The sequence below is a fragment of the Castor canadensis genome, chromosome 3 (assembly GCF_047511655.1).
Source record: "Castor canadensis chromosome 3, mCasCan1.hap1v2, whole genome shotgun sequence".
NCBI lineage: Eukaryota > Metazoa > Chordata > Mammalia > Rodentia > Castoridae > Castor > Castor canadensis.
The window spans coordinates 38,587,749-38,729,630 of record NC_133388.1 but is presented as its reverse complement, the minus strand read 5'-3'; the positions used below and the strand labels follow the sequence as shown (position 1 = coordinate 38,729,630).

General features: G+C 45.2%; 4 protein-coding genes and 1 non-coding gene across 29 annotated transcripts; 3 read left to right on the top strand and 2 right to left on the bottom strand.

Annotated features, from left to right (window-relative positions):
* Positions 1-1,914: 1,914 nt before the first annotated feature.
* On the bottom strand, positions 1,915-44,480 carry Tmem229b (transmembrane protein 229B). Of its 16 annotated transcripts, XM_074067731.1 has the most exons (7): positions 29,246-29,298; positions 28,032-28,251; positions 25,658-25,747; positions 24,035-24,126; positions 19,743-19,816; positions 19,231-19,412; positions 1,915-9,286 (listed from the first exon to the last, which is right to left on the bottom strand). In XM_074067731.1, exon 7 carries the CDS (start codon positions 9,266-9,268, stop codon positions 8,765-8,767), a length of 504 nt encoding a protein of 167 aa, XP_073923832.1. In that variant the 5' UTR covers positions 9,269-9,286; positions 19,231-19,412; positions 19,743-19,816; positions 24,035-24,126; positions 25,658-25,747; positions 28,032-28,251; positions 29,246-29,298; the 3' UTR covers positions 1,915-8,764. The 16 variants fall into 16 exon arrangements, with proteins under 16 accessions (XP_073923832.1, XP_073923844.1, XP_073923835.1 ...); XM_074067743.1 differs by lacking the exons at positions 19,743-19,816; positions 24,035-24,126; positions 25,658-25,747; positions 28,032-28,251; positions 29,246-29,298 and adding exons at positions 14,327-14,403; positions 14,646-14,730; positions 44,107-44,264; XM_074067734.1 differs by lacking the exons at positions 24,035-24,126; positions 25,658-25,747; positions 28,032-28,251; positions 29,246-29,298 and adding exons at positions 43,569-43,716; positions 44,107-44,249.
* Positions 44,481-62,875: 18,395 nt separating this feature from the next.
* On the top strand, positions 62,876-107,628 carry Plekhh1 (pleckstrin homology, MyTH4 and FERM domain containing H1). 5 transcript variants are annotated; one of them, XR_012446129.1, is made up of 29 exons: positions 62,876-63,032; positions 69,846-70,004; positions 77,985-78,047; positions 79,033-79,182; positions 81,461-81,544; positions 83,086-83,167; positions 83,256-84,004; positions 87,581-87,659; positions 88,388-88,479; positions 90,034-90,184; positions 90,386-90,528; positions 91,494-91,604; positions 92,613-92,699; positions 93,022-93,183; positions 94,087-94,167; positions 94,501-94,683; positions 95,159-95,267; positions 96,077-96,189; positions 97,278-97,454; positions 97,785-97,882; positions 98,388-98,565; positions 99,495-99,650; positions 100,654-100,754; positions 101,499-101,640; positions 102,661-102,803; positions 102,909-103,038; positions 104,582-104,756; positions 104,944-105,090; positions 105,503-105,640. XR_012446129.1 is itself a non-coding variant. In XM_020176512.2 (29 exons), the coding sequence occupies exons 2-29, from the start codon at positions 69,879-69,881 to the stop codon at positions 105,659-105,661; spliced, it is 4,083 nt and encodes a 1,360-aa protein (XP_020032101.2). In that variant the 5' UTR covers positions 62,877-63,032; positions 69,846-69,878; the 3' UTR covers positions 105,662-107,628. The 5 variants fall into 5 exon arrangements, 4 of the variants coding, with proteins under 4 accessions (XP_073923828.1, XP_020032101.2, XP_073923826.1 ...); XM_020176512.2 differs by having other exon boundaries at positions 62,877-63,032; positions 104,582-104,668; positions 105,503-107,628; XM_074067725.1 differs by lacking the exon at positions 62,876-63,032 and adding an exon at positions 69,673-69,694 and having other exon boundaries at positions 104,582-104,668; positions 105,503-107,628.
* Pigh (phosphatidylinositol glycan anchor biosynthesis class H) lies at positions 71,790-118,410 on the bottom strand. 3 transcript variants are annotated; one of them, XR_002213115.2, is made up of 7 exons: positions 118,146-118,410; positions 112,937-113,146; positions 111,365-111,448; positions 108,030-108,232; positions 82,538-82,631; positions 78,329-78,537; positions 71,817-75,373 (listed from the first exon to the last, which is right to left on the bottom strand). XR_002213115.2 is itself a non-coding variant. In XM_020176511.2 (4 exons), exons 1-4 carry the CDS (start codon positions 118,323-118,325, stop codon positions 108,140-108,142), a joined length of 567 nt encoding a protein of 188 aa, XP_020032100.1. In that variant the 5' UTR covers positions 118,326-118,410; the 3' UTR covers positions 107,306-108,139. The 3 variants fall into 3 exon arrangements, 1 of the variants encoding a protein (XP_020032100.1); XR_002213114.2 differs by having other exon boundaries at positions 71,790-78,537; XM_020176511.2 differs by lacking the exons at positions 71,817-75,373; positions 78,329-78,537; positions 82,538-82,631 and having other exon boundaries at positions 107,306-108,232.
* LOC141422074 (U6 spliceosomal RNA) lies at positions 87,981-88,086 on the top strand. The gene has a single exon (XR_012446732.1). It is a non-coding gene; the product is annotated as a U6 spliceosomal RNA (small nuclear RNA).
* Positions 118,411-118,436: 26 nt separating the features above from the next.
* On the top strand, positions 118,437-138,311 carry LOC141421547 (large ribosomal subunit protein mL63-like). Of its 4 annotated transcripts, none has more exons than XR_012446130.1 (3): positions 118,437-118,618; positions 130,020-133,199; positions 138,256-138,311. XR_012446130.1 is itself a non-coding variant. In XM_074067729.1 (3 exons), the coding sequence occupies exon 3, from the start codon at positions 131,543-131,545 to the stop codon at positions 131,849-131,851; it is 309 nt and encodes a 102-aa protein (XP_073923830.1). In that variant the 5' UTR covers positions 118,437-118,618; positions 120,303-120,384; positions 130,020-131,542; the 3' UTR covers positions 131,852-138,311. The 4 variants fall into 4 exon arrangements, 2 of the variants coding, with proteins under 2 accessions (XP_073923830.1, XP_073923829.1); XR_012446131.1 differs by having other exon boundaries at positions 133,708-138,311; XM_074067729.1 differs by adding an exon at positions 120,303-120,384 and having other exon boundaries at positions 130,020-138,311.
* The last annotated feature ends 3,571 nt before the right edge of the window (positions 138,312-141,882 follow it).

The window sequence follows — 141,882 nt, the reverse complement described above, 5'->3', positions numbered from 1 at the left end:
AATGTAAGCCAGGATTAGGACAAGTGCCTTGAGCAGAGTCATAAAAAGAAAAAATATGCAAATAACTAGAAGCGATGCACAGGTACATCAGTCAGAAGACTAAGCTGAGTTGTTTCTTAGGATGCTCAGGCGCATGCAGGTAAGCAATGAGCTATTCCTGCAAAAGCTACCATCTAAGCTCACGCCTGCAGTGCTAGCTATTCTGGAGGCTGAGATTGGTAGGATTGAGGTTTGAATTCAGCCAAGGCAAAAAGTTCTCAAGACCCCATCTCAACCAGTAGCTGGACGTGGTGGTGTACTTGTCATCCCTGCTATGAAGGGTAGTGTAAAATAGAAGGAATGTGGTCCAGGCTGGCCTGGGCAAAAACTGAGACCCTAGCTCCAAAATAACCACAGAAAAAAAGGGCTGGAGGTGTGGCTTCAAGCCTGTCTAGCAAGTGGGAAGCTCTACTATTTCACAGCCCTCACCCAAAAAAAGATGCCATCAGGTCCTGCTTATCAACAGTACTGAGATCTTGGAGGAATAGATTGAGTGAATGTCAGCAAAATAACACCTATTGTCATTTTATTTTTTCCTTCTAAAGGGATCCAGAGGAAAGGCTTGGCCCTTAGGTATTGAAGAGATCCAAACTTCTGCCTCCTGCCTTGACCCTTGGCTTTGGGTCAGCAGGTCAAACTGTTACAGAAGCTGGCATCAGGAAAGGCAGGAGGTGTTGGGCACTGATTAACCTTGACTGTCTGCCTGCAAAGAATTCCTGGAGACCCTACTACAGAAAGAACACAACTAAATCAGATTAATCCCACTGGATCTGGTCTGCATCCTGGAGTATATATAAAACTTGAAACTCGTCATGGTGGTGGTGCACACCTACAACCCCAGCACTTCGAGGACTGAGGCAGGAGGATGGAGAGTTCAAGGCCAGAATGGGCTACGTAATGAGACCCTCTCTCAAAAAAAGTTTGAAAGCCCTAGTTGAAAGCCTTTTTATAGTTTATAAAAAGAAACACTAACTTTGGGACACTCCCATGTTGGTGCTTCTTCTAACTCAGCAGAGTTGATCCAAGACTCGGGAATAGGTGATGCTGGTGCCAAGCACAGAGTAAAACAGGACTGCTGTCCTGGAGGAGCAGTGGGGATTAGGTACAAGAGAGTAGCTCAAGGCAGGAGCAGCATCTCATGGAGAGTGGAAGGGAAAGTTTAAGGACCAAAGATATAATCACAGGAGATGGTCAGATGTTTAAAAAGAAGAGAGAGGGCTGGGTTTGGTAGCTCAAACCTGTAATCTCAGTTACTTGGAGTGGGAGATAGGAAGGATCAAGGTTCAAGGTCAGCCTGGACAAAAGAAAAAAAAAGTCCCTATCTTAACCAATAAGCTGGGCATGGTGGCATCTATCATCCTAGTTACACTAGAGGTCACAGGTAGGAGGATCTTAGTCTGAGACCACCCCAGGCAAAAACTCAAGAACCTACCTGAAAAATAACTAAAGTACTTGGGCACTGATGGCTCACACCTGAAATCCTAGCTACTTGGGAGACTGAAATAAAGAGGATTGTGGTTCAAGGCCAGCCCAGGCAAGTAGTGTCTCAACATCCTATTTCCAAATAACCAGAGCAAAATGGACTGGTGGTGTGGCTCAAGTGCTAGAGTGCCTGCTTTGCAAGCATGAATCCCTGAGTTCAAACCCCCGCTCCCCACCCCCCCACACACAAAAACTAAATTTAAAAAGGGGGACTGGGGACATGGCTCAAATGGTAGAGCACCTTCTGGCAAGCAAAAGGCCCTGAGTTCAAACCCAGTACCCCCAAGTAAACAAATAAAAAGAAGTAGGTGTGTGGCAGGGATCTGTAGAAAATTTTCACTGTTACAGAGAGTGGGGAGGTGGGCTGGTGGCGAGTAAGAGAATCAACTAACATAAACCAAAAAGCAATTTATTAGAAAGCCATGAGGGGTTACCCTCAGAGCCAAAGGAAAGGCTGAAGAACTATCTGAGAAGACAACGAGAACCCAAACACCTCTAAGGATTCAGGTAGCAGGCTTCATTGGATAGTCTATTTAGGTATCTTGTTGAAGTTCAAGTGAAACAAAGAGGTCAGTTATTCTGATTTGGGTCAAGAATCTATCCTTGGCCTAGGGAAAGGGCCCACCAAGACTAAGTCCAATGGCAACAGGTCATTCTACAAAGCTGGAACTACACTGCCTTGCAACTAGTAAGGGTGTTTTAAGCTTCCACTGACAAGGGCCACTAATTTGTCCTGTTTTTCCCAGTTTGGCCATTAAAAGTCTAATGTCCCAGGAAACCCTTAGTCTCAAGCAAACTGGGACAGCTGATCACTCTATAAGCAACAGAGTGGCGGGCCAGAGTTGGGCAGTGGAAAATTGTTGAAAGGCATTACCTACAAGTCCTTTAATGGCATGGATGTCTACATTCCATTTAAAAATGTCACTTGTGCTAAGCTGGGCTCTATTACCCCTTCTGGTTGCTCTAAAACTCTACTCAGCTTCAGGGGAGGCCAGAATGTGCTCCCAGTAGAGTAAACTGAACTGACTAAATTTGAATGAAATGTACTGAATGGGGTGTCACAGGGGCTCAGTAGCTTGTCAGGTGTCATACAGATGATAAGTGGCAGAGGCAGGGGTTAGAACTAAAATCTGTCTGATTATAACTGTGCTGTCACCCTTGCCCTGCTCTGGGATGGCCTAACACTGCTAAGACTCCTGATACGCCAAGGGTCTGCAGCTGGATTTGGGGCCTGAACTCCCAGAGAGCTTCAGGAGGGCCTCAGCAGGCCCATCTTACAAAGGTTAAGGTTATGAAGTGAGGTGGGGTGTATTTGTGTGTCTGCAGCTCTCAGAACCCAGCCAGGTGCACTCTGTCCCAGGGCAGGCATGCTTCTTCAACAGTAGACAGATTTGCAGAAGCCAGAAGGACCTACCTTTCAGTTCTGCTGACCCCAATCCATGAGCTGGGAGGAAGGACAAGACAGGTGTAAAAGGTATGAGGAACCCAAGGATCTGCCTGCAATTTTCCCTTCCTTTGTCCCATTCCTCAGGAAGGGTTCCCTGGAAGGGGCTGGGTAAGGCTGTACTATCACTCCTTAAGAGTTTGCTATGGTTTAGATAAGTGTCTCTGAAAGGTCCGTGTGCTAAAGTCTCATTCTAAGAGAAGGAACTAGGATCAAGGAGAAAAAGACCCAGGACAAAAATAAGGCTGTGTGGGGAAGGTATGGAGGGAGGTTGTCAAAGCTAAATTCAGAATTATCAGAGGTCAAAAATGTCACAACCCTCCTCCACTAGGAGGGATCTTTGTGCCAGTTGTCTTAAGTTTGGCTAAGATGGCATTCCTTATAGCCCCCTGCTTCCACCACCCTCCCACATCCAAATATTTCAGCTCTGCAAATACCATTCACATGAATGGACTCTAAAAGCATCTAAAGCTGGGTGTGGTGATGGTGCTCACCTATAATCTCAGCACGAGAGGCACAGGCAGAAAAATCCAAAGGTCTAGGCCAGCCTGGGCTACATAGCAAGATGCTATCAAAAAAAACAAAACAGAAGAAAAAGGCATCCAGAACCTCATCAAGTGTAAGGGGGCACCTGACTGGCCACAGACGCTTCCCAAAAGGTCCTCTGCTTGAATTGAAACAAGAGTGATTTGCAAAACTTGGCACCATGGTACCCAGTGACTCAGGAGGCTGAGGTAGGAGCCACCCTGTAAAAAAAAAAAAAAGTGATTTGCAGAGAAATGTGATAAATCCAAGGGTGCAGGCTAGTTGCCAACAGTCCTCTGTAAAACAGGGGCATAAGGGCACCCATCTGAAATGGGAGAAAATGAGAGCATGCCACATGGACAATCAGTGCAGTACTAGTAGAAAAAGCCACAGCTGTGATTAAAATAAGGCCCAACACCTCTAAGCTTAGGTTAGTGGCTGCCTTTTCCTGTTTCTGTTTCTCTGCTCACCAAAGACAATCCACCTGACCCTTGGTTGTACTTGAGTGCAGTGTAGATAATGTACCCTTCTGAGATATCCATCCCAGGAAGTCAAGGTTACGGTCATGTCTTCAGGCCTTTGTGAAGGCTGGGAAGATTTCAGAAGATACAGACCCTTGCCATTTGCTCTCCTGGGACATTTCTGTCAATGCATCTTCCTTAAAAGGTCACTTTGGATTGAGTGAGAAAAGAGCAGGGAAGGGGAGGAAGGAAAGCATCAAGAAAGAAAGACATCCATTGAGCTGGATAATTAGGACATCTTGGGTCCCCTCATCTGGGCCTTGCCTCTTGTCTCTTTTCTGAAGCTTCATAAAGTAGATTGATTCATTAGGTTTACCTCCTATACTATCTTCCCCCAATAGAACCATCTTATAGGTTGTTTACACCAACATGTAAAAGACTGTTGGGGGTTTTGTGTTAGCTCATTTTTATAAGGGGGAAATTCAGCTTCCAAAGAAATTGAGTACTTTAGCTGGGAGCTGGGTGGCTCACACCTGTAATCCTAGCTACTTGGGAAGATCTCAGCCAGCCTGGGCAAATAGATCCCATCTCCAAAATAACCAGAGCAAAAATGGACCAGAGGTGTAACTCAAGCACTAGAGCACCTGCTTTGCAAGCCCCAAATCCTGAGTTCAAAGCCCAGTCCCACCAAAGAGAGGGAGAGACACAGAGACAGAGACAGAGACAGAGATGAGAGAAAGAAGAAGGAGAAGGAAGAAGGAGGAGGAAGAGGAGGAAGAAGAGAAAAAAAGGAGGAAGAAGGATGAGGAGGAGGGAGGAGGGGAAGGAGGGAGGAAGGGAAGGACGGAGAAGGGGGAGGAGGGAGGAAGAAAAAGAAGAAATGAATAAGTTCAAGTGAATAGGAGCAGGAGAGAGCAGAGGGCCTTCCCAGTGGTTTAGAAAGCTCACTGTCAGGTTCCATAGTCTGGCTATGTCAGGGAGTCCAGGCAATTTGGGTTTAGCCAAACACATTGAGTGCCTTCTAAATCCTCCTGGAAGTACCAAAGTTGGCAAGGACATGGTGACAGGGAGGGGGATGGGGGCTGGATAAAACAGAGGTACTTAACGTAGCACATCTCAGGGAAAGCAGAGTTGCCAGGTAAGAGCACAGGGCTCTTTCTTAAAGAGTAACATTTTTTTCTTTCTTTCTTTTTTAAATTTTAATTTATTTATTTTGTGTGCTACTAGGGTTTTAACTCAGGGCCTCACACTTGCTAGGCAGGCGCTATAACACTTGAGTCACTCCACCAGCCCTTTTTTGTGTCGGGTAATTTTGAGATAGGGTCTGGCTTTTTTGCCTGGATTGGCCTCAAACTGCAATCCTCCTTATCTCTACCTCCCAAGTAGCTAGAATTACAGGTGTGAGCCACTGGCACCCTGCAAAGAATAACTTGATTTAATGCAAAGGGGTGTGGCCTTTTAGCTCTTTGGGGTACCCTCCCTCCATCTTTAGGCCTTCCTACCCCATTGGATTTCCCAGGTCATGGCCAATGTGTTCAAGAGGAACTCATCTCATGGACAGCTGCTGCCAACCTGTATCCTGCCTGGGACTCATCTCCTTGTAGCTTGAGATAAAAGGACCAGATCTTGCGCCACAAGGGCTGAGGTATAGTGGGGTGGATCCAGATAACTTGAGAGGGTCAGAGCAGAGATAGTGAGGACTGGCGGGCCATACCTCCTACCTTTGCCCCCCAATAGCCCTCCTGGTTCAGGACAGTTTGATGCAAGGTGGGAAGAAGTTCCATGGTGGAAGAGATGGGTCACAGCCAGTCCCGGAACACAAACACCAGTATATTTTATGTGCACAGATATGAAAAGGAAGAGACAGAGACCAACAGAGACACAGCAGGCAATGGAAGCACAAACCAGTCATGTGCCTTTCTCAAGAGCTGCCCAGTAGGAAGACAGTCCCACCCACTTCAAAGGCCCTTTTGCAAAGTCAGGTCTGAAGCTACTCCTCTGGGCAGCCTCAGGGTGGAAGGCACTCTCCCTGCCTTAGCCAAGGCCAGGCCTCTGGCTCGCCTTGCCCTGTCGTGCATCTGCACAGCCCAGAGCTTCACAAATGAATGTTCTCACATGAGCTAACCCACTCAGCAGCTGTCTCCCCAGGAGACCCATGCAGAGCGAGGGACCAGGACAAAAGGGCTTCATGAGCACTCCCTACATATTATTGCTGTGAATAAGCATAGGCCATTTTGACTCCCTGGCACTGAGGAGGGGACAGGGCACAGGAAGCCTAGCAGACGTCCAAAGCAGCTCAACCATGCAGGGCAGCACGTTTGCGATCTGTAACTTGGAGATGCTGCCATGGCCAGCGAAGAGGCCCTGAACATCAGAGGCTCAAAAACAGCCAGCAGCCTCCCTACCAGCATCCCCACTGCTTGGTAGAACTAGAGTCACACCAAATTGAGCCCTGGGCACTACAGGGGATGGGGCCCAGAAGATACCTATAGTTGCAGTCTTGGCTGCCCCTGGTACATATGAGCCGCAGAACTGGTGGTCAGGCCACAGATTTTAGTCTCCCCTAGCTGAGGGCTCTGTGTCCTATGAGGGACCATAGGACAAATGGGGCACCTAGATGAAGCAGAACCACAATGCTGAATGTTGCCAGGCACGCAGGTTCACCCCAGGAACTCCAGTGCTTGGGATTTATAGGGCCCAGAGAGAAATTGGTGCTGGGGAATGCCTAAATGGCAATATCTGGAATGGTGAGGCCTGGTGGGCCATCCAAGGGCTTTTACTCCTACTGAGAATTAGGGTGGTCTTACACTGGGAGACTTCAGCAGGCCAGCCACTTGATTCAGTTGTATAAGGGGCTTATGAAGGTGGGCAGCCTGGAGGGATGTTAGAGTACAGGAGATGGAGATAACGTGGAACTGGGGAAAGGGACCCAGGGAAAAATTGCCCAGTGGGAATGGGGAATCCTCTCCACCTGTAGATGGAAAGCAATGTATCCCTACTGGAAGCCTGAATTCCTGTAAACCCCCAAACCCTGGAATTGGGTCCACAACAAAATCAAGGGCAGGATTAGCCTCCATTAGAATGCAGCTTGAGATTTTAGAAGCAGGCTAGGAACCACCTTATATCTTGCCCCAGACAGAGAAAACTGCAGAAAAATCCTGCCAAAAGCCTTTCTCCAGGCCCTGGACACCCTGGCTGCCTGCGCTGACCAGTGAGGTCTGCATGGTCCAAGTGGAACAGCTCAGAAGAGATTCTCTCCACAAGTGGTACTGTCACTTTTTAGTGATCTATAAGAAAGGGAAGGCTAATTTTCACCTCAGAGCTCTAGTTTGGCCAAGAGAAGACCACATCCCATGGGATGGTCCACTTTTTGATGGAAGGCTACCCTCAAAGAGTTGGGGATGGAGCCAGAAGGGGCCTGGAGTAAGGATTTTGCCTGTCCACTGCCAGCAATGGACCTGTCATGGGGGGAAATGGAGACAATCAAGATGATGCCATGAGTGTGGCAGGGCTAATACTGTCAGAAGAACAAGCTCAATGGGTCACTCTTGCTAGGAGGGGAGGTGCGAGGGGCAGTCCTGAGGTTCAGCTGCAGAGCTGGGGCCATGGTAGAACTAAAATCTATCCCTCCCCGTGAAGGGGGCTCCAACGAGCTTTCAATGGTCCTCTTTCTCTCCCTCACTCTCCCTAGGTCCAACACTGGATGCCTGCTTCTCCATTCACTAGGCTAGGCCGCCTGATCGGCTTGAAAATAAACCAACCAAGGCAAATAGGACCTAGAGGTCTGCCTTTTCCCTCATGACAATGATTTGCCTCTAGGTCTCCACTAAGGACCCACAGGGCCTCCTCTCAGCACAGTTATGCCCTGGGTCATACCATTCATTTTCAGCAGTCCCTTGCAGACCAAGATTGGAAGGCAGAACTCAGAACCTCCCCAGGCATCAGGCCAGCAAGAGGAGTGGAGGGGAGGCTTCAGGAAAGCAGGAAGAGACTGTGTCAGGGCTCTGTGTTGGCTAGGGAGGTGGGGGCATGGGAAAATACAGTGACTGACCTGGAGAAAAGGGCTGCTAGTGGAAAAGGCCTTGAACATAAGAGAAAAAGGGAAACACCACCGAACACACGGGGATTGAAACCTCCAAAAGCCCAAGGTTGGTGGGAATCCAGCACCACAGGGGGGGCCCCCAGAGGGCCAAAGGAGCAGTGGAGGGGGTAGGGCCCTGGGGGAGCAGAGAGGAACCAGAGGAAGGTTTCCCAGTCCTTGCACACCGGCACTGCCCCCGAGCAGCCTCCTGGCTGCCTGGTCTCTCTTAGGCTGCAGCTAAGAGGCCCCCAGGGAGGTATTGGTTGCAAGCAAGCACCTGAATATTGCCTAATGGAACCAGCCAAAGCCCAGCTAAGTCCAGATGGTAGGTGAAGAGGTGGCTGCAATGGCGGCCAAAGCCTCCTCAGACTTGCCTCCCATCTTGCAGCCCCTGTCTCAAGGTCCCTTAGCTAGGGTAGGCCTGCTGCTTCCAAAGTCATCCATATAGTCCAATCGTTGCTCAATCACAAGCCTCCTGCCACCAGCCCCTGGGCTGGGCTGAGATCCACGGACTCTTCCCAATGTCCTTCTGTTGCCTCCACACCCCGACCCCCAACACCATCCCACCATTGTGGGTGTGAGGCTGTGCTTGCCCTACTAAGCTAAGGCCCAGCTGGAGCACGGGGCTTGTGCTGAACAGAAGGGGCCACCCCCCCAGCTTGGTCTCTTTGTCTATGAGTTCCATGAGAGACCCCCCCCACCGCCTCCAGGCCCTCCCACCAGTCCCCCAACTCAGTCAGTCTTGACATGGCCATTGGCCAGGGCCGGGGGGCCACTAGGCTCTCCGGGCTCCGCGTCCTTGTCAAAGCGCAGGCGGAGGGTGTTGCGGATGATGAACTGCTCCATGATGAGGGCTCCGCAGAACCAGGGCACGGCGTACTCCAGGGTGATGAGGCCCATGAAGTCAAAGTCGAACTGGGAGTAGTCCCAGGGGCAGGCGTTGAACTGGCGCAGGATGAAGCCGGTGGTGAACTCCCACAGGTAGGTCCAGAGCGTGTAGATGAGGCAGCGCACCAGCAGCGGGCAGCGGCCCCGAAGGCGCAGGTACATGCGCTCCACGATGAGGATGGACGTGCCGTAGATGAACAGGGCCCACACGCTAGTGACGCCCGGGAACTTCCAGTTAAAATTCACCACGAACTCCCAGGCCGCAGTGAACATCACTTCGCAGAAGTAGCCGTGGATAGCGTACAGGTACCAGCGGGACAGCGCTGTCAGGGGCTCGGCAGAAGCCATGCTGCCAACTGGGACCTGCTGTTGGGGACACAGGGAGACATGAGGGAAGGGGCCACACTGCTGTTTTCCCCCACCCAGCCCAGGTGTCTGGGTGACTAGGCCACAGATTTCAAACCTGCCTGTGCCCTTCCATCGTCCCAAATGGAAACTCTGCACTAATTCCCCCATTCCTCCCTCCACCAGATCCTGGCAACCATTCTTTCAGTCTCTCAATTTGACCATTCTAGGTACCTGAGGTAGGTGGACTTATACAGTATTTGTTCTTTTGTGACTGGATTATTTCCTGTAGCATAATGTCTTACAGGCACACCCATGTGGTAGCATGCATCTGAATGAATCCCCTTCCTTTTTAAGGCTAAATAAATTCCATCAGCTGGAGCATTTTGCTTATCCACTCATCCATCAGTCCATAGATCCCAGGATTGCTTCCACCTTTTAACTGTTGTGAGTAAGGAGCTGTGAACATGCGTGTACAGGGCTGGCAGGGTGGCTCAAGTGGTAGAGTGCCTGCTTAGCAAACATGAGGCCATGAGTTCAAACTCCTGTGTGTGTGTGTGTACAAACATTGCTTCAAGACCCTGCTTCCAGAACCAGGAACTAGAGAAAAGGTTAGTTTGAGAAGAATTAACTTAGAAGGTAACACACATGTACAGGAAATCAATGCAAGTCAACTCCTGTATAGCTATCCTTCTCTCAACTAGCAAAAACCCTTGTTCCTTCCTATTATTGCTTATACTCTCTCTTCAACAAAACTTGAGATAAGGGCAAAATAAGGGTAGCGAGGGGGTATGGGGGGAGAGGGAGAGGGTGGAGGTGTAAGGGAGGGGTAGGGGAAGGGGGGAGAAATGACCCAAACATTGTATGCACATATTAATTTTTAAAATAAATTAATTAATTAAAAAGACCCTGCTTCCAGTTCTTTGGGGTCTATACTGAGAAGTGGAATCACTGAATTATATGGTAATTCTATCTATAGTTACCTTTTTGAAGAACCACTATCCCAGCAACAATGCACAAGGGTTCCAGTTTCTCCACATCCTTGCCAACATTTGTGTTTTCTGTCTTCTTGATAATGGCTATCCTAATGAAATACTTAAAGCAGTATCTCTTTGTGGTCATATCTGCTTTTAACTTGCTACATCAGATGGCGTTTGGGTGCTCACTTTAAATGTTGAGAGGAGAACAGTGGGGCTGACAGAGTGCTCCATTCCATTCCTCTCTTTCAAACCCTACTAGTCTTCAAGGCCTGGTTCCCATCCCATCCTGCTTCCCTGAAGCCAGGCCTGGCCCACTGGCCTCCAGCTTTCCCCTTATCCACTACCAGAAAGAATCTGGAACACCCATTTGACCCATTATCAGATGCCACCCTGTGTACCCTTTTTTTTTTTTTTTTTGACAGTCTTGCACAGGTTGGCCTTGACCTCAAGATCCTCCCGCCTCAGCTTTGCAAGTGCTGGAATTACAAGCATGTGACACCATACTTATTTTTGGCTATATGAACGCTCATCATCCAACTAACTTGTGACCTCCTTGAGGACACAATTGTTTTACAACCCTGTTTTGCAGCAGTTGGCTCAGACCTCTCCTGAGCAGGACTGTAAATGACACGTCCTGTTTATGTAGAGGGCAATGTGGGAGAGTTCCTTTCCTAATAAACCTTACTATTGTTGAAAAAAAAAAAAATGAGAAGCTAAGCCAGGCCCTGGTGGCTCATACCTGTAATCCTAGCTATTTAGGAGGCTGAGATCAGGAGGATCACAGTTCAAGGCCATCCCCAGAAAATAGTTCTCAAGACTCCATCTCCAGAATAACCAGAGAAACAGACTGGAGGTGTGGCTCAAAAGATAGAGCACCTGCTTTGCAATCATGCAGCCCTGAGTCCAACCTCCAGTCCTACCAAAAAAAAAGAATGAGAAGTGGACAGATGACTTGACGTCTGTCAATCTCCTCTCCAAGGTGAGAAGGGGACAGAGGTTTAACAAGGTGACATCTGTGGTTCATCTACCTGTCTGCCAATCCTGGTATCATCTTTCAGCTAAGGCAGGCTTCGTCACAATGACACCTACCCACCCCTCACCCTTGTGCATTGCTTTGTGGTCTTCCTAGTACTTTAACCACAGGCTTTTCACTGGTTCTTAATTAAGAGCCAAATGAAGGACAGATAGTTTTATTTCTATTTTATAGGTGAGACAGTTGTGGCTCAGAGGGGGTACATCATTTGCTCCATATCCTCAGGCCAGTAAATAGAAGAGCTTAGACTAGAATTGATATCTTTTCTTTTTTCCTTTCCTTTGATTTTTTGAGACAAGGTCTCACCATGTAGCCCAGGCTGGTCTTGAATCGTCAATCCTCCTACCTCAGCTTCCCAAATGCTGGAATTACAGATATGCATCACCACGCCTGGCTCCTTAGAACTAATATCTCTTCATTTCTATACTTCAAAACTCACTCTGCAGTGTATTACTGCCCATCTGCTACACAAGTATACCTAGTGTCACCACCCTCACTCAGAAATATTCAATGGCTGCCTTGTTCCTAATAAAGCAGTATAGCATTCTTGGTCTGATATTTAAGACTTCATGACCTTGCCCCAGTCTGCTTTTTCTGCCTTATTCTCCCTATTTCCCTCCATTCCTTTGTGGACCCTATTTATTCTGTTTGATGTGCCTCTCCTGTCTGTTCACATCCATAAGTACAAACCCAGTACCCAAGTGACCTTCAGAACAAAATCTCTTCTTCCTCCAACCAAAATCCCTTCTTCCTCCTCTGAATTTCCATAGCATCTCCTGTCTCTTTCTCTTTGGTGCAGATTATTGTGTTATGTTGATAACTTCCAGTCTCAAGCCAGACCTCTTTCTTCCCTTCTACACCTATACATCCTGTTCTTTCTTGGATACCTCCATCTAAATGTCTCTTTTTCCCTCTGACTCCATCCTGATTAAAGGCACCACCAAGTGCCCAGTTAGAAGCAGAGGCCTTGAATCCCTCCAGCTTCCTTTGCCATACCCCCACTCTACCCAGGGTTCCTGAGGAGAAGGACTCATCTGTTTGGGTGCACTGCACACAAGTATGCATTCAGTATGGAATGAAAATATTTCCCAAACAAGTAGTAAATGCCACCTAACAAATCATCTCCAAACTCAGTGTCCTAATCACTTACTGTTTGGTATTTCAGCTCAGGTGTCTATGGATTAGAAAATCTTGGTTGGCCTGGATCGTGAGGCTATGAGTCATCTGGGGCTCTATTCTATGCTTGGCTGGGGACGCTTAGCTGGGTGGCTTTGCCCCACCGGTCTTTCATCATCCTTCTGGGCCAGTTGACTGGGCCAGCAAGCCTAACCAACAAGAACTTTTCAAAACTCTGGTCAAGGAGGTGGTGGTGGTTAATGGGTACAGGTGTGCACTGAATGGGAGGAATAACCTCTAATGTTCTACAGTACACCGGATAGTGTACATTTCAAAACAGCTAGTAAAGAGGATTTGGAATGCTCTAGAATGATATTTGTGGTGATGTATATACCAATTGCCCCGAACTGATCATTATACATTGTGTACAAATGACACACTGTGCCACATAAATATGCACAATTACTAAATGTCGATTTAAAACTTTTTTTTTGGAGGTACCAGGGGTTGAACTTGGGGCCTCATGCTTGCCAGGCAGGCACTCTACCACCTGAGTCATTCTGTCAGCCTTTTTTTGTGTGTTGGGTCTTGCTTTTTTGCCCAGGCTGGCCTTGAACTACGATCCTCCTGATCTTTGCCTCCTGAGTAGTTAGGATTACAGGCTGATAGCATATGATTCTTTGTTACTTATTTTTTTTTTCTGTGTACTCTAAATTTGTCAAACAAATGAACCTAAGGAAACCTGAAGTCATATAGAATTAATGCAGGTTCTTCCCTCCTGAGTCGTCCCCAACAGTAAACCATGACTTGGGCCTGAATGTGGAATAGTGTAAGCTCAGGGGCCCCAGATCCTAACTGTCTGAGTCAAAGTCCTGATTGATATTCTCCTTCTAGGAGACAAGTTACATGACTACTCCAAGCCTGAGTTTCCTTACAGGTAAAGTGAGGACAATAAAAGTAACTACCACAGGTTATTGTGAGGCTGAAGGAGCTAGTAGATATGTACTGTTAAACACAACAAGTGCTCCTGAACAGGTATTGTTCTTTCTAGCACAGAGCCAGGCTTCCAGACAGCCCCTCCTGCGACAAGGGCCACCTCCTATCAGGGGCAAAGTCATTGTGCCTCTGCCCTTGCCAGCCACAGGGCAGCCTACCCTGTGAGCAGGTTAGGTCTCTACCCCACCCAGAGCACCAAGCTCATGAGACAAGAAACCCTGTGGAAACAATAGCTCTATATACAACCTAGGAGAGCAAATGTGAGCCTCCCACTTATCTGTGGTTGAATTAAGGAGAAGGGCCAGCCCTGAAGGTTAGGCTTGAAAGAGGCCTCTCAAACCCTCACTTTATCCTGAATTCCCCTTCCCAGATGAGTGAGAACAGATTCAGGCTCCAAGGAAGCACAGGAAAGGCTAACAGTGACCCAAGGCAGGTGGCCTATACACAGCAATGCAGAAATCACTAGGCCTCCTGTTCTGACTCAGGTCCTGCACCTTAGGCCAGTCCACCTGGCCTAACACCAACCCCTGGTCCTCCCCAGGCAAGGGATAGGGGCTGCCTGAATCTTGAGCTGAGGAAAGGGTTTCCCAGTTTGAGACACTCTTCTGAGTAGATCTCCTCACTCCAGCCAGCCCTGTCCTTGCTGCCGACTTTGAACTCTGCTCTCCTTGCCTCTGATCTCATCTTCCTGGAGTAGCCAAAAATGTTTCCCAGCCAGTGAGAAACCACAGGCTCCAGTGTTTCCCAGGTGACTTGGAAGAGCTAGACTGTGCCAGCTGAAGCATGATGAAAGGGATAACCATCAAAGGGAGAGAAGAACCTAGGGTGAAGGAGGGCAAGCTCTGAATAGAGGGAGGATGAGGAAACAACAGGGGGAGGAGCCTGGTTCTTTTTCTGGGCAGCAGGAAGCACTTGGGAGGATAGAGGGGAGCATACCTAGGCAAGGTCAGACCTTGTGCCAGGAAAACACAACTGGTCCACTGAAGACAAATCAAGGCAACTGAAAGACCTGGCTGGGGACAGAAGATGGGGGTTTAGACAAAGGAATAAATGAGACATTGTCACTGGTGGGAGATGCTAAGACCGGAGACAGGGCTCTGGTTGGGTACATGTTCAGAACCCCATTTCTGATAATCATAGGCACTATGCTTGAATTTTGAGCTAGGACAGGCATACCCACCCTCTATTGGACCCCTACTCCCCTGTCCTGGCCTCCCCCCACTTAACTCCCTTTACCCCAAACCTCTTCCAATACCTCCTTGCTCAACCCTGGAATCAGAGCCCTGGGAAAGCCTGCAGCAGGAAGAACCAGCAGCTCGGTGGGTGTTGACTTCTTTCTCCTGGTGACAAATATAACCATTCTGAGGACCATGACACAAAATGGGACAGCCCAGGAAAGAAAATTCAGGGTGGTGTAGGAGAGCATAGACAGGCTTGGAAGCATGAGAAAAGGGGAGAGTAGTGGATGGTTTCACAAGCTGACTTTGAGGAACTAACACTCAATTCCAAGAGCCTCGTGCTTGTTGATGAGGGGCCTGGGAACACAGTGTCCCTGAGAAGGTGACTTGTCAGGGCAAGGAACTACCTTCCAAGGGAACAGGTGGTGGGGAACAGGGAGCTGGCTTTTGGTGTCCTATTCCCTAGGAATACCTCATCTACTGCTCTCAGAGCCTGCTGAACCCTGTCACAGAGCAAGCAGCAAAGATGGGTGGAGAGATAGCCTTAAGACACTAAGGCTGGGGCCTGTGGCTCACATCTGTAATCCTAGCTATTACATCTGTAATCCTCCTCCTCGATCAGGAGGATCGAGGTTTAAAGCTAGCCGGGGCAAACATCACAAAAAGTGCTGGCAGAGTGGCTCAAGGTGAAGGCCCTGAGTTCAAGCCCCAGTACTGCAAAAAAAAAAAAAAAGAGAGAGAGAGAGACTAAGACCAGCTGCAGGCAAAGCAGTTGGAATGACTGCCTTGGTTTTGTTCCAGGAAGCTAAGACGCCATGACACAATGACTGTGAATTTTTGTCCAGAGAGCCATCTTGCTAGAAAATGGAGATCCCCTTCCCTTGCAGCCAGCTGGGCACCCCATTCACTCCCCAAGCTTTACACCAGACACCCAAATCTCTACAGTTCCATGCTCCAGGGTCACACACAGCCCTTCTAGGAGGCCCCTTATGAGGTCTGAAATCATCTTGAGCATTCCTGTAGTCAAGGTAGTGGAGAGGAAAACAGACTTGCTTCAGGACCAGAAGGGAAGCAAGTAGAGGGGAAAACCTGTGGCCACTGGTTGGCTCAGATGGCACGGAGTTCCACTGTGCTTGCTGTGGGCATCCCCTAGTACAGCCCCCTGTGATCAGTGATGTTGAAGGCTTTGATGGGGCCCACTCTCACCTCCAAAGTCAAAATAATAACCAGGAGCACTTTTCAACACTTTCTATTGGGTCAGATAATTCCCAAGTCCATTTTACAGAGGGGGAAAGTAAGGCAGAGAAAGGCTAAATAATTAGCCTGCATTCTTACAGCTCTAAACTGCTGTGCTGGGAATTAAATCCTACAAGTCTGGCTCCAGAGTCTTTACCTCTAATAGCACACTGCAGTGCCCCAAAGGCTGACTGCACACTGCTCTGAGGACACTACCATTCTCTGACTTTCTACTTCTGGAAGGCTGGAATGGATCTGGAGAACAGGAAGCAAGGAGATGAACACGTGCTTCTAGCTGAACCATTGGCAAAGCTCAGAACTGGGTGTCAGAAGTACCAAGGGCTCAGGCCAAGTTTTGGCAGGAGCCACACACAGGTCCTCCAAGGTCAAAGCTGACCCTCACAGGATCTTAGCAGCAGCCAGCCCAGGGCATCAAGGCATGAGCTATTCAAAGACCCCTCACTAAGGCACACAAGACCCAGAGCCTTCTTTATCGCCAGCCCACCCTGATGTGAAAATCTCAAGAGGCTGAGCCTGCTATGGAAATGCCAGCCAAGAACAGTGGCCTGTGTGCAGGCTGCCCAGAGGAACCATCTGCCCAAACAGCAGTGTCAGAAACAACCATTCCACAAAGGTTGTTAGAGGGACTCCACCACTAAGCAAGTCCCAGGTGGGAGCCACAGGGACAAGTGACCTTGAAGAACGGAGTCATTCCTGGCCCTGTGGTCCACAGGGTTATGGTGCAAAGGGCACTCTGAAGGTAGGGCCCACAGGTTGGGCATCCTGTGTGTTGACTAGAATGCTCTTCTCAGACTTTCATGTAGCTGTCTCCCTGCTGTCACTCAGGTCTCAGATTAGCTGTCATCCCTCTGAGGCCTTCTCTGGTTTTCCCAATCCAAAATAGTCTCCCTGTCACTCATACTATCCTATCTCTTGGTTTTTTTTTTTTTTTTTTTTTGAGACTGGGTCCCACTGTGTAGCTCTGGCTGACTTGGAACTCTCAATCATCTCAGCCTCTTGAGTGCTGAAATTACAGGCATGAACTACCATACCTAGACAATCTTATTTTTTCCTAGCATTATCTAATAATTTGCTACTTGTTTATGGTCTTTCTCTAATTAAAATGAAAGCTCCATGAGGGACAGGATTTGTTTTCTTCAATGGGTAACCAGTGTCTAAAAAGGCAATAATACCTAATAATACTGGAATGATAGATGGATATATGGATGGATGGGTTCAAACAGTCCCAAATCCTTAAACACTGATGAGGACAGATTAAACAACTAGCAAACTCAGCCTTTCTCCTTCTGTTCTTGGGAAATAGAGCCTTTAAATTTTTAATTCTAGCACTTAAAATATCTTTATTGTTTTTTCAATTACTAAAATAATGTGCGCTCACAGCTGAAATGTAAACATTATGGAAAGGAATGACTTTGGCAAGCAACCTGCCACCCCCTCCTCTTCCCCCTACCCCCCCCATATCATATCTTAGAGAAGGTCACTAAGGTACATTTTATAGTCACCCAGATTAAATTGTTTTAAAACAAGTCAAAGAAAAAAAGCATTCATAATGACAAATTAATAGCCATTATCATTTCCTCCTTGCAGTCCTTCCCCAAGTGTGCATTTTACAAGTTACTGTAATGTACTTATTCTAAAACCTTCCATTTTCACTTATATCGTAACTGTTTTTGCAAGTTGTAATGGAGCCTATATGCTCATTATTAAAATGGCCATGCAATGTTCCACCAAGTGGAAAACTGTAATTTACTCAACCAAGATGTTCAACAAAGGGACAATTATTTCCCATTTCTGCTATTACAAATGACACCACAGAAATACCTTTTATGCCTATAACAAAAGAATTCACCACTTTTTTCCCTCGGGACAATTTTCTAATGAAAGATTTCTTTTTTCTTTTTTTGGACAGGGCCTCACTATGTAGCTCAGGCTGACCTCAAACTTGCCATCTTTCTGCCTGAGCCTGTTGAGTGCTGAGATTATAGGAGTACACCATCATGTCTGACTCTAATGAAAGATTTCTTAATGAGTAATTCCGGAAATGGAATCACTGGACTAGGGGGTCCAGTAATCTTAAGGATGATGCTATAAATTGCTAGGAGATCTGTATCATATGGGGAAATAGGTCTTGCGTCTGGGTCACTATGTTCCCACGGTGGCCTCCATGGCCTTCCCCCCACTCCCAAACCTCTTTAAGTCTAGGCTCACTCACACCACCCAGGCTACAAATCAGCTCAAGAACACCTTTCTGAAAGACCCATTCGTCACAAACTGATTTTGCAAGGCCAAGCTTTATGGAAAACAGATTCTGGCCGTGAGCTGTGAACTCTCATTTGGGAAGTCAAGAACAACCTAAAAGCTGAGAAATACTTGGTTACTCTTTTCTTTTTTTGGCAGTACTGGGGTTTGAACTCAAAGCTTGTGCTTGCTAGGTAAGCACTCTACCACTTAAGCCATGCCTCCAGCCCTCTGGTTACCCTTTTCCCACTCCTTGCACATTCCTGCATGAATCTAAGGCTTGGGGTTCCCATGAACTAACTCCTAAGGCCATTAGCTCCTAAAAATCCTGTCCAGGTAAGAGTGCCCAAGCGCCAGCTCTACACGCCTTGCCTTGCAGGGAGCTCCCTTCCTGCTGGTCCCTGATCCCACCGTTGGATTGTCTGCTCTGTACAGATGTAACAGCCTTCAGGCCAGATGGGCCTCTGGGGCTTGGGAAGGCAGCCAATTGTCATTTTTTTTAAAGCATCATCAAGGAAAAGCCAGAGACAGAGGCTGGAAAAAAAGGCCAGATGAGGACAACAGGCAAGGCTCCACAGTCAGGGGCCTTTCACCCTAAGTGGGAGGTTGTCTAGACTTAAGACGAAATGCTGCTGAAAGCCACAGGACTTGCCCCTCCTGACCTTTTGGGGGGAGCAAGGAGGATCACCTTTATGGCAGCTAAGTCTCAAACAAATTCTCTCATCTCAAGGCCCTGGATATTTTACCCAAGGCTTCCTGGTCAATGCTATAAGAATTGCTCATGGCACATGGGCAGAATCCAGATTCTAGGTGAGTACGGAATGGATGTAAAGCCAGATGCCCAAGGTGTACTGCAGCCTACTGATAAGAAAGACATGGGACAATGTCCTCCCCCAGGTACTGGTGTCTGGCTTCATTATGTCAGCCTGTCTGGGTCTGGCCCGCTCTGTAGAGGCCATGTAACTATAAGATGACTCCAATAGTGACATGCCTGAAATGCTCAACACTTCTCTCCCATTTCAGAACTGCAGCCATATGACAGATCCTTGGGCAGGAAGTGGGCTCAGAACTGGAACCCCCCTCCAACCCCCCGACCTGTGCCCGTGCTGATGAAGTGCCAGGCACTTCATCACCCAGTGATCCCCTGGGTGCCAGAAATATACTCACTTATCACAGCCTTGAGTGCACGGCTCAGAACAGACATCAGGATCACTGTGCAGGAAAAGTCTCAGCTTAACTTTGCATTGGTGTCGGACTGGGCCTTAGTGCCATTCTCAGCACTGCGGGCAAGCAGCAGCCCCAGGGCTCAGCTGATCCTCCGCTGGTGGACGGACAGCTTCCATGTGTCCCTGGGAATAAAAGGGGAGGCCTTTATTAGCTTAATCTGCTCCCAGATCTGAGCCACCAGGCCAGCCAGAGAAATAGATTCAAGGCCAAGGGCTCATCACCAGGGCACCAAGGCTCTCCTAGAACCTGCTATCTCATCCCCGCTATGCTATCTGGTTAGGGCTGATTAAGCCAGCCATGAAAGCCTGGCATGGTTCCTAGCCAATCTACACACAGGGTTAAGACTTAGGACCTCTTGTGTCATGAGTGAATGAGTGTGTGCACACTTGTAAACCTGTAAGGGGATATAATTTTAGAATCCAGCTCCATTCTCAGCTTTGAATTATACTTACCTTCACCCTGCAGTGGAGACATCTGTCATCAAGGGCAGCTGAGAACCTCATGGAATGCATACAGTGTAGGACATCTGTTTTAGCATTTTGGGAGTCAAGTACAACCACACAAAGAAAAACAGGGAAACAAACAATGTGCTAAAATCCCCTACCCGCAATCCACCCCCCTAATATTTATCACTGTATTGTTTACCATGACTACTGCTGAGGCTCTTCCTATGAACATTAACAACTGGTTACGAGATGATATAAGTCTTTCTTTGCTGCATGTATGTTTTTAGATAATATCCCCAAGACTTGACCATTTGATGGGGACAGTAACATTTTTTTGTTCTATTACATGTGCAAGTGCCTTTACTCCCTCTGGAACTGCTTTGACACAGTGCCTATACAGGCCCAAGGACAGGGTTCTGCCAAGCATGGTGGCTCCTCGGAAATGAGTGCATGGCTGGGAGTGGGAGGTGGTGCCCCCCCCCCCACTATCACCTCACTCCCTCGTCCTTCTCCAGGCTCTGAACAGAAGCAAATCCTCCTCTTTTGTCCCCTAAGCAGATAACTTGTGAAGCAGCAGGGGAGGCTAGAAATGAAAGCGAGAGATTGGGGAGTTGAGCCACACCCTATCAAGTGTGCTTTTGGGGGGCAGCTTCTGGGTCTCCCCTTGGGGAGAGTGAAGAGCAGGTGTGAAGTGCAGTGGGCTGCTGTGCTCAGCCTTGACTGTTCCTGTCAGCTCCCCAGCTCTTCCACAAACAGAAACCTCCATCCCTCCCCCACCTGTTCCTCCTCCTCCCCTCTCCCAGCCTTCCTGATGGGGGCAGAGGCCACCCTGGCACATACCTATCACCTTGAAGAAAGGGCCTTAACAGGGGCATGTCTGATACTCTCACCACTAACACCACCGTGACACATGGCCTGAGGAGTCAGTCTCACCCATGAGCACTTCCCCTTCCCTGAGCCTTAAGCAGACCACAGCAATAGCACAAGTCAGAACAGAAAGAGAAACCAAAGACCACATCCTGCCAGCAGAGCCTGGCGGTGCTGCAGCCAGCCCTGGAAGCTCGCTGCTGGCCGCCGTGCTTGCCCTGACAGATGAGGCCATGGTGGTCAGAGCAGATCTGTCTGGGAGCCAGCTTCTGGCTGAACACCTCCTGCTTCCTGGTCTGCAGGTCTTTCCCCAGGGAGTTGGTAGGGATGGATGAGAGGCTGAGGTAGCAGGGGTCCTGCCTCTTCCACCAACAGCACAAGCTGTCCCTAACTCCCTCTGATACTCTGTGGCCCTTAAGAGCAGACACCAGCAAACACAGCCCATGGAATCCTTTGTGGACTACACGACCCTAACCAGAAGTCTATGGAGCACATGAATATATGAAGAGCCCTTACAGCAATGAACATGTGGATAGAACTTAGGTTTCTAACGTACATCGTCTCTCATGACTCTCTCAGGACTCCTGTGGGAAAGGGAGGGTGGAAATGACAACCCGTTCTAGGGATGAAAACACTGAGGTTCAGGATATTAAGAGATTTGGCCAAGCCCACACATTTGATTCAAACCCTAGTCCCCAGGCTCCAGTCACCCCTCTGGAGTCACATACATAGCACTTCTTCAAACTGCTTCTCTCCTGAACCTTAAGGCTGACCTTAAGGTGCGCTTCTGCGCATGTCTCTCACTCGATGTGATCTACTCAGTTCTCCCTGTGGGCTGCTTATTTTGTAAACATACAGCAGAATTCCCATCTAACTTTTCCATCAACCTGCCCGAGGTGCTGGCTCCTGGGAGCTTGGATCAGGGGCCATACTTCCTGCTCTCCTGTGCAGTCCACCCCCTCCCACTCTTTCCAGACCCGACTGTCACCTTTGTGAAGCCATCCTACAGTCTCCAGGTCATCCCATCCCTGATTCTTCCATAGGACTTTTTCCACTGATGTGTTCTACCATCCGAATTATTTCATATGTGTCTGTTTCACCCAGGAATGATGAATTCCTAAAGACCACAGAGTTTCTGTTGGATGGATGGATAAGCAGAGTGAAGGGTCCAGCTAAATTCTTGGGTGAGAGAGTCATCCAGCATATTAACCAAGCCCAGTAATGTGTTTTGTGTTTGTCTCTGATTTCTAGAGCACCAACATGGAAGGACTCCAAGTAAGCACAAGAAACGTGAGTCTATAATAGTTAAGACTGTCTCTGCAGATGAGGAAAGCAAGTAGGAGACCGCTCCTTTCTCTCAGCTCCAAGTGCCATCACACTGGCTGAAGTGAGGAGAGACAGAGTGGGTGGCTTAAGTTGAGACAGTACAGAAGACCTGTCTGAACTCACACAGGGGAGTCAGAAACAGCATCCCCAGGGACACTGCAGGCTCCTACATGGGTGGGGGTCAGGGAGATTGAGGTCAGAGAGTAGTAACAATGCCTACTCTGTTATTTCTACAGTGCATGTGCACTTGCAAAAGGTATAGCCAGTTTTCACTCATGAGGATTCGTTTCCCAAAGAGGTTTAGCCAGTAGCTGCTGGCAGGAAATTCCTCTGCATCATTTTTTCTATTCTATAACTATTTAGGGTAAGCTGGGCTTGCAGGATTCAGTCTTCCTCTCTGACCAGACTCAAATCCTCCTTTCTCCTCCCTGTTCCATGGCCTGGAACCTAAAACTGGAGCCAGAAAGGGTGCAAGGAAATACCAACCCATTTACCTTCCCATTCTCTTCTTTCTTAACCCTTCCTGATTCTCTCAGGAAAAGATAAAACACTCTCTCACACAGCACAGCTATGTGGGGCTTCCTGAACACCCGCCCCCCCAAGCAGTTCTCCAGCCAACGACACTGCTTATCCCCCAATTCATTGGGACTCTGACACTCTATGCTGAGATAACACCAGATCTCACATTTTGAGGGCTCAATCCCACAAGACTGCTTACCAATCACAATTAGTAGTAAGTTGTCACCTGTACTTCTGATAGGCTGGCTACAAGCCAAGGTTCCCATGAGCCCTCTTTGGGTCTGATTAATGTGCTGGGATGTCTCACAGAACTAATGAAAATAGCCAGGTGCTGGTTGAAATCAGGAGGATTGCTGTTGGAGGCCAGCCTAGGCAAATAGTTCTTGAGACTCTGTCTCAAAAATACCCAGAACAAAAAAGGGCTGGCGGAGTGGCTCAAATGGTAGAGCACCTGCCTAACAAGCTCACATGAGGCTCTGAGTTCAAACTCCAGTACTGAAAAAAAAAAAACAACCTAATGAGAACATACCTTTACCAGGCCAGCCAGATGAAGAGATGGATGTAGCAGGGCATGGGGGTCGGACTTGCATTCCTCTGCCTCGCAGTACCTCTTGGTGTACAGTAACTGAGAGCTCAGCAAATGATGCTCAAGCTTTTATACTCTCAGAGGTGGGTGGACGGCACTAGAAGTTCCAACCCTCTAATCTCACTTGGTCTTTTGGGAATTGGCCCCATCCTGGGGCTAGCTTGGGCTCCACACTACTTACTTCATTGGCAAAAACTCAGGTGTGATCAAAAGGGATCATTATGAATAACAAAAGACACTCTATCACTCAGGAAATTGCAAGGGTTTTGGAGTTCTGTGACAGGAACCTGGACAAAGAACAATTATATACACTCCCCTACCCAGGTGCCCAAAAAGTAGAGAAGATCCCCCCAAAACCCATTAGGGGGCCCTCTGGTTCCTTGAAGCCCCCAGTTCTTTCCACATGACCCAGAGCAACTATTTTTACTTATCCTGTAGTAAAACCAGCCCTAAACAGTAATGGATCTGGCAATTTGCCAAACCACGGAGTGACCATGAACAGCTACAAATGCAATTGGTGCTCCAAATCCCCCGTGGGATAAACTGTCTCTGGCCAGCTTCCCCTGGTAAGAAGGAGCACAAGGAAGTGGTTAAAGATGACAACTGGGCCTCCAGCACACTTGGCCCTGTCCTTCCATTTGGCCCCCTCACTTTAGGATTGGATCTGGATTTCCCTGTCTGCCTCCACCTTCTCTTTTGTTTGGAAGCCACCTTGTCCAGTCATTCTCCTCTCTTCCCTTCTTCTTCCTCATCTAGCTCATTCTACCTTAATATGCCTCTTTCAGTGTCCCTCTCTGAGCAAACACTGAAGGTCCAACTCCTACTCGTGGGAGGGTGGTCTCTGGCTCCCTAGTTCTTTCCTTTTCTTCCTACCCCATGTCCTGGCACCAGGTAGATGCTGCTTCCTTCCTGAAAGGCTGGACAGCTGCTGGGCTCTCTAATTAGCTGTCTGGCCACTGTCCCAGAGTGAGGAATGTGTTACAGTAAAGAGCTTCCTTACCTCCCCTTCATCAATAATCCCCCATGCAGATCTCATCAGGCCACAGCCAGGGGCCCTAGAAACCTCCGCATATGGAACCAGCAAGCTTCCTCCTGTCAGCCAGAAGAGAGTGGCCTCACAGTCTCATCGAGAAAGTGACCAGGAATTTATCTGGGTTCTCCCTACCACTGCCCACATCCTTTGGGCCATACCCCGCCATACTACATGCACCAAGGAGCAATGAGGACCCTACCAGAACAGGCAGAAAAAAGCTCCAGAGGATTTTTTTGGAGGTCAGGAATGCCCTGGGCCAACAGTGTAGCACCAGCGCTCCACTTGTAACAAGCCACCTCAGAGATTTCTGAACAAAACCCCAGGAAGTTAGTCCAATAATCCTGGTTTTCAAGGTGTTGAATTCCAGCAGTGTCTGGAGACCAGATACTATATGATGCACGAATAAGAAAATGTTGCTGCTCCCCCACCCTCAGAACTCACAGGCTAATGGAGACAATGAGTAAGAAATCTAACATATACTAGAATTTCCAAAATTATGCTTCAAAGGAGAAGGGCCCTATGGGAGAGAGGAAGAAATTGGACCCTGGAGGACAAGTTTGTTTTTTTCAGTACTGGGCATTGAAGCTTGCTACTAAGCATTCTACAACTTCTTGAGCCCTTTTTGGTTTTGAGATAGGGTCTGCCCTGGAACTTGCCAGGCCTAGTCCTTTGCCTAGGACTGCCCTGGAACTTGTGATCCTTTCTCCTCTGCCTGTGGAGTAGCTGGGATGACAGATATAAACCACCACATCCAGTTGGAGGACAGATCTTAATTTTCTTTAAGGAGGTAGTATTCAGGCACAGATTGGAAAATGAGCAGAAGCCATGCAAGGAACTTTGGGAAAGCAGGCAGAGGAAACAGTAAGTAAACAGATCCTGAAGTAAGTGAAAGCTAAATCTTGAGAGAAACAGTAAGGCCAAGCACACAAGGGTGTGTGCTTATCATATGTGACAGCCTGGGTTCAATTGGAGGGCGGAGGGGAAGAGAGAGAGAGAAGGGAAAAGAGGGGAGGGGAGGGGAAAGGAGGGGGGAGAGTGAAGGGAGGCTCTAAAGCTTCTGATAGCACATGATAAAAGCGAGAGCACACAAAGGAGGGGTGAGGATAGGTAAGACACCTAAAAAACTAGCTAGCATTTGTTGCCCTTAACGCAGAGAAACTAAAGCAGATACCTTAAAAGCAACTGAGGCCAACAGGAAAAGGGGAACAGGTACTAGAGAAAAGGTTAGATCAAAAAGAATTAACCTAGAAGGTAACACCCACGCATAAGAAATCAATGCGAGTCAACTCCCTGTATAGCTATCCTTATCTCAACTAGCAAAACCCCTTGTTTCTTCCTATTATTGCTTATACTCTCTCTACAACAAAATTAGAAATAAGGGCAAAATAGTTTCTGCTGGGTATTGGGGGGGGGAGAGGGAGGGGGCGGAGTGGGTGGTAAGGGAGGGGTGGGGGCAGGGGGGGAGAAATGAACCAAGCCTTGTATGCACATATGAATAATAAAAGAAAAATGGAAAAAAAAAAATAAAGACCTCAAGGAAAAAGTACTTGAAATGAAAAATAAAATAAAATAAAATAAAGCTTCTGATACCTGCCTGAGGTGAACACCACATCAGCATGGCTCAGTGCTTGGCTCAGGGATGGGTACATGCTCCAGTCAGAGCCAATCCTAGGATTTTTGCTGAAGTAACCAGAAAAGAGTGTTATAGGAGTCTACTGTCAGGAACGAAGCCCTGTACTAGGCCCCAACACACCAGGCTAAAAGTTAAAGACGAGTCACTCACTCTATAAAGGCCCATAACACCAAGCTGAATTAAGGTATTTATCTAAACTTCAGAGAAATCAAGATTAGAGATAGCAGCCAAATTTTGTTTTTGATTTTGTTTTGTTTTGCTGTGTTGAGCAAACCTAGCCAACCTAGGGCTTTACCACCTCCCCCCCCAAAAGAAAACTGGCCAATTTCAACTGGCATGATAATGGAGTTCCCTCCACTTTAATCCTTACCTAAAAGAAGTAACCCAAAGCTGGTAGAGTGGCTCAAGTGGTACCCTGCCCAGAAGTGTGAGGCCAAGAATATTATATCTAACCTGGTGTTTCCACGTTAGATATAGTAAAGTAAACACTCCTTTTTCTTCACGCTAGTTTGATGGGTTTTCTGTCACTTATAATCAAGAAAATCCTAAAACAGGTGATTTCTCCTGTGTGGAACATACAAAGCTGGTTGGCACAAGGATCACATACGTGAACACTACTTGTCTACCTCTGCTGCCATAAAAACCAATGGCTCAACCACTCACAGATAGAAAGGGAAGAACAAAGAGTAAGAGGTCAGATACCAAGCAAGGAGGCTCAATCTGGGCAGGATGGGTCTCACTTCTAGGGCTCCAAATCTCCCTTCTGGTCACTGTCCAGGCTTTGTCACTTCCCTTGATTGGTAGAGAGGATGACTCACCTTGCCTTAGCCAGCATACCTTGACTATCTCCCTCAAACAGGACTCGTGAAGACCAGGGATAGGGCACAAGCCAAGAATAGGTAATGCACAAACAGATTATTTTTTCTACTACCTCTAGAACCTCTCTGTGCAACTGAAAAATCACTAGCCACACATAGCTATTTAAATGTTAAGCCAGGCATGGTGACATGCACCTATAATCTCAACACTCAGGTGACAGAAGCAGGAAATTAAGAATTCAAGGCTAGAACCCGAGGTGTGGCTCAAGCAGAACACCTGCTTTGGAAGTGCAAAGCCCTGAGTTCAAACCCCAGTCCCACCAAAACAACACAAAACAAAAACAAAAAAACAAACCTGGGAATGTGGCATTTCTCCTAGGCAAAGAGGGGAGGGACATAATCCAAAATTTATTTTAGAAAGCTGTCTGGAACATGTGGCCCTTATCTTTGCATCTCTGTGTCCTAGATAGCACTTGACATAGAATATCCATTTGTCAAATTGGAGAGAAAGGCAGGGTGCCAATCTCAAGATTGAGGAGCCTGGTCAAAAGCAGCCTGACTGGCAGGTGCATACTACAGGAATGACAGTTGATCCGGGGGGTGGGGGGGAGTCATGACTGTTGCTGTTTGTTCTCCACCTGGCCCATCCAGACTGTCCCTTTCCTGTAAGTAATGACATACAGGAAAGGTTGGCATACACTTGGCTGAGCCCTGACTCCAGGTACCCTAGGCATTTCCACCATGAGTCTAAGCCCTGGCTTCCCACTCAGCCTCTTGCTGGACACCTTCATCATGAGAAGCACCCAGCCTTGCAATACTCAAACTATGGCTCTAAACAGCAATTAGGCAAGAGTAATTAAAGGGAATGTTATCTCAGTCAGTCTCTCATTATCCACATAATTAGACTGCAGAAAATAATTAACATTCCTTTTGACAAAGGAAACAGAGGACCCATTACATTCATTAGGATAGGCTCAAACCAGCCTGAGGAGAAGAGAACTCATCACCTCCCAGTCTTGCACGTGACACAGCAGCATTGGGTGACTCAGACCAGCCCAGGGCCAGGCTGATAGATGTGACACTTACACCTCGGTGTGTCTATTACAGATAATAATAACACACACAATCACATGGAGACAAATAACTTGGGGGAAATGCTGAACTAGGTCCAGACAGCAGGCCAAGGGCATGCACCTGCCTCCCCCAAAGCACTAGAAATGACAGAAAAGACATTTTCTAGGAAGAATAAATCCCATTACAGCACCAGAAAACTAGAAGGAATAATAAGGGCTCCCTACAGATAGAAGCAGATGGGAATATGGTGAGGAAAAACCATCACCTCCAACAATAAAACCATGAAATAACAGTAATAATAGCACTCATACCACACATCTACACGATAGACACTGTTCTAAGAACTTGCCTCATAGAATCTCATTTAGCTCTCACAAAATCCTTTGCATTAGAGACTATTATTACCCACCACTGTATAAGTAAGATCCAAAGGAGTTACCTGGCCATTCTCAAGGTCACAGTGCTGGTGAGTGCCAGGGCTAGGATCTGAAACCAACTGGTGTGTCTGTGAAGCCTATGTTGCCTCAGAGAAACAGCTCCTAGTCCTCCACATATGGAGCCACCAAATCTGGGCACAGGAGATGACTGAGATGGTAGTTACTGGATTTGGAGCAGCCAGCCAGTTGTTCCTTCCACCACTTCTCCACCATGCTTGTGCTCTAGACATTGGGGTAGAGAGGGAAGAGGGCACCTAGACCCATCCCTGCCACTGGCCAGCAGCTACATCCCACCCTCCTGTCCACAGCCAGTGGTGGGGAGCTACAGTGTGCATGGTCAGCAAACACAGAGAGGTGACCAGAAATCCTAAGGTACAAGGAGTGGAGTACACAGGGTTCGCCCAACACTGAACAAAAACTAGGGCTGTGAAAGAAATACCAAATTTAAAAACAGAAGAAGTTCTAGCCAGAAAGCAAAATTAATAGACAACGGAATGAATTAATAAAAGTATTATTAATCAAAATCCTCTGATGGAGAAGAGGGGTTACCAAAGCAAGCAAGGCTGGTAAATAAAAAGCTAAATATCTTAAATATGAAGTAAACTCCCTATATCGAACAGGTACTATTTCCGTATTAGAAAAGTTATTTTATTTGTTTATTTCTTTATTTTTAGCTGGAGGCCAAGCATAGAAGGAAGTTATTTTTCAAAATGCCTAGCACAAATAGATAAAAGATTTTATCAAACAAACCACACTGTAAAGCAAAAAGCAGTAGAACCTGTCCCCTGTGACAACCTTTGGTCCTACCAAAGGACACCCATACTTGCTATCCCACACACACATTTTCTTGCCTCTCACCTCTGGACCTCTGCTCAGAATTTCCTCTACCTGGAACGCCCAGATGTCTCCTTTCTGTTTATGTACACTTGCCTGTCCTTCAATCCCTACTCAAAGACTACCCTGGATGGAAGGAAGGAAGGAGGAAGAGAGGAAGGAAGGAAGGAAGGAAGGAAGGAAGGAAGGAAGGAAGGAAGGAAGGAAGGCAGGAAGGCAGGAAAGGAGGGAGGAAGGGAGGGAGGGAGGAAGAAGAAAAGCCCCTTCATCTTACTCAATCTACCACAGTCCCTCCTCCCTGAAACTCCTAAGGGCACCCAGTTCTCCAGGATCGTGGGACTGCTCGTGGGGTCACAATATTGACAACTTGTATGCCCTTTACCTTCCAGTGAGTCGGAGTCTTGTCTCCCCAGCTCTACTGCAGGCAGCTAGAACAGAGAGAGGGCCCTCGACTTCTTTTTATACCCCACTGTGCCAATAAACCTGAGCAGCTTTCGCAATAACATTCTTCTATGTCAGCTGCCTGAATGACAAATGAGCTTCTGTTTCTGGTGGGAGTGGGAAGAGGAAATAGTTGTGGAGATGCAGTGACTCAACTCAACAGAGTTGGGTTCAACACAGCCAGGTTCTTCCACATGGGTGGTGCTCCCAAAAATGGACAACCTGGTCCTAGAGAGCTTTCAGCTCCCACTTCTTAGGCTGGTCAGAAATACCTGCAAACCCCAAGTGGATGGTTGGGGTGGGATTGGAATAGACAGGAAGGGCAAATCCAGGGAGAATAACAGTGGTTATCAGATACGTCACTGGACACAAAAAATGTTGCTCATCCCATTCTCTTTCAGGCCATGTTCCCCCCTTCTGAGATCTCACCCGGTGGGATCTCACCCCACTGTTATCCCCACCATCTAATTCCAAAAATAACTCTCCCATCAATACAGGCACTGCCCCACCAATATCAGTTCACTGCCCCAGCTCTGTGTAGCCCCTTTCCTTTTTTTCCCAGTATTGGGGTTTGAACACATCTTCCTGCATACTTTAGCCATGCTCCCAGCCCTTTTCCCTTTAGTTTGTTTTTCAAGTAAGGTCTCTGCTTTTGCTCAGGTTGGTCATGGACTGACATCCTCCTGTCTCTCCTTCCCAAGTAGCTGGGGTTATAGGCTACTTGGCTACTTGGCCTCTGACCACTTTAAATAATATACAGCCAGACAGTTGAGAAGACTTTAAAGAGACTAACTGAAGGCTAATGGAAACTATGTATTGTACCGGCTCACTTATTAACTCTGAAATCCTTATACACATCTTTTACGTGCAGGCCACTCAATGGTAAGTAAATTGACTGAAGCATAACAGTGGGCTGGTTATTTTTAAAACATTGGGAATATAAAATCTTGGGTGGCTGGGGGTGTGACTTTGTGGCAGAAAGCATGCTTAGTATGTGTAAAACCCTGGGTTCAATTCCCAATACTGAAAGAGAGAGAGAGAGAGAGACAGACAGACAGAGACAGAGAGACAAAGACAGAGACAGAGATTGTTGATAAAATCCTGGGACTACTACCATAATATTAAACACTGGAAAATTAATAATAACTTACATTCTCACAGTGCTTTTTACTTCAATTAGCCCTCTCAATTCAACGTATTCTATATGCATTCATTCACACCCTCATTGAACCATTTTGAACTACAGGTACAAGCAAGGACAGGGCTCAGAGTCTCCAGCCAGGCTAAAGGCAGCTGACCCAGTGGTCCTGGATTGACTGCTGGCACACTATACACATGAGTAGGGTACCAGACATGATGGGGCACCAAAGAAAATTAGAGAAGAAAGGGGGCTGAGGTTGTGGCTCAAGTGTAGAGTATCTGCCTATCAAGGGTGAAGTCCTAAGTTAAATCCCCAGTACCACAAAAAGAAGATGACAATGAAGAAGAAGAGGAGGAAGAAGAGAAAAGGACTAGGGGTGTAGCTCAGTGGTAGACCTTTACTTGCCTAGCATGTGGGAGGCACTGGGTCCAATCTCCAACACAGAAAAAAAAAAAAAGAAAGAAAGAAAAGAAAATGAGAATGAATCAAGAAAACACTATTGTGGCTTCAGCATGCATGTTAGTTTTGTTATTTCTAGAAACAGTTTTATACCATAATTTAGAATTATATTAATTTATTTTAAATCACTTATGAACCCCAATGTCAGTGTTCCGAAGGTCTTCATTCAGTCCAAATAGTAAGTTAAGGGTCAAGCAGCCAACACAAATTAGTGAAGACTATTAAGAAACATAACACAAATTAGTGTAAGGCTATTAGGAAAGCATGACTGATAGATTCAATGAGGAGGAGTAAGGAGGAGTGGGGGGGAGTTGAGGATTACACCCATCGCCTTGGGCAATGGTGGTGTCATTCCCTAAGAGAAGATGCTGGAAAAGGGGTGAGTCTGGGAATTCATGATGAGCTGGGTTTCGGATGCTTTAAGTTTGGACAGCCAGCTAGAGGCTGGATGGAGCACCACAGAGGAGGACTGTGCTGGGAAGGCAGCACATGGGCTGACATCCACAGCTGGCAGAGTATGCCATGAAGGGGCCTGAGGAAGGTCAAGGGAAGCAGGAGGACACGCAGGCCCTGGGACACCAAGGAAACAGAGGCAAGAGAGTGCTAGAGTCCAGGGTCAACTGCACAGGCACGTTGCAAGGGGACTGAAAAGACAGCAGCACGGCAGCACTGTGACCTTTCAGAAAGGAAGAGTGGCTGCAAAGGGAGGTCACTGAGGTAGTGTATATGGAGGATTTGAAAAGTCAGCTTCTGATGGAAAGGAAGGAGAAAAGCTGCTGGAGAGGTAGACATGAGAGAGGCATTCTTCTTCCTCTTCCTTTCTTTATTTTTACAGTCTCTCTCTCTTCCCCCTTCTTCTCTTCTCCTCTCCCCTCCCTCCTGCCTCTTCCTTCCCTCCATTCCTTCCTTCCTTTCCTCCCTTCCTCTTTCCTTCCTTCCTTTCCTCCCTCCCTCCTTCCCTCTTTCCTTCCTTATTTCCTTCCTCCCTCCCTCCTTCCCTCTTTCTTTCCTTCCTTCCTTCCTTTCCTTTCCCTTTCTGTCCCTCCTTCTCTTTGAAGATAAGAGTGAGCTAAGGATTTTAAGAGCTAAGAAGAAATCACAGGAAGGGCAGGCTTGTGGATGGGATATACATTATGGGGTGCACACGATGCTGTGTGCTGTTCTGAGGTTGCGAGGTGGGAGAGCACAGTAAGCCACAATCCAAAGGCAGGTAGAACACATTAAATTTTTTAACTAAATTATTTCCCTGATTAATTCAAATTATTATATATCTCAGCATTTTCCAACATAATGACAATAGAAAGATGATCACAAGTCATCTTAGGGACCAGGGAGACAATAAATGGTTCAATGTCTGGAGGCAGAGATGTGTTTAGAAGAAGTCAAACAAATAGGTGCCAGGTTCTGTCTGTAGGATGTCTTCCTAATGGGTGAGAAGATGAGTAAATGGTATGTAAGAGGATGCCTACGGATATTTATGGAAAATGCTATATAGTGAGGAATCATGGGCAGGAATAAGGATAGAGACGTGAGCATCCCAGAGGACCTCCAATAGGCTAAAGTGGCAGAGCCAGAAATATATTTATGGCTCAGACACTGAGGGGTTGGTAATTTAATGATGGGGAAAGGTAGCCTAAAGTCCCATACGCCTGGCCATCACTTCTCAATAGACAAAGGGGAAAGCAAAAAAGACATGTCCTTTGATCAAGAAGAGATAGCTGACTCATGTGTCCTCCAAAATCTGAGGACACATGGGGGCTGGGGACAAAGGATGGGAGCAGCCTGTCTTGTGGAAGGTCTAGAAACAGCTCTCCTACCCTGGCCCACCCACTGACTCTTGCAACTCTGTGTCTCATCATTTCTTGGTTTCCTCATCAAAAAAAAAAAAAAAAAAAAAAAGATTACCTTAGATACCATCATTCTGCATGTGTTGTTTTCATGTTTTTCCATGGTATTTGTATATACTTAATTTTTTAAAATGTCCCATCAAAGCAGCTTAGGGATTAACAAGCACATTCAGACATAGGAAATGCCTCCAGGAACCATCAAGCTTGTCTGCATGAGCTAACTCTGCAAGGGGGAGACAGGAACCCACCATGTCAAACCAAAATGCCACCCTCCAGCAGGTATACCCCTCCCCCTTTTGAGGAAACACCAGTTCATCCCAGAGCTACAGCCTGAGAAGAGGAAAAGCCTTCGTGGTTTAAGAGTCCTACAGGGACTAAGACACAGTCCAAGGCCAGGGTGAGGCAAGAAAGACACTCAAAGCCAGGAGTGGTGGTACATGTCTGTAATCCCAGCACTTGGAAGGCTGAGGCAGGAGGATTGAGAGTTTGAGGCCAATCTGGACTATATATCGTGAAACCCTGATTTTTTTTTTAAGGATACTCACTTCAAGTTCAAAATTTAAGAGGATGCTAAAAAAAAAAATAGGAATCAAGAGAAGTGATATTTTAATGCAGTATTTCAAAAAATCAAGTCAGGAGGCCATAGTCAAGGGCTGTGGCTGTATGGGATAAGAGAGAGGTCTGAGGCAGGGTTCCATGTGAGGTTCTATGTTGTCTGTTGGTGGCACCCTTGGCACCAACAGCAGTTCTGTTAAGAAACATTGTACAGTCCCATAACCCTTACCCCAACCCTGTAGCTTTCAGAGGTTTTTAGATGTTTTACAAAGGTAATATAGAGACATAGTGTAAATTACATAATTCCCATGGCAGGGTCTGGGAGCAGTGTCCCCTAGTTAAACACACTAACATTTCTGTGGTGACATCTATGAATACTCACACAGCAGCGGGTGAATATCAACTGATGGCCTTGTTAGTTTAGGTCAGCTCTTGTTATTGTCAGTTAAAGAAAAGCTCTGGGCTGGGCCAGTGGCTCAAAGCCTGCAATCCCAGCTGCTCAGGAGGCCGAGTGGGAGGATCATGGGTTGAAGCCAGCCCAGGCAAATACTGCGAGAGGCCCTATCTTGAAAAAAAAAAAAAAAATCACAAAAGAGGGCTGGTGGAGTGGCTCAAGTGGTAAGAGCATCTGCCTAGCAGGTGTGAGGCCCTGAGTTCAAATCCCAGTGTCACCAAAAAAAAAGAAAGAAAAAGAAAAGCTTTGGGTTTAAGAATGCTTCAGATTTGGACTTTGCCAAGAAAGGACTGTGGACCCTGGAGCACTTACTAGGCCCTTTAAAGAAAAAGGCAGCAGATTGAAATCGAAATGTTTCCTCTAAACTTATGCTGAAAAGAGGAAGTGCAAAGTCCTTGCTGGTAGTCACCAAAAGAGGGTAATTTCTAAAAGTCAAGTCCAGAGCAGACTTACTGCATGCCGTGTTTCCCTCCAGCCAATCAACGGACATTATTAAATACCTCTGTGTTTAAAACCTTGCACAGACTCCTGAGCCCTCAGGAGCTTTCAGGTTAGTGGGGACAAAAAGGTAAGCAAAATCGTAGAATATTGCAAACTGCAGGGCTGTAATCCATACCTGCATTTTAAAGATGACGAAACCAAGGTTTAGAGAGGCCAGGGCCTTGCATAAGTTATAAGTAGGCAGTTAGTGGTGCCGAGAGATGAGGATCTGTGTTTTCTAACTGCGTGTTCTCCACTCTTTGCATAAAAGCATGTAATAACTGCAACTTGGTAATGACATGACAAGAAGACTTAACTGATCCAGGCAGAAGTGGTTTTGGTCAAATACACCTTTGCAGCAGAGATGAGCTCTGATGTGTAGGTAGCAAGGCAGATGAAGGCCCTCCAGGCAGGGCGACAATGTGAGGCTGGTAGGCGTGTACATAGCAGGTCACCTATGCGGGTGAATCAGACTATGGTAAAGGGCACAGAAGGAGTTGTGGAGCAAGAGGAGATAGGTTTGGAAAAGCAAGTAAAAGCAATGCGTGGAGAACTCAAATGTCAGAGCGAAGAACCCACAATTACCTCCTAGGGCATTTGTGTGCCACTTTCATGAGTTGGCCTGGTAGCCCACAGCCCTTGTGGAAAGCAACACAGTGCACACTCTGAGGTCATGTTCCTTCCATTCAAATCCCAGCTCTGATGCCAACTATGTGATCTTGGACAAACTGCTTCACTTCTCTTTGCCTCAGTTTATTCAATTATAAAATAGAGATATCACAAGTACTTCCCTGATGAGGAATAATGAGAGAGCGTATTTACTGTACCATGGACACAGATGGGCATCCCTCTGTATCCATAGAGGATTGGGTATAAGAACCCCCACAGAACCCAAAATCTACAGCTACTCAAGTCCCTTATATAAAATGCGTATCACCATGGCGCATCTTTCTGAATATTTTGTTTGTTTGTTTATTATTTATTTTTGCTGTACTGGGATTGAACCCAGAGCCTTGTACATGGTTGGCCAGTCCTCCACCACCTGAGCTACACTCCCAACTCTCTCATTTTAAATAATCTCTGGATCACTTCTAATACTTGATACAATGTAAATGCAATGTAACTAGTTGTGATATTATTATTATTATTATTATTATTATTATTGCTTAGGAAATAATGACAAGAAAAAATCTATACATGTTCAGTGCAGACACGAATTTTTTTTCCTGCATAGTTTTGATCTGTGATTGGTTGAATCTAGAGATGCAGAGCCCCAAGATATAGAGGGCTGACCATAAAAGAACTCAATAAATGTTAGTTGTTCTCATCAACCTATTTTGGTCAATTTTTAAGTTAAATATGTATCATAGCCTTATTCTGAGCAATAATATCCATGACATCACAGACTCAATGTGACAGTTGTGGTTTTGATGATACAGTGGACCCTTGGTATCCACAGGTGTATGGCTCCATGTTAGTCCCAAGAACCAAGCAATGACTGGTGCAGTGAACCTGGGATACAGGCTGACCCCAGCTCAGCCATCTCCCTTGCTCCTCCAACAGCTGATGACTAGTCTGTGTCTCACCCTCTGGATGTTTCAGGTTGTGGTCAAGGCACCAGTTCACCCCAGGTTCACTGCACCAGTCACTGCTTGGTTCCTGGGACTAACATGGACCCACATGCAGGTCTTGTCTTAGGGGACTACTCAGACAGACTGAAGGAACTTAGTGGAATGAGGCTGGAGCCAAATCTTTGGGTTTTAGGGGCTGAGGAAGGAGCAATGATCCAAATTACAGGATAATTTTCCCTTTTTCAAGACAATTAAAAGTGAACATTCCAGCAACTTGGAGAGGAGGGATCCCTGAGCATGGCTGCAAGAGAGAGAATCAGAATTAAATACCTGCTGGGCCTGGGAAAATGGGAGACAACAGCACTGGCCACTGAGCTCTTTCCTGTCCCTCCTAGTCCAGTGCCAGTGACAAAGGCACTTGTGTGTAAAGTACTGAATTGAGACCATGTTTGTGACTTAAAGTGACTGCAAGACCTTCTACTCCCTATAAATGACCAGAAAAGTTATGAAACCTGATGGACTTTTCATCCAAGGGTAGAAAAAGTACTAATCTCACTGAATAAACATAAAGGAAGAATGGGACACAAGGTTACGTTGCTTCATGAGTACATGCCAATGAGTCACATTTCTTTATACTCAGAAACTTTTTTTTTTTCCTGTGGTACTGGGGCTTGAGCTCAGGGCCTATACCTTGAGCCACTCTACCAGTCCTTTTTTTGTGAAGGTCTTTTCACGATAGGGTCTTGCAGAACTATTTGCCCAGGCTAGCTTCAAACCACGATCCTCTTGATCTCTGCCTCCTGAGTAGCTAGGATTACAGGCATGTGCCACTGGTACCTGGCTAAAAACATGGCTATTACAATGAAATATCTGTCCTTGTACCAACTAAAACCTTCTCTTATACGCCCTCTCCACCCATGGTATAGAAATCACCATTAGAAGTGACTGGGATAGGGTGTAAGGAGCTAAGGAAAAAAGTAAGTTGGTGAGGGGCAGAAATGATTGGTTTGATGGTTTTAGTGGGAACTCATTTGCTCCTCAACCCTGAGTAGGATGAAATGAAAACAGAAGGTATTTAGTAATGAATGAGAGAATCCATAGGTCCTTAGACAAATGCTTTGTTCAAAGGAAATTCAAGGTAGCCCAATTTCATGAACAAAGAGGTCATGACCCCTGGGTTTCTGGGTTTAAGGTTTGGTCTTGCCCTTTTCCGTAGAGATAGGGCAATAGAGGAGGCATACTTTCACTCACATCCAGTCATCCAGAAAGCATTTCAGGACCAAGGTCCTCAAATCCTGGAGACTTGGGTGGTGGTAGAGAAGGGAGAGAGATAGAAGCCTGGGTCTGCCAAATCCAAGGGTAGAATGTGAAACACACCCCAAATGCACAACTTTACTGCTGCCTTCATTTAGGGGTTCTCCCCAAAGGACAGTGAGAGGATGGAGGAGGAGGTGAAGTTTAAGTTTAAGATAAGATAAAAGGGGTGCTCTTCTTCGGGTGGGAAATGGTGCATGGAAAGGTACACAAATACCACCTCTCAGCTGCCTCACAAAACAAAGGAGGAATGACCAGACTCAGTCTCCCTTCACAAGATTGTTCTTATGCCAGCTCTAACTTTCTCTTAGCTTCTAGTGTGGCCTCTTTCTTCTTCAACTTTTACCTCTGCTCTCCCAGCTCTGACCTCCCTAAGCTCCATATCAGCTGAGTTCTTCCCTGAGATCAGCCAGAATCATACAAGTCTACTGGATCATCCAGGATAATTAGTAGAAGAGTGGCTACAGAATATCTTGTCTAATAATTCTTATTTTATAGAGAAGGAAACTATAAGCCAATGAACTCATGTCACGTGCTCAGAGTTACTAAGCTGAGACAAACTGAGCTTGGACACTTACTAGCTGTATGATCTATATAATCACTATCTTGCAGAGGCTCAATTTTTTAGCAGGAGACTTGTCTCCTTGCCCTTAGCACACTGCTCCATCATATAACAATATGGTAACTCTAAGAGGGGTCAACTCACTTCTTCCAGACCATCCTCAGTCCTCTTCCACAAACACCTCAAAATGCTAGGCTTACAGTTATCTTCCCTAGAACAAGAAAGGATGGATTTCAATGAACTGGCTGATCATCTTTGAATGGAGTACTTAGTATCCATAAATACTTTCTCAGAATAGGTAATCTAATGCTTTCTGTATTTTGCAGAGTGTACCTGGGACTTGAGTCATAATCAGGTCTCCCAGCTGCACTGAAGTGATGGAGAGGAATGGCCCAGAAACTAAGCTGGAAGATGAAGACTAGAGTCAAGAACTTGCAAAGGTAAGTTGTTTTGACTAGTGGCAATAGGATAACAGAAAGGAAAATTCTGCCCAAGAACCTGTTAAGCAAGAGGAAAAAAATGGCATCAAAGTGAAGTGGGGTTGATAAGATACATTCCTATGCCAAGCAGAAAGCCTGTTTCCCTAGGCTTTCTTTCTGTAACTCCTAGGCCATCTGGTCTACTTCCCTACTACAGGGTACAGACCTCTCTCCTTCCTGAACATTCATCAGGAGGCTGGCTTTCAAATAAGAATCTCTACTTCCACCTCTCTTTAACTGGTTATGTTTGATCCATATCAACTTTCCTTATCTGCTAATTAACACTATCTCCACTTTTACCTTAGCCCCAACATTTGTTCCATGTCCACTCAATCCAAGGCTCATAATACACAACAGAATCAGATAGACCTCAATTCAAATCTCGGTTCAGATACATGAGTGGTGTGATCTTTGCAATCACTTTCTTTAGCAGAAGCTGAGTTTTTCCAACTATAAAATGGGATGATCAGTAGTAGCTGTCTTGCCAGGTGCTGGTGGCTCCCACCTGTAATCCTAAACTACTCAGGAGGCAGAGATCAAAGCCAACCCAGGCAAATAGGTCGCAAGACTCTTTCTTGAAAAAGCCCAACACAAAACTGGGCTGGTGTAGTGGTTCAGCAGTAGAGTCCCTGCCTGGCAAGCAAAAGCCCTGAGTTGAAACCCCAGAACCACCAAAAAAAAAAAAAAAGTAGCTTCTCACTGCTGTAACAGAAGGGGAACATGTGTAAAGCTCTTAACCTAATGCCTGGTATATAGTAAGCATTCAATGAATGGTGGCTGTCAACTCTTATTACTATGATCGCAGAAGCCAGCTGAAATTCCATTTTTGAAATTAAGTCTCAGAGGGCTGAAATGGGCTACCCAAGGTCACTCAAGTGAATGAATCAGGGAAGAATCCAAGATTTCTTGATTCCTGAAACTACTGTCAATCATTAGCTCCCATACAAACAGCCATTGCCTAGTGACTTAGAAATCTGTGCATCTGATCACATCCAAGTACCCGCAGCTGGTAATTTAATAAGTTCTCATATGTGCTAGAAACTGTGTAGACAGATGAAAGCTTGAAGGCATATCTATAGTTCGATATAAGAAGGTTACCTCACTGTTTTTGGCAAACAAACAACCAACAAAGAAAAAACAATACAAGACAAAAATCTGGAACCACTGCTTGTGTTGCCCAGTGGTAACAAGATTTCTTGTTCACATTCATTTTAAATGGTAGATAAAACTATGATCTATACCCTGGCTGCCTTTAGAAAGGGTTGTTGTTGTCGTTGTTGTTTTTACTGGGAACAAGAGGGAGACCTAAGGACTAGGGACAAAGATGGGGTCTGGTCAAAGACAGCAGTGAGAAAGGCAAGAGGGGTTGCCAGTGTGCTAAAATCAGGTCCCTGTCAATGCTCCATAGAATGGCAGTTATTTTTGTAAGGTGGGCTTCTTGCTGTATCAGGGCCTGTGCCTGTGCTAGTGATGAAACCATGGAGCCCTAGAAAGCACGTTTTATCTCAAAGCATCTATTACCCCTCAGAAATTCAGAAAAGAATTCTTGCTTCTTGGCTGGCATCCCTAGTCCTCAAACCTGGTGTCAGGCCTTACTAAAACTCAGGGCGAGTGACCTTTCTGATGGAAATGGACCATTCCAGAAGTTTATGTGACAGGGGCGCCTCCTAAAAAAATGAAACAATGAATGAATGAAACAGCTAGAAGACTTTCATCATTCAAGTCCAACTGTGAAAGCAGTCAGAAGTGGATAATCCAGTACGTTCAGAATGTGGGGAGAGGAGAGGAGGGGAGAGGCAGGAAGTGCTCTCTCTAGTTACATTCCCTTATATTAATTCCTGTATCAATGGACAGCTGAAGTCCTGGACACTGCCATGCTTCCAGAGGAAGAAGCAATCTGAAGACCCAAGTCCTTCTCAGGTAAACTGGTTGTCCTAATTTCACCAAGGCTGACCCTTCTACATACCAGCTGCAGCGGCAGCCAGGAGCCCTGAAAGGATCTCAAACTCCCCGAAAGCCAGCAGAGTAGAGGAGAATGTGGGGCTGGATGTCCGGAAATAGACTTGGTTATGACTGTGGTTATTCTGCAGATTGTCAAACTAGATCATGCCCAACCCCAGCATAGAACCAACATTGCGGAGACTGGAGCTTCCCTCCAAAACTGTCCTTCGAAACAGCAGGGGGCCAATACCACTCCACAGCTTTAACCTCACTAAATTTATGCACAAGGGAACTGATGTGTAAATGAACCTTGAGGAGAAACTGAGTGGAGAATAGCAAGAGCCCATCCTGCAGCTAGATGCCTTTGAGCAAAGAGAAGGGAGCAGGCTTTTCCTTTCTGTCTTGGGAATGAGCTGGGATACTTACTCAGCCTCAGTTCTATCTATGGATGTGTGTGTGCCGGGGGAAGAAAGCACTTCCTTTTCTTGAATCACAGTAGCATAGAGCATCCCACAGCTCAGAGTGCGAGACAAATGTATATCTTGAACCACACAGGTACCTAAATTCTCTTCACATGTCTTTTTTTTTTTTACTGGGATTTGAACTCAGGGTCTACATCCTGACTCACTCCATCAGCCCTTTCTTGTGTTGGGTATTTATTTTCCAGATAGGGCCTTATGAACTATTTGCCTTGGCTGGCTTCCAACTGCGATCCTCCTGATCTCTGCCTCCTAAGTAGCTAAGATTACAGGTATGAGCCACCAGCGCCTGGTTCTCCATGCATCTTTATCTCATAATGGAAAAGTATATTCTGTGAATCCTAGGATACCTGATTCTAAATCCTCTCAAATCCCATGAAACTTGCCCAACACATGCATTCACACACACACACACACACACACACACACACCCCACAGCCTGTGTGTTCTCAGTGTGACTCAGGTTCCCCCAATAGAGGAACCATAACCAAAAAGTGTCCCCTTCTACCCTTCCCCCCAAATCATCTTAAACTTTACTTTTCAAATATAAACTCTCTGGCTTCTGAGAAGTATAACTGGGAAGATGCAGAAAATCTGGCCAGAAATGATGGATTATCTGAACCCTTTCCCATATACTTCCCTTGGCCAGGTATTGCCACAAAGGGAGTTAAGTTTGTCAGAATTTGGTAGAAATTAGCCACACCTTAAAAGGAATGTTCCTGAAATAAAAAGCTAATACCCAAACCACCTTGTCTGTAATTCTAGGGTGGAGAGAGTAGGAGGAGGAGAGAGTCAAAAGGACACAAATTTGAGAGCAGGTGGGCTGGGGGAGGGTTAGTATCCCTTTTCTCCCTCAAGGACAGCCAGATCTGATATGGCAGCTGATAGAGCCAGGCTGCCTCACTTTGCTGCCCTTACCCAGGTCTCTCCTTATGACACTGAGCTCCCAACATCATCAGAGACCCTTCTCAGAGCTTGGAAGGCAATGTCCTGACTGGACACCTCCTACGAAAACTCCCACCAGGGAGGAGCTCCAATATGTCCCCTTAGAAAGAAAAAACACTTGATGCCTGAGTACTACAGCAACAGCTTTTCTGATAATTATACTTTTAAACCAAACACTGACCTTTCCCTATCACAAAAGCTGTAATGTAGCCTTTTCCTGTAAGATGATACCTTTGCCATTAGAAACAATATGCAAATCTGATACAACTGAAATAAACACAGCAGAGGGCTCACTAACTCACTTAGCATCATTTATTCAAGGACCCAAGGCTCTTAATTCACTTTACAAATGTAAGAATTCATGCCTCATCACTTTCGAAGAGGGGAATCCAACGTGTATCACTTTCCCATCTTCAAGTCTGTACATCTGAGGAACAGATGACAGTCCGTAAAAAAGCCCTCTCTCTCACCCTTACGGGCGGGGAGGTCAGGGCCTAATATCATTATTCCCAGCTAGGAATAAACAGTTTGGGATAAATCCAATGGGGGACTGAGCACTAATCAAACCTGCCCATCTGGAGGAGAAAGGTCAGTAGAAGAGGGTCTAGCACCTGCACCTGACTTTAGCCATAAGTTCTAGGGCCCTAGATCTAAAACTCAGGGTACTTCATTTTCTCCTGCTAGCCCTTATTGGTCCTGGAACCTCCCTTACTCCTGTACCTTTTAAAAATTTTTTATTTTACTTTTTAATTAGTAAGCATTAATGGTACAAAAGAGTTTAATTGTGATGATTCCATAGATTCATACAGTATACTTTGAACAAGTTTACCCCCTCCTTTATATTAACCCCTCTTCTCCCTCTCCTCCTTTTTCAAACAGCATTTTGGTGGGTTTATTACTATAGATAGGTAGATAGATAGATAGACAGATAGATAGATAGAGATAGACATATGTGTCTATATATATATATCATACTCCTGTACCTTTAAGTGGCCGAAGTCAACACTAAGTCAGTTTATCATTTCTCTCCAAGGACCAAACACCCCATCTCCCCCGTTGCCCATCTCCCCTCTTGCTCATCTCTGTCTCTAAACACAAAGTCTCAGGGAGGGGGAATCAGCCTTACCTCAGCCCACCCTCCATGTCTCTAGACCTAGCTGTCCTAGCAGGCCCACCCCTGGCCCAACCACTTGTATCATTAGTTCACTGATGGGGAAAGCCAGAGAGATACCCAGAAGTCCACAGCCTCCATTGCTTCTGTCTCCAGAGGCCAGCAGATATAGCTCTGACTTCCAACCAGGGAAATAACCTGAGCTCCTGAAGGGCTGTCCTGCTAAAGGATGGGAGTCAGTGATCACACACATGCCAGCTGCAAGCTGGAGACACCTCCTTCCCAAAGACATAAGTTGGGGACATGGGTTCCCAGAACCTGGCCTGTTTGTTTTCTGGAGAGAAAGACACTGTACTACCCCTGGGGGCAGGTCATTCACCCTCTCTTTGTCCCCTCTCCCTGGAACAGCAAAGCAAGAACCCCAGGCTTCCTGATGACCCCTGTCTGAAGATGAGAGGAACGGATCATTTGTGACTGGAGTGCTGAAGAACACATATATGGGTGAACAGAGCTCCCAAGGTTACACTGGTAGACAGCTCCCCAGGGTCCTGCCCTATTCCTCCTGGAAGAATCTCAAAGCATCCTCGGAAACAACCTGCCAATGTACACTGTACCTGAGGCAACCAAACAAACCCTCCAGGACACTCCAGAGAAAGAACGTAGACGGGGGAAGAAGGGAAGCAGGTCAGTTTCTGACTGGGCATAGAAAGAGGGAAAGGAAGACACCTGGGAAAGATGCCAGGAACAGGGCTGTATGGCTCCCCATCCTAGCCCTGCATCTTTCACCAAGGACCACAGATCAGGGAGCGCAGCTAACGCTGGCAGGCAGTGACTGGGCTGGGGCCCTGATTGCTGGCTGGGCACGGACTTGGGGAGAGAAGGGCGCCTAAGTGTACAGCCCACCATCCCCCAGTTTTTTCATGCACCTGGGGGACAAGGCAGCACGGTCATGTTGACAGGGTTCCCTCTCCTTCAGGAAAGTCCTCAGTCTCAAACTCAGGAGCGTTCGTGGTTCCTTCTCCCAAGCCCTGGCTCTCCAGCTTCTCCCCAGACGGCCTCCAGAGTGCTCTCTGCCTGGGGGAAGAGGTGTCAACCTTCCGCTGTCCAAGATCTCCAGCTGGATCCTTCACCCTCGCCTCAACCCGGCACCCCTTTGTTTCAGGCGGGGAAAGTTGCCAGTGTGCACCCCTTTCCCCAACACGCCCCCCTGTGCGCCCATCCCCCAGGGAATCCAAGCCCCGGAGCACCATCTAATCCGTGGCTCGCTCTGTAGCGGGGGAAGTCGCTTCGAAACCGAAAGCAAAGAGATCGCGGGACCGGGTCACTGTCCCCATGCCGGGTCGTCCAATCTTCCCCCATCACCGCCCCCATCGCCCGCGCCGCCGGCTCCCGGCGCTGCTGGCCCGGCGCGGCCACCTCTCCCAGCACCCGAAAGGCCTCTTTGCGGGCATCGCGGGCACCTACCGGTGCGGGGACGGGGTCGTGGGCAGAGACTGAGCAGGGCCGGCCGCCTGCCGGCCGCAGGTGCCACCAGGAGCGCAGTCTTCCCAGCTGGCTCCCGCTCCTCCTCCCGCGCCGGGACTCGGGGCGCGCTACTGCGCCGCGGCTCCCCGCCCCCACGCCCGGCGCCCGGGCTCCCCCCGCACCGAGTTGCCGACGGTGCCTCCCCCACGCCTCCTGGCCTGCCCACGCTGCGCCTAGTCCCGCATCGTGTGTCCGCGCCCGCAGCGGCGGAGCGGGGACCGGGGCGCTGCAGCCGCCGCTGCCCGGGAGGAACGGAGCCCCCGGCGGCGGCGGCGGCGGCGGCACTCACCCATAGTACGGATGCGGTGCAAACTGCACATGCTCGCGTCTGACAGGCGCTCTGCCCCGGGCCCTGTTTAACTCCTTGAGTGCCCGCATGCCAGCAGGGCCCGCTGCCCCCGCAGCTCCCCGCTGCCTTCAGAGCAGGCGTTGGTCCTTGACCTGAACGTCTAGAAGGACCCCCGGCCGTCGTGGCGCAGGTGGCTGCGGTGCAGACTCCTCCCTGCCTCTGCCACCCCTCCTGCAATCGAGGTGTATGGGTGGGTGGCCGGGGAATCTCGCATCCCAGCTTGTAGGAGTTGCGGGACCCGCGTGTACAACGTACACTGTGGGTATGGTGCAGGCCTGAGCTATTCGACACAGTCCACATGGTGTTGCAGACACACTGTGTGTCACCGCATTGTGTCCCACACAGTGTATTCATTGAAACAGCCATACCAGTTATTTATTTATTTATTTATTTTTTGGTGGTGGTGGTGGTACTGAGGATTGCATCCAAGGTAGGCAAGCGCTCTGCCACTGAGCTACTTCCCCAGAACACCAGTTTCTTTTTATTATTTCCATTTCCAAGATGAATAAATTGAGTCTTTGTGGAAGCTATAGAACTTGCCTAAATCAAGACGTGAACCTCCAAGGTCCACATTTGGTTTATACACAAAGATTAAATGGAATATGTGCTTTCTGGGATCAGTCTAGAATCCTTGATGGAGACACGGAAAGTAATGGATGTCATCTGAAACCTTGGAGATTCTGAAATATGGAAAGTGGGAAATAGGTGGCAGAGGGCTCTGATTTGAGACAGGCCCCTCAGACTGTCCTGGCTCCTGCAGAAAGGCTGCTCAGGGAGTGGAGATGAAATCACTGTTTCCATACTAATCCTGGGTCTTGGCGCTGGGTACCTCAGCCAAAAGGAAGGGACATGCTTAAAACTTTATAATGACACCTGGGGGGGAGGATTTTTTTTTTTTTTTGAGACTGGGTCCCTAGGTATCCCTACCTGGCCTTGAACTCAGGATCCTTCTACCTCAGCCTCCTAAGTACCAGAGTTACAGACCTATGCCACCATGTCGACAGGGTGTCCCTTTCAAAGAATCCAAGCAGAGACAGTGCTTTTTTTTTTTTTTTTTTTTTTTTTGGTGGGGCTGGAGTTTGAACTCAGGGCACTTGCAAAGGAGCCCTCTATGGCTCAAGCCACACCTCCAGTCCATTTTGCTCTGGTTATGAGTATTTTTTTTTCTTAGAGATGTGTTCTCGCTATTTGCCTGGGCTAGCCTAGAACTGCGACCCTCAGATTTCAGCTAATTAGCTAGGATTCCAAGCATAAGCCACAGGCACCCTGCATGGGAGCTCTTTTCTAATTCACACACACCCCTGTATGCACTTAGACCTGATCTGAGGGTTGGGGGTGCAGGTCACCACACCCCTTGCAGTGGAAGAGCAAGTGTTCAGCATTTGGGAGGTCTTGGGTTCAACTCAGCACGCACACACACACACACACACACACACACACTCTATATCAACTTAGAAGAGGGAATAATAGAGAGAGGAATGACAAAAAAAAGATTACGGCCTTTACCTTTTCTTATAACATGCCACAGAGACAAGGAACTCTAAGAGGTCCAAGGTAGCACCAATCTTCTAAGAAAAGAAGCTGGAGCTTCATCAAGAAACTGGGCTGGCTGGGAGCTGGTGGCACACCTCTGTAATCCTAGCTACTCAGGAGGTAGAGATCAGGAAGATTGAAGTTTGAAGCCAGCCAGGCAAATAGTTTGTGAGACCCTATCTCGAAAAACACCATCACAAAAAAAAGCTGATGGGGTGACTCAAGGTGTAGGCCCTGAAAATTCAAGCCCCAGTACTGCAAAAGAAAAAGGAAAAAAAAAAAAAAAGGAGCTGGGCTGCTTCCCTATCTTTGGAACCTGATCTGATCCTGATTCTGAATCTGATCTGATCCTCATTGCCTGATGGTACTATAGATCTTCCATCAGCTTTCTGTCCCTGGCCAGGGTATTCAAAGATCAACAAAGTTACATCCCCAGACTAGGACTAGGCAATGTGAACCAGGAATTCTAAACACATTCCTGTCCACACCCTGCACACGGGCAGGGTGAGTGGGTCCCCTGGCTTTTCACCCAAAGAATGTTGAGATCTGCATGCAGTGTTGTGGGAAGGAATGGGGAGGGTGGCCTCAGGTGACACAGTAATCATGGTTATAGTGACTTAAGTATGGATCAAAGGTGGAGGGGTCCTAGAGAAAACCAAGCCCCTGAACACAGTATAGTACACACCAAAGAGCACAAACTCCTGTTTTTCCTTCTTGTCTTATTTAAGCCAGTGGAGTAGTGTGGTGGACCAGATTAACAAATTTTGCACAGGTAGACCTGAATTTTTTTTTAATCTTTTTTTTTTTGTGTGGGACTGGGGTTTGAACTCAGGCTTCGCATTTGCAAGGTAGGTGCTCTACCACTTGAGCCACTCATTCAGCATATGTTGCTCTTATTATTTTGGAGATGGGGGTCTTGCAAATTATTTGCCCTGGCTGGCCACGAACAGCAGTCCTCTGGATCTCAGCCTCCCAAGTAGATAGGATTACAGGCATAAGACACCAAGGACTGGCTTAAAAACAAAATCTTGATCAGTTTTCACCTGCAACTCTAGAATCAAACAACACATTCTGTAAGATAGAATGTTCCCCAAACCTCGATTTGAGTCAGATTCCACATCCTACTTGGACAACTTAACCTTTCTCAGCCTATTTCCTCAGCTTCAAAATGGAAGTAGCAACAACAGCTTTCCCGAGGGCATCGCGAGAATACGATGTGAAGAAGGTGCTTTGCACAGTGCAAGGCACAGAGTACATGGGTAATGACAGGAGCTCCACAATATCGTGGAAGGTCCATACCACAGTCTCCTTCTACCACCAGGCAGTAAAAAGTAGAGTCTTTCTGAGTATCTTTATAGTCTTTAAAAGGTGTTGAACATATTTGATTCTTAGGCATATTATCTGCCTTTCCTCTAGAGCAAACCATCCATAAAGGGCTTGCTCTTGTCTCCACCATAAAGAATGTTCTTGATGACTTTTGAAGGGAATCAGGAAGATTTTTTTATGCTTGTTAGAGAGGACTGGTTCCCTGGGGGTTGCCCTGTGACTGCAAGTCAGGAGAGATGTGGCTCAAGAGAGTAATTTCAGTTGAGGATCTGGCCCACGGCCATATGAGAAAGGGTCTGGGAGGAAGCTGGAGTGCAGGAATTGGAGATCAAGAGAGGACCACTTATAGTCTGTCTCAGATACTGTGATAAGAAAGAGAGAAGTGAGGTAGCGAGCATCAAAGTTTAAGGCAATCCTGACTGTGGAAGCATTCGGATTGTCTTTATAGGAAACAAGCTGGGGAAAAAAGAAGAGGGAGAGAGGAGTATATGAGTGCAAGTCTTAGTGACTTAGTGACAATGTGTCAAGGTAACACACTGGCATTTGAAAATAGGGGAACAGCCTAAGAATAGGGTTGCAGCCTGCAATAGGGTTGCAGCCCAAGAAGGGCTGCAACAGCCCCTTCTTGAAATAGGAAGAAGAGGGGGCATAGAGGCGAAGGAACGTGAACCTGTATCATTTAGGATTCTTTGACTGCAAGCCACAGAAACTGACTTTATCTATCTTAAATCTAATTTATTGGAGGGATATAACCAGGCTGAGGAGGCTCAGAGATTTCAAGGCAATGCTGATGCTTTGGGAGCCTAGGTCATGGGAAGTAACAGAGAATCTCCTCAAGGCCTTCTGCCACCAGAAAAGCTAGACTCCAGACCCTTTGCTCACTTCTGCTCACCTGCACACAATCACATTTCCTTAAGTTGAGCCATGCATTCCTCTTCCCTGTATCTGTGGGTTTGAGTTTAATTCCTAGCACTGGAGTGGGGGAGTGGATATCAGGCACAGGGATACACACCTGTAACTCCAGCAGTGAGGAAAGGAGGCAGGACAACTGAGTTCAAGGCCAGTTGGGTCTACATAGTGAGACCGACTTGAAAGCAAAACGCAAAAACAAGAACACAAAGAATAAGGCTGCTATAAACTGTGTGCAGATTTGGTGTGGATATAAGTTTTCAACTGCTTTGGGTAAATACTTAGGCACATGATTGCTGGATCTTATGATGAGAGTATGTTCAGTTTTATTAGAAATCTCCAAACTGCCCTCTAAAGTGCCTGTACACCAGCAATGAATGAGAGTTCCTGTTGCTCCACAGCCTTACTAGCATTTGGTGTTGTCGGTTCTGGTTGGTCTGTTATAATAGGCATGTATCCATGCTCATGACTGTTCTTTGTTCTCAGTTATGAGAGAAGGTGAAGGGAGAAACAGGTTAAGTCTCAAGAAACCAGCAGGAGGCTCTGAAGACAGGTACTGAACAATGTCACTTCTTTTTCAGGGTTCGGTATAGAGCTAGGTGACACATTGTTACCATCCAAAGTTCATAATTTATGTTAGGGTAAGTCCATAAACTACATTACAAAGGCAGACTTTTTTGTGGACCTTGTATAACTGTATTTGTATTTGTATTTGTATTTTGTATTTGTGAGAAACAAATACAAAAGGTCATTAAGGATGTCCTTGAATGTTTGTAAAATGTCAGAGGGATGGAAAATGGTACCATGGAAGGAGAAGAGGCATTTGGCCCTGGGGAAATGATCAAAGTGACTGTAGATTCGGAATTGTCACAATAAATTCCCCCTGTACAGTGAATATATCCTAATAAAAATGGGGGGGGAATAGTGACTGTAGATTTAATAAGATTATTTGCTATCTATAGGTCCATGAGGGAAAGAATATATACGTTTACAGAGATCTCAAAATAATGTGTCGTCCTACTTTGGGAACACACACATAGATAGATAGATAGATAGATAGATAGATAGATAGATAGATAGATAGATAGATAGATGATGGATGTATAGATAGATAGATAATCTCACTATGCAGCTCAGGCTGACCTCAAACTCAGGATCCTCCTGCCTCAGCCTCCTAAGTGGTGGGATTATAGGCATATGACCTGCTCCTGGCTATTTTGGGGGATATTTGAAAGTCATGCCTTCTCTCTTTTTATCATCAAAAGAAAAATGCAGTGGATAAGGACTGTGCAATACTCATGAACTGAACACCTAGAGCCTGAAAATAAAGAACTCACATTTCTGAATAATGTGAATTCATCCATAAAGCATTAAGACATTAATGTGTATGCACTGAGACAACCCTGTAAATTAGGGCAGATTCATAAGACAAGCGGTAAATTAAGAGAAGAAAAGGCCAAAGCTAAAGAAGTCAAAGTGAGAATATGAACACACATTGAAAACCACACCACTGTGGGTTGAACTATGAAGACTGTAAATCTTTTAGGGGACAGAGTTGGCTAGGAAACCTAGGAATCAGGGGGAGAGCCCCATTCCTCCCCTACTCTACTCCAGCCCCATTCTGTTACTCTCATTTCCCACCAAGCAGTCAATCCAGGTGCTGGGCATATTTAAAAGAATTTCTGCCCTGGAGATTAAAAACCCAACTCCAAGCTGGTCACCTCCCCTCTGTGCCTCCCTTTGCCAGGATACAAGTAGCTTAGTTGCCTGAGGAGGGACAAAGGAGTATTGTTAGAAGAAGCCTGGTTAGAGAAGGCTTTCCAACTAAGAGCTTTTATGCTGCTATCTAAGCCATTCTCTCCCAAGGGACAATGTGTGCCTGTCCCAACCTTACCATATCAGTTCAAAGAGAAATTTCAGCCAGACCCAGTGACTGCAGGAGGATATCTTGGGAGTTGGCAACATTAATAGGCTAAGAATTTCTATCACAACATCTCATCCAAGCCTCAATCTCCAACCTTGCTAGCTCCTGGGTTATGGGATAGAGTAGAGGGAAAAACATCTTCTCTTTTGTACATCTGAGTCAAAGGGTTTCTCCCCATAGAAGCTGGCTGAGAGGCAAGCTGGCCTGGGGTCTCGAGGTATGTGGATTGCCTCACAGAAGGTAGGGTAAAACTTGTCTCTACTCTTTTTACCCTCCGTGTCCTGGATCTTCTAGAACTCTGCCACCTTCCAGAAAGGTTGGATAAAGATCCCATGGAGTCTGTCCTGCCTAGGGAATTTGTTTAGTTAGCATCTCATTAGTCTCAGATACTAATTAATTAGCAAATATGTATGTAGTGTCTTCTCTTGCCTAGCACTGTGCTGTTTTGAGGGCCAGGCTCCTGACTTTGAAGAACTTCTTCCATTCAACAGCCATTCATGCATTATGCACTGTGCTAAAGATCTACACATCTATGCACATGGGAGGTGACAACAATCCAAGATGGTCTGTAACAGCACTACCCCACACCTCACGTGACTGCTTTCAATTCACATTTCCCCTCTAGTGGAAGGTATACGGTTATTTGGGTTCTACAATGGGACTGATTCCATGGGCAGGTTTTATCTCTGCCACATTTTATTTGCAAAGTAAACTGTCTGGTTTTAGCTCACAACTGACCAGTATTTGTAAATGGTCACATGTCTTTCTGTCAAAAGACTCCTGTCCCTCTTTCTTGCCCACAGCTTTGGTCAAGGTCATCTATGTTCTTCAGTAAAGTATAGATGTGGGAAGTGACAGCTTTGGTGGTGATATGTGCCGTGTAGTTGTATGACAGGAGATTAATACTCTAGCATATCCTTGATCTCTCACAGTTGAAATCCAAATTTATGTTCTAGGAAAACATTGGACCCCATGTAGCCCAATCCCAGCTGAAGTGAGCTGATGGTGCCCCAGAACTCTTAAGAATGTTGAAGGAAGGATCACCAGGGTGTCTGGTGCTTCAGCGAGGAGTGTGGATGAGCATGGGTGGCTATGGAAGGGTTAGAAGGGCAGAGAGAAGAAAGATAGGCTCAGCACTTCCTCCTCAAAATCACTGGCCATGATGTTCCCATCCATGTGGCCTCGGGGCCACACCCGACTAGCTTCATGTTCCTTCTTTTCTCAAGTGGAGAAAATGGTGAAAACATCATTTCCCAGTCAGGATGTGAAATGAGCTTAGATTAAAAGTAGGGGCCCAACTTAACTCTGTCCCCAGACTTGTGTCTGCTCATTCAAGTCTTGAACAACTGCCAGACCACAAGAACACACTGTATAATAGGAGTCCGGTAATGCTCTTGTGGTCATAGCTTAATTGCTTGGAAGAGATAATACAGATCCAGACAATATCGGAAGCATCTGAGTCCTTCTGATCTGAAATTGGCCACCAACTCCCCTAGGTCGTATTTCCATATCCCTCCCCAGTACCTTAACTAGTGGAAGGCAGGACTCAAAGAGCTGGCACTAAAGTTAAGGGATGGGTTGTTCTGGGGGTACATTCTGGCTTTTGGACTGGCAGGTTGTGGCTTTATTGAGTTGTTTGTCAACTTCCCTGAATCTCATCTTTCTCCCTTACTCATGAAATCAATACTTTCAAAACATTTTAATAGCTTTATTAGAAAAATGATTCATACTCCTTGTAAAATGTTTACATAGTACGGAAAAGAACAAAGCAAGATACTAAAAACTATTATATCAAATTTCTATACCCAATGATAATTACTGTTAACGTCTGGGGAAAAATATTCCACCTACATTTATATCCATATGTGTACATTTTTATATAAATCATACTCTATAGACTTTTTTAGAAATTTTCATTGACATTAAGTAAAGCGTATCTCTCCATGTCAATAATATAATTCTTCACCTTTAATGCTTGCATAGTATTTTATTTTTTAGATGAGTCACCATAATAATATTTGATTTACTATTTTCTGATTGATGGGCAGTTAGGGTATAACCTTTATTTTGCTCTTATTACTGCTATGAACACTGGGAGTACCCACTCATCCGTCTCCTAACCTGACTTATGAGAAATATTCAATGATGTAGCTCAAGAAAGGACACAAAGATCACAAAATACTGGGATTTGAGGTGGAGAAGACCCTTCAAAAATTTCAGTGAGCCTCACCTCTGTACAAGGTTTCCTATCTTGCTTACATTACTACATATGTATGTTATTATTCCACTAGCTTGGGGAAACTTATTTTCAGTATTGAAGTGAATTTATTGCAACACTAAAAATATTATTTCCCAAAAGAAGCACATCTTCCCCTAGGAGTGTGTTTTGCTCTGGAGATCCTGGGCCCATACAAGTATGAACCCCTGTGCCCAGAAAATTCATGGTTTCAGGATCAGAGCATTCCAGAAGCAATCTGAGCATTTTCCCAATGGCCATGGGGCAGTGGTAGTATTTGGAAGGAGCAGCTGCCTTGTGTCACTCCATCCTAGGAACCTGCCTGTTCCACTGTACCCCTAACTTCCCTTCTTATGGATGAGATCTGTCTGCCACCTATACAATGTATTTACTCTGTAAATGAAAATGGACTAGTAGTCCTCCTCTGTACCTAAACCAGGGAATTCAGAACCTAGAAACATAAAAATACCTTTTAAAAAAATGCACTGTCCATACCACTTCTCTGAAAACTCCAAAGCTCACTTCTACTTGATCAAAGCCACTAGTACAATATAAGGTCAAGCAGTCTGGCTCCAGCTCTGTGTCCCATTACTTTATCTGTGGAAGAGCAAAAATGATCTTCAACCCATGGCTTAGGCTTTGGCAGAGGAGTCTCTTTTCCCCTGCCTGTGTGACATGCCTAGGTGACAGGTTGCCTGGAATGAGTACCAGTGGTGATATCTGTATAGGCTGCATTAGGTCTTATTCTTTACAAAGATGGAGAACATACACATTTTTGGAGCCATACACACATTTTGGTGCCTGGAGCCGAGAAGAGGGAGAATGTTCTTTCCCCATCTTTCCCTACTTCACCCTAGTCTTAACACCACTACCCCCCAACCTGGTGACTGCTGGGGTTCAAACTCAGTGCCTGGCACATGCTAGGCAATTCTCCACCACTGAGATACATCCCCAGCTCTACCCTGATCTTTTAATATCACTAGGTTTTCCCGCTTCCTTCCCTGAAAAAATATAAAATTGAACAGGAGAACACTTGCCTAGCATGTGTGAGGTCCTGGTTCCAATTTCCAGAACTGAAAAAAAATAACAGGAACAAAGTACACAACAGGGCTTAAAGCTTCATTAACCCCTACATTTAGTGGTGACCAAAGCATGCAGTGGTCAGATCAGAAGGGAACTGGATCTGGCCCTGGGGGTGACTAAGAGTCAGAAAGACCAAGCGCAGGGTCTTTCAAGAAATCAAACAAGCCTTCCTGACCACTAGATGGCACTAGAAGATAGCCTCCCATCTCTCCAAAGGTCATGCCCAGGATTTTGGGAAGACCAGTTAAATCTGAACTGACCCCCTTCACAAAGAAGAGCAGGGAAAGAGTGCCCCGGAGAATAGGAGCCCTGACACTCCTCCTAAAAACCTGAGCTTGAGCACGATGACAGGAAGTGCAACAAGGTGAAGTCCTGACTAATCAGAGATAGCAGGCCTGTTGGTTCCTGCTTAAACCACTGAGAGTAGGAGAGGGGAACTGCAATGGCCAGCTTCTCTCATTTGATCCATGCATTTCACTTCCCTTTTCTGTGAATCCGGGGAACTTCGCTAACTCATTACAATCACCCAGCCTGGAAAGTGCCCTGCAGGGGATGCATGCATTCCTGAAGTAGTGGCTAAGAACATAATCTTTGGAGTCAGGCAGAGAAGGGCTTAAATCTGAGCTTGGCCACTGAACTTGTTATCTGAACTTAATCTTGTCAACGGGCCTTTGGGAGCTTCAGTTTACCATTTGTAAAATGGAGGTAATAATAACTTCAGGCACAGAGAATTAAGACCATTCCTTAGGAATCTTTAGTCTCAGGAAATGCTTCTTCCACTTCTCCCTACTTCATTCCATTATACTAAAATAAATTCTTGCTAAAACTTAAAAAAAAAAAATCATTCCTTGGAAAATATTTTCCTTTCCTTTTTTTAAAGGTTCTTATTCTTTCTAATTCCTTATAAAATGTTTAACAGCTGCCTAGAACATAGCCATCCCTCAATAAATACTGGCTTTTCATTTTTGTTTTTCAATGATGAGTGAGATTAGAGAGATTCTACTTGTTCTCAGTGCCCTGGGATGGCTGGCTGTGTCCCAGGTGTGTTTGGTGAAGTTGCCTCTCCTCCCATCTGGCAATTCTCACATAAGTTAACAATGTGTTTTCACTACAGAAGCACCCCTTTTCCTAGAGCCAGGCCCTCATGACATGTACATCAATACTGTATCCCCAGGCTGGTGACAGCAGCCATGAAGGCCCTGCTCCTGTTCACAGTTGAACAGAGGCACAAGGACTTTCTGAGACTGCCCTTAGATCAAAAGTAGTGGCTTGAGCCAGACTGGCATTCACAGTCCTGCTTGTAGGTCGCCCCACTCCAGACTAGAGGCTTCTTCCTGTCAGAGAAAGCAGCAGTCAGAGGAGAAGAGGCCAAGAAGCCCTCTAAGGCCCAGCTACTCTGGACTGAGCTCCTACTCCTCCGACAGCCTGGCCCACAGTGGACATGCAAAGAACATGTTTTCAGTGTGTGAAGCAGAACCATAGCTCGCCAGACCTCTTGCACTGTTAGCTCAACCCCAAGACAAGCTGGTGGGGACTCAGACGTGGTTTAAGTTTGGGGATGAGGTAGGTGTGGGAGAAAGACTTTTTTCAGCTTCTGTTCTGTCATCAGCTGAAGAATAGTAATAACCACCAGCATCTATTGAGTGCTAACTAAGTTCCAAGAACTGAACTAAGTGCCAGAAATGCAATTTGAACTCAGGAAGCGGGACACCAGGGGCTATACACTATCACCTTGAGAACTCAAGTACCTAGAGCTGCCATATATGTGCCACAGAGATGGAGCTAAATGTCATCCAAAGGCCATAGTCAGCGTCCTGACTGGCCTGAGTTTCCTTGGCTTCTTTGAACTTCAGAGTCTTTCCCTACACTGGCCTCCCACTGCTGGAGAAGCTGCCACCTTCTTGGCTCCACTTCCTGCCCAGCTCTTCCCTCCCCCTGATTGATATGAGCAGCCATTGTTTTCATCTTTGATGAAAGCTGATGGAAAAATAAAATAGCTGTTATAAAATCATGATGCTGCAATCTCTAAAATGATGTAGAGTCCAGTTATACAGCTGAATTCACCTGGTCCTCATTCCCTAAGCTCTTCAGCCCCCAACTCAATTTCCCTTCTCTCTGCCTCTCTCTGGCTTGTTATGCCTACAAAGTCCACAGCTCCACTGGATGGATCATTTTGCATTAAAATATGATGAAATTATATCAACTCTGCCCCATGTCCCCCAACCCCCGGAGCTCTCAAGAAGATCCCAAAGCGTCATAGTATCATGGCCTGTTAGTTAACACAGACACCCTACAGGTCCCAAGGGGCAGAAAACACAGTACCCCAGGCCTGCTAATCTAAATGGTCAAGTGGGATCTGGTATCTGTATTTTTAATCAGTGCCCTTGGGATTTTAGGATGTGAGGTTAGACTTGGAATCACTATCTACCCCCTCATTGGAATCTTTCTTGACCAGACTTCTTTCCCTCCCACTCTTGTTTTTTGTTTTGTTTTGGTGGGACTGGGGTTTTGAACTCAGGGCTTTATATTTGCCAAGCAGGCATTTTACCACTTGAGCCACATCTCCAGTCCATTTTGCTGTGGTTCTTTTGGAGATGGGAGTCTCATGAACTATTTACCCAGGCTAGCCTCTAACAGTGATCCTCCTGATCTCAGTCTCCCAAATAGCTAGAATTACAGGCATGAACCACCAGTGCCCGGCTTACCCTACTTCTTTTTGTTAGCTTCCAAGTCCCTGGCTTATAGATATTCTGCTAGTCTTTTATACCTTTATATCCTCAAGATCCCTCCTCATTTAACAATAGTTACTAGATACCTATAATATGTCAGACACTGGGGCAAGACCTTTAATTCCACCTTCTAACAGCCCTCTAGGGAAAGAATTCTGATCCCTGTTTTAAAAAGAAATCACTGCTCCCCCATCCTCTGCTGACTCTGTGGCTCCACAGCACAGTGCAGAGATAGCTTGTGGTCACTGCATCAGTTTCATGTTGTGGGAAGATCCAGGATTCCAGGCAAGCATGTCTTAGTTCTAAAGCCTGTGCCCAGAGTTTCATCGGGTCACACTTGCCATACTTGCCTTCTTAGTTCAGTGCCTGGAAACTAGTAAGTGTTTAATAACTATGTGTTAGTGAGTAACCGAATGAATAAATGGAAGAAGAGTGAATGCTAAACTTAGGACACCTTCTCTTACCCCACCCCCAACACACACACACTAAGGATTCTGCCTCTGGACCATCTCAGTGACTACCTACCCTGCATGCCCAGTCAGTGTCCTCTTAGCCCCACTTGGATAGTGACCTGAAGATTCTCTGATTCAACCCATGGTTACCCCAGCTGCTCCTAAAGATTCAGCAGCTTGGAACCTCCTGACTTCTCTGTGACACATTGGCTACCAAACTCTACCCCTGGCTCTGAGGCAGAGGCTGGACTAGGACTGGCCCTAGGGCTCCTGGGAGTCTGAGATCCCTTTCCCCCTTCTCTCTTTTCCTCGCCCCACCCTTCCCCCTTCCTTTTCCTTTTCTTCTCTTTTCAACACAACCAGGCCCTGTAAGCAGAAGGAAGGCTACTTTGACTTGGGAGTGTTTTGATGAAACAGGAGGGAGTCTCTTTGGAGCTTAGCACTCAGCTTGGAGAAAACAGGTGGGGTTGGGAAGTAGGGTTTCATGGGAAGATGAATTGTCCAACACTTCACAGTTCTCCTACTAGAGTTATTCCTGATGCTCCAGCCATCTGCTTTCTATTGCAGCCTTGCAACAGAGCGCTCTTTGAGAGCTGGTTTGGAGGTTCTAGCAAGGGAGCACAGTGTCTTATACCCTTGACAGAATAACAGTCCTCCTCCATCGTGGATGGTCATCCTCTTCAACCAAGTGCACAGCTTTGGGAGGGACGCATATCAAGCAGTGAGGGAAGAAAGGGATATCTGGCTAATCAGCCAGATCAGTTGAATCAACTCTGGTGATTAATGGGGTGACAGATGTCACAACCAGATCGCTCTCACATCCAAAGAGCCCCTTTTGAGAGCAGATACCAGCTCTTGACCATCTTTGTTACCCTACCCCCAGACTTAGTAGAAAATCTGGTATTAGACCTCCAGCAAACATTGGTTTAAAAACTGAACAGTTAAAGCTACCATTTATACACCCATTATATGACAGATACCATACTCTCTCACTTAGTTCTCTCAACAACCTTGAGTAGCAAGAATTATTACTATCACCATTCTACAAATGAAGAATTAACTCAGATCACATCACCACCTAAGTAATAAAGCTGGGTCTTGCCAATTCCCATGTTCCTTTTCTTTCTATTACAGTGCTGTCCAGGCCTGAAACCAGGCTCAGACTACAATGCTGTTATACTGGCTCAGAAGAAATTGACTTTTTAAAAAAAGCTTAAACTTGGTAGAGTATGTTTAGAAACTGATTCCTCCTCCAAACCCTAGAGCAGTGAGTTAGGATATGAAGTGGCCTAATCAGAAATGTGCACTCCAGAGCTTGGTTACATAAGTACTTCAAAGGCCATCAAAATCTACACCCAAGGGCTTAATGTGCTTGAGAGATACTAGAAATAATCTTTCACTGGTGAAATAAGTGGTTTTCACATGTGGAGTTGATCAAAAAGATTATCTGGGCCTTACTGCCCTCGCATGAACGAGATGTAAGCACCAGACCAGGCCAACTGCCTGCCTACTTTCAAGTAGGTTAGGTGACTGTGTTATGTCTGCTTGCCAATACATGTATGTTTGGCAGAATTTGGCCTTAGCCACTTTTAATATCTGACTTGTAGGAGGTTATAGGACAGAGGACAATGTCCTCCATTCACCTCTAATGTCCTGTAATTGTTAATAAGAGAACCTATCACTAAAGGGCCATGTTGGTTCAGACCAGGTGACAATGGGTGCCTATCCAGGTCTCATTCCCTCTCACAACTGAGGCCTTGATGAAGAGCACATGATGACATTATTTCCATCTCTCTGCTCTACCCTTCATTGTCAGGTCACTTGCAATAATAAGCTAATGTCCAACAGCAATGAGTTCTAGGGCTTGGTGGAGTGGTAGAGCGCCTGCCCACCAAGCACAAGGCCCTGAGCTCAAACTCTAACAGAAATGAACTCTAGATGTGGTGGTGGGCACCACTTCTTCATGGATACCTTCAGGGTTCTGAATAATCCAGGAGATTTCTGGGGCCCCAGCTCTTACCCCATTCCTACTTGCTCTCTTCCCTTTCCTATCACAGCCAAAATCAGTCCCAAGAGGGTGTTTTTCTTTCAGATTTCCAAAACCCCCCTCTGCTATAGCAACTCCCTCATGATCCTGCCTGTTCTTTCAACTTCCAACTATTCTGTTCTCAAGGGTAGCTGTACTAGGAAACAATTTTCTCATTTCATAGTAGGACAGACTGAAGCAGGATGCAAAAAGGTGGGTTCTTTCAACTTGTAGTCAGAGGCATCAATACAGTACCTATAGCAACTTCAAAGTCAGCTCCATAAATGAACAAAAGAGAGGAAAGGTGAGAAGAGAAGGACATCAATGTCAGCTGTTGTTATTGTCTGAATATAGCCAGTGCTCACAGTTTGGCCCTTAGTCCCAGTTTTGTGCAAAGCTTACATAAAAGGTGCCTTTAAGAAAGAAGAACTGTGGGGAAAAGACAGTGTTTGCAACACCCTAACCTTTAAACCCAGAGTTAAGTTAGAGGTGAGCCAGCAGAGAGGTCCACAGGGATTCATTCCTGGGGTGGGTTAGCATGGGGGTGGGGAGCAGGGCTGTGGTTTAGGGTGCTCCAGGATCTAGGCCTCCCTGGTGCCAGAACAACTGCCTCTGCTGACTGGGGACAAGTAGGGGAGGAGAAGACACCAGAAACCCAACCAGAGGATCCTTCGAAGGGGGGCAGCAGGACCTTCCCAGGATGCCTTCATGGGGTGGATGGAGTCAGGGAGAGGAGGCAACCTCAGCAAACAAGGCTGGAGGGACAACCCCAGTGTCCCTCAAGTAGTCCCCGCTGGCCTATTATACCAGGGTCCCACTGTGGGAGCCGATCTCCCTCTGGAAGCATGAAGAGCCTGATCTTCTCTGGCCATTGATTCACTCTGGTGAGAACTAGGTAGGGACTAATAACAAATAGAACTACAAAACACAACTATAAAGGGCATTTGGGGGACAACTTGCGAAATTTGAATATAGCCCATGTAGTAGATTGTATTACATTAACGTTAAATTTCCTGAATTCGATAATATCCGGAATCACCTTTGTTCCCAGGAGGTACATGCTTCATAGTTTAGAATCATGGTGTGTACAAGTACCTCTCAAATAGTTCAGGATATATATACAGACACACACTTATATATGGGAGGAAATAAAAGTAAATGTTAACATGTTATGATTAAATGTTACAATTAAATGCTTAAAATGTTAATTGGTAAATCTTCCTGAAGTGTATAGAAGTAGTTAATGTACTATTTTTGCAATTTCTGTTAAGATTGAAAATTTCAAAAAAGAAAGTTGGGAGAAGCCAGGCGCTGGTGTCCCACACCTGTAATCTGAGCTACTCAGTAGGCAGATTGAGGTTGGAAGCAAATAGTTTGAGAAACCCTATCTCCAAAAAACCCATCACAAAAAAAGGGCTGGCAGAGCACCTGCCTAGCAAACGTGAGGTCCTGAGTTCAAATCCTAGTACCACACACACAAAATAAGAGGGCATGGTGGTGCTGTCTGTAACACTAACACTCTCACCGAAGGATCAAGTCTGAGCTGCATAGCAAGACCCTCCCTCAAAAAGCCAACACTCCTACCCTGAGCACATGGTTATTGAGAACAAAGATGACATTTCCCAACCACAAGGAGAAAAATAGGCATCGCTTATTAAACAATTGTTGGATGCCAAAATTTATGTAACCCTATTATCTTACTTAATCTTCAAACCAACCCCAGAGAGATGATTATGATTCATGCATTAAAGATAAGAGTATGGTGGTACAGGCCTGTAATACCAGCATTTAGGAGACAGAAGCAGGAGTTCAAGGCTAGCCTAGGCAACATAGCAAGACCCTGTCTCAAATAAAAAAGAAACTGAGTCCTAGAGTTGGTAAGGAACACGTCCAAATTTACAGAGTTGGGATTAAAGAGGATCCAAAGCAAGTGGGAAGTCACTTGCTTTGTAATTTATTTGTCTGTTGGGGCACACTAACACTTTTTGAAGTCTTTCTGTGTGCTAATAGTATTTTTAAATCCTCACACACACACTAATTTGTTTAATTTTCCCTTTCAAAAGGTTTGTGTACTTGGTGCTAAATCACTTCTTTGGGGCAGACTGCAGGGAACAAAAGAGCACTGGGACACACTGACTGGAGTGTAGGGTGGTGCAGGGTCCTTGGAGGGCCATTTGCTAGCACCTATTGAAATTTAAAAATTGCATTGTGTTTAGAGCCAGTGATTTCTCTTCTAAGCATTAAACTGTAAAGGCAACCACGTGTGTGAACCAAGAGGTATGTACAAATGTTTTCATCACAGCAAGGTATACAAGAAGCAGAGTTTGGAAACAAGCGAAATATTCATTATCACAAATATTAGGAAATCACTTTAAAAAGCAAGGCAGCTCTAACGTGCACTACTCTGTCATACTTAAGAGTCAGCAAAAAATGTCAGGAGAAAAAAGCAAGGACTGCTTAGTGTTAAAAGGGTGGATGTAAATGCGTGTACATAAATACACATGTATCTAAAAATACTTGAATACTACATACACTTACTGAAGGGATACACACAAAAACAACAATAGTTTTGTTTGGGAAGAGATGATCTGGGGAACTGGGGACAGGAGGAAGCTTTCTTTTTCATTTTTAGCCCTCTGTATTATTTGAAATTTATGCTACCTGTATGATTACCTATTCTAAGTGAATAAGTGAACTTTTCCTTTCCCAAATCAAGAGAATTTGCTTTAGGGCTATTGGCAAGGCCAGCATCCCACAAAATGGGGCTGGTCTACCTCAACCTCCAGAGCCATAAAGCAATCTGCAAGCTCAATCTTTGGATTCTAATGGCCCAGAACTGACAGCTTTCCTTAGTACCTGGGCTCTCAAAATTTGTGCATGAGAATCACCTGGGAAGCTGTTTGATGGGCAATTTCCCAGCCCCACCCCCAGAAATTCAGATTCAAACCTGGGGTGGGGCCAGGGACTTTTCACTGGTGCCTGGAGTGTCTTCCAATACCCTCTGGGAAAAATCAGCTCTTGTGTTGTTTTGCTTAGGTTCTGGCCTAGACTGAGTCTGTAGGACTGGGGAAGAAAGCTCTGATTTTTTTTTTTCTTCTTCCTTTCTTCTTTTTCTCTTTCTTCTCTCCTTCCTTCCTTTTCTTTCTTTCTTTCTTTTTTTTTTTCGGTACTGAGGTTTGAACTCAGGGCCTACACCTTCAGTCACTCCACCAGCCCTTTTTTGTGATGGATTTTTTTCGAGATAGGATGGCGCATAACTATTTGCCTCGGCTGGCTTCGAACCGCGATCCTTCTGATCTCTGCCTCTTGAGTAGCTAGGATTACAGAAGTGAGCCACAGGCGCCCGGGATTTTTTTGGTTTGGTTTTGTTTTTGGTTTTGGTGCTGGGGATCGAACCCAGGACCTCTGGTTTGAGCAACACCTCCAGGCAGGAAAGCCGCTTGGAAAAACGTTTCCTTCCCTGTCTTCCCTCCTTTGCATCTTCCTTATCTCACACCCCTGAACCAAACGCTGAGTGCCCAGTCCCCTCTGGGATTATATTGGATGAGCCGAGGGGCTGCAAATGCTTGAGGAAAAGGGCTCGCTGATTAGCGTCCTCCTTACCTTTCTGGCTTCCTGGCCTTCTTTAAAGTAAGCAACACACACAGAAGCAAGCAAGTTACTCTAGGCTGTGGCGACCTTTCCTTTCTTTCTTTTTTTCTCTCTCTCCAAACTAGCAATCTACGGAGCGGCTGTCTGAAATAAGGACTTCTGTTCCAAGTATGGGGCGTTACATTCTCACAGGTGGCCAAATGCTGGAACCACCTTCAGGGGGAGGGTTTCGTCTTGTCCCCAACCTGCGAGAGTCCCACGCTCTCCCGGGCACTTCATAGATCCTTGCGGCATCCGGTGCGGCCTCGGCAGGGAGCCCGGGGCTGCGAGCGGGGCACCCTCCACCGCCCCGGGGACCCCCAGGACGAGCCCCGCGGTGCGGAGCGGCGGGAGGCTGGAGCCTGCTGAGGTCATTTCCTGTGCCTGTCCGCGAGCCTTGCGGAGCGCCGCTGGGCGCTCGGCCTTTAAGGAGAGGGAGGGAGCGGCGCACGGGGCGGCGAGACCCGGCTTTGTGCAGCGAGTGCGCGGCGCCCCTCCCGGCCCTGGCCTCTCCCGCCCCGCCCACCGCGACCCCTGCAGCCGGGGAGCGGAGACCCGGCGGCCGCTCGGGACTCGGGCGTGAGCGACGCAAGGTCAGCGGCGGCGGCGGCGCGCGCTGGGCGCCCGAGTGCCGGGTGCGCGGGGAGGACGCCCCGCAGCTCGCGGAAGGTGAGCGGCCCCGCGCCCTGGGCCGGGTTAGGTAGTGGGCGGGCGCTGTGCTAGCGTGCGGAGGGGCCCGCGGCCGTGACCGCGAGGGCGATCCGCAGCAGGTGCCTCCCCACCTGGGAGCCGGCTCGGGTGGCGGGGACAGCCGGGAGCCCCGCATCGCCAGGCCCGCACCAGCCTTCCTGGGGAGGACCCGCCCTTGGGGACCGGCTCGATCCAGTTGCTCCTTGGACGAGCTCTCGGGACGTACGTGCAGGCTTCCACCTAGTCTGTGCGGTGCCCGCTCGCTGTCACCCCTCCCCACCCCATCACAGGTTATTTCTAATGGAAATTCTGGAGGTTTCTCTCAGGAGCCCTTATGGGTCAGACGCGACTTCTAGGGACAGGTCAGCCAAGCAGGGAATTAAACAGGTTGGGCGCCGAATGACATCAGGGGCTTTGTGTCCTAGCAGTCTTATAGAGGAATCGGTCCTGGGGGAATCAGCGGTCCCTCACGGAGGAGGGGCGACTGAGGCAGTGAAGATCCTGCTCTGGAAGTAGACTCCTCTTCATGTTGGCTTGCTCCCTGCCAGGTTATCTCCTCCATAAACTTTTACCGTGAATCCACCTTGTAAAACTTCCCGGCAGAGCCTTGGTTCTAGAAAGAACGCTGGAAAGGTCACTGGAATAACTCTTTCAACGGAAGAGTCATCAACTCATCATCAAACTTTCTGCGCTGTCTTCCGCGTCAGACGCTGTATGGTGCTGATCCATCATTTTGCACCTTATAGACCTTCATTGCAGCGTTGCTGCGTTTGTTATTATCCCTGTTGTGCAAAAGGGGAAACTAGACCCAGAAAAGTCATGACTTGCCCAAGGTCATATAACTAGAGTGGAAGAGGCCAGACTCAAAACATAAGCCTTCTAAATTCCAGCTGTGGTGACTGGTCATCTGTCCATTGGCCCCCTACCCTCAGATTCATGAGGGGACCTACTCAGACCTAGGTTATGAGGGGGTGCACCCTGTGGTCCCAAACTCATTGAAACTAGTGATTGAGTTGAAAAAATGTACTGCCTCTTCTTCCCTCTTCAGAAGTCACCAGCTAAGGGAGAGAAGTATGTCCCTCCCATTCTACTCATCTATTATGTAGTTCTCTTTATATGCCTATATAATTTACTTATTTATTTTGCTGGACTGGGCTTTGAACTCAGGGCCTGCTGCTTCCTAGGCAGGTGCTCTACTACTTGAGCCCCTCCCTTGATCCTTTGTATTCCTCTTAAATCTATGAGGCTTGTGTATCTGTGTGCTGAACTCTGCTCCCCAGAGACTGGAGAACACATTGTACATTCCCTTGGCCCTGTTTTGGGTGACTTCACAGAAAGCTAGTACTGAGTCACTGTCCTGCATTCTCCTGCTTACCTTTTCCTTTGTCTCCTCTAACACTCTCTGAAATGTGATGCTTATGCCCAGTAGAGGTAGTTGCACGTCATTGGCTTGATCAGATGACATTGCTGAGATCAGAGGGCATTGACTTGTACCTACCTGTGTCTGCTCAACCCTCCTCCCAGCTCCATCCTCAGAAGGAGACCAGGGCTCTTCCTTTACCACAGTTGGGCAGGTAGTCCACCTTCTATTAGAAGAGGCAGCACTTTCAGATTAAATGGTAGTCCATCTCTAAGAAGTGGAAATCACAAAAGGTCCCCACATTCAGGGAGTGAACAGTAATGAGAGGCCCCATTGTCTTCTTCCCCACCCAACCCCCATTTCCTTCTGATGCCTCTGATGTCCTTGAGAGCTGTGTGCTATCCTGGGTCTGCAGTGACCTCTGACTTCTTTCCTTTCGGCTCCTGTTTGATTGGCTCTCTCTGCCGGGAGACGCTAGGCTTGAGGCTTGCAAGCCAGAGGATCTTTATACATCTTAATGAAGATAAAGAGACTTAACAAAGATTGCTTGAATTAAATTTAATCTAAGCATTTTAATAGTTTCTTGTCAAATTCCTAAAATTTCCTGAGAGATCCCAGGTCAAGTTTGTATTTTCTCTGATGCAGGCCTCGAGTCTGAAGTCACCAAAAGATTCCTTGTGCATTTTCCCCACAACCTGTCCTATTCCCAGCCCTGCCTTTGAGGCCCAGCCCTACTGACCTCTGTAACACTTCAGTCCAGGGTGCTGGAGAATATGGGCAGCTTCAGAGCAGGTGGCAAGACCATGGTGGTCACCTGACTCAACTGCCAAACAGTTTAGGATTCTGGGTACCAGTGAAATCAAGAGAACTAGGTTTCACAGGAGTGGCCCTGAGTTGTGGCTGGATGGGGGGCACATACAGATTTCTTATGCTAGTCTTCCTACGTATGTGTGTTGAGCTTTGCAACCTAAAAAATGAAAAACAAAACAAAAACAAAAAACAGCTGAGCTGGGTTTTGTTCCCAGCTTGCTTCCACTTGCATTTCCCCATCTCTCACCCCTTCCCGGCCCCCGGGGGATCAAACTTGGGGCCTCATACATTTTAAGCACGCGCTGTGACACTGAGCTACATCCCCAGCCTGTCCCATCTGATTTTGCCATTAATGATGTGTTTGTATTAGGCAAGCCTGGTAGCACGAGATGTCTGCTACCACTACTGAAGCACCCTCATGGAAAGAGGAATGTTCTGGATGTTGGGAGAGCAGGATTCTCCACGCAGCTCTGCTGTCTTTAGCTCTGTGTTTCTAGCTGGTCACACATATGATATGTTATCTGCTCATTGGAACAACTGTACTTGTCCTCTATCTTGTGGATAATGAGTAAATATACATGTTGCAATGTTCTGAAAAGCTAAGAGCCATTCTGCAAATGTCAGATATTCATTTCTGCTCATCCTTGCACATCTTTTGGGGAGGTACAAGTGCAAGGTGACTTAGTAGGCTAGGTTCAATTTACTAGTGTCTTCCCTTAATATCGCTTGTTTTATAGCTTTTGCTTCAACCACCTGCTTCTGCCGGAAGAGCCTCCAGCCTTGGGCTTGGCAGTATGCACCTTGCTCCAGATCTGATTCCAAACCTCTTAGCTCCCTTCACATGCCGAGGCAAGCCTAGCACGAGTCTCAGCCTCCTGGGAATTTGCCAGCCATCCCCCAGGCAGGGAGAGGATTAAAGAAACCAGTTGATAGTCCCAACTGTGAGGCCATGAAGATTCGTGATTGGAGAAATCATCCCCTTAAAGCCTAGGTGTAATCTCAGATATCAAGGCTAGGCAGAAACTAAAAACATTTTATTTCAGAAGTCCTGGGATTTTTTTATTTTGGTTTTCCCTCACTCTCTGGAATCTCAGCAACAGTTTTGACAATAAGAGGCTATTAAAATTAATCAAATTCAAGTACACAAAAGTTTGTCTTCTGTGTCACCCCTCTTCCCTCCAGCCTCTTGGTTTTACTTGGGTGCTTTTATTAGGTAATTCTGAGCCCTGGGTTAGGTTGCAAGACTCCCAGGTCCTAGTCCCAGATCTGCCACCTTTTTTGTTTATGGAAGAAAAAGCAAAATTACACCAAAGGACTAGGAAAATCAAATGTGAAGCCTCCCAGCCTTCTGGGGGGCCTACAAGGTTCTGTTTTGTCTTTTCAGCTGTGATCTTAGAGAAGGTCATGTTTTGTTTTTGTCTTTTGTCTTCCTGCTCGTTCTAGTTGGTCCCAGTCTTTTGAGGTGGGGATGGCTGGGAGGTCACAATGTTGGGATTGTTTAGAGTGACAGTTCTGGGCTGAGGTCATGTGTCCACTGTTCTGAAGAGCCCAGTGCCGGAAGAAGCAGACACCAGACCCATCAGTGGTTTAATTGTTGGGCCCTTCTCTCCAGGTTTATTGACACAAATAGAAAGTTAAAGGAAAAACCCGGACACATGCCAACTCTCTGTGTTTATTGAGGTTTATTGTAGCAGAATACTTGAGCTTGGATGCCCTAGAAAATCTGGAATATAGATTTATCTTAGTATTAAGTCTTCTGAAAGATTTTATAAAACAGTTCTTTCATTCTTAACAATTTACCTCACTGATTATGGAATCAGAATGCTTTCCTTTCTCTATCTTCCTCTCTTCTTTCCTTTCGTCCTTCCTCCCTTCCTTCCTCCTCTTTCCTCTTCTTCCTCCTCCCTCTTTTTCCTTTTCTCCTTCATGTACCAAGGGAAACCCAGGGCAAGCACTCTTAACCCAGCCTTTACCCCAGCGTCTTTTCATTTTTTGGATGGGTGAAGAGCACAGTGGCTAAGAACAAGGATTTGGAACCAGAATCTCAGCTCCACTCCTTACTAGCTGTGGAACTGTCTGTATTATTTATTTAGCTTCTCTGTCCCTCAGTGTGCTTTCCTGTAAGTGTGAACAGTAGTGTCTACCTATGGTCTATAGTATGGGAGGGTTAGAGAGGCAGAAGGAGCCTGTTATACAATAAGGAAGGACTCCATAAATCACGGCTCTCTGTAGAACATAACGAAAGAAAGGTACTGGTGAAAGTGATAGGTGAGGGAAGAAGCCATATTAGTGACTAACCAACCAGAGAGGCTCACCATTGCTGCAAGGTAGTGTTTGATTAATAGTACAAAGTGTGGCTGGGTTTTCTGAGGCCATATGATTCTTGAGGAAGGGAAAGGGGATTTAAAAACACAACACATTTGGGATGAGTGCATGGCTCAATCTGTAGAGTACCTGCCTAGCAAGCACAAGACCCAGAGTTCAAGCCCTAGTACTTCCAAATAAATAAAAGTTAGCTGAGTTGAATACACCCCCCCATGTGTTAAATTTTAGGTATATGTTCAAGTATAGACTAATATAAAAACTCCTACAAACCCATTATTTAGTTTCAAAAAATCATCAAACACTTTACACTGAACCACAACTCCAGTTCAACATTTTGGCAAATCTTATTTGATATATATCATCCCTCCCTTTACCATGTGGAATATTTTAAAGTAGATTCCCCAAAGTATATACTTCTTACCTGTATATCCACTTTACACTGAACCACAACTCCAGTTCAACATTTTGGCAAATCTTATTTGATATATATCATCCCTCCCTTTACCATGTGGAATATTTTAAAGTAGATTCCCCAAAGTATATACTTCTTACCTGTATATCCACTTTACACTGAACCACAACTCCAGTTCAACATTTTGGCAAATCTTATTTGATATATATCATCCCTCCCTTTACCATGTGGAATATTTTAAAGTAGATTCCCCAAAGTATATACTTCTTACCTGTATATCCTAAGTATCTGTAACAAATGAGTTAAAAAATATTGTCAAAAAAATTAACAGGTGTTAGCCAGGTGCCAATGGTTTATGCCTCTAATCCTAGCTACTTGGGAAGCTGAGATTGAGAGCATCATGGTCCAAAGCCAACCCTGGGCAAATAGTTTTCAATATCCCATCTCCAAAATAATGAGCAAAATGGTCTGGAGGTATGGCTCAAGCGGTAGATTGCGTGCTTTGTAAGCGTGAAACCATGAGTTCAAACCCCAGTCCCATCCAGAAAAGAAAAAAAAATGAACAGTCATTTCTTAAAATCATCTAATACTGCTGGTCTAGTGGCTCACGCTTGTAATCCCAACTAGTTGGGAGGCAGAGATGAGGAGGATCATGGTTTGAGGCCAGCCCAGGCAAAAGTTTGTGAGACCCCCATGTCAACCAATGGCTAGGCACTGTGGCGTGCTCCTGTCATCCCAGCTACAGGGAAGCACAAATGGAATTGTGGTCCAGGCCTGCCCAGGCATAAAATGAGATCCTATCTCAAAAATAACCAACATGAAAAGAGCTGGTAATGCAAGGCCCTAAGTTCAAACCCCAGTATTGAAAGAAAAAAATCATTAAATAGTAGGTGAGCATACATCATAGTTTGGGGCAGACTAAATTTAAGATTGTTTCTAAGAGTAATCACTACCCTGGGAGGATTTACATGATGGGGTGTGTGTCTTCCAGCCCTCCTCTCCTTCAGGCTCACCTGTTCCTCTCTCTCCTATCTTAGGCACTCTCATACATGCTTCTTCCTTTTCTCATCCTTGACCCAGTTTTTCTTCTCTAAATTGCATACAGAAGGCACCTGGGCAAATTCTCTGGCTGGGGATGTTATAGGTGGCTTTCTTCAGAGGCTGTGGCAGAATAGCAGTTTTCTGGGTTTCACACTTGAAAGGGAGGGGCAGAGGAGAATCTGTTCCTGGCAAGATGATTGGATGATAACTAGCAAATTGAAAATTGTCAAGGAAATCTAAAACATCATATTTCCACTTTTTAGAATCAGAACTGAAGTGGGAGTAGCATTCTGCCTTCAGTAAGCTCTGTGACATTGGGTGAATGTGTTACCCACATTTTCCTAAAACCAGGACCCACCCCACAGTCAGCCCTTCCCTGCTCCCATTTATCCACATATGTAGGGCATTTGCAATTACATTGTAATCTTGTAATTAGACTTTCCTAAGAGTTCCTTAAAAAACTCAAAGACAGGGCCCTCTCTACTTTTGTATTTCCAGTGCCTGAACAGTGTCTAGCACATAAGTGGTGGCTGAGTGGATAATCCGACGAAAAACAAGCCCTCCTTTTCACTTTTGTAAAACAACAACAACAACAAAAAAAAAAAAAACGAGACCTCTAGGTTCTCAGGTTTCGAACCTTCCTGAGTAGCTCAGCTGCCTTAGGCTGGAGCGGCTCCCGCTGAGCTCTGAAAGGTGGGAACGCAGCAGCAGAGCGGTGGCTACCTCCCTTCCCCAGCGCTGTTTTTTCTGTCCTTTCTTTGGGCCCTTCCTCTTCCTCCTTTCCCCAAGTAACTCCTCACACACACACACTTATCTTTTCCTCTCTCTGTGTGTTGCTTCTTAGAGTTCCCTGGAATTTCCAGAAGTTGATTCCATCATGGCAGAGGTCAAGGTGGAGACCCGGGCTAGCATAGACTGGCAGAAACGCTGCCTGGCTCTGGAAACGCAACTTTTCCGGTTCCGCCTACAGGCCAGCAAGATAAGGGAGCTTCTGGCTGACAAGGTGAGTCCCAGGGAGCACCTCACCTCACCTCACCTCACCTCACTGCAGGAATCATTTCTGGGCAGAAGTCAGAGGGAGGGAGCTGGGAGAGTACGTTTTTAGTAAGATGAATTTCCTGACTTTCATGTGGAGTGAATCCCAAGGTAGCTTTTTTTGGTTTTAAGACCAAATTCTGAGCAATTTACTAAGCTCTTATATGGCATTCCCTTCTGTTCTTCCTCTTCATATGCCACACCAATGGATGATACAAATCTTGGACCTCTAACTCTCCTCTCTGTCCCATACCTGTCCTGCAGTACTGGGGTTTGAACTGAGGGCCTTGCACACGCTAGGCAAGTTTCTGCCACTTGAGCCATGCCCCCAGTACATTTTTTGTTTTTATTTTGTTTTTGGGACAAAGTCTCAGTAACTCTGCCAGCGCTAGCCTTGAATTGGAGATCTTCCTGCCTCTACTTTGTGAGTAGCTGGGATTACAGGTACGCACCATCACACCTGACTGCCCTTTCACCTGAGTCACTTGCCTCCAGGCTGTATTACACCCTTAACATTTCGTCCTCATCACGGGGCAGGATGATGTTTTTGGACAAGAATGGAAATCTCTGCTCTGCTGCTCATTCTTTTTTTCAGCACATGACCTACTAACTGAGCTCCCCCCTCCCCCCCCTCCCCCGCCCCCAGGCCTGTTCTATGTTTTGTTTTGTTTTGTTTGAGATAGTGTCTTGCAAACTACTTGCCAGGTTGGCTTTCAACCACTATCCTCCTGATCTCTGCTTCTCAAGTAGCTAGGATTATAGGCATGTGCCACCAGCACCTGGCACAAGTAAGTCTGAAATGGGAACAGTTAATATCTTTACAGGCTTGTGGGTCTGGGAAACTGATTGCCTTTGGTCATGTTTCTATGGGAAGATATATTCTAAGTAAATGACTCTCAGAGGCATTTTAGAGCATAACTGGTCTAGAGTGGATACCTGAACTTAAAGTATATTTGTATATACCCCCAACACACACACACACACACACACACACACACACACCCCTCAAGTGACTCAACCGGTCTCTCTAGGGTTTTGATTATAATATCAGTTTGCTTAGCTAATCCTTCTTTCATAGTACAAAGGTAAAAATCAGCTTATCCCTCTCCAAGTAATGTCAAAGTCTTGATTAGTAAAGCCAACAACCTTGAGTACAGGAAGGCAAGTCAGGGCCACCCGTGGCTGGGGCGTGAACTTGGACTAGCCTGGCAGAACTATTGGACCTTGAGTCTGTTGGCATTTCTGTCTCTTAGTTTAGACTCTGCAGGGTTCATGTAGATACCGCCAGGGACTGCCAGTGGATTGCCACCTCAGGGAAAGGACAGCAGGCTTTAGACAGCACTTGTCAAAGTGTGGTCAGAACCACTTTACAGAACTACTTAGTGTGCTGCTTATTAAGCGTGTATGTTCCTGGGCCACTTTAGTCCTCTTGATCCAAATCTCCAGAGGGCTGCTGCTAATCTGTGTTTAGTAAGCTCCTAGAAAATGGTTTTGTACACTCTAAAGTTTGAGAACCTTGCCTTAGGCCATGGTATTGGAGGAGGGGCATGAGAGAAGGAAAAGATAAGGAGGAATCAATTTGCCCAGGTGATTTGAGAAAAGAGACTTCTGTTTCTAGTACAATGGATAAAAAAATAACCTACAACAAAAGCAAACCACTATGAAGCACCTAGAAATCCTGGATTAAATATTTAAAATATGCTTCTAAGTACAGATATGAGCATTGACAAAAGTAAGAGAATTCCTTAGAGGGCAAAATGAAAAGGACAAAACTAGAGTGGTACTCAGCTCTGGCAGCCGAGTGGGGTGGGGTTTGTGGCTGGCTTCCCTTTAATAAATAAGGTTTCAGGTTCAAGCTTTTACATCCATGGAGTGGGAGATGAGGTGTGGCTGATCAGAGATTAGAATTGAAACTGAGTCTTCACATGATGGCAGGACTGTTTATTAAAGGGCTCACTCTAAATAAAAGGCATGATGGCGCATGCCTGTGGTCCCAGCTACTTGGAAGGTAGAGGTAGGAGGAGTGTGGTCCAAGGCTGTCAGGGAAAATGTGTGAGACCCCATCTGAAAAACAAACAAAAAGTGAAGGGTCTGGCACTTGAGGCCCTGAGTTCAATCCCCAGTACTGCAATAATAATAATAATAATATAACAATAATAATAATAGTAACAGCAGCAGCAACAATAATAAAGGATGAGGACAAGAAAACCATCTACCAGCACAAGGAGGTGGCAACAGCTTCTCACACTTGCTCTAGGTCCTGGGTGGAAAAAAACAAAAGTTAAAAAAAAGAAAGAAAAGAGTCTCCAGAAACCTGATGATAATGGTTTAACATTAGGATTTTTATTACCTGTGTAGTTTAGGAACCTCAGGGGTAATACAGGGGAACAGACACAAAAATTCTCTGGAGAAACAAGACCTCAATCCAGATCACACAGGATCCCCATAGTGGGGGAAAAAAAAACTTAGTGAAGACGAATACATAATCCAAAATGACTAATGCTAAGAGGATAATCTGCAATGAGTGAGAATCCACATATATAGGAACCATTGGATTTCCAATAATAGAACTGTTGGTAAGAGACCATAACATAAATAAATTCAAAACTATGGAAGACATAACAAAGAAATTGAAAACATGAGACATCCAAAAAATTCAGGTAGACTTGAAAGCCAAAGCCAATTAGAACTTCTAGAAGAGAAAGTATTTTTATTGAAATTAAATTTTCAATGAATAAACATCAGATTAAAGATGGAGCCTTTTTTCTTTCTTCCTTTTTTTTTTTTTCTTTTCCTGCGATGCTGGGGTCAAGCCCTGGGCCTTGCCCACTCTAGGCAAGCACTCTGCTGTTAAGCTAAGCCTCCATCCCAGAAGACAGATTTAATGAACAGGAAGATAGACCTGAGGAATCATCCAGAATGCAGCTCAGAGAAATAAAGATACAGAGGCTGAGATGTGAATGCTAGAAAGATAAGATCCCAGATATACCAAATAAGATTCCAGAAGCGGAGAATGGGGGAGAGGCATTACTGAAAAGGTAATGGCCAAAAAGTTTCCAAAATAGATAAAAGATGTAAACCTCAGATTGAGACAGAAGAAGGAGTCTAAACAGGATAAATTTTAAGAAATCTGTGTCTACCATTTTAGCTACATCATAGTTTGGCTGCTGTAAGAACCTAAAATAACAAGGGCTTAAACCAGATGATGTTTATTTCTTTCTCATGTAACTTTCCAGACATACGCAGTTCAGCTCTAGGGTGATGTTCTGTGTGTTTGAAGATGGTTTGCTCTGATATTGAAATTCCCACCCTTAACTTTTTATTTATTTTGGGGAGTACTGGGGTTTGAACTCAGGGCCTCATGCTTACTAGGCAGGCATTTTGCCATTTGAGCCATGCCCCCTGCCTAAACTATCATTATCCTTAGAGTGCATGACCCAGAGGTTTCATGTGTTCTGCTCAAATCCCACTAGCCAGATCTTAGACACATGGTTACAGCCAGGTTCAAAGAAAGTTGGGAAATGTCATCTTTATTCTCAGTAACCATGTGAGGGTGTTGGCTTTTTGAGGTAGGGTCTCGTTACGCTCAAACTTATGATCACCCACTGTGAATGCTGGTATTACAGACATGCACCATCATGTCCTCATTTATTTTTATTTCTTTATTTTTTTGTAGTATTGGGGTTTGAACTCAAGGTCTAATACTTACTAGGCAGGCACACTACCACTCGAGCCACTCCACAGCCCTTTTTTCTGTGGGTATTTTTGAGGTAGGGTCTCTCAAACTATTTACCCGAGGCTGGCTTTGAACCTGGATCCTCCTGATCTCTGCCTCCTGAGGAGCTAGGATTACAGGTGTGGGCCACTAGCACCTGGCAATCATGCTCTCTTGAACCCTTTTTTCTGGTAGTACTGGAGTTGGAACTCAGGGCCTTGCAATTGTTAGGCAAGTACTGTACTCAAAGCCACACCTCCAGCTTGAACCCTCTTTTTAGATGGACAGTTGACACACAGGATGGTGTGGCTGTCAGCTCAGACCTTTCCCTGGCTCTACAGGACTGTGTTGGGGTGTAGGAAAGCCTGCTGCTCCTGCCATCCCTGGTCTGATATTTCCCAGCTTGGCTGCCTGTGACAAGGAGCTGTGGTCATGGAGATTGAGTACTAGATTGGTGCCAAGTGCATTTCATCAGGTGGCTGCAGCCAGCTCTAGGGCAGTTTATGAGTCTCACATGCAGATGGTGAGAGTGGATCCCTGTCAGCCGCCGAAGCCTGACACCCACATAGTAAGCGAACAGCTGAGGACACAGTCCTGGGAAACCCTTTGAGAGGAGGGACAGAGCAGCAGTAAAGGACGGCCTACTCTGTGAAAGCTCCAGCTCTGGGCCCTAAGCAAGTGAGGAGAAGAAAGATCTGCTTTTGTCCACACGAGAAGTGGATGTGGCATTAAAAGGAGAGTTTGGAAATGCAAAAAATGGCATTTCAGCTTGGACATGCCTGGGATTACTATGGTGGTAGTAGAGATAATTTATTTTCATAAAAACAGAGGGAAATGTGATTTTAAAAACACATTTTCTTCAAGCTGGAAGTGGTGGTACATACCTATAATCCCAGCATGGGAGACAGAGGCAGGAGGATGGCAAGTTCCAGGCCGGCCTGAGCTATGTAGTGAGACCGTGTCTCATAAAAGGGCTGGAGATATAGCTCAGTGGTGGAGTGCTTTCCTAGTATGCCTGAGGCCTTGGATTCAATCCCTGGCACCTCCACCCCAAATCAAACAAAGACAGCATAATGTTGCTAATTGCTTAGTGTGGTAGCAAATGCACGGACAGTTATGTTTTTCTCCTTTGTGAAAGTTCTAGATGTTTAAAATATTTTCAGTGTTCAGAAACTAGTTTTAGGACTGGTGGTGTGGCTCAAATGGTAGAGCACCTACCTAGCAAGTGTGAGCCCTGAGTTCAAACCCCGAGGACTGCCAAAAAAGAGAAAGGAAGGGAAGGACGGAGAAAGGAGGGAAGAAGGAGATTTAGAGAAACAAAAAAACACAACATAAAAGACAATACAAAATGTTTTGAGTGTCAGGTGTCCTCAAGCCATGGGCCTGGGAGGAGGTCCCCTAGCTCTAGGTGGTGCCTTGCATTCCTTCTGCTTCAGTAATGGCTTACCTTAAAGAATGAGTAATAAACTGGGCGCCAGTGGCTCACACTTGTAATCCTAGCTACTTAGGAGGATTGCAATTCCAAGCCAGCCCAGGTACAAGACCCTATCTTGAAAAACCCTTCACAAAAATAGGGCTGGTGGAGTGGCTCAAGGTGAAGGCTCTGAGTTCAAGTCCCAGTTCTGAAAAAAAAAAGAGTAATAAAATCTTAAGAAAAATGCTTACTGCATTGCCAGTAACAGTTTCTGGCTCTGACCAGTGTCATTGACCACTCTTGACCCAAATGAAAATGCCCAGTGGGGAGGTGAGACTCAAACTTCTTCTTCATCCTACTTTGGTCTCCATCTCGAAATAAGAAGACAAGTTTTTCCATCAGTCAAAATTAGAAAATGTTAGATGATTATTGCTGAAGATCACAAATGTGATTGATCATTTCCTATGAAAGTCCTATACCTTCTTCTGAGCCACAGAGCAGACATTAGAACTAAATGGTCCAGCCAAGGGTCAATTGAGGAAACTTGTTGAGAGCCCAAGACCTTCCCCTTCAATATTTCATTGCATTCTTTAAAAAGAAAATGCTCCTAGTCACTATATTAGTTAGATTCTATCCACATAGAATCTAACCCCCACCCCCCACTTCTCTGCTAGCCTGTGCAAGCAGAGTCTGTACTCAAAGAGTCCAGGCCAGCTCACAAGATTTTAGTTCTGTCCAACAACCATGACTTGGTGAGGCTCATGCACCCTCTGTGCAGCTCCCTGGCTCCAATCTCTGATGTCTTGATTCCAGGTTTCAGATTCTTGGAGATTGAGCCTGCTCAGCTTAGTCAGGTCAGAAGGCAGAAGAGTTACTCAGTACTGACCTGGTCACTGTGGGCCACCACTGTATCATCCAGTCCATCACTCCACACCACCAGTTCTTTTCATGCTGGGCAAAGTGTAGCCATAGTATTGGTTTGTGTTATCATCAGCCTGAGGCTACAGAGCAGCTATGTAAAGGTCAGGGTGCTCCTTTAGGACAGGTCCCAGGACTGTTTGGCTCTACCTGATGTCTAAGACTGGCTAGAAACAACCCTCCACCTCTCAGCTTGAGTTAAGTGGTTTAGTCATGATTATTAAACACAGTAAAGGATGGAAAAAAGAGGGAATGCAGGTGCCCTTAGGTCTACCAGTTGGGAGCCCATAGTAAATCTTGAGTTTTACTTGGGACCTTTGGAGGAACATCACTCCAATTCTCCCTCAAATAGAATGAGTACTGAGAACAACTGTGTCTTCCCGATACTAGAAAGGAGAAAAAAATGGACAAAGGAAGGCCACCCTGAGAAGAGACCCTTAGGTCCTCAAACATGAACTGCAGCTTCTGTATAACTTTCTTTTCACTATCCAGTGCCAGGCTGGGTCCCCTTGTCTTTCACCCTTTGTTCAAAGAAAACAGAATTTCAGCTGAGAAGGTTGGAGGCTGGGAAAATGGGAGAGAATTGCTCAGATCACTGGTAAATATCTGGCAAAGGACAGAAGGTTGAGGACTGGAGAGAAGGCCAAATCCACAGAGGCCAGGCAGGCAAGGGCTGTGCTAGAACTTGGAGGATGGTGGGCACTGAATCTGCTCTGCCTCATAGAAGACAGGCTGGGATATACTTCAGTATATGTATAGCACTGACAGGTTGTCTGGTGGCAAGATGGGATGGGCAAGGATGTAGCTGGCACTACCACAGCCCAGCCACATGGTGTTTGACACAAAAGTTGGCTTGTGAATTTGCCCTGCCTTGAACATAGCCTCTGGATACTGGTGTGCAGTTTGGACACTACGTAGTGGTACCCTGGCAGGGGGAGATGGGAGCTGATGTGCCAACTCTTGAGCTCATGATGCTGCAAAGAGATGCTGGATAGTCCACAAGCATCATCTTAGGCTACAGCTTAGGTCTTGTCCCTGATGAGTCTCTGCGTACAAGAACATTGGTCCCTTTGCTTGGACCACTTCTTATAAGAGTCTAGAATTACTAAGCTCCTCCAGACGTGAGTGATATACCTCTCCTAGCAGCAAGATAGTTTGTTTTGTTTTTGTGGCGCTGAGACTGTGTGGTCCCAGAGGTAGGCACTACCACTGTACTGCCTCCTCAGCTCCAAGACAGGATTGTTTTAATGTAGGGCTGGAATGTAGTTGAGTGGCAGAGCACACGCTCAGCACGTGCAAGCCTGTAGGTCACTCTTGATCTGTGGCACCAAAGAAAAGTACTTCAGTCTCTTTTTCTATTTCTATAACATTAAAGAAATCAAATAAGGTGATATTCACAAGAGCCATTTGTCCCCAGCCAAAGAGGTATTCTGTGTGAGGAGGGACATCCTGTTACCAGTGACATGAGGTGGGCTTGTATAGAATCACGGTCCATGCTGGGCACATGGGCAAGCAGTAGCATGACTCTGCCTGTGACCCAGTATAGAGGGGAAAAAAGCCCTAGGAGGAGGCGACCAAAGGCAGGATTGGGGCAGGAATGCTCAGGAAGAATGAAGGTGATACTGTCACCCCTGCTCCCACACACGGTGGCAGAAGAGCTAGGCTTTCACTCGTCAGCAAGGGCAGCAGCCACAGCTACTTCACCAGCCGTGTAACTCAGGAGTGGGGAGCCCAATCTAGATTGCCATGGAAGTCTTTACCCTGACATCCTTGAGCCACTTGGGATGGGCAGTTGAATCCTAGCCTGAGTGCAGTGTCTGCCTACTTGCTCGCGTGGCCCTGATGCCATGTTCAGAGTTGGGACATAGCATTTACATCTCCCCTCCCTCCTGGTTGAGCAGATGCAGGAGCTGGAGCAGAGGCTGCTGGAGGCAGAGCGGAGAGCCGAGAATGCCGAGACCCAGGTAACTGGGGCGGGGAAAAGGCGGGAAGGCAGGGAAGATGACCTGCTTCATCACTTGCACTGATGAGCTCCTTATAAGTACAAGAAAAAACCAGCAGTCATGAGTAGGACTTGAACAAATTAAGGTGCGGGGGGCCTTCTGTGGCAATGAAGGAGTCTTTGGGCAGGGTTAGCATAGTTAGTGGACGTGTTAGTCCAAATAGGCTATGCTATGCTATGGGAACAAATTAAGTCTGCAATCTGAGTGGTTTACCACATTCATATTGCATGCATGGTACTCACCCATAGGTGGTTAGCCAGCAAATCTGCTTCCACAGTCATACAGGGTCCAGGCTGAAGGAAGTTCTCCTGTTTTTTAGCTGCACCCTCTAGAACACGTAGCCTTCTTGGTTGCCATGGCAGTGAATGATCCGGATGCTTGTGCACCAGTTTTTAAATACTTCGGTACAACATAGCATGTTCAAGGCCAGTCTGGGATAGATAGTGAGACCCTGTCCCAAACAAAACCAAACCCATGTAAGTACTTCAGCAGGAAATGATGCGCCATTTCTACTCAGTCCATTAGCTGGATGAGTTATATGGCCCCATCTAACTACAAGTGGGTTAGCAAATACTAGGAAACACATGGATATCCAGGGAGCAGTAAATGTCTGTCTCTGCCTCAGTGGGGTTGGAGCAGGTATCGTCCAGGGCTGTTTGTTCTGCCTAACTCCTGGGGAGCAGGGGAGCAGAGGTAGATGGCCCAAGACCTATGTGGTCTTTTGAGAATGGCCAAAATGACTTGCTCTGTTGTTAGTTCCTTCTTTTTCCCAGAGAAGAGGCTAATAAATGAGTTACTTCATTAGTTGACCCAGAATGCCTTGGGTTAGGGCTCTGACTAGGAGTCATAGTCTGGGGCATTCAAGGGCATTCCAGCCCAAGTTACTATCCATTGCACACACCATGTGAGTGATGTAAGGCCTTATGAGGTCGTCGGTACTTTTCAGATGGGTGTGATGGAAGAGAAGGTAAAACTGTCCAATCTGAAGAATGTGGACTCTACCGGTACCCTGCATCGGAAGTACCAAGAATTGCTAAAAGCTATGCAAGGCAAAGACGAGCTCATCAGCCAGCTGGAGGTGCAGTTGGAGAAGCAGGTAGGGGCAAATGTGCAACAGAGCACCAATCCTCCTCAGCATCTGTACCAGTTGGCCCCCAGTTTCTTAAGCCCCTCTGCTTGATCCCTGGAGTGAGGGGGAAGAAAGCTGTTCTTTCTTATGGAGATTTAATTAATGGAAGCTATTTTCCCTTCACATCTGTTCATTAGAAGCCAGGTAAAGGATATAGTTGGAAAGGACCTTGAGTGTGACCACCTGCTACTCTCAGGCTGTTCCATGCTTTTTAGATCTAGGAACTAGTTCTCACTGTAAAACTAGCTGCTTCCTGTGCCTTCAGCACTGTACTGTGCATCGGCTCACATTTCATCCTCAGAAGGACCGAGAAAGGAGGATGCCTCAGTCCCCATTTAGAGGCTAAAGGGGTTAGGTTTCCTGCCTAATGTCTCACAGCAAATAAGCCTTACTCATAGGATCAAAGACCGTATTTCATTCTATGGTAGGCTGCTCTTTAATTTTTAAAAATAAATTTTTTGTGGTGCTGGGGATTAAACCTGTGGCCTTGTGCATGCTAGGCAAGCACTGTTCCACTGAACTACACCCCGAGCCCTTGCTGTTTATAAGATGCAAGTCTCCTTTTCAGTCATCTTCTATTCTGTTGATTATTTTGTGGGGAAAAAAACTGTTATGGCTTAATTTAGTCTTTTTTTTTTTTAACTGTAAAGGTAATATATACTTACAGCAAAAAAAAAACAAAAAACTAGAAGGGTCTAAACAGACAGTAACATTTTTCCTCTATTCCCAAATGCATCATTTCTGCTCCTCACTGTTAATGTTTCTTGTATATCAAAACACAGCATGTTCCTTTCATTTTGTGGATGTGCCATGCTTACTTAATCAACCCCTTACTGGTGCACACTTTGGTGATTTTCAGTTGTGAGTCTTTGATTTTGTGTTGCTTTCTCAAGTAGTATTGTAGCAAATGGTTTCTGAGCAGTGACTTTGATATGTCAACAGTGTGTACATCTAAAATGTTGGCCGATATTGCCAAATTTCTCCCTGCAAAAGGCCTTGACAACTTGTATATGGGAGTTATTCCCAGCATTTCTTGACAATTTGGGGTAATACCAACCTTTTCAATTGTGTTTGGATGCAATAGGAAAATTACATCTTGTTTATTTCTGTGTGTTTAAAATTGTGATGGAGGTTGAACAGCTTTTCATGTGCTTCTTTTCCTGTTGATTTCCTGTGCATATTCTTTGCATGTGTTTATTGGATTGTTCAATTGTTTTGTTTTTGGTTGTTTTTTTGTTTTGTTTTGTGGTACCAGGGCTGGAACTCAAGGCCTCATGCTTGAAAGGCTTGCTAGATTTGCTAGGCAGGTGCTGTACTACTTGAACCACACCAGCAGTCCTTGATTGTTCGTTTGTTCTGTGCTTTTTTTGTGTTGCAAATCCTTCCCCAGTTAGGTGTTTTCTTTTTTTTTTTTTTTAGAACTGAGATTTTAACTCAGGGCCTCACACTTGTAGGCAAGTGCTTTACTACTTGAGCTATACCTCAAGGCCTGTTTTGTGTTTTTGAAACAGGGTCTTCCTGTGTTGCCTAGGCTGGTCCTGAATTTTAAATGATTCTCCCACCTCAGCCTCCTGAGTAGCTGAGACTACATGTATACACCATTGCTCCTGACCACTAGTTGGCCTTTTGATTTTGTTTTAGGGATTTTTTTTTTAAATCATATAGTAATTTATAGTTATGACATAGATTTATTACTCTTTTCCTTTATGCTTTTCTTTGGGGGGGGTTGTATTATGCGTAGAAAAGCTCTTCCTACTTTAAGGGTTTTGTTTGTTTTTTTGCTTTTTTTTTTGTTTGGTTTTTTTTGGGCAGTACTGGGGTTTGAACTCAGAGCCTTATGCTCACTAACAGGCATTCTACCATTTAAGCCATTCCAACACCCCTTTTTTGTGTTGGGTATTTTCGAGGATCTCAAACTGTTTACCCTCCAACCAGAATCCTGCTGAGCTCTACTTCCCAAATAGCTAGGATTACAGGCATGAGCCACCAGTGCCCAGTCTTGTTTTGATTTTTTGAGACAGCGTCTTCCTGTGTAGCTCAGGCTGGCCTTGTACTCTAAATCCTCCTGCCTCCACCTCCCAAGTGCTGGGATTACATGTGTGCCACCATACCTGGCAAGAATATTTTTAAAAATCATAACAATTAATTTTTCTTTTGTTGGGTCACTGCTAGCCAGTCACTTCTACCATTAGTCATTCACACTGGTGACTGCTCTAATTCATTAAGGGCCCTTTATTTCTTGTAGAAGCAAATGAGGGCTGAGGAAGCAAAAATTGTTCAAGAAAAAGCTGCAAAGATCAAGGAGTGGGTGACACTGAAGTTAGAAGAGGTGAGTCAAATATTCATCCTGGAGGTCCTGCGGTATGCCTGGGTGGGTTGCCCTTTATCCCCAGGGTTCTCTGCCTCCTCCAGACTGGGTCCTGGCCTGGCCTGGCCTTCATGTTATTAACAATTTGCCCAGCATTTATTTTAAATGCTGAAAGGCCTGACTTCCCTTTCCCTTTCCCTTTGTTTTGGTCAGTTTTCCTCAAACTCCTGACTAGTTTTGTGCTGGATTTTGAGTCAAAATTACTATAAAATATGCATAAAATTTACCATTCAAACTATTTTTAAGTGTATAATTCAGTGTTAAGTGCCTACACAATGTTGTTCATTCATCCCCACTATATTTCCAAAATTACTTATCACCTCAAAGAGAAACTCTGTACCAACCAAGCACTGAAGCCCCATTACCCTGCCTCCAGCCCCTGGTAGCGTCTGTTCCCCTTTTCTTCTCTATCCATGCATTTTTTTACTTCATCACTTGCTACAGTGTGTTTAGGAAGCTCAGGACTAGAAGTTACAGTGTGACTAGCAAACAAAAAACCCAACCTCTTTCTAAACAAAAAGAAAGAGTTCACACTTTGGAAAAGGACAAACATGCATCTCCTCTTGTCCTGTCTTCTTGAGACATGTGGCTCACTGCTGTGGGAGGGCATTGGCTCATCTCAGGTCACATCTAGGTCACCTGCTAGACTATAGGTTCTTAGGGAGGGAACCAAGGGTTTACTTCCAAACTTCCAAATTCCCCTGGTCCTTGCTAAAAGATGTTTAGTAAGGTATGCTTGGTTTAATTTAAAAGAAAATTAATTCTATGAGGATGAGTCTCAAAGACATTATGTTATGAGGAACAAACCAGACATAGAAAGAGTTATACAGACTGTAATTCTACTTATCTAAAGTTCAAAAGCAGGCATGACTAAACTGATGTGGAGGGTGCACACTGAAGTGATGGAACCAGAAAGCAAGGAAGTGAATCTGGTTAACTAAAAAGAGTGCTTACCTTTCGTGGGGAAGGAGGACATGTGATCATGAAGAGGCAAGTCAGGGAGTTGTCTGGGGTGCTGGCAAACTGCTTTCTCAGCCTGGGTGGTAGTCTAGTGGGTAGTAATTTCAGAATCATTTGTTAAGACATTCATTGATGAGGGATGCAGTTTTCCATCTGTTATATTTCACAGTTTTTAAAAAGATTAAAAGTAATGATGTGTCAGAATCAGGCAGGTGCGTACACACACACACACACAAAAAGAAAGTACAGAGGCTGCCAAGTGGAATTTTATTTCAACCCAAACCAGCTAGCACAGGAGGAGCAGGGGGTCAGGTCTCCCTGGAGAGTCAGCACTGGATTGGTGGGGTACCAAGTACTCTTTGTCAAAGATTTGGGCTTTTAGGCTTTGAACCTGCGGAGACAGGTTATTCTAAATCTCCATTCACGTATTTATATATTTTTGGTACTGGTAATCAAACCCAGGGCCTCCAGCATGCCAGGCAGGCACTCTACCATTGAACTATACCTTCAGCCCCCTAAGTCTTCATTTTCTTGTTGCCTAGCTTGAGATGGAGAATCAGCATCTGAAGAGCTGTAATCAGCACCTGAAGGAGCAGGTGGGAGCCCTTCAGAATGCCTTAGAAGGTAAGTAGGGCAGGTGTGCATCTGCATGATGGGGTGTGGGGCTAAATGGAGGGAGCTCTCAATATGCCTGTTTTTGTCCCAACCACAGCTCTTCAGATGGCTCCTTCAGGGACGCTGCCAGTGGCTCCTCAGGGAACCCCAGGGCAGGATTCTGTCTCTTCAGGATCAGGAACCAAGCAGGACAGTGGTCCCCAGGCCCAGTGTTTAAAGGTGGCTGTGCCTGTACCTTCTTCAGGTGTTCTACCGAGCAAGGACCCTGTGTCTGAAGCCAGAAGCCCTGAGGATTCTAGCTCAAGTGTGGCCCCCACTGGGGAAAAAACAGAGGCCAAGACCCTTCAACCTCACCAAGGAAAAGAAAGCTCTCTCAGCCAGCTGTGCATGAAGCCTGGCACCCCCAGATACAGTTCTCTCTCCTGGGGGAAGGGCCTGGTCACTGCTCAGGGAGGGACAACCCCTGGGACCAAGACCTCTGCCAGAGAAGGTAGTGGCCCTGGTAGCAGCCTGACTCTACCGAAAGTACGGGTTCCCAGCACCCCCCGGGACAGCATCCAGTTGGCCAAAAGGCACCACAGCCAGCCCCAAATGGGTCCTGGGCATTTTGACCATGTAGTGAGCATAGAAATTGGGGCTCTGTCAGCCCTCCACCCCTCCGGTCTTTCCAAGTTGGAGGCCCGAGCTGAGCTCCAGGAAGAACCAGAGAAGATGGAGATGGGGGAGCCATCTTCAACAGGAAAGGAGGAAGAAAGAGAGAGCCTGAAGACCTCCAGAGCTGAGCTAGAGGAAGTGACAGTGGGGAGCAAACCACCCACACCTCCCCTGCACCGGTTTCCATCCTGGGTAAGAAGTGACCTCGGGGCTGGGCAGGGAGCAGAGCCAAAGATAGGCAGAGTGTTCACTGATAACATTCATGCGCCGAGAGTACACTAAGCAAAAGATGAGGCTGACATCCTGGCAATGGCTTTGGAAGGCCAAAACCATGGAGCCTGCCCAGCCCACACAGGTGGCAGTAGGTGGAGCCACAATCTGAACTGGGGTGGATGATGGCTGTCATTTCCTGAGTGTTCACCATAGATCATGCTAAGCTGGGTGCTTTGTGTACCTTTTCTCTTTGAGATGATAAGTGTGAGGGTTAAGAGCACAGGTTTCATGATCAAGTCACTGGGGTTGAATTTCTGACTGTGTGACTCTGGGCAACTTACTTAGCTCCATGCCTCAGTTTCCCTAGCTGTAAAATGGGGGTAATAGTGACTACTTTATAGGATTAAATATGTTAGTGTTTAACAAGTGCTTGCAAGTAGTAGATGGTATGTAAGTTGTTGGCTATTTTTAGTTCTGAGCCTTAGCTTCCTCACTTAACATTCAGTAAAATCATGTCTGATGAACTTGCTTCGGAATCAGTGATCTGGGTGGAGGTCAGGGATGCAGATGAAACAAGACTGGCCATACAGGAATACATAGGAGGGTGTTGGGTACAGGTCAGTCTTTATACTGTTCTCTCTACTGACATTTCTGTGATAAAAAGTTAAAGTAAAAATGAGGTGAGTGGGGTGTTAAGGTTCCACAGGCCAGTGGTGAGAATGACATGAAGGTTAAAGTTCTTGGTACAGAGGCTGACACATGGAAAGGACCCTCATATGTGGTGAGGAATTAGGCCCTATTTCTTCCTTTGACAGAGCATGGCTGGCCCCACAGTTTAGCCAGTTGTCCAAGGTCATGTAGTATTTAGTGAATGTGCCACACTTTCAATTGAGGTATAGCTGCCTTGAAGCCCAGCTCCACCTTTCTATCTGGGCTGCCTCCTGAGGACATAGCCACAGCAGATGTGTGACTCTTACTTGTGGTCAGACTGAATGCTGCAGTGGTATGAAGCAGCACTGTGGGAGGACATCTGGGTGTCAGCTACTGGCAGCAAAGGGACTGGGGTACCCTAGGGTGGGATTATCTCCTCATATTGCTGCTTGGAAGATCTCTAACTTCAACAGCACCTTCCAGGGTCTCCTTCTGAAGTTCTGGTATAGGGAGGCTCCCAGCCCAGGCTGATGGGCTACACCCTTCACAGTGACTGCTGACCAGCTGCTGCAAGGGCATCTGTAAGGCTGGAGACACAGTGGAGTGTGAAGCCAGGCTAGAAGGAAGGTTAGACAGGAAAGTGCAGTGTTCCCGACAGTTGGCCATCCTACAGGCCGTGGCTTCTCTTGTTCATGGTTGTCTTGCTCTGGAATCCTAAGGCAGAGGCAGGAGTGATGGAGCATTTGGGAAAGGGATATGGCAGGAGGGCTCAGTGGCTATTAACTAAGAGAAGTGTTGTTCATGTCTGCAATTTTGCCAGAATATAGCCATCCACTGTTGTGGCTAAGAGGCAGTTGTCTTTCGCCTGTTAATTTGTCTGTGTGTGTGTGTGTGTGTGTGTGTGTGTGTGTGACAGAGAGAGAGAGAGAGAGAGAGAGAGAGAGAGAGAGAATAAAACACTTCAGCCAGGAGCACTGGGGACCTGCAGTCCCCAACACTCAGGAAGCTGAGGTAAGAGGATTACTTGGCCCAGGAGTTCTAGGCCAGCCTCAGCAACATAGCAAGACATTGTTTTTTTTTTTTTAAAGAAAAAAAAACCATCTAAAACAATGAAATTCTTCAGACATGATACATGAGCTACAATCTGGGGGTGAAAGCATTAAGGGGCAACCTCAGGTAGGGTCTTTCCATTGACCCTACCTGCTTTCAGATGGGATGCAAGGATCTCCAGAGTCAACCAGGGAAGTTTAAGGAAAATTTGTCTCCTGTTTTCAAACATCTTGGTAACTGTCCCTGAGGGAAATAAGACACACCTCAGGTTCATGCAAGGCCCTGAGGTAGTAGGATAGCTCCTGTCTGACATGAGCTTAAGAAACCACCATGCGTGAGAGCCCAGCCCCTCACTCAAGCAGAACCAGCTGGACAGTAACCAACTGGGGAAGCAAAGCCTGGGAATTCATAGGCCATTTCTCAATCCAAAAAGTAAGGGAGGCAAATATACTTGTTTGTCGAGCCCTTTTTTCTCTTAATCTTTAAAACAACCTTGTGAGATAAGAATTAGATACCCTTTTGTCAAACTGTGCTGTCTTTTGTTTTACCTCATTCCCTTAAACTTGAGTCTCATTTCCTTTGTGAAGTTAGATGTTTAATTCCATGATCACTACAGGCAGAAATAATCTCTGTGTCTTTTGTTTCTTTTTTTTTTTTTTTGTGGTACTGGGGCTTGAACTCGGCCTACACCTGGAGCCACTCCACCAGCCATTTTTTGTGATGGGGTTTTTCGAGATAGGGTCTCAAGAGCTATGTGTCCCTGCTGGCTTCGAATCACGATCCTCCTGATCTCTGCCACCCGAGTAGCTGGAATTACAGATGTTAGCCACTGGCGCCTGGCTTCTATGTCTAATTTTACTCTTTGCATGCCATGTATCTGCCCTTCCTAAACACAGGCATTCCCTGCCCCACTGGCACCCTCCTTGGACATCTCCCCAACTGCCCTCTTGCCTTACCCTTTGCTCTGGTTATCTCAGCATCTTATCCCACATCACCTGCCAGCTGTTCCAGTGCTGCTTCCCCCCTCTGGGGCCACACCCCAATATGTGTTCTACCACCTTCCAGCCTGTTCCCCAACCTGGCTGGCCCCCAGCTGCCTCCCTTGGGTCAGGCTGGCTGACCTAGTTAGCCTCTGTGACTCACCAGTCACCTGAGTGGACCTTTGTTTTCCCTGTAGGGCAAGTGAAGCAAACAGATCTGGAACAGTCTGGGAGGGGGGCCTTGTGTTGCTGGGAGCAATCAGAACTCCCTAGGTCTGGGAACAGCTTAGGGATGGCTTTTGCAGAAGTATCTTTTAACAGGGGGTTTTGGAGCGCCTTTGAAGTTTGCAGTCTTTGTAGATTTCACATTGTTACTGTAGGAGGACTATGTGTCCCTGCTTCCAACAGCTTACAAAAGAGCATGCCCTCCCCATGTTGCTCTGACTTCCTCATTATCAACACCCCCCCCAACTTTTGGAGACCCCATGACCCATGGGTCTCTATGATGGGTAAGATTCTGAAAAACAGGCTACTGATTGCTATCTTCTTAAACTTCCTTTGCCTCAAGGAAAAGGGTGGAGGTCAGAGAGGGAGTGAATATCTGTTGGGCATGGATTATGTCCCAGGTGTGTTCACATTAATTATTTCATTTGCTTTCACAGCAGCCTCAGGAAAGGTCAGTATTATTTTAGCACTGAGGGAAATGAGCTCAGAAATGAAGAAACTTGCCTGAGGTCTGTCATCCAGAAATTGACTCACCTGGGTGTGGACCCAGATCTGCCTACCTCCAAAACCATGTTTTTCCTTCACTTCCCTGGAGGATCTGGAGTGGTCATAGTCCTGGACTCTCACCTCCTGGGATCTCTCATTCCAGGAGAGCCGGATCTATGCAGTAGCCACATCAGGCATGCAGCTGTCAGAAGTGTCTCCCCGAAGTAACGCTGCCTGCTGTGGTGAGTATAAGTGAGGCCCTAGGGGCCCAAATGCTCACAGTGGGCCTGACACCTGTTCCCTTCCACAACAGATGCAGTTCAGGAGAAATTACACAGCCAAGGCTGCCTAGGAGCAAAAAGGAAGTTCTGCAGGTTCAGCTCATTGCCATGGCTAGGAGGGGAAGCCACCAAGGAAACCATCAGGGAAGTTATCAAAGTTGTAGCCAATCACAGAGCTGGGAGGGACCTTAGCAAGGTCCTCCAGCCCAGCCCTTCACCCATGTGAGCTTCCCTTCTGCAGGGCTGTGATGAGCACTGTCCACTGGCTCAAGAGTCACTGGTCACTGTTAGCTTTGGCAGTGCTTATAGTAACATTGGAAGGATATAAAGATTGGCATGGCCCCTATGCATGGATGACTTGCAAATTTGTGAAGCATTCATATTTTTAAAAAAGTCACCATCCACCCACAACAACCCCATGGTGATGGGAGCCCCATGGGCATGTGGTTTGTGACTCACCTTGGCAAGAATTGGACACAATACAAGCCTCATGGAGAAGAAAATGGTAAAGCGCAAGATTCTGCTGTGGTGGGTTCCTTTACTGTATAGGGATCATGGTCCCCAAAGGAAGTCAAAGGGAATGAAAAAGGAGAAACGAGGAAGGCCTTGGCCCTCCTCATCAGCCTCCCGACAGCTTTGTCACTGCGTTATGCCACTTGAGTTCATCTCATCCTTCTTTCTCCACTCAGCTTCCAGCCCTCCTGCCCTTGCATCCTCTGGGTCTTTCTCTGGCCTTGTTTACAAGAATGTCACTGTACCTGTCTACACGGCACTGAAGGGGGTAAGAAACTGCTGTGCAAAGCACGGATGTCCTTATCGGGAGAGGCCCCTGCTCTCAGCATGAAGTGCCTGTGGGAGGAGGGGCTGGAGGGCCAGGCTCCCACACACGACCCTGGTCAAGGATTTCAGCCAACTATATGCCATTCTGTTTATTATTTCTAATTTTTAGTATAAAAATCCTACATTTACAGAAAGCTGAGTCTATACAAATGTGGGCAAAGTAAAAAGTTATAGGTGAAACCTATGCTTGCTCCACCTCCCTTCCCCACCCTTTCTTATGTCCATCTCACTTTCCCAGGTCCCCACTGGGGCTCCTTCCAGAATTGTGTAGGTGTGCTTAAACAAACCCCTAACCCCAAATCTGGGCAAGTGCACTACCACTGGGCTACACTTTCAGCTTTTGTTACTGTTTTTTGGAGCATAATGTAATGCTCCAAACTTGTTCAAACTTTTCATAGAAGAATAAAAAACCAAAAGTGATGAAATTTCCTCTCACATTGCTTTTCCCTAGTTCCCAACTCCAGAGGCAAGTATCATTAATGGTTTAGTGTTTATTCTGTAAGCTCCTTCAGTACATTTACAAATATGTGTGTGCCAGTTTCTCTCACTCTCATTTCTCTCTTACTCTTGAGCTCTCATTCTTGAGCTCTTGCTCTCCCTTTTCCCCTCTCCCTTCCCACATCATTCTCTCTCTCACACACATGCAGGCACACACATATATTGTTCTGTGCCTCCTCTTCACTGTGCAGTAAATTGACTGCAGCTGCACTGTGACTACCTGAAGCTTTCCTCCCGATTTACAATAGGTTTGTATCCCTATCTTTGGATAAAATAAATGGTGCAATGAGCATCATTACGCATATATATGTACATGTATATGTATCCTTGTGCACCTATATATCCGTATTTCTGTAGGACAGAGCTCTATAGGCAGAATTTCTGAGCAAGTTGTATGACTCTTTTAGGTTTTGGTAGGTTCTGCCAAATTGCTTTCTAAAACCACTTGTGGGTAGGGGTGTCTAGAAAGAGTGAGGTCCTGTGTTCTATCCCTAGCACCACACACACATACACACCTGTAAATAAATACCAATGCCTTGTCATATCAGAGTCCTTTTTTCTGCATTCTCCTACTCTCACCAACATTGAGGTAATCAATCTTTTAAATGTCTGCCACTGAAGATCTCTCCCTGCTTTAGTGTCCTCACACATTTGTAAAGTTCCTGTCCTGCACTTGGCCCATGCCATGCTAGGGCCTTTTGGCCACCTAGTGGAGGGAACAAGAGTCACAACAGGAGGTGTTCAGTCCAGATGGGACCAGAAGATGGTGTGGGGGAAGTGTCCAAAGTGCACAAGGTACACTGTAAGGGTACAGGAGTGAGGTCAGGAAAGGACCTTTACACAGTTGTCTACTCAGTGCCCGAGCTGGGCCTCACAGTCTCCCCAGACATGCTGTGTGTATCACACTCTGGGTACTTGGAATCAGGGAGAAGCTATTGGGTGGCAGGGGGCTTGTTTTGCAGCTTGAGTTGCAGTGGGGAAGGGGCCTGTCTTGCAGAGAGCCACACAGATCAGCAGTGTGCCCGTTGTGGATGAGTCCTCTGGGTCTGACGATGACTGCAGCTCTCAGGCGAGTTTCCGGATATCAACCCCCTGTTCTGAGTGTAGAAAGACCAGTGGACTAGGCAGCCCTCGGGCCATCAAGAGAGGTACAGAGAAGGGGAGCAGGAGATGCCTCTCACTTTTCCCCTTGGGTGTTTGATATGGGGCCCTTGCTTGATCTGTGCCTGGGATCCCCAGCAGCTTCAGACTTGGGGGTCTCTGGTGGGTAATGAAGGCCCTACAACTCTTGGTTGTGGGTGTAGGGGAAGGTGTGGGACTTGGGCCTTGATTCCTTGTCCCATTGGCAGGGGTCTCCATGTCCTCACTGAGCTCTGAGGGTGACTACGCCATTCCCCCTGATGCCTACTCACTGGACAGTGACTACTCCGAGCCTGAGCACAAAGTTCAGCGCACCTCATCCTACTCCATCGATGGACTGGGACTAGGCGGGGTGAGCAGGGAGCACAATGCCATGCCCTGGCAGGCCAGAGCACAGGCTGGGAGACAACCTGAAGCAGAGGCTACCTGGGACTCAGCAGCAGCTAAGGGAGGAGAGGGGTCCCCAGAGACATGGAGGGGAATAGACTGGGGGTTTCCCATATGGAGACAGACACACCCAGATCCCATAAGGAAGGAAAGAGGGAGCCTCGGAAGTTCCTTGGAACCCCATGAGGAGTTTGCATATATTTACTTGTTTTAGCTCCACACTGACCCTTAGATGCAGTAGTGAGCTGTATGGTTGTTTTAGTGTGCCAGGTGCTGTCATTGGTACACTTCCTGCATGTCACGTCCCATTTGTCCTCATGGTCCTTCTGGGGTTATTGCCCTGTTTCATAGATGAGAAGCTTGAGGCTCAGAGGACATGTACCACATGCCAGGGCTAGCTGTGAGTCCAGGTCTTGATTCCTCAGTCCTGGCTCCACAACTCCCATTGCCCTGTCTTCATTTGCCCTGCTCCACAAACCTGCCATCCAGCCTGTGCCCACTATTCCCCAGACCTGTCTGCCTTCTCCTGGCTATGCAGCCTGGAGTGGTGACCTTCCTCCTCTCAGCTGCTCTCTGAAGGAGAAATTGACCTCTCCTTCAAAGGCCAGTTCAGGTCCTACTCTTTCCTGAAGCCCATCTTGGCCAGCCTCTCCCCATTGCAGCCTCTTTCTCTCACCTCTTCAGGGTGGGCCAGGTGTTATCTTCCCAGCCATCGTGGGGCCTTCCATGGCAGGTTTGCCTCACTTTAGTCCTCTCTGAACACTCAGCAGGGTACAGAGCCCTGAAAATGAAAACTCATAATAGATGCTCAATTACTTTTTAAAATATTGATGGCAAAGAAGTGCCCAGCTGGATCAAAAGACCTGTGATGTCCAGAAGCCCCAAGTGATTTCCCCTTTCTGTTCCCTCTTATTCTCTTTCATCCCTCAGGAGTCACTGGAAAAGTCAGGCTACCTGCTGAAAATGGGGAGCCGGGTGAAGACGTGGAAGAGACGCTGGTTTGTCCTGAGACAGGGACAGATTCTGTACTACAAATCTCCGGTGAGACCCCCCCCACTTCTAGGACTGTAATCACAAGGACCCCACCCCACACCCAGAACTGTATGGGAGGGGCTGGCAGAGGGGCAGTGTGGCCAGAGGGCAAAAGGCAAAGTCTGACAGGCAGAGATGGGCAGCTTGACTGGCGTCTGGAGGCTCTGAGTCACACAGGGGACCATGAGGTTGTCACTTGTTCTCACAATGAAATAAGGCATGTGATACTTAAGGCAGCTCTAGGCCAGCTGGCTTGCAATTCGTTCTTCCTTTAGAAGCCAGTCTCTTCTTATGTCTGGTCCTGTGAAAGTACTGTTCCTCCTCTTATCTGGATTGTTCTAACAGACACGTCCATTGCCTCCTCCTCCTTACTCTTCTATGCGGAATTAAGGAGTCTTGGATGTTGGGAACTAGCACTGAAGAACGAATGTTCTAAACAGTACAAAAAACTTCTCTCTTGTGTAACTCCAGTTGATTGGTAGTAGCTGTCTCTGCCTCCATGTTAAGGATTCTAGGTCTGTGTTCTCTCATAAGAAACTTGCCACAGTAGCATTAGAAAGGATGGTAATAGTGATATATGTGGCACTTACCTTGCCATACTGGGTATAATGATGTAGCAGAATTTTTTTTTTTAAGGTAGGGTCTTGCTGTGTTGCCCAGGCTGGCCTCAAACCCCTGGCTCAAGTCATCCTCCTGCTTCACTCAGCCTACTGTGTAGCTGGGACAGGCGCATGTCCCAGCTTAGTGGAAAGAATTTAAGGGCTTTATAATTCAGTAATAATCTGGTGGCTTCTGACCCAATTTTAAAGCCTCATCTATCCTGTTTGAGACCTGGATGAGAAGGACCCATGTTCCCAATTAAGGGTGTATTTAACTAGTATCAGAATCTAGAACAAGTTACCCATAATACTGTGGCCAGGGAAGCTTGGTTGTGACCTGGAGTAAGATAGAGAGGAAAATGATGCTTTGAGAAGCCTGTACACCTCATTGCTTTCCTCCCTATTCCTTTCTTTACAGAGTGATGTCATCCGGAAACCTCAAGGTCAAGTGGATCTGAATTCTCATTGCCAGATTGTTCGAGGAGAGGGTGCACAGACATTCCAGGTGAGCCTCTCGTAGCAGCTAGTACTTTAGACAGATTGTTAGGCAAGGTGCTGGGCTTTGGATATGACTATGATTGAGACAAAGATGGACAAAAACGAAATGAAAGATTTCACATCAAAATAGTAGGATATGATCCTAGATTGTGAGTGTGAGAAAGGAAGAGAAGACAGAATGTAAGAGATGGAGTGAAGGTAGGAAAGATACAAAGGAAAAGAAGGGAGGGAGAAGTGGGCTAGGAGGAAGGGAGACCTAGTGGGTTCAGGGATTTCTGCCTCCTCAGCCTGCCTTGCTGCTTCTGGCCCCAATCCCTCACCCTCTACAGCTCATCTCTGAGAAGAAAACATACTACCTGACAGCAGATTCACCCAGCCTGCTGGAAGAGTGGATCCGGGTCCTACAGAACCTGCTGAAGGTGCAGGCCACTGGACCTCTGCCCCTGCCTCAGGGGAGTACCAAACCCACTGTGAAGGGCTGGCTGACCAAGGTACAGGATGGGGATATTGGGGGGGAATGCGGAATCAGGTGTGGGAGTGCCAAAGGATCCACAGCTCCTTTCTCCAGAACTTTTTACAGTGGTTAACCTTAAAACATGATCTGACCACACAAGGTAAGGTGGTGATTCCCTGGAAAAAGAGGTCAGGGTTATTAGGACGGTTGTTCTCAAGACAGGAGGGAAGGGAATGGAATGATTTTACCTACTCTGAGGTCATTAGGAGTTGCCCCCTACATCGTATCCACCATGCCTCAGGGTTAACAATAGGAAGAAGGGACCTGAGGTGGGTATAGTTGCCATTCAGAGATTGAAGGTATCCCAGGCCTGTTCTAAAGACATTTTAGGTGGGGTTCTTCTGGTAGCAAACAACAGAGCAAGCATTGCTAACTGCAAGGGAAATTAACAAGGAAGCACATTAATGGGGCCAGAATGCCATGAGGAACCAAAGCAACTTGAGCTCTGCAAGCTTAGGGCTCCCAGGCTTTCTCCTTCAAGTCTGTGTTTGTGCCCTCCTCCTACTCTGCCTGTGTGTGCTTTCTGTTCTCCTGTGATTTATGGCTGCCATGGCACTTACCTACCATGTGGCATCCTGACAACCCTGGCCTCTGCCAGCCAGCAAGTTCTTCCCATGCTCATTTTCCTAGGGGATGCATTGGATTGTCTTGGTTAATCTTTCAGTAGCAGGTTTATAGTTACTACATGGCCCAGGGGTGGCTGGGGTGTCACATGGTAGCCACTATGGTGATCTTACTGTGAAAGGGGTTTCATTAGTAATGAATAGCATCTCTACTAAGAACCTGTCTTCCTGTGGCTTCTCTTTGCTAGTTCTTGATTTATTTGTGGGGAGAGGGGTGTGCCTGATTCTAATGAAGCTAGTTCACTTCTGTCTTACAGGTAAAGCATGGACACTCCAAGTTGGTCTGGTGTGCTCTTGTTGGGAAAACCTTCTACTACTACCGGAGCTACGAAGACAAGGTACTTCCTTGGCTTCCCGATGGCACCTGCTCTCCTGCTTCCCTCAAACCATTTAACTATGGCCCCACATACTGATAGCAGACCCCAGCTTCACCCTTTACCCCATCAAACCCCACAAGAAGTACAGAAGCCATCTGGCCAAAGCACATGACCAGTGTGAGTGGCCTATGTGGCCTCATTCTGCTCCCAGCCTGGCTTCTGCAGCCTCTACCTCCTACATCCTGCTATCTGTCCACATCCATGATCCCCAGCCCTACTGAGCCTAAGGGTTCAGAGAGAGGAGACTCCTCTGACTCCCCAGCTCTCCCATTCATGGAAGGCTTATGTCCACAGAGACCCCTGGGTCGTCTGCCTGTGCAGGATGCTCACATAAAGGAAGTAGATCGATCCTGTGATTCAGATGAGGACTATGAGGCTGGAGGAACTGGACGATTGCTCTCTTCCCACTGCACCCTGGTGATCCACCCACTGGAGCACAGCCCCACTTACCTTCTCATAGGCACTAAACATGAAAAGGTAAGGGGCGGGGTGGGCCCCCACAGCCAAACTTGGAACTATGTTCTGATCTTCCCTTCTCCCTTTTCCCTCTTAAAACACTTTGGCTAATATTCTCTGAATAGGAATATTCCTTTTTATTAAATTCATTCCTTTACCAGCTTCTCTGCATAAAGCCACATACTTGAAAATGTGGCTTTGACTCACGCCATCCAAACTAGCTAAACCCACCATCCTTCCCCTACCCCAGCCACCCCAAGACTATATAGGCCAGGCTGGCCTGGAACTGACAATACTTCTGGCTCAACCTCCCAAATGCTGAAACCCTGCCCTGTCCAGCTTAAAATTGTAGTTTTTTTTTTTTTGTGGTTCTGGGGATGGAACCCAGGGCCCACACATGCTAGGCAAGCATTCTACCACTGAGCTAAACCCCCAGTCCTGAACCCCACCCTTGCCTCTACCTTTCCTACCCTGACAGCTTTCCACCCTCTTCCAGGATACATGGCTTTACCATCTTACTGTGGCTGCAGGAGGTAGCAGTGCCAAGGTGGGCACTGCCTATGAGCAGCTCATTGGGAAACTGATGGATAGTGAAGGAGACCCAGGTAAGGCAAGAATGGCGTGGCCGTCACTGCATGTGTTGCAGGGTGGTGGCTAGGTATTTATTGTTCAAGAACCCAAAGAAAGCACTACTATACCTAGAAGCTATGAAACATGTCTCAGCCACAGAGAGGAGTTCCCTCCCACTCTCTGGGGCCCCCTGTCTCTGGTCAAGATCCTGAGGTGACCACCACTCTATCTGGGGGAGTTTGTCTGGGAAATTCCCCAGACAACATTTACCTGGGTAAATGTTTTACTCTGTACAACCTGCAGCTTTTCTGGGTGGGCAGAGAACTGAAGATAAAAGGCAGTTGGTTAATCTATAGTCAGAGTTTGTTAATCAATGAATGAAGCCTAAATCTGGGTCAGGCTAATGTAAGCCTAGGCTCTATGGATCCTTATTTTGCTATTGATTCTCAGGGCTCTCGGAAACCAAATTCTGTCACACTCAACTCTCACCCCTTTACTACTGCTCCATTTGTCCATTTCAAACAGATACTTATGCTCTTCTAACTAGACCTGACACTGTAAGGAAGGCCCTTTCCTGCACTCATATGATTATTCTCAGACACACTTACTCAACCTCTACTGCAGCTCCACAGCAGGTTGGTGGCTGCCTTCCTGTACAGCCATGCCTGCAAGTGTGTGCAGATCACACACACAGCCTTTGGACAATAAACCCAGAACAACCCAGGTTTCTTGGAGCGTTAAGCCACTGTCACTCCCACAATTCGAAGCTGGAACTAGGAGGGTGGGAAGTGAATTCCCTCCTCTATAATGACTGCCACTGCTCTCTCATCTGTGCTTTGGGCAGACTCCCCCCTCTGGAAGCACCCTATGCTGTGCTACAGCAGAGATGGGCTGTGCACCTCTCTCACCACCCTGCCCTCCGAGGCCCTGCAGACGGAGGCCCTCAAACTCTTTAAGGTAAAGTGGGAGCAGAACCCAGACCCACTCACCATCAGTGTCCACACTCCACACTCCTGAAGCAGCTCGAGCCCACTACAGTGATACACGGTAAAGGAGACCTATGTGTTTAGGGAGTAGCCCATGGGGATCCAGGGAGGAAGGAAAGAAATTTCCATATGATCCTCACGACTTTCTTTATGGCAGCAATGTAAACCTCCTGCAAGTAGGGAGAAGGCTTTGGGGCCTTGAGAAATGTCAGGAAAACTCTCCCTTGAGCTTCCCTCCTGCTAAAGTAATAGCAGGAAAGGCCAGGTGCACATTGCTTCTGGACCTTAGAGATTCTGACCTATTTTAGAATCTTATTTGTGTTCATTTTCGAGATAGGGTCTCATGAACTGTTTGCCCAGGCTGGCTTCGAACTGTGATCCTTCCTGATCTCTGCCTCCTGAGTAGTTAGAATTACAGGCATGAGCCACTAGTGCCCAGCCTGTTTTATATTTAAAAAAAAGAAAAGAATTTGCTAGGGGCCAGGTGTGTGGCACATACTTATAATCCTGGCACTCAGGAAGCTGAAGCAAGAGGATGATGAATTTAAGACCAGTCAGGGCTACACAGCAAGATCTTAAAAAAAAAAAAAAAAAAAAAAAAGCTAGGTGCCCAGTGGCTCACCCCTGTAATCCTAGCTACTTGGGAAGCTGAGATCGTGAGGATCACAGTTCCAGGCCAGCCCAGGAAAACAGTTCACAAGACCCCATCTCCAAAATAACCACAGCAAAATGGACTGAAGGTATGGCTTAAGCAGTAGAGTATCTGCTTTGCAAGCACAAAACTTTGATTTCAAACCACAGTCCCCCCAAAAAAGAAACAATGAATTTGCTCACAGGCAAGCTTATGTCTTGGCTTATGTAATGGAAACATTTAAAGATTTCAAGATTCTGTCCAAAGTAGGCCCTTTCAGCCTTGCAAACAGTAATTGTGTTCCCTCTTAGAAAGGACTGTCCACAGTGAATGTGTTCCTTGAGGCTCTGATTGCCAGAGACAGCACTGCATGTCAGGACAATAACCAACAGGCTGTCTGCCTGTGTCTACTGTCTTTCTCCTTCCAGTCCTGCCAGCTTTTCATCAACGTGCCTGTAGAGGCCGCCTCAGTGGACTACCACGTGTCCCTGGCCCAGACGGCACTGCAGGTCTGCCTGGTTCACCCTGAACTGCAGAGTGAGATCTACTGTCAGCTCATTAAGCAGACCACCTGCCGCCCACCTCAGAAGTATTCTCGCATGCAGGTAGGCACCCCCTGGGGATAGCCCATTCGCAAGGGCTGCCCACAAGGTGGAAAAGGTGGAAGGAGGTACCTGGGCAGGTGTGCTCTGAGCCAAGCCAGTGGGCAACCTCCATGCTCCAAGCTACCTCAGTATAGCTGCCCTTTCTATGCATAATCCAGCTGTGCAATTGCCATTCTGGACAAAGCCTGATAAAGTAGCCATCCCGGTACTCACAGAAGGGTGGGGGAATCTGGTGTGGGGGAAGAGACTGAAGGCTGTGCTGCTTAGGGATGTGAGGGCTGGGGGCACTGCACATTCAGGCCTCACACCACAATGACTGTCCAATGGCAGTGCTGGCAGCTCCTGGCTCTCTGTGCCCCACTCTTCCTACCTCAGCATCACTTCCTCTGGTATGTCAAACAGCAGCTCCAACGCCACGCTGATCCCAGGTGAGTGAATGCATTTCCTCTGCCACGCTGGCACTACTGATTGTGGCATAATTAAGAGGGATGAGAAGGGGCAGGTTAAATTGAATAGATTGCTCCTCCCCTCTGAGATTTGCTCAGGGTAAGGAAACTTCACCCCTCACTGTGCACACAAATCAGCACGTGGAGATCCTAGCATGCCTAAGCTTCTCTGTATACTAAGCCATGTGTCCTTGGGTATTTTCTGGGGGCTGTCATGTGAAGCCATGCATCCCCCAAATTGTCCCCAATTATTCATTCTCTGTTGTCATATTCTTCTGGCTTCTGCAAGAAAACATCCATGCCAACAACCTGCTGGAGATGGGACCTCAATGACAAATTAACACCTACACCAGACTCTTCAGAGATTTTCCCACTATCTGTCCAGCTACAGTTTTAGTCCTAGCTAAGTCTATATACGCACCCCAGGTACCAAAGAGGCAAGGATGAACAGAGTCCCTGGTATTCCCTTCTTCCTTCCCCTTTTTAGAAATGAAACTGGCCAATATGCCACCTACTGCCAGCGGGCAGTGGAGCGGACCCTGCAGGCAGGGGAGAGGGAGGCCAGGCCATCACGCATGGAAGTGGTGTCCATCTTACTGAGAAACCCTTTCCACCACTCCTTGCCCTTCAGCATCCCTGTGCACTTTGCCAATGGGACTTACCAGGTAAGGAGGTTGGGCCTGCCCTGTGACTTCTATCACTGTCCAGAGAGCACCTCTGGGCCAGGTGTGTGACAAGACTCCTTAGACGTTCAGATTTTTTCTTGGAAGTACTGGAGCCTCACTCTTGCTAGGCAGTTACTCCACTACTTGAGCCATGCCCCCAGCCCTTCTTGCATTAGTTTGTGTGTTTGTGTGTACTGGGTTTTGATCTCAGGGCCCACACCTTAAGCCACTCCACCAGCCCTTTTTTGTGAAGGATTTTTTTGGGATAGGGTCTTGAGAGCGATTTGCTTGGGCTGGCTTTGAACTGTGATCCTCCTGATCTCTGCTTCCTAGGGAGCTAGGATTATAGGAATGAGCCACCAATGTCTGTCTAGTGACTTTTTGGATACGGTCTTGCTGGCTGGGGCTGGTCTCAGACCATGATCCTCCTATGTCTCCCACATAGCTAGGATTACAGACATGTATTACCACACCTGGCCAGCTTTCAGATTCTTAATAGGCAAACCAGCAAAAGGAATGGGCCTAGGATTTGGGGTGGGAGGGATGGTTAGTGTGAATGTGTAAGGAGAAAGGAACTTGAGTCACAAAAGTGCTTCATTGTTTGGTGCCCTGGAAGTAGGTCTTTTGAACCTATTGTATGAACAGGGACATTTTATGAACATGAGACATTGACCAAGAAAGTGGCATGAGACAGAGCCCTCAAGAATGACAGGAAAAAACGGACTAAGCCTCTAACCAGTTCCAGCTTACAGTGGGTGGACTCAGATTCCTTATGACTGGTCCTCTATATATGAATAAAGAAACCAACTGGCTTTGGCCTCTCAGCTTTCACCATTGCTCCTTCCCATCTGCTGTACTCAGATCCCTCCAGGATCCCTAGTGAGCTCCTCAGAAGTTCAGTCTGGTTCAATTCATCTCTCTTCCACTAGGTGGTTGGTTTTGATGGCTCCTCTACAGTTGATGAGTTCCTCCAGCGACTGAACCAGGAGACAGGCATGAGGAAGTCATCCCACTCTGGCTTTGCCCTCTTCACAGATGATCCTTCTGGCAGAGATCTGGAGCATTGCCTGCAGGGGAGTGTAAAGGTGACAGCTTCCCTGATTAGCCACCTTCCAGCTCAGGGATGTAGGTGGTTGGGACTGAGTGCATCTGGCAGGTTCCTGACTGTTCAGTAACCTGACGGTGCTGAGACCAAGGTGCTTACTGGTTCTGCACCATCCTAAAATGTACCTGTATAGACAGAGCAAATCTCCATGTAACCATCTGCAGACAAGATCGCCACAGCCTTTCCTCCCTTAAGTGCAATATCCAGGAGCAGAGCCTCTTCTCAGTTTAGTGTAGGGGTAGGGAGGCCCACCCAGCCTACCACCAGTTGCATCTGCCCACGCAGGTGGACAGCTATAGCCTAAACCCAGTGGACACCATGTTGTACACCAGCACCCCACTTTCACCATCTGCCAGGGCTTATGCTGCACTTGTAGCTCTAACCATGGTTTAAGAAAGCAGCCCTCATGGTACCTATTTGGGTAAAGGCCCTTGAATGGGATTTACAACTGATCTGTACTGTGCTCTGTGGTTAGTGCCATAGGTGTGAAGTGTTTATGGGAATGTGCTATCACACTAGATGAGTGTATCTGACTCCAGTATTTGTTTTCTTTATGGCACCAGGACAAAGGCTTCTAGTCTTTCACCATTGCATGGAAAACTGCCATGTATCTTTTGTGTTAATGTCTGGGCCTCTGTAAGGCTTTGTTACTCAGTGGGCCTTCAGATATATTTATTGGCCAATGGAATGGAAATGGAACCAGTAATATGAGTGATACGGATTTAGACAGGGCCATGCCTAGCTTCTGAGGAGGCTTATGCCCCCTGACCCTTAGGTTGGTAGGGCAGCATTCCTTGCTTTGCTGCTCATCATGTTCAGGCACCCCCACCATCAGTGAGGGAGCAGTCACTTTGGGTCCTTTGGACTGTGAGGCCCTACAGGGCAGCCTTCTGATAGGAGGCCCCTCACTCTGCTTCGCCCAAGACCAGCTCTAGCTGATCTCATGGAGGGGTTTTCTAGCTTTCCTCTTTTGCCTCTTTAAGATCTGTGATGCCATCTCCAAGTGGGAACAAGCCCTGAAGGAGCTGCACCCTGGAAAGTCTGAGGGTGGAACACGCGTCGTGAAGCTGATGTACAAGAGCAGGTCCTGAGTGCTGCCCAAGGGTGGGAAGATATGAGAGTGCTAGCTCATCAACTGAATGACCTGTCCTGGACAGGCTGAGGGTCTTGCAGATACTATCCTGCATGGTGGTAATCAACTGACCCAGGCTGGCCCTGCTCTTGAATTTGCGTGCACGCGTGCACACACATATTACCCCACACACAAAAACACACCAACCTCATGGAAGGCTGCCCATGTTGCCATATGACAGTATGACTTTGTATGAGCATCAGGTATTTGAGGCTAAGGAATAAATATCTCCTATTTACTAATTCCAGGAAATACACAAGTAGACATCCTTTCTATTAATTTGAGTATGAAAACTCCATCCTAGCATGTCTCCAGGCAAATAATTTCTGTTGTTCTCCTGGAATCTTAACTCATCTAGTCCCCTAATAAGCTCTGATTCCAGGTACTAGATTCCCCTTGCTAAAGGCAGTAAGTCAGATGTAGTCAGAATTAACCACATGCTACTGTGTGTAGAAGTACGGCTCTGCATCTGCTGAGTGTCACACTTGGTTACAAGTTTGAGGGACCACAGAAAATAGGCTCACAAATGGTAGAAAAACTAGTTTCTTGTTTTGGAAATCAAGATAAACAGATCCAGAGAAAGCCTCTGGATTTGGGGACAAGATCCCCACAGCACTGCCTCCTTGGCATATTCAGGAAAAGAGCCTCTCTTCTCAGTTCAGCTGAGACTGGGCTTTCTTGCTGTCTTCTCTGTAGGCTGTACTTTCGGAATCAAGTCAAGGGGGAGACAGAACGAGAGCGGCTGCTGCTCGCCTCTCAAACTAGTGGAGAGATAGTGGCGGGGAGATTTCCAGTCAACAAGGAACTGGCTCTTGAGATGGCTGCCCTGATGGCCCAGGTAAGGTTCTGTCTGTTCAGGGAGCAGGAGGGTCAGGACACTATCTTAGGACTCCCAGTCCCAAACAAGAGATTCTTCAGATCCTGTGGCACTCAGAAGAGGTGACTTTTGTTACATAGTAGAGCTTTTTGACCACTGCAGGTACAGGCTGTGTGCAGAATGGGGGCTGAGAATCCAAGATCTGGGTTTGAGACCTAGCCTTCCTCTAATATGAGATCTTGGCTAAGTCACTTCACTTCTCTGTGCTTTGTGTTCTTCACTGTACTAAAACCACAAATACTTCCCTACCTGCCTCCACAAGTTGTAGTAAGTATAATACTTGGAAAATGTATATCCCATAATATGTGTGCTAAAATTTGTGAACCATCCAACATTTCTATTAACTTCAGGAGGCCGTCTTGCCAGAGGTATCTGGGCTGTCTCTATAGTTCCCATAAGAGTCTGGATCTATAGGCTGGAGAGAAAGGGGAATAATAATAGTGGATCTTCATAATCATAGTCATCAGTATGAATATTCCACAGTGGGCCCTGTGCTAAGCTTTCATATGTATTTTCCCACGTAGCTCATTACCACATAGGTGAGGAAACTGAGGCACAGGTAACTTCCAAGTAACTTAAATAGGGACACAGAGCTGGTAAGTGGCAGAGCTGGGATTTGAAACAGGTGTATGACTTTACTGTTCTTTAATATAACATCTTCCATCTTGTAGCTCCTATTTTTGGTTTGGAAACTAGAATTTCCATTGTTTTACTCATCTGCCACTAATTAACTGTTTTTAGATAAGGCACTTAGCTGCTAAATGAGAGTTGGTCTAGACAATCTATTATTCTAGGACCCTATGGTTGCTTCTCTAATGTCTATGGAAGTTGGGATAAAGGGTCTGTTCACAAGTGTTTTTCACATCATCCGTGCATACCCACCAGTAAAGTAATGTAATGGTTTAATTCACCTCTCCATCAGCACCCACCAGCCCCATCTACCCCCAGACTCATAACTGCTCTCATGTGTTCCTATCACAGGTAGAATATGGGGACTTTGAGAAACCTGTCCTGCCATGCCCTGGGGGCACACCCCCTGCCAAGGCTCAGCATCTCCTCCAGCAGGTCCTAGACAGGTTCTACCCAAGACGCTACAGACATGGGGCCCCCCCTGAACAGATAAGGTAGGTAGGCTGCAAGGTCTTACGGGGTCACGGTGGGGAGGCCTCAGAGCTGTGATGAAAACAGGTTGGTACCTCACTGGCACCATTTCTCTCCACCTAAATCAGGCACCTGGCAGATAATCTGACAACAAAATGGGCAGCATTGCAAGGCTGCTCCCCACCTGAGTGCATCCGCATCTACCTAACTGTGGCTCGAAAATGGCCTTTCTTTGGTGCTAAGCTCTTTACTGCTCAGGTGAGTGCCAGTGGAAGAAGCAGCCCACATCCTCAGAATGTCCTAAATTCTTCTGAAGCTGCCCTCCCTTTGTGGTCATGTTTCAGTAGTTCAGTCTGCATTGCCCCTTCCTGCCTCCACACTACCAACCACCAGGTGTCGCCATCTCTCCACCCATTTCTGGCCTACTACAGATTTCTGTGATCCAGAGCACAGTTGTGATTCATTGATTATCTACATGTTTTCTTTATTGACTTGTCAATGTTACTCCTGAAAAAAAAAGACAGGATCAACTAATTCACACAGGAGGATTCAGACTTGAAATAACACCCTCTCAAGTGCTTTCTTTTCACTGCTGCATGAAGGCTAGGAAGCCAATAGTAATTTCAGTTCCAACTTTTCCTTACTAAGTGTCTGCTGTACATGAACTTTACAGATAATCACAGACATTATCCTGTGACCAGACATTATAATCACAGACATTAAGCTATATCATGGTGCTGTTTGCTTAAGTTGCAGATGAGAAAATGGACATTTACTCATTCATCCAACAAGCAGTTGAACTCCTAGTATGTCTAGTGCTAGTTTGAGGTTATAAGGCACTGGTGGCTCACATCTGTAATCCTAGCTACTTGGCAGGCTAAGATCCGGAAGATCACAGTTCAAGGCCAGCCCAGGCAAATAGTTTGTGAGACCTCCATCTCCAAATAACCAGAGCAAAAGGGACTGAAGGTGTGGCTCAAGTGGTAGAGTGCCTACTTTCCAAGTGCAAAGCGCTGAATTAAAACCCCAGTCCCACCAAAAAAAAAAAAAGGAAGTGAATAAATCATAATCTTTGCCTTCATGAAGCTTCCCCACTAGAGTGGGGAAGATGCTCATTAATTATAAAACACATATCTGTTATTTTTTCTGTCTTCTTCTGTTTTTATTTTTTTTTTGGCAGGGGGTGGGGGGGATAGTGCTGGGGATTAAACCAGGGCCTTGTTTATGCTAAGCATATGATCTACCACTGAGCTATCCCCAGCCCTGGTGTATATATTATTATATAATTTTTATATATGTTTTTGAGTGGTCTTCTGGATTGCCTTACTATAGCCCTGGCATGCAATATCCACCAATACACTGATATATGATCAGTAGTCATACACTCACTGGTAATGCCTAAAGGCCGTAAGATTGCATACTTGCTCTATTTCTTTTATAGTTCCTAGGACTTTGAAGCAAGATCACTTCAGCTGAGAGAGACTGGGTGAAATACTGTTTTTTTTGGAGAGCCATGAGAAAATGCCTGTTCCCCATGCAAATAATAGAGCCCCTACAGTCTTACCTTTATTCCATAGCTCAGAGCTTTCTATTCAGTATTCTGTGGGTGGTTAGGTAGCCAGAGCCCCAAGACCAGACACAAACAGCCTTGTTTGATCATACCATATGCTGTACAAATGCCATTTTCTGTGTTTTCCAGGATGAGGTGATTGAAAATCACTGCCTAGCAAATCTTTTATCCTCAGAAAGTCCTCACAATTCAGAATCTCTAACTGTAGCTGTGTTTGGGTTGCTTCCACAGCCTGCCCAGCTGTCTTCCAAGGACGACACTCTGGTGTGGATTGCTGTGAATGAGGATGGCGTCAGCATCCTGGACCACCACACTATGGTATGGAAGGAGGAAGCCTGGCTCCAGCCCCTCTTCCTCCTGAACACTGTCTTGTCCTCTTCTCTCTGGACTCAAAGGCCTGGGCTAAGTGAGCATGGTTCCCCTACTTTCACACCCTGCCCAAGCAGTGCTGTCCTCTAGTCTAGACACAGTGTATAGACATTCAAAATGTAGATCTCCAAACTGACAACCTTCTCCCTTCCTGGTTAAGGCTACCTATTTGTAGAAGAAATAGGTAGAAAGTTTCCCCAAACTCACTGGTTCCTTTCTCACAGCAAGTGCACATCACTTACCCCTACTCTTCAGTGACAACCTTTGGTGGCTGCAAGGATGACTTCATGCTTGTGATTAGATCCATTACAGACCAGAGTTCTGGAGAAGGCCATATAGAGAAGTTGACATTCCAGATGGCTGCTCCCAAGGTGGGTCTAACAGATGCTACATTTTACTCTGGTCTGGTAGATAGGAAACTCCAGAAGGGCCCCTGCCCCCAAATAAAATCTTTGGCTTTATGTGTAATCAGCACAGCATAGCATCAGAGCCACTACTAAACTGGTAGGGAGACTACTTGGAGGACTTTACTCTGGTCCGGCCACTACTATTCCTTTTCTCAAGAGGATACTGCGCATCTTGGAGGACCTCTAGATGAACAGAGGGCCCATTTCACGGCCCCGGAACCCCACAACCTTGATTCCTTTGAACATTTTCTCCCAGGTGGGTAGTTTAAGAGAGAAGCTAAAGCCCAGAACAGTTATGTACTCAATGTCACAGCCAGTAAAAAAGTCAGCACTCAGGCCAAGCTAGTCAATGCCTTCACTTCTCTAACCTCCTTAGATTGCAGAAGCTACCTTCATCATGGCCAGCTACATGAACCATTGCTCTGCAACCGTGACCCCACCCACCAACCTACCCACAGCCCACCAGCCCTGGGAACTGGATGGACAGTTCTTCACTTCTGTTTCCTGTACTACTAAAGGGCCAACATTGCTGTGAATATTTCTCCTACCCATTTCCTACCACCACTGGTGCCTCTGGGATTAGATTTATATCCTAGGGTTTGATACTACTGTGATGAGTCTAACTCACTCCTCCAATTGTTCTGTGAAATGTGTATTTCAGGGTCTATGGAGCCTTTACTCTCTAGGTGCCTTACAATGTTTTAGGGCCCAATGTTTAAAAATCCAGACCTAGTGTTAAAACCACTTACTGTTTGTTTTCAAATACTGACTCTGGATGTTACCTGATTCTAGACTTAGACAAGGATAGCCCACTGTTACTGAAGGCAGCAGTGTTGTATTTGGGGCTTCTGCACTGATAACTCTCAGGGAAGCTCATATTTTTTATATTGTATATGGTCCTTATGTGGGGTTATACTTGAAGTCTTCTGAGTATCTCTGACAGAATAGGACTAAAATTTCTAATTCACCTGTACTTTGACAAGTGCTTACAACTCACTAAAAACTGCAGTTCCTTTCTCAAGTGGCAAAGGGATTGGCTGGCCTGGAGGAAAAGGAGTGGACTAACTTTTCCCCTTTACTGGTGAGTAGGCATTTGTAATGCCCCTTCTAGGACAGTTGCTCTGATCTTTGCAGGGCAACACTGCTAAGATTCAAGCTGTTTCCTTCATACTGGACAATAAGCTGAACCTAGTACCTTCACACACCACCCAGGCAAGAGCAGGGATAAGTACATCTCCCTGTCTTGTCTCATTTTAATGCCCAGATAATGAAAGTTGTGCTCATCACTGAAGGACAAGGTGATCAATGTCTCCCTGCTCTCTAAGATCAAGTAAATGCCCTCTGATTTTTGCTGCTTTTGAGGCCATGGAAGACAAGTCAGGAACACAAGACCCTCCACCTCCTTAAAGGCCTGGGTGTGCTCCTAGAGACTTCTGGCAAACTCCCACTGGGAATGAGGTTGGAGGCACAGGGCATGTATGTGATATCTGCCATAGTCTACGAGCTTTAGGTGAAAGAAGTAGAAAGTTTCTTTTACCTTTTGCCTTCCTGAAAACATAATTGCCTTCAACTCAGACCTTCTAATTAAGTGTGAGGTAAATGAGCTGTATCTCCACCCTCCCCTGCAAAAAAACCCAAGAATTCATACTGATTTTCCAGCATTTGAGAAACTTGAGTTTTTAACAGCTCGAAGGCAATCTTACCATTTGTCAGTAACATACTGAAAACTGTGGACTTAGCAGAAACATCCAAGAACTAAGCTTTTAACTCCAACAATGTGCTTGTGTCATGCACTGCGAAAAACTACAAGGCTGGAACTAATTTATCTAGCTGCTATAAGCTTCCCCTTGCCTTTTAAACTGGCAAGTGTGATGAAAAAAGAGGCATGAGAGTTTGCCTTTTTAAAATGAACTTGCCTTTACAAGGCAGCCAATTTTTAGCCATTTGTTTCCCCCCTTGCACAGGATTTGGGAATCTAGTTGAAATATTTCTACCTCAAACAAGTCATACATCACAAGTACCACAGACTCCTGAAAAACCCCTCCAGGGCTGATGTAAAAGAGATTACAGCTCTGTTTTTACATCCTGAGTGTCTCTAAGGCCAGCACGGATATTGTCTACCTAGGCAGTTTTTCTTAAATATGGTTGCAAATAAAGAGTAAGAACAGAGCTGTGTTAATACTGAAGTTGGGGGTGAAACTATTTTCCTCACCATCTTTCTTCCTGACCCTTCAGGAATAATCTTCTCTTAGTTTGTTAACTTTTATACAGAAAAAACTGCTTTAGCAACAAAGGCTTCTATAGTTTGTTTCTCCTTCAACATGAGACCAACATCTGGAACCCAAAGTCAAATTTTTGTCCTAATTTTATTTCATCCCTCTTGGCAAAGGCAGCTTTTGGAACAGTAGAAGATGCTGGGTAACAGATATGTATTAATGTATTTGACACCCATAACTTAAATGCTGTGATCATGTTTGTCAATAAAAAACAGCTATACATGAACCAGGCAATTATTGTGTATGTTTTTGTCTGTTTATTAATAAAAAGAGTCATCATAAATTAAGCCTGTACAGAGAACAAGAGCTGCATGGACAGATACTAGTCTTTTGTAGGCTGCTTATTCCTGCTAACCGGTACCTGAAGAGTTTAACTATTTTCCTCTTTACTTTTATATAGAGATATTCTGCAGGTGGAAATTATACCAGTTTGCCAATGTCTTTCTCCACAAATTTTAACACAAAGTTAAATGTGCTTAGGAATTTCACAAAATGCTCTTTGCTGACATTACTTTTGACACCTCATGTCAAAATTCTTAAGGGATCCCCTCAATTAGTGAAGTAGGCAAAACCTTACAAGAGGAACACTGTCATCCACAGAAATAATTTGAATCAAATTCTAGTCACCTGTTCTATGGCTGTGAGATCCAGTGCATCCATTCTGGTTCCTAGGACTGTTCACTTGATGAACACACAAACTTCCATGAAGACAGTAATGGCTTTCTGAATGCTGGAATTCATGGGTGTGTTGCTGTGGCTTTCTGGTGTGCCAAAATCTCCTGGCAGCTCCTGTACACTTCAATCAAGCAGTCCAGCCGGGGCTTAGCACTCTGAATTCCAAAAGGGAGAAATGCAGAGTCAAGATACACATAAGAGTGCTTAGTGGTGCTGCACCAGCTTGGAATCTCAGTTTCTCACATGACCCACCACAAGTGTGAGCTGACAAACATGGCAAGTTCAGGCCTTAGAGCACTTTGCTGGGAGGACTCCCAACTAGGCCCTCAGACCAGCCTGTGACTTGTGTAAGGTAGGAGATCAAAAGACAGCTTTTTAACCTGTCTCTCTGTGCTCTCTCCAGATATATGTGTGCGTGTACACACACACACACACACACACACACACACACACACACGTATATCACGTATATACATAAATTTTTTTGAGAAAGGGTCTTGCTATTTAGCCCATGCTAGTACTGAACTCACCCTCCAAGTGCTGGGATTAAGGCATGAAACACCACACCCAGCTAATCTAAATATTACGACACAAAAGGAGTAACACTTGCGCCCGAGGCCTACCCACCGGGGTAAGTCTTGGTCCCCTCACCTACAGGCAAGAGTAGAGACTAGCGTGTTTGTCCTCTATGAAACTTTTGCTAGTCTTTGAATAGGTGACTGGGCTTGACAGAGGATTCATTTTAGCACCCCTTTCCTTGCCCTGGTGAAACTGAACTAACTGACCAAAGCCTTTCCCAAGATCACCCACAGGACCGCAAAGAAGAATGCTCACCTTCAGTCCCCACCAACAAAGCGGGACCAGCTCTGAAAAGGAGTTAAGGGGAGGGAGGAAGGGTGACTACAGGAAGTCCCCACTGCTCTCTGTGGTTCCTGCAAATGGGTTTAGGTCCTGTGCCTAGAATGGACTTTGAAGTTCGGGAAAAATTAACGGGCCCTTTCTGCATACCTCCCTTAATTCCCCCACCTGAGCGCTGCTTAGCTTGCACTGGGGCTTCCAAGAAGGATCTGCCAGGCTCGGGTAAGGCCTTGCTGGCCAAGAAGCCCAGGTGGCTTGGGAAGGTGCTGACCTGAATCTGAGGCCTGCAAGGAAAGTGGGGACTTACAAGGGTGGCTCCCAAGTGAGGACCTGTGATTCTAGCTGCTTTTTGTGCCCCTCTCCCCAAATTATCCCAGAATGGAATTCCACCCTGGAGGTGTGGTCTTGAGGACACTTGTTGCCCCAGGTGCTTCACAAGAGGTCCCACTGGCAGGGCATTGACTTGACAGCTCATGAGAAAATGGCCACACTGGAGCTGCAGATTCAGGGGCCCTTCCCAACTCCAAAACTGTGGGTGCTGTGACTAATTAGTGCTGCACATCTGTCCTCTAAAACTACCTCCAACCCTCCCTGGTCTGGTCCTTTGAGTCTTTGGTGAGAAAAAGGGATAAGAGGTCACCCAGGAAGTTAACATCTGGCCTAGAAAAGAGGACTAATACCTAAGTGAGGTCTCACTGTTCCTGTGACACTCACTTTAGATACGTATTTTTGTAAATCTGGAGCCTGGGCAAGTAAAAAATTATTGTAAAAACACAAGAGTAACAATGGATCCCAGCTAAGTCCCACAAGTTGTGAAATAGATCTCAGAGACAAGAAGGACAGTTTAATATGTAAATTCTGAAAAATATTTTGTGCTACGAAATAAAAAACCAAAATTAAAAGAAAAGCCACAGAATGGGAAAATTATATATGGAAAGTATCTTTAAATACACAAAGAATTGTTATAAATACATAATCAATTTCTAGATTCTACCTGGCTAATAATAGAGATGCATAGTTTAAAACGAGGAAATACGGATAGGTATTTATGCCAATATATATGAAAAGCATATCATTTAAAGATACAAATTTAATAAACTTAATATGTTTTTACCTAGCAAACTAAAAAATAGCTAAATCAATTAGTAGCCAAGGCTACACAAACATAAGTGTAAATTTCAGAGTATGGTAAAATTGTCTAGTGTCTACAGCCCAATCTCAAACACTATAAAAATCTATAAAACAAAGCTTTAAAAAAGTAATTTTGAACTATAATGCAAAAGAATTGTTTTAGAGCTGGTGGCTTGGCTCAAGTGGTAGCGTGCCTGCCTAGCAAACATGAAGCCCTGAATTCAACTGCAAGTACTACCAAAAATAACTATTTTAACTCATCTTTCTTAAATCTTTTGTGGAAAAAAAAAAAAGATAGGCTGAGTTAACTATATGACAATACATATAACTTTACCTATAAAGCTCTTCTTCATAACAGCTAAACAAAAAATAACTTGTACAGGATTTAAAAAGCAAGCAATAGAGTAGCTAAATAAACTGACATTTCAATATGATAGAAGACAATATAATTCTTTAAAATAATTGATATAATGATCTTTGTAGAAAAGCTGCATGTTAGATGATTTTAAAAGCAAGATGTGCTGGGCGCCAGAGGCTCAGGCCTGTAATCCTACCTTCCCGGGAGGCAGAGATCAGGAGGATTGAGGTTTGAGACCATCCCGGGCATATAGTTCATAAGACCCTATCTTGAAAATACCCATCACAGAATAGGACTGGTGGAGTGGCTTAAGTTGAAGGCCCTGAGTTCAAACCCCAGTACTGCAAAACAAAACAAAACAACAACAACAAAAAAGATACAAGCTGGGAGCTGGTGGCTCATGCCTATAATCCTAGCTATTTGGGGGCTGATATCAGGAGGATCAAGGTTCAAAGCCAGCCCAGGCAAATAGTTCGAGAGACCCCCCCCCCCAATCTCCAAAATTACGAGAGCAAAATGGATTGGAGGTGTGGCTCAAGCAGTAGAGGACCTGCTTTGCAAAAATGAAGCCCTGACTTCAAACCTCAGATTCTCAAAAAAAAAAGGCAAGACACAAAACAGTGTAACTGTATGTACCTCACTGGCATCTATGTAAAATTGTACACTGGTGGATTAACGAAGTAAATGGTGAGTTGTAGGCAGAAGCTGTTACAGATCTGATTATTCTCTAAAATTGGCATGAACTCCTAATATTTCTGGAAGCCTATCTTTGCCTCAGGGAGGAACTTCTGAAATAACTAAAATCCTATTTCTCACTGCAATTAGCTGTCAGGTAGTTTCCAATACTCTTGAAAATGGAAGTTTACTTTCCTACTGAACATAAAGTGCAGAAAAAGGTAGAGGATTTCATTGAAAAAAGGAAAAAGTATTCTGTGCTCACCTGGAAGACAGGTACTACTTGAGATATTCTATGTGGTTCCACTGGGTCCTTCAATAAAATGCAGAGGTAGTAAATCACCTTTTGCTATGAGAAAATAAGACAAAAACAGAGGTCTAAGTAAAATTTATTTTTTGTTGTTTTCTCTTTAAGGCTCAAAACTTTTTCATAAATAGTTATCTCTAAGTAGCAAAGAAAAAGGGAAGGGAAGGAATGAAAGGAAAAAAAAGAGCCCCAGATGATTTTGAAGCTAGGCTAGAAGATAAAGTTGAAATGCTGCTCCCTATCTACAAAAATCTGCTAGATGAAGTCTCTTAAAAGTAGCCAGGCACTAGCCGGGCGCTGGTGGCTCATGCCTGTAATCCTAGCTACTCAGGAGGCAGAGAGCAGGGCAAACAGCTCACAAGACCCTATCTTGAAAATAACCATCATAAAAAGGACTGGCAAAGTGACTCAAGGTGAAGGCTGAGTTCAAACCCCAGTACTGCCAAAAAAAAAGCCAGACACTGCCTGACAAAGTTTTGGTCATGATGGACTGTATATACAACACAATGCTGGCCCTATTAAGACTGTAATAGAGCTGAAAAATTCCTATTGCCTGATGACATCATAATGTCATAGTACAATGTATTTGTTTTCTTTCTTTTTTGGCAGCACTGGGGTTTGAACTTAGGGCCTCAGGATTGCAAGGCAAGCACTCTTACCTCTTGAGACACTCCACCAGCCCTTTTATGTAGTGCGTTTTTTTTTTTTTTTGAGATAGGGTCTCAATAACTATTTATCCAGGCTGGCTTCTAACTATGATCCTCCTGATCTCTACCTCCTAAGTAGCTAGATTATATGCATGAGCCACCGGTACCCAGCTTCTTGCATGTTTTTGGTGATGTTAATACAGACAAACCTACTGTCCTGCCAATTATATAAAAGTATAGCATATGAAATTATGTATAGTACTTAATAATAACAAATGCCTTACTGGTTTATGTATTTACTATACTATACTTTTGTTATTTTAGAGTGCATTTGTACTTATGAAAAAAGTTTGTTAGCATGGTGGGATGCACCTGTAATCTCAACATTGAGGTGAAGGCAGGAAGATCACAAGTTGGAGGCCAGCCTGGGCTATACAATGAGACCCTGTCTTAAAAAAAAAAAAAAAAAAAAAAAAGGTTTACTGTAAAATAGCATGCCGCGTTATGCTGATAGCAGCTTCAACCGTCCCATGTTTACTGATGAGTGACTCACCTATTCCCCTGAGGTTTGTGCAGGTATGCTCTGTGGTGTATGCACAACAAGGAAGGTGGCTAACCATGCATTTCTCAGAACATATCCCATCACTAAGTGAAGCACAACTGTAAAGGGACTTAGCTCTTCAATGTAAGCTTCACTTTTTATGTTTTACAGACATGCCAGCCAAGAAAGAAACACTGCAAGTACTGAAACAGAGAGTCCTCAAGTTTAATTCTGTGACATCAGATACTTTAGGTATTAAGTCTCAGTTTGCATCCCAGAACATTTCTTGGATTGACTGCCTCCTACAGAAAGGTCTGAAATAATTATCACTTGAATACTTACCATGTAAATAGCCTCATTAATGACAACATCCTTGACCTTGCCCATCTCTATGAAGGTGGTACTTTCTTTGCCTGAAGCATAGGACGAAGTCATTTGGATGCCAAGAGAATCAATGATTAACAAGGTCTCCTGATCAATCTTCACAAAATGGAGGTAACCAAGCAGGCCTAACAGGGTGATGAAGATGGCAGCAGAGAGGATCATGCTGTTCTGAAGAGAAAGCCAGACACAGGCAGTAAGATCACCAGATGTCCTCAGCAAATATCTGTGCTGTATGACAAATCAACCGATGTAGAAGTCCTTTGCTCTGCTGAGTTGAACAGATGAAGGGAATGTGCATAAAGGAAGAGGAAATCACATTTTCTCTCAGAGTATAAAGTGAAATGGACCCAGATTACTAAGGAATAGGTCTGGGAGAACCTCCAGCAAATTGTCTTACCATCATACCACTCTCAGAAATTTTTCTTCCAAAATTGCAACTCAAGGACCCACATCTTCTCTCATGCTCTCTCCACAAAATATATAACAGAGAATCATAGACTTAACAACTGTTAGTGCAGTAGTAGATACGACTCCTAGCCTGATAAACAGCCACTCACTGTTCCTAATAGAATTTGGAGGGAATCATGATTGGCTTAGAAATGGGGATGTGTGACAACTCTGGCCAATGAAATGTGGTGACTGAGGTCTGCGGAAGGGGCAAATTTATTCTGTCTTAAAACAGATTAAGAGCTGGATGCCATGAGTGGCTCACACTGTAATCCTAGCTACTTAGGAGGCTTAGATTGGAAGGATTGCAGTTCTGGGCAAAAAAGGTCCACAAGCCAGGCACTAGTGGCTCACACCTGTAATCCTAGCTACTCAGGAGGCAGAGACTAGGAGGATCAAGGTTCAAAGCCAGCACAGGCAAATAGTTTGCAAGACACAATCTTGAAAAAGCCTCTCACAAAAAAGGGCTGGTGGAGTGGCTCAAGGTATAGGTCCTGAGTTCAAGCCCCAGCACCATCAAAAAAAAAAAAAAAAGGTCTACAAGACTCCATCTTAATGGAAAAAAGATTGGAGTGCATGCTTGCCATCCCAGCGATGGCAGGAAACATAAAATAGGATCACAGTCCTATTTTTGCTCGGGCAAAAAGCAAGACTCTGACCCAAAATAGCCAGAGTAAAAAGGTCTGGGAGTATGGCTCAAGTGGTAGAGAGCCTGCCTAGCAAGTACAAGGCACTGCCTCCCTTCCTCCCAAAATTCATGACTGGGGAGCTGGGGCATGGCTCAAACAGTAGAGCACCTGCCTAGCAAGTGTGAAGCCCTGAGTTCAAATCCAAATACTGCCAAAAAAAAAAAAAGCTGTAAAGTAGAACTGTCTCATCATCCAAGGTTTAGATCTCTGAAACTACTATAACCTCTAGAGACCAACTAGAGAAGTAGGCTGAAGACTACAACAGAACACTGAGGGGGAAAATGCAGCCAGAATCAAAAGTGCTCTCGTATAAACTCTGAAGCCTTCCTACCTGACAACTTTCTGTTGTGTTAAATAATAAAGGTCCTTTTTATTTAAGTCTTTAGTTCTGGGTTACCTATAGCTGACTGTGACTAAATGATGTTGTTAAGGGCTCAGAAAATGGTAACCAGGCTGAGGATGTAGCTCGGTGAGAGCGCTTGCCTAGCAATGCACAAGGGCCTGGGCTTGACCCCTGGTATACACAGGAAATGGTATTACTATGTATTCTCTTGAGTCTAAGACACATTTGCAATCTTTTGACATTTCTGAAGTTGAAGCATGTTGTTTTACTGGTGCGTGGTTTTCTCATGCGGCATTCTTTCTATTCTTAGAAGGTATTATTTAGAAGGCTGGCACGGGGTGGGGGGGGAATCATTGATGACTTACAATCAATGAAATTCAGTAATTCTGGACCACATTCCTTGCAATCAGAATGTCTTCTTATTCTTTGTATTCACCAGACACCCTCATTGACCTAACTCTAGTCCGACTGCTCTAAGTCCTCTAGCCCATGACCCATCTGTCTTTGGTGGGCCTGCACTGCCCAGTAGTAGCAAGAACCTTCCAAGTTGAAGACAGAACTCCCACCCTTAGTATCTGATCACCTGGCTTACTGGGTTAACTTTCTGCTACCATAACAAAATACCTAAGATTAAACAGATTGAAAAGAAAAAAGGTTGTACTGGAGTTACAGTCCAGCAGTAGAGCACTTGCCTACCTACCATGTGCAAAGCCTAGCATTTGATGCCCAGCACTGAAAAAAGAAAAGTTTGTTTTGGCTCACAGTTTTGGAGGTTTCAATCCATGACTGGTTGGCCCCATTGCTTTTGAGTGAATGGTGAGGCAGTATATGACATGAAACAAACTGTTCATCTCATGGCAGCCAGGAAACCGAAGAGAAGGACCTGGGTCACATGAGCCCCTCTGAAGGCACACCCCCGGGTAACTTATGCCTCCCACTAGGCCTCACTTTTTTTTTTTTTTTATAGTACTGGGGTTTGAACTCAGGGCCTTGCACTTGCTAGGCAAGTGATCTACCACTTGAGCCAAACCTCCAGTCCATTTTTGAAGATGAGGTCTTACAAACTATTTGCCCAGGCTGGCTTCAAACTTCAATCCTCCTGACCTCAGCCTCTGAAGCAGCTAGGATCACAGGCATGAGCCACCTCACCAGGCTCGCGTTTTTTTGCCAGGGCCTGCATGGATCATGATCCTCCTATTTCTGCCTCCTATGTAGCTGGGAAGACAGGCATGCTCCCAACATTGTGCCCAGCTTATTGGTTGAGATGGGGATTTCGCTAACTTTTGCCCAGGCTTATTGTGAACCACAGTCCTCCTGATCTCCATCTCCCAAGTAGCTCAGATTACAGGAATGAGACAGCACGTCAAGCCAAATCCCACTTCTTAAGGTTTCCATCACTTTCCAATACCACTAAGCTTTTGGGGAGACACATGGGCTTTTGGGGGACCTTCCAGATCCAAACTACAGTATCTACCTTCTGTAAAAATCTTGACAAGTCAGTTTAGCCAGAATGTTACTTGCTCCAGATGATTCCTTTTAGTAATTCTCCATCCACTAACCCCCACCCTGCTCTTTGGCTATAAATCACCACTTGTCCTTTTGTATATTTGGGATTGAGGGCAGTTCTATTCTGAAGTCTCTCTTTCCCTACTGCAGTAGGTCCTGAATAAAATCTGATTTACCACTTCAGCTAACACAGTATTACATCAGGAACCTGCAAACTTCAGGCTTATGGTCTATTTTTGTTTTGCCCACCTTGAACAACGAATGATTTTTAAAAATTTTTGGTGGTACAGGGATTTGAACTCAGGGCCTCATGCTTACTAGGCAAGTGTTCTACCACTTGAGCCATGCCTCCAGTCCTTTTTTAAAAAAAAACATTTCTATTAACACTTATTAGTTGTGTAGGGGGGTTTCATTGTGGCATTTCCATATGTGCTTACAATGTACCTAGGTTAGATTCACCCCCTCCATCATTCCGTTTTCTGTTTTTAGTTATTTTTCAGGCAAAATTTCATGTTTTTGCCTCCTGCATAGCTAAGATTACAGGTATCACCACCACCACATCTGGCTTATTGATTAAGACAGACTCTCACCAACACCTTTGCCTAGGCTGGCCTAGAACCACTAGAACCACAATCCTCCCAATCCTGCCACCTGATAGCTAGGATTATAGATGTGAGCCACCATGCCTGACCTTTTTTTTTTTTTTTTGCTGTACTGGGGATTGAACTTGAATTTTGGGCCTTGTGCTTGTTAGGCAAGCACTGTACCCCATGCCCCGAGGCCAATTTTTAATTTTTTTATAGGACTTCAGGAAGAAAAAAGAATATGAGACAGAGATCTACAAAGCCTAATAGATTTACTATTTGACCTTTACTATTTGCTGAGGCAGGAGGATCTGAGCTCAGATGGCAAGACCCTGTAACAAAGTTTTTTTTTTTTTTTACTTATTTAGCCTAAGATCAGTTATACTATGGTATAACGAAAAAGAAAAGGTTTCAGTCAGACAGTCCTCAGTTTAAAGTCCAGATCTTTCACTTACGAGCTTGAAGTAAGGAATTCAGTAAAGCAGTTGGCACTTAGTGGGCGTTTATTTTTTGTTGTTGTTGTTCCTCCTCACATAACCACATGCATGACTAGAACTCAGGTTAACATTAAAATTCAACTATTTATAAATGAAATTGGATGGAGGAGCTTTCACATCAATTTAATTATCATTTGAAAAGACCTACTAAGCAATTTTTAAATACGATTTGGAATAAATGAGGGCATTAGTTCTGCCTGGCTCTGTGCTAAGTTACGACGCTTTGAAGTATGTTTTGCCGGCACACACACACACAAAAGCTAATGGATGTAGTAATGGCAACAACATGCAAATTATGGAACTAAACAGTCCTGGTGCTCTTAGCTCTGGTGGGATCACTCCTGGAATGACATATGCATACAAGGATGAGGCACTGTAGAACTTGCCAGAACCAACGGCCAGGAAAAGCGAAGGGCAAAAGCTGGAACAAGGTACCCCATGCTCCAAACCAAGACCTGAAGCATGGGAAGGCTTAGCTTACGAAATTAGAACTCATCCTGAGAAGGGGCAGTGAGATGATTCTTTTTACTTGAGAAGTACCACAAAGTTACTTAGTTTGACCCTCACAATACTGTCAAGTGGCTATTAATTCCATTTCAGAGCTGTGAAAACTGAGGTTCAGAGAACAGAGAAAAGAGCCTGGAAGCTGAAGATAGAAACCACGCATGTCCGAAAGTTCTTAATTCTTCTAGCCAGTACGCTTGAAACTGGGGAAGTGGTTGGTCTCGGTCAGGAAAAACAGACTGTGGAGGCAAAGGCAGCTTCTGGAAGACTATAGGAAAGTGATAGGAGGAGGAGAAGGGATGGATGGGGAAGATGCACTAACAGTCCTCTGAAGTGTGGGACTGATGCGCTGTGAGCGTGGACTACACGGTGCACACGGAAGTGAGTTTTAGCTGTCGTGCAAGAACTAGATATACGTGAAGTGGATCCAGGGCAGAGAGACGACGTCCAGGAGCACAAACTTCTCTAAATGCAACGAAAAGCGCTGTCCAGCAGCAGATCGGCGTCCCCAGAACCGGCGAGTCCCCGCCCTCGGTCCCTACAACTCCAGGAGGGTCGGACCAAGGACCCTTCCGAAGCAGGCCCGCCGGCCATTACCTCGCAGAGGGTGAAGAGTCCGTAGGCCACCAGCCACACGGTGCAGGTGACCGCGGTGAGCGAGCGCAGCGACAGCCGAGGGCAGCTGAGGCAGAACTCCCGGCAGTACGGAGAGTAGGAGCGGCGCTGCAGGGTCAGGGGGCCGCCGCAGATATCCGAGAAGCTCCTCTCGTCCTCCATGACCAGCTTGGTCCCCGCCTCGGCCGCGCCACTCTAGCCCACCGGCGGACCCACTCGCCTCGTTGGTTCCTTCCCCCTTTCCGGGAGCAGCTCGCCCCGCCCTCCCCGGGCGCCGCGCAGCCGCAGTTGCGCACCAGACCTGGTGGGTCTTGTGCCCCACCCCGCACCTTCGGCAAAGGCCTGTAGGGGTTCATGCGGATCCCGCAATTGCGGACGGATAAGAACTCTTAACTGCTTTTACTTAAACTGACTTCATTGCTAAACCGGAGTGAGCTCCAAGGAGACGTGCACAGGTACTCATCCATTCATCCCTTCACTCCTGCCACCAGGTAGTTTCAGGTGCTGACGGTATTGACAAGGTCTCTGCCTTCAAGTAGCTTCTTTACTCGTAGAAGAAACGATATGGAAATAACTTAAAATAGTGTTTGGTGGCGATAATAGGCTGACTGGCAGGAACAAGGTAGCAAGGCTTGGAGCATGGTGTAGGCAGACGAAGTCCTGGCTGGGAGGTAAGCAGGAGTGGGAGATGCAGAAGTATGGATAAGGAAATTACAAACCGCATGAGTAATAGCAGCCTATGGGTTGTTGCGTGGCCTGTTAAGGCAGTTGTGGCACTTCAGCCCTGAGGCAGCATTAGAGAGGTGATCCCTTGTGTATAAAGATAAATGCCATGAAGGTCTCACTAGTTTTAAGTCTCAGAAAGTCAAGTTCGACTTCTTCACCCTCATGCAGACTCTCTCTCTTCCTCTCTCTCTCTCTCTCCCTCCTCCCTTTACCCCCTGTTCCTCTCCCCCTCTCCCTCTCCCTCTCTCTCTCCCAAAAAGATTTCCTTCAATTGTTTGGATTTTTCTTTTTCTTTTTTGGTGGTTCTGGGGTTTGAACTTCATGCTTGCTAGGCAGACACTGTACCACTTGAACCACTCCACCAGCCCCCTCAATCATTATTTTGTTTTTCCAATATTATTTCTGTGCCCTGAATATAACAAAGTAATATACTCTTCTTAAAGTCTTTTATAATCATGAAAGTAATATCTGCTTATCATAGATAATGTGAAAAATACAAAAAAAGAAACTTTTAAACCACCCATATTTCCACACTATGAGATAAGCACTGTCAGTGTTTTGTGAAAGCCTGTAGTCTTAGAGCTCTTAACCTGAACTCCATGCAGATAATCAGGGTTTCACCTTTAGTTTCATTAACTTCTATTTAACATTTTTTTTTATTATGGATGCAGGAAACAAGCCAATTAGTATTACCAGTACTTGTAGTTTTTGTCAGAAATCAAATGCTTTCATTTCACAGTAATGTTACAGTTATCCCAAAGTGTTTCCAGTCATCACTACTTCAAAATTGCAGTAGTGATTATTAGAGGCACCTCTAGATCTTGTTATTTAACGTGTCAGTAAAGAGGCACATTGCTATAACATTTCAAATGTTTTGATAACTGTGTTTTGATTCAGTTTGTTTTCTTTGAAGTCATATGTAGTTCATTTATGTGTTAAAAAATACTTTCGTGATAAAGGATCCATTCATTAACCAGACTTCCAAAGAGTCTGCAACAAAAAAAGGCTAAGAACCTGTGCAGATTAAGAAGTTTCACAACTACAGAGGTATAGAAAGAAAAAGATACCTAATGTACTTTAATTTGTAAAAGTATTTAAGTATTAGAGATAGTATAGTAATATAAAATACCTTGTTCTCTCCAATCACAGCATTACCTTAACTTTTACTCAGTTTGGCACTTCAGTAAAGTGAAATGGAATATGTATATATGCCATTTATCTAGATGCTAGTTGGGATGTGAAGTGACAAGTTCTCTTGACCATGACCTTATAAAAACGGAAAGGAGTGATTCTTTTCACTCTCAAGCCTCAGAAGTTTCATGGAAAATGTCAGCAATGAGGAACAACTGGTGGAAAAGACTTCCATCTAGCACTTGGTAAAGTTTCTTCAAGATATTAAATATCTTTTTGCAGGGTCTCACTAGGGTCTCATACCCTGTTGAATTCACTTGTGGACAAGGAAGTATGAGAAATGAAGTATATACTATTTTTCAAGGTAGGCTAACTGCCACAACACACAAAAAGCTCACAATTTCAGTAGCTAAATACAATAAATGTTTGTTTATTGTTTGTCTGCAGTTTCACAGGGTGCTCCTGGCCAGGTGACTCACAGTGTTTGTCAAGTGGTGAGTTAGGAACCCAGGCTCCTTAAATCTAAGGAATTCAGGATCTCAGGGGCCTCCTCATAGTGGTCTCCACTGGATCCTCTGCATCTGGTCAACAGATGAGATGCAAGAATGGAGGATCATACTATATGACCAAAGCTTCCACCTATCTTCCATTGTCACAACTCATCAACATGGCTACACCAAACTTAAAGAGATGCTGGGAGTCATGGTTTACCAATGTACTTGGTGGAAAAAGAGATGATTTAGTGAAGTACTAGCCAGTTTTTGCCACACTTGCCAAAGTTTTGGCTACAAAAGCAAGGGAATATATTTGAGTGACTTGAGCACAGTGATGGTAATACATTGGATTAATCTCACTTTTGATGATGGATAGTTAGTTGTACTGTCAAAGTTGTTCTCAGAACCTGAGTGTCTATGAATACAAATAGTAAAGAAATAAATCTAATGAGATAATTCAGTGAACTTTTTATCTTTAGGACCCTACTGTATTTTTTTTTTTTGTGGTACTAGGGTTTGAACTCAGAGCCTTGTGCTTACTAGATAGGTTCTCTCCCACTTGAACCACTCCACCAGCCTCCATATTGGCTTTTTTAAAACTTTCTATTGAACCCTCTTTTCAGTATTCGCTGACATTTACAGATTTAGTAGTTCTAAGAATACTGTTTTATTCCATAGTATCTATTCTAGTTGATTATTTTTTGAGATGAGGTCTCACTTTGTTGCCTAGGCTGGCCTTGAACTCCTAGACTCAAGCAATCCTCTGGCCTCAGCCTCCTGACTAGTTGGGATTTTATTTGATTTTTTTTTAATGGTATACTATTAATGACTGCTCCAACTGTGTTAACTGATAATTGGTGTCTTAGTGTCACTCATAGGGGAGAAAAAGTAAAGAGCGTATAGTTAAAAGAAATTTCAACAAAATAGGTTGATAACTAAAAAAGATAAATATGACACTTTATCTGTCCTTTAGAATTCCATTGTGATAGTATCAGAATTCCATCTGGGTAGTATTTGTGAGCTATTGCATAGCTATTTCACTGGTTGACCTAGATATTTTATTATGTGTGTGCAATTTAGTACAGTCTACTGATAATGACATTTTACCAGTGTGAATAAAGGATTGAAACCTTATATTTCTATGTTCCCTTCCCCTTCCCCACTTAGAACTGTCTTAAGTATTTCTTCCACATTCACCGAGAACATATCAGACAGGGGCATAATTTTCATTTCAACCTTCAAACATAATTTAGAGCCGACTGTGGTGACCCTCGCCTGTAATCCTAGCACTCACGAGGCTGAGGTAGGAGGATCTCAAGTTTGAGGCCAGTCTGGCCTTCATAACAAGACCTTGTCTTAAAAAAAAAAAGAACAAACAGAAACAAAACAAAACATAAAGAGACAATTTAGAAAATCCAGAGAAGAAAAGTCTATTATGTTTTCTCATGTTTTTTCCCTTCCAAGATTCCATCTTTTATCATTTCCTTTCTGTTTAGAGAGCTTCCTTTAGCTATTCTTTTCAGGTAGATCTGCTGGTGACAAATTCCCTTAGTTTTCCTTTATTTTAGAATACCTCTATTTCCCCTTCACTCTTAAGGGATGTTTTCACTGGAAATAGAATTCTGGGTTGATAGTTACTTTCTTTCAGCACTTGAAAAATATTGTGCTCCTTCCTTCTGCCTTCGATGGTGTGTGGTGAGAAATCTGTCCCTTGAATGACCCCTCCCCCTTCTACCCCATGGTAAATTATCATTTCTAGATTATGTCTTTAGTTCAGAAGTTTGACTGATATATTGGCATGAGTTCTTTGGATTTATCCTGTTTAGGATTTACTCAGCTTTTTGAATCTGTAAATTTACATCTTGCCAAATTTGAGGAAAGTCCATCAATGATTTCCTCGCATATATTTGTATAGCCTCACATCCATTCTCATTCCTTCTGGGATTGTAAGGACCTGAGTGTTACAGTCCCATGTGCCCCTGAAGCTGTGTTCGTTTGTTGTTTTTCAGTCTGTTTTTTCTCTGTTGGTTGGATTGGGTCCTTACTATTGTTCTGTCTTCAAAGTCCCTGTGTCTTTCCTGGGTCCTCTCCAATCTGTTGTTGAGCTCATACATTGAGTTTTTCAATGATTCATGGGCCAAAGCCAGTATGTAAAGTAGGATTTATTAGAGAGAACGGAAAGGCTACAGCTAGAGAAGTGCAGCAGAGCCTGGAAGCCGGTAGCTCGCTGCTCAGGTGAAGGCTGGGGTTTTTAGGGATGTTTTAAGTCTGGGTTAGGTGGGTTCTTTTCATTGGCCATGGATTCGCAGGCTTTCTTAGGTGAACTGGTTTGTTTTGCCCCTTATTAGGGGAGGGGAAACAATCTTGAGAGCATTTTGCTCATCAGCCCTGTGGCAGACCTATCAGACCCTGTATCTCCTCTTCATGGTACAGAAATGCAGGTTTACAACTCCCTCTCAGGATGCAGGAATCACAGTGCTCTCCATGGGGGGCAGGATACTCACTCATCTGCCTTAGGTCTCCAGACCCAGCATAACTAAAGCAATAAGGGCTGAGGGCATGGCTCAATGGTAGAGTGTCTGTGTAGCAAGCATGAAGCCCTGAGTTCAAGCCTCAGTATCACCAAAAATAATAATATAAAAAAGATGAATCTAGTTTAGTGATCATAGGTTTGCCAAATAGATTCAGTTATAACACTGTCAGCTCAGTGTTGTGATTTGGATCAAGGTGCCTCGGAACAAGTTATTCTCATGCAGCTATTTTTCTGAAGATTCAAAAGAAAAGGTAAACATCTTGGCTAAGCCTTATTTACTCAGAGTGGTGTGCAAACCAGCCACAAGCACTAGAAGCTTGTTTGAAATGCAGACTCTTGGATCTCACCCCAACCTACGGACTCGGAATCTGATGGGGTTTTTTTCCCCCTTTGGCAGTACTGGAATTTGAACTCAGGATTGTACACTTGCTAGGCAGGCATGGTACAGCTTGAGCCACGCCTTCATCCCTTTTTACTCTGGTTATTTTGGAGGTAGGGTATTGTTTTTTGCCCAGGCCAGCCTGGACAGAGATCCTCCTGTTTTGTACTTCCCGCAGTAGCTGAGATAGCAGGCGTTCAATACTACGTCCAGCTTTTTTCTGTTGAGATGAGGGGATCTCACAAAATTATTTGCCTGGACTGGCCTGGAACCTTGATCCTCCCAATCTCAGCCTTCCAAATAGCTAGGATTACAGGCTCTAGTCTGTAAGATACTCATGTGATTTCCTTGGACATTAAAATTTGAGAAGCAAGAAAGATACAGCTTTTAAAAAACTGATTCTTAACTCTGCATATTGTCATCACCTGTGGGTCCATCCCACATAATTACATCTGAAGGAGAAGTATTTTTTAAATACTCCCAAGTTATTTTTAAGGAGTTGCCAGGGTTGAGCATTGTTGGGAGGAAATCTTTTCCTCAGCCATCCTAGGTTCTCTAAGCAGATGGAGGCTTGTGAATTAACTGCCCACACACAGATAAATGGGAGAGAAGGCTTATATACCGGCTGGGGAGCACTCCACAATGAGTAACTCTCTGAATAACCAGAGATGAAGGTATGTGTATACTAACCAGCTTAACAAAGGAGGGGGGAATTCAGGGCTTCAGTGGAAAAGAGTAGAAGGTTCTCTTGAGTTTTTTAATGCTAACAGACAGCTGAATTAGTACTTTCTGGTGCGAAGAGTCAAACTTTTCCCAGTCAGGAAATTTCCTTGTGGGAAACTTCAGATATATTTATCTCTTACAGGGTTGGCTGTTGGTAAGTCAAAGTCTGCAGACTTAGTGTCTGGTGATGGCCCATTTCACAAGTGGAACATTCTTCTTATTTTTCGTGGGTACTAGCATTTGAACTCAGGGTCTGGCACTTGTTAAGCAGGTATTCTACCACTTGACCCATGCTTCCAGTTCTTAGGATCTTAAGTAGGACATTCTTACTGTGTCCTCACAGGGTGGAGAGGCAAGGACAGTGAGTGGAAAAGAAAACAACAAAAAACCCAAGTTTGTTTCTCCTACCATACCATCACAACACGGAACATTTCTGTGACTATATATATGGGGTTTCCCCCTATACACAAACAAGCAATTTAGTTCTAACATTATTGGAGGTAGCATCAAATTCCACAGGTTGAGAACTGAGCCCCATACGACTGCTCTCCACATTTAAGATATCAGCTGCAAGTCTGGCCTTCGTGGAACTTCTGACTGACCCTTAGCCCTCTCCTCAGGTCTGATTCATTTGCTTTTTTAAGTTTGTTTTTGTTTTTTGTGGTTTTTTTCTTTTTTTTGCGGTACTGGGTTTTAAACTCAGGGCCTACACCTTGAGCCACTCCACCAGCCCAATTTTTTGTGATAGGGTTTTTCGAGATAGGGTCTCAAGGAACTATTTGCCCAGGCTGGATTTGAACCACGATTCCTGATCGCTGCATCCTGAATAGCTAGGATTACAGGCATGAGCCACAGGTGCTCGGCTTGATTCATTTGCTAGAGTAACTCACAGAACTCAGGAAAAAAAAACTTTCCTTATGTTTACTGGTTTAACATAAAAAATAGTTTAAAGAACACTGTCAACAAAAATTCATGAGGAAAGAATTTGACAAAAAGGGGAGACTTTATTTCAAAAGGCAGTTTGCAAGCCAGAGAGAAACAGCCTTCATACAAAAGTGTGCCCCTCAGGAACAAAGAGAAGGGCTGGGTTATATAGAGAAATTTCTCACTTGGATTCCCATGCTGGTCTGCTATGCAAATGAAAGATACAAGCCAGTCAGTACCTAGTCTTGACTGGTTGATAATTAAATTTGATTGCAGGAGCTGGGCGTATAGCTCAGTGGTAGAGCACTTGCCTGGATTGCAGGAGATCCTGGGTTCAGCCTTCAGCAACACACACACACACACACACACACACACACACACACACACCCTGCTAAAAGGGACTTCCTGGAGGTTGGCAGCTGGAACAAGAACATGCTGGGCAAGGGCTGCAAAGTTCAATTTGTGGTTATTTTGGGCACACAGAGTATAAGTATGATCTGAAGTTGGCAGATGGCTACTCAAACTCCATTTTGAATTTAGGACCAATTAGCCACTTTGAACCCTTCTTGAAGATTCAGCTTTTCTTAAAGTTCACATGCCCCTCCCCCGGGTTGATTGCAACTGTCACCAGAGAAGGGTTTGGGATGAACAGCATCCAAATAAAAGAGGGGGATCCTCAATTAACCTCCACGTGAATCCAAGCCTCTTGAATACAGTGATGAAAAGAATTTTGAGGTCATTCATGAAAGAAACTCACAAGGTAAGGGGCCAGCAAAGATTTATCAGCAAAGAAAGATTAAGCTGGGAGAGATAGAGAGGAAAAAAGAAACACCCCATGATGTGTTGAGAGTGGGGGCTAAGGAATCCATAGGCAGTCCTCATCCCAGGAGTATTTAGGCTAAGAGTTCAGTTTAAACTTTTCCTAGTTAAATGGTCATCTAGCAATTTTTCAGTTATTCTGCTATGGTAATGTTTTGATGTTCTCACCCAAGCCTGAAGATACTGCATCAAGGGTGACTTTACCATGAAAGGGTCTTGTGACCTGGGTGCTTGTTTTTTGTAAACTTTATGAGCATTCTTTCTGATCAAAGAATTACTGCACCAGGCACCCTTAATTCTCAGACCTTCTTACTCATCTAAAGAAATTGTAACTTACTTAATAGTGAAAGGAAAGGAGGGTAATGGAAGGAATGTATGTGTGCACTTTCTTAAAAGATTAACTTAATCTTGCTGCTCTTGTAACTTTTAGTCTTAGATCCTGACTCTGGCATAATTTCTTCCTGATTTTTCTTATATTTCCTGATTCTTGTGATACCTAGTCCTATTCTCAAAACCTGTTGGCAGAGATGGGTATATGGCTCAAGTGGTAGAATGGCCACCTAACAAGTGTGAAGCCCTAAGTTCAAACCCCAGTACCGCCAAATCAAAACAACACAACCTGTTGGCAGACAGCATTGATGATCAGTAAGGTTGTGCTAGAGTATTGGTTACCTTCTGTGGGTCCATCCAGTCCCAACCTGGGATTTTGATGGCTAGGTAGTGACCAGTTGAGCAACTGTAGCCATTCTGGAGGTCTCAGTCAAAGTCTCTTGGGCTATGTTGGATCTGGTTTTTGGATGGACTAAGTCCAGAATCATAAGGTGTTGATTTAACATGATCCTCGTGCAGATCTCTTACAAGAATGTGTTAAAACAGGCTAGAATGAGCTTAAAGAGGAGCAATGCTTAGTCCTAGTATGAGAAGGATTACTGAAACTAGTAGAGCAAGGGTTGTGTCTGTAGTTCAGGGGAGAGTGCTTGCCTAGCACACATGAGGCCTTGGGTTTGATTCCCTTCTCAACAAAAACAGTGACAACAATAAAAAACTTTAGAGCAGGATGTAAGAGGAAATCAAAGCCAGAGGGAAGCCAGCTAAAAATATTTGAGAATTAGAAGTATTAATTTGGAGAGGTAGAGCCAAATATAGAATACTAAAAGTTTAGGATTTAGTACAAGTGATAGGTGAATAATAAAACCTCAAAAACAATGAACAGCACTAAAAATCTAATAGCATATATACTACAGTTTCTCTTTGGAAACATAATTTTTCTTTCTCTAGTTTTTTCATTTCTAAACTAATATAATTACAGTAAGATTGATTAATTATACTGTAAGTTTTAGTCTTAGCCCAGTCTTTTATTTGCATAAGTATAGCAAAGTAATGGTTGACAATTTAGGCTGTTTTTAAGTTTGCTTTGCTGGAATTTTTTATAAGGAACCTCAGATTTGACCTCTCAAGGCTAGGAAGCTAAGCCAAAGGTTTACCATCCAACATCCCCTGGAATACCTGGGTGAATTCCTCTCTTCTTGAGTTTCCCCAAAATATCCTGAAGTTTGTGATCTTGCCAAAAAGTGACATTCTTTATTTACTGTGAGGCCAATAACCCTATAAGAGAATCATGTAGACAAGGTACTAGGCCAGGTTTTCCAAGGAAAAACACTGGCTTCAGTGTTAATCTCACTTTTGATTTATTTTGTTTTCAGTGCTAGGGATCAAGCCCAGGGCCTCACACATGTTAGGAAAGAGCTGTACCACTGAGGTTTGTCTCCAGCCCTAACCTCAGTTTCTTAAAGCCATCTGGTCATATATGAAAAATTTGACATTCCAGTCAAAGCCTTGGTAATATAAACAGTGTTTACAATTGTGTTCTGTTATAAGAACAGATTCCTATTTAACTTATGCAAATAGTTATTTTACCTTAAAATAATAATATTCAGTGATAGTTTTAAATTTCTGAAGGGATCGAATAGGAGAAAACAAAATGTTTTAATTTTGTTTACAAAAGTATTCTTTACCAGATTGCTATAAACTGTAAGTAGCCTAAAAGAAAAAAAATGTTGTCTTGACTCTGAAAAACAAAACAAAGGAATCAGCAATGTTTTAAACACAAAATCATAAAACTAATAAAATGTTATCAGCTTAATCTCATTTAGTCAATTCTTGTTCTGCTTGATTAAGTCATCAGTTTTATAAGTCTGTTTTCTATTAGAGTTATGAAAGTTTTTACTCAGTTCAATGGTATGATTTTAAAGTCATAAGATACCTATGTTTAAGAGTTCTTGCCACATGATAAAAGCGAGAGCACACAAGGGAGGGGTGAGGATAGGTAAGACACCTAAAAAACTAGCTAGCAGAGCTTAACGCAGAGAAACTAAAGCAGATACCTTAAAAGCAACTGAGGCCAATAGGAGAAGGGGACCAGGAACTAGAGAAAAGGTTAGATCAAAAAGAATTAACCTAGAAGGTAACACACACACACAGGAAATCAATGTGAGTCAACTCCCTGTATAGCTATCCTTATCTCAACTAGCAAAAACCCTTGTTCCTTCCTATTATTGCTTATACTCTCTCTTCAACAAAATTAGAGATAAGGGCAAAATAGTTTCTGCTGGGTATTGAGGGGGTGGGGGGGAGAGGGAGGGGGTGGAGTGGGTGGTAAGGGAGGGGGTGGGGGCAGGGGGGAGAAATGACCCAAGCCTTGTATGCACATATCAATAATAAAACAATTAAAAAAAAAAAAAGAGTTCTTGCCAGGTGCCAGTGGTTCTCACACCTGTAATCCTAGCTACTCAGGAGGCAGAGATCAGGAGGATCAAAATTTGAAGCCAGCCCAGGCAAAAAGTCCATGAGTCCCTGTCTGGAAAAAAACCATCACAAAAAAAAGGTCTAATGGAGTAGCTCAAGGTATAGGCCCTGGCCCAGTACCAGGGAAAAAATAAAAAACCAACACAAAAAAAGGCTGGTGGAGTGGCTCAAGTGGTAGAATACCTTCCTGACAAGCATGAGGCCCTGAGTTCAAGCTCCAGTACTGCAAAAAACAAACATAAAGTGTCTGTGTATGTATATGTATGGGGCTGGTGTATAGCTTAATGGTAGAGTGCTTGCCTAGAATGTATGAGGACCTGGGTTCAATCCTCAGTATATTTAATTAAACTGAATTGATCATAGGGCTTTATAAACCCTTTAAAAATATCTCATTATTAGGTATTATCTAGAAGAGACAACAAATATATTTAGGCTTTTTTATTGTGCTAGGTGGGGGTACATTGCAGCATGTACAAAGATTCTTACAATATATCAAATATATCATACTTGAATTCACCCCTTCCACCATTCTCCTTTATCCCTGTCTTTTTTTTTTTTTTTTTTTAAAGGAAGACAGTCTCATTTCCAATTGTAACATGAAAGTCTGGGGAGAGCAGAGGTGCACATTATTTGTGCTATCATACTGGCCAAAATTTCACTAAGAACTTTCATCGTTTTTAGCCCTTTTGCTATGGGACAGGTACATGCATTAATTAATTAAGCACAATGAGAAACTGCGAGTCAGGTGTATCAGTATCAAAACCAAAGCTGAGCAGAGGTTGGTTGTTATAAATCAGGTTTATCAGCAGTGTTGAAGAAAGGGTGGTAGCTGGATTAGAGCAATCATGTTCTTAAAGTGGGTGTAAGTGTGACACCCATGATCCAAAGTTTACTCTCACAGACTCTCAGATGGTAAAAGACCTTTGCTGCTGTGGGGACTAAGGTTATGTTTTTGCAGTAGTGTCCATAGTCACCCAAGAAAATGTAAGACACTTCCAGTTACAGGCCCACTAGTCTGTGACATCAGGCAGGTGACACTGGGATTGGAATTTTCCCAACACTAAATAGGCAACAAAAGTCCTTTATGGACGGGCACCTCTAACTAAGACCAAGACCCTGAGAAACTGGCATGGCTGGACATCAAGAGTGCTGCCTCAAGTCTTATGTGTCTTGAGTCTCAGCCTTTTGGCTGGCTGCTAAGACACTGATACCTCTGTCCCTTGGGAGGCAGAGGCTAGCAGGTGTCCTCTTTGGTCACTAAGCAAAACTCTCAGGACATAAGATAAGAGGGGAACCTCATCCATTTTTTTGTTTTGTTCCAGGGACTCACAGCATAGCCAGTATGATGGAAATTATAAACCCACTCATCTGCAGAGCCAGTTCCAACAACAGACAACAGGACCTGTGGCTGTGCTCTTTTTGTGTGGTTTCACTCCTTCAGACAGATGACACAGAAAAACAAGACAAAGGAAACCAAAGATTATCTCAGAAAAAGGATCAAATAGGAATCTAGAGAACTCACAAAACACCAAAAGTCCCTTTTTTTTTTTTCTTTTTTGGAAGTACTGGGGTTTTAAACTCAGGGCCTCACACTTGCTAGGGAACCATGATCCTCCTGATCTCTGCCTCCTGAGTACAGGCACCAAAGCACTAGATCTCAAAAAATGTTTTCCCCTGTCTGCAAATTTTTAAAGAGAGAAGACAAAAATAATCCTATTATTCTTGCCTTGATTGGTTCCTGCAGCAGATTTGGGACCTGACTGGTAAGAAAATCTCACTCTTTGCCAGTCTTTTGTCACAGGTCCTGGATCTCAGATGTAGCAACACTAGAACAAGCATTGTTAAGGTCCATTTTGGCTAGCAAATATTCAGGCCATCTTGGCTTATTTTGGTCCAGAGACCTAGCAAATTACAGCTCTCTGAACTGTCATTTTTAGTCATGAAAACTGACTGGAATGTTGGCCATCACCAATCATCAGAAAAAAAGTATAGAGCATAGATTACCCATTTTTCACTCACCTAATGAAGGATCCCTTTCTGTGCAACTTATAATTATCTATACACCTACCTATCAATCCATCTATAGAGAGAGTACTGCTTAATATTTTAAGTGTCTGGAATTCCCAAATACGTAATTTTTTTCCAAATACATAATTGACAGGGTCTCATTATGTAACTCAGGCTGGCCTCAAACTTGAAATCCGCCAACCTTTGCCTCCTGAGTTGTGGGATTGCAAGAGTGTATCACCACACTTGGCTCAACTTTATTTATTGCAGTAAGTCAATAACCTGAGTGAGAGAATTCTCTTCTATCTTGAAATAAATTCTGAGAGCTCTACCTGGAATGCAGGAGGTTTGGATTGGAGATTTACCTGATACAAAGCAGCACCCACAGGGGATACAATCAAACTCGGGCTCCAATGCTGGGCACTGATGGTTCACGCCTATAATCCTAGCTACCCAGGAGGTAGAAATCAGGAGGATCACGGTTCGAAGCCAGCCCAGGCAAATAGTTCCACAAGACCCTATCTCAAAAAACCCTTCACAGAAATAGGACTGGTGGAGTGGCTCAAGGTGAAGGCCCTGAGTTCAAGCCCCAGAACCACAAAATAAACAAACAAATGAACAAAAAAAACCTCAGAGACTCTTGCAGTCACCAATGAATTGGTTCAGGATGGGCTGGAAATAACCAGGAAAGTCCTTTAGGATCCCACTTCTGACACCAACAAAAATTCACTAGGAAAGAATTTAAGACAAAAACAGGCTTTATTTTAAAAAGCAGTCTACAAGGCGCGTCGGGGAGCGACCTGAGGCACGCAGAGCTCTGAAGACCACTGCTGGCGCCATGTTCCTCACCGCCCTACTACGCCGCAATCGGATTCCCGGCCGGCAGTGGATCGGGAAGCACCGGCGGCCGCGGACCGTGTCTCTGCTGGCGAAGCGGAACATGGTGCGTCACCTGCAGGTGGAGGCGGAGAACCACTACTGGCTGAGCATGCCCTGCATGACGGCCGAGCAGGAGTGCGGCCACGCCGCGGCGCGCAGGGCCCGGGCCTTCGAGGCCATCAAGGCGGCCACCACGTCCAAGTTCCCCCCGCACAGATACGCGGCCGACCAGCTCGGCCACCTCAACGTCACCCAGAAGTGGTCCTGAGGACAACGCGCCCGCTCGGGGCGCCACACGCCCCGGTCCTTAAAAGTATTGTCGCTCACCTCTCCTGTCTCTCTCTTCTTGAAGCTGGTCGGAAATAGCAAAGTTACTGGGTCACAGGTGGCAGAAGCCGCATTTTGAATGAACGTTGCCATGAAACTGCACACTGTGATTTGGGGTGTGACACACTGATGCGGGTTTTGTGGTGTAACAGCGAGCGTGCTTACCTTCTGTCAAAAATAATGCTGGCCTTTAAATGGAAATAAGATTTTCCCCCAAACAGCATTTTCTTCCGAGATTTGAGACTGGACATTTAAGTGTGGTAAAGGTATTTATCAAAACTGTTAACATGAAAGTAATTTTTTTTTTTTTGGTGACGGCCTTGGAACGTAGCCTACAGGCTTGCACCACCACTACCTCCTCCTTGAATGCGTATTTTTCCTTTATTTTTTGGCGGTACTGGGGTTTGAACTCAGGTCTTGGCACCTTCTGAGCTCTACCAGTTGAACCACACCTCCAGCCCTTAAAAAGTGTAAAGCAGATTTTTGGAAATACAATTTAATATACCATTCCATTCACCAGTTGAAGATTTTCTTTAAAATAACCTCTGTGAATATAATAAAGACAACCAGGAACTTTATGTTACCAAATACAACTTCCTGTATAATTTGGACTATTTTATGTATGAAGAATTTATCCAGAGTTACCCCTTAGTAATGACAAGGACCTGGCCTTGAGAATTGCTCTTGAACAAAATCCTAACTGCTGTACATATATTTAATAGAAAATTTGCAAAATACATAAAAAATAATCCCATTACCCATTAATGAAAAAAAAAAAAGCAGTCTACAAACCAGGGAGATGCAGCTTTCAGGACAAAATGAAAGGATCAGAGAGAGGGGCTGGTTTATACAGAGAAAGTTCCTCCACAGGTTCCCACTGTAGTCTGTATGCAAATGAGGGATACAAGCACTCAGCTTGATTGCTATTTAAATTTGACTTTAGGTGATACTGAATCACTCATCCTGTTTGTGTCCAGAAGTTGATGATTGAAGACACTGGACCAGAAGTTAAAAGCAAAGCAAGCACAAGTTTATTAAAAAGTCAGCAATGCTCCCTTGCTGGAGGGAAAGCTAAACTGGAGTCTAGGAGTGATATAAGGCTCTGCCTGGCTTAGGTCCAACTATTCTATCTTGAAACTTACTACATTTGTGATTGGTGGCACTTAGTCAACTTCCCACTGAACCCAGTCCCCTGTCTGACCACATCCTTATCCAACAGAACATTCCAAGAAGGTTGATCAGCTCATCCTGGCCTCCCCCCACATCCTACAGCTGCATTTTGTTACCTGGTAAGAGGCCTGTTGCTTCTCTAAGAAGCCTGTTACTTCCCCTTCACATGTCTGTTTCTAAAATGTCTCCTCATCCAAAATGGAGTTACCACTGTTACTCATTTCCCTTACAGTGGGTGGCAAAAGGGACTTCCCAAGGCTGTTTATCTTGGTAGTTGAAATAGGAATATGTCTGAACAAGGGCTGTAAAGTTCAGTTGTTGATTCTTCCAGAAGCAGAGTATGTATGTGACCTCCTAATTGACAAATGGCTACCAGACTCCATTTTGAACTTGGGCCCAAATAGCCACTTGGATCCTTCTTGCAGATTAAGCTTTCCAAAAAGTTCACAATGCAAATGAACATCCAGATTGAGAAATACATAGAGTGAGGTCTGGAAGGGCTCTGAGTGTAGGAGCTTCTTCTCTGTGGCATTGGGGTATGCTTCTCTCTTGGCATATGTTCTTATTCATCTCTGGAAGCACTCTGAACTTGATCCTTTTGTTTTTGTTTGTTTGTTTATGATAAAGTCTTGCTATGTAGCCCAGGCTGGCTTTGAACTCACCATCCTCCTGCCTCAGTTTCCTGAGTTGCTGGGATTATAGGTATGTACCACTACACCCAGCCTTCTTTGGGTTTTTTTTTCATTTATTCATATATGCATACAATGTTTGGGTCATTTCTCCTCCGTACCCCCCACCCTCTCCCTCCTTTGGGGTTTTTATGAAGGCTTAATTACATAGGCTTGGCTGGTCAAATTGTTGGCCATTGGTAATCAAGTCAACCTTCAGCCTATTTCCTCTCCCTGGAGTTGGGGGTGGTGGTGGTGAGGGTATGAGTTCCAATCCTCTGAGCACTGGGAACTTGCCAAAATTTGCCTCATTAACATAAGCTGAGGGACTTTTGTAAATGTCACAGTGTACCTCCAGCACAACAATAATTAAAACAAACAAACAAACAAAAAAACCAAAAAATGAGGTGTGGTTGAAAGGGGTGTGTTATAAATAACAAAAAAAATTTTTATCACTCTGGAGCTATTCAAAGTTGAGTACTCACCCAAAACACCAGAGATACAGAACAAGGTACGAAGTCCAGCAACTATTTCATCTGCCTAATGGTACTTAGTTTCAATCAGCAAAATCCCAGTGGTAAAAGAGTTCTTGATACACATGTCAGAGCCACCTACCCATTGTGGGAACATTTTTTATTCATTAACATGAGTTCAGCAATCAGCAAGAGGGCCTTGGAGCAGCTACCCTCTATACCCTACTATTACGGTCTGGGTCTAAAATGTCCCCCCAGAGCCATATGCTAAAGGCTTGGCTGCCAGCTGATACGCTTTTGGGAAGTGATTGAGTCCTGAAAGTTCTGACCTGATCAGTGGACTAATCCATTGATGAGTTCATAATTTGATGGGCTATTGGAAGGTGTTAGAAACTTAGGAGGCAGGACCTAGTTGAAGGGAATGGGTCCCAGGAGTGTGCCCTTGGGGATTTTATCTTGTCTAAGACAGCTTCTTCTCTTCCTTCCCCTCCCCTCCCACCTCCTTACTCCTCTTCCTTCTTCTCTTTTTCTCTCCCTTCCTCCTCCTTTTTCCTCCTTTTTTTTTTAAGGATATATTCATTGTACAGGGAGGATTCATTGTGACAATTCTGAATAGCCTTACATTGTACATTGGTTAGATTGCCCCCATCACCTGCCCCTCCAACCCTTCCCCACCTGACTTAAAGCAATTGCAAGAGGTTTCATTGTTCTTCCCTCCTTGACCAACATAAGGCAAGCAGCTTTGCTCCACCATGCCCTCCTCACCACAACCCCACAACAGGGCCAATAGACCATGAGCTATGAACCAAAGAAACTGTAAACCAAAGAAAATCTCTTGTCCTTTAAGTTATTTTTCTCAGCTCTTTTGTTGCAGTGATATAGTCATAATATACTTTGTGCAATATGTAACTGCACGTGGAGAAGCTAATCAGTGACAAGAATAGTCCAAGGAACTAATGATCATTGCTCTTGCAAAACTGAAAAGCAACTCATGACTAGGCAATAGTCTAGTCAGTCAGATGTTAGTCATCTGCCCACCCACCCACCAGTCTGCAATTGCCTGTCACTTGCTATGAGAAGGTGCCCACCATCAACCACCTGTATAAACCACCCCTAAGTCAGCTTGTTTTCAAGATAGACTTTATGACAAGAGTCCCCTATCTTCTCATGTAGCCAGCTTTTCTCATAAAGTCATCTTCCGTGCCTTAACAACCTCTTGACTTAATTGACCTATCATGGGGCAAGCAGCTGAACTTGGGTCAGGTATCAAATTTTTGGTGAACCAGCCAGGAGGACTCCTACTTGCAATGAGCTGGCTCCATGACAGAGGAAGCTGCTGGACTATTTCTAGCAAGCAGTGCAACCATTTTTGGTTCTGGCAACTTTCCCTTGCCTTCTTTGATTGTGGCACAAGCTCCCCAAATGCCTGCCACTGACTCGGGGAATTGACATTTGGGTGAGTTGGTGGGCTCCCACAACAGGTGGCTCTGATGTGCACATCAGGAACTCTCCTTCACCACTGGGATTTTGCTGTTTGAAACTTAGGTACCATTAAGCATTAGTTGCTGGACTTTATACTTTGATTGGTACCTGTGGTGCCTTTGGGTGTGTTTGTGTGCTTATGTGTAAGGTAAATGGGAAGTTCAATGTCTGTCCAAACTGATACCATAAAGGGTAAACCTAAGGTTGGGATCATGGCTCAAATGGTAGAGTGTTTGCCTAGCAAATGCAAGACCCTGAGTCCTGCCAAAAAAAGAAATGGGTCCACACCTTTAGGAGAGGACCAGCGCACATATCGCAAGGATGAAGAGCATTAGAAAAGAGACTGCTCCAAGGTTTTTTGTTTGTTTGTTTTAAAAAAAAGAAGACGAAGGATAAAAGAGTTAAAAGAGGACTTTAAGACAAACTGGTATGTAAAAATGTTTGGTTAACCATCTTTTTATAAATTGGTATGTCATATGATAAATCACCCTAAGGAATTCTATTTGAGTTGACTTGAATTTATCAGTTAGATATTTAAGACCTAAGAAGAATTATTTAAGTAAAAATACAATACATTGTCCATTACTTTGTATGTTTCAAGTACAGCAACTTTTAGGGTTTTTCTTTGAGAGAAATAACTTAAAATGATGAATGTTAAAAATAAATTAGGTAAATATAAATGAGAAAAGTGTACACTAAAACATGAAGATAAAATATCTGAGTCTGTTTTTTGTTTTGTTTTGAGTTTCTCCCTATGTATCCCAGGCTTACTTTGAACTCTGGATCTTCCAGCCTTATCCCCCAGAGTGCTGAGATTACAGGCATGTACCACCACCCCCAGCCTGAGTCCTTTATTATTAAAACTGTTTACAAAGTGGTCAAGATTCTAATATTGATGTATTATATAAAAGTTCTTCTCAAACTAACATTTGACTTTAGCACATAATAGAGTTATTTTAGGACTTGGTGGAGTGGTTTAGGTGATAGAGCACCTGCCTAGCAGGCATGAATGCTCTGAGTTCAAATCCCAGTACCACCAAAAAAAATTAACAAAACAAATAGAGATTTTTTAAAATACGTATTTGCATACAATGTTTGGGTCATTTCTCCCCCCTTCCCCACCCCCTCCTCTACCCACCCGTCCCCTCCCACAAATAGAGATTTTTAAAATATGTTAAGATAGTAGTTTTAGTTTTTCTCGTTTCGTTATCAAATTTCAAAACTTATGTGAAGGACCCTTTATATCTGTGATTAGAGATATTATAAATCTGTGTCTGTGCTTTGTAAATATTATATAGAACTTTATAGAGTTAGATACATGGGTTTAATTCATGCCACAATAATCATGCACCAAGTACCCAATAAGTACTTCTTCTTATATAATATACATTGAATCTCAACATTAAGCTTATAAAATATGCTTACAAAATATCTATAAACATAAAAAAACTGTAATATATTTTGCATTTGTTTGATTTGAATAGTTGTTATTATTGTGTATATGAGATGTGCTTGCATTATTCATAGTACATACACATATATAAATGTGTGTGTTTGTGTGTATGTATAATACTGGGGTTTGTACACAGGGCCACATCCCTGCTAGGCAGGTACTCTAGCACTTGAGCCATTCCATCAGCCCCTCATAATATATTTTTATTATGTGTAAAAAGATTTTCAAAACTTAACTAACAGACGGCAGTTTCCACAGAGCCTGCAGGAAGGCATCGGGTAGGGAGTGTGTTGTGGTCAGCAGCACTGTCTTTGTAAATTTGTGAGAGATTCAAAGCTAGTCTTTGACTTTGCCTGTGCTATTACTTTGTGTAGACCTGATAAGAAGCAGAGTGGCACAATTATCATTATCCACAAGCTGTGGGTTCTGAATTTCATTTTAAAAGTAGAAGCCATGCCGGTGTATGTAAAGGATTTCCATGTACCTGTGGTGCTGTTACTGGCTACATTACATGCTGAGTATACTTGTGCTGTGTTCTATAACTCATAATTCAATGTGGAGGGTGTAAAAATGTATACTTTACCAAGCTGGTGTTCTCTAAGATGAAATTGTAATAGCCTTTTACAGGTTTATATTTGTGTGGGTTTTGGGGTTTTTTGAGACAGGCTGTTCTCAAATTTGTTATGCTCCTTCCTCTACTTCCCCAGTGCTGGGATTACAGTCATGATGAGCACCATGCCTGGCTCTGCTTATGTGCTTTCTATTGACAGCAAATTTCTTGCTACTATATAGTAAAATATTAATATATTTTTATCATTTTACTGCTGCATGACCATCATCTTTGAGTAAAGAGAAAATGTATAAACATTTTGCTTTAAAATTCTGTAAGAAATAAAAACAAAAGAGGGGTAGGGAATTCTCAGATCTTGTCTGACAGAATTGTTTCTTGGAAAATCTGGCCATATAGACCTGATTGCTGTGTGTAGAAGATACTACCTGTGGGACTGGGAAGGTATCAGTGCTTGTCGTATTGTAAAGCATTGACTACAAAGGGGAAACAGTTGTCAAGTGATAGTTTATAAAAATTTGCTTCTTCTAGGTCCACATTTCCATTGCAAGAACCCATGTACCTATTTGCCTCTAGGGACTTAAGTGGTGAGTAACTTTAAGCCTTTGATCCACATGAAAGAATCTGACTCTCTTTTTGCTTTCTGTGCATATGTGTAGTACTGGGGATTGAACCCAGAGCCTTGAGCTTGCTAGGCAAGCCCTCTACCATTTGAGCTACACCCCCCAGGCCTTTTGTTATTTTTTATTCAGTTAGGACGTTACTAACTTTGTCTGGACTGGTCTCAAATTCACAATCCTCTTGCCTCTGTCTCCCTAGTAGCTAGGATTACAGGCATGCACCACCACTCCTGGTTTTATCAGGCTACCTTGATGCATGAAAAGATTGTGGTTTAGTTTGGATTTAAAATCATGCCCAGTTGCAATACCAAAACCTTAGATACCTTCAAGTATCTACTCCATACTATATGACATAATTAAAATGTAGCTATCTATAATTTTTCCAGACAGGAACAAGATTTATTTGATGACTTTGGGTGAGGATAGAAAACAAAAAACAAAAACAAGAACAAAATCAGTCCAATGCTGGGGACATGGCTCAAGTTGTAAAGCATCTGCCTAGCAAGTACAAGGCCCTGACTTCAAACCTCAGTACTACCAAAAAGTAGGCCAAGAAAATTGTTTGCACGTACTTTATACTTACATGAAAATGATCTAGACAAACTAAATGTGGATATGCTATAGTCTTTTAATTTAAATTTGGACCTTTGTATTTTGATCAAACTGGATGAAAGGGTCTGATAGTTAGGATCACATGACTAGGAATGGATATAGATAAAATATTAAAACATAAATAAAAGTTAAGTTTAGGACAATCAGTTGAAGTATATTAAAACTATAGGTATGGGTAAATAAATTAATGGTAATTCAATATAATTTCAAGGAGACCAAGATGTAATAGGAGATGATATATGTTATATATGTAATGTATATCTATTTGAGAAATAGTTACTTGATTTAAAAATTAATGTTTAATATCAACAAGTATCATTTATATCATAGTTTATTTCACCAATGATAGCGGGTTTTCATTATTAGCAAAATGTCTAGAGTTAAACAGAAACATGTATAATAACACTTGGAGAGTAGCTTGTATGCTTAGCTTGTATGAGTACCTGGGATATGACTTCTTGATGTGGGTAAGGATGCTTAAGATATAGCTCAAATCTTCCAAATGATCTGGTGTGAGTGAGCTATGTAAGAAACATAGATGGACATGTTTCTTTCTTTCCATAATGTTCAAATTTATTGACTAACAATAAATTCACAAGCTATGTCACTTTTGTTGGGGTTAATTTGCCAAGTAGTACTGATTTCACTTGGTAGCCATGGCCATTGGGAATCACATATTCTTTCATTCCAGTTTTTATATTATAATTTTTTTTTTTGGTTGTACTGGGGTTTGAACTCAGTGCCTTACACTTGCTAGGCAGGCACTCTACCTCTTGAGCCACTCTGCCAGCTTTGTTGTGTTGGGTTTTTTCAAGAAAGGGTCTCATAAACTATTTGCCTAGTGTTAGTTTCAAATCCAGTCCTCCTGAGTAGCTAGAATTACAGGCATAAGCCACCAGTGCCTGGCCCAGTGCTCAATCTTAATTACTAATATTAACTCTCAGATCACACATTACACTTCAGACACACACACACACACACACACACACACACACACACACACTGTGGAATGGCTAAAAAAAGGTTAAAGCACTTGTAGGGTTCAAATGCCCTTATTGAAGGTAAGAGCAGAGAGCTCATGCAAATGGAAAAGAGTCACTGCAGGTTGTTAAATAAGATATTAACATAACCCAATCACAGAGCTGCTCTGATGTAGGGCTGGTTTGGGAGGGCACAGCTAGTTACAGGTGAAGGGTTAGATCAAGGTGCAGAGCTAGTTCAGGCTCACCAGATCCAGAGGAATGGCAATTCAAGTGGGCATTCCCATGCAGAGTGATTGTGCTGAGCTGAAACCCCAGGAACAGGGGCAGGAGTTCATTGCTTGTCAATCCCAACCAGGACACTTGCAGCAGATGGTATAATGACAGTTATTGGTGCTATTGTACCCCAGTGTTAGGTGTCTCTCCTTTTATCCAGGTGAGGGGCTTGCATCATTCCTTGCTCTGGTGTGTTTGATAAACTCACAGGGCTGGTTTTATATATATTTGGTGGTAGTGGGGTTTGAACCCAGGGCTTCATGCTTGGAAGGCAGGTGCTCTATTGGTTGAGTCACAAATCCGGCCCTCTTTGCTTTGGTTATTTTACAGATAGGGTCTCACTTTTTGCCCAGGCAGGCCTAGACTGGGATCTTCCTATTTTATGCCTCCCTCTGTTACTGGAATGATAGGCTTACATTACCACACCTGCAAACTTCTTTGTCCAGGTTAGCCTGGAACTGAGTCTTCCCAGTTCCAGGAACTGAGCTAGGATTATAGGCATGAACCATGGGTATCTGACTCTGATATGGTTTTGATATACTCATGTGTCTGTATATTCCTATTCAATATGATAAGATCATGGAAATGGGGGTCTTGAGAACTATTTGCTCAGGCTGACCTGGAATACTGATCTTCCCTATCTCAGCTTCCCAAGTAGCTGGGATTATAGCCATGAGCCACCAGCATCTAGCAAGAAAAAAAAATCAGTTTGTGCCTCATGGTTTGTTGCTGGACAACAAACAAGATGTAGAGACAGTCTTTGTCAGTATTTGTACTCAAAAGTGACCAAATGGCTGTTTTGTAAAATGGAATGGCTCAGAGAAAAGCACAGTCTGAAAGCTACTGTTCTGTAGTAATTTAGAGCAGGGCCCAGCCTGATCGCCATGTGATCTCACACTGTGCTGAAGTATTTTATGACTAAAATGGAAAAATTTGTCACCAGACAGCTATTTGTTTTCAAGTCCCATCAGGTCAAATGGTTTAATTCCATTCCTCCCCCGAACCCCCACTCCCAAATCCCACAAGATTGTGAAATGGACATCTGACAGTGAAGATTAAGGCTGAGCATTAAATCTGTTTTTTCTATTACTCTTAAGAGGGCCTTAAGGAAGCTACCACAGCCTTTGTGATATATAACTACACAGGACCAAACTAAACAGTGATAAGAAGAGCCTCCGAAAATAATGATCTTTGTTCTTAAGATTTGCAGAACTTGGTGACGTGGATCAGATGTTCATTATTTAGCCCACCCAATGTGAGTCGTGTCCAGTGTTTGTGTTACCCCTCATCTGGTAGGATAAGGCACTCACCAGTGTGAGAATACCATCAACCACCTGAGTAAGTCACCTCTAAATCAGCCTCCTGGCAAGATGGGCTTTGTGACTAGAGTTCCCTATCTTCTTATCTACCCAGTTTTTCTAATAAAGTCAACTTCCTTGTCTCAACACCTTGTCTCCTGAGAGACTTAATTGGTCTTTTATGTGACGAGTAGCTGGAGTTGGACTTGAGTCCCAATAGCAGTACCAGAGCTATTTCAAGAATCAAGGATATAGCCAGGCACCAGTGGCTCACACCTATAACCCTAGCTACTCAGGAGGCAGAGAACAGGAGGATCATGGTTTGAAGGTAGACCTGGCATATAACTCATGAGACCCTATCTCGAAAAACAC

Coding starts and splice junctions, on each gene's coding strand:
- Plekhh1 (XM_020176512.2), top strand. CDS start 69,879: ATGGCAGAGGTCAAGGTGGAGACCCGGGCTAGCATAGACTGGCAGAAA. Junction 94,684..95,158: donor TAGGCACTAAACATGAAAAG/GTAAGGGGCGGG, acceptor ACCCTCTTCCAG/GATACATGGCTTTACCATCT. Junction 97,455..97,784: donor AGAAGTATTCTCGCATGCAG/GTAGGCACCCCC, acceptor GTCCAATGGCAG/TGCTGGCAGCTCCTGGCTCT.
- Tmem229b (XM_074067739.1), bottom strand. CDS start 9,268: ATGGCTTCTGCCGAGCCCCTGACAGCGCTGTCCCGCTGGTACCTGTAC.
- Pigh (XM_020176511.2), bottom strand. CDS start 118,325: ATGGAGGACGAGAGGAGCTTCTCGGATATCTGCGGCGGCCCCCTGACC. Junction 113,147..118,145: donor GACTCTTCACCCTCTGCGAG/GTAATGGCCGGC, acceptor CTTTCTCTTCAG/AACAGCATGATCCTCTCTGC. Junction 108,233..111,364: donor AAGTAGTACCTGTCTTCCAG/GTGAGCACAGAA, acceptor TTTGGAATTCAG/AGTGCTAAGCCCCGGCTGGA.
- LOC141421547 (XM_074067728.1), top strand. CDS start 131,543: ATGTTCCTCACCGCCCTACTACGCCGCAATCGGATTCCCGGCCGGCAG.